Source organism: Gossypium hirsutum, chromosome D13 (assembly GCF_007990345.1).
Source record: "Gossypium hirsutum isolate 1008001.06 chromosome D13, Gossypium_hirsutum_v2.1, whole genome shotgun sequence".
Classification (NCBI taxonomy): domain Eukaryota; kingdom Viridiplantae; phylum Streptophyta; class Magnoliopsida; order Malvales; family Malvaceae; genus Gossypium; species Gossypium hirsutum.
The window spans coordinates 58,320,269-58,464,447 of NC_053449.1; the positions used below are offsets into that span (position 1 = coordinate 58,320,269).

A 144,179-nucleotide genomic window follows, 5' to 3' on the forward strand; every position below is an offset into this window, starting at 1 on the left:
AAGGGATAATGATCTCCGTTTGGGGATACTAGGACTCTCTGATTCTATTACCCGTATCGTTTGAAGCTCCGTCAAAATTTAATTTCCAATGATGTTCGTCTTAAACATTTTCTTCTATGGTTGCAACATATATCAGATTTTTATTCAGGAAATTAAAATTCAAAGCTCGTAATCTTCTCGAGCTCTACTAGCTAGGAAATATGCTATTACACTATCTTTTACTGCCTTTTGGTTCACATAGACTATATCAAATTCGGAAAGCAGAATTTACCATCAGGCCATTCTTTCATTCAGAGCAGTCGACTCCATCATGTACTTTAGGGGGTCCATTTTTTAGATTAGCCAAGTCGTATGGTACAACATGTATTGTCTCAGTCTCTGGGGTGTCTAGATTAAAGCGCAACACAACTTTTCAATCGGCGAGTATCTTGTCTCACATTCAGTGAACTTCTTACTAAGGTAGTATATCGCTTTTTCTTTCCTTCCTAACTCATCATGTTGACCCAGCACGCATCCCATAAAATTCCCAAATGCTGCCAAGTACAGTATCAGTTTCTTATCTAGACTAGGTGGCATTAGCATTGGGGAATTGGACAGGTACTATTTGACCTTATAGAAAGTTTTCTGGCATTCTTCATCCTATACACTTGGATTGTGTTTCTTAAGGAGACGGAATATGGGGTCACATTTCTCGGTTAGTTGTGAAATGAATCGGACTATGTAATTTAATCTTTCTAAGAAACCCCGGAGCTCCTTTTGAGTGCGTGGCGGAGGCAAATCCTGTATAGCCTTGACTTTATCCGAGTCAATCTCGATCCCCTTTTTACTAACTACAAAACCTAACAATTTTCCCGACCTATCCCCAAAGGTACATTTTGTTGAATTGAGCTTTAGTTGAAATTTTCTCAACTTTAATATCCTGTTCGGGATTTTACAATTATATCATCGACATAAACATCTATTTCTTTGTGCATCATATCATGAAACAAAGTTACCAAGGCTCTTTGATACATCGCTCTCGTATTTCTCAGTCCGAATGGCATCACTTTATAGCATGGTTACGAATGTGGTATTTTCCATCTCCTCAGGATGCATCTTTATTTGGTTGTATCCAAAGAAGCCATCCATGAAGGAGAATAGTGAATAATCTGCCGTGTTGTCTACTAAGGTGCCGATGTAGGGAAACGAAAAATTGTCCTTTAGGTTGGCTTTGTTTAAATTCCTGCAGTCTACACATATTTGTACCTTTCTATATTTCTTAGGGACGAGGACTATATTGGTTACCCATTCCGAGTATTTAACCACTTGTAGGAAACCAGCGACGAATTGCTTCTTAACCTCTTCTTTTATTTTTAATAGGACGTCGGGCCTTATCCTTCGGAGTTTTGTTGAACTGGCTTACATTCTTCCTTTATGTGGAGTCAATGTACCACGATATCAGTACTTAGAAGAGGCAAGTCTTGGTACGACCATGCAAAAACATCTTTGAATTCTTGGAGTAATTCAATGAGGTCTCGCTTTTTCTCTGCAGTGATGCAAGCCGCGATCTTCACCTCTTTCTTTTGTTGTTTGTCTCCTAAGCTCACAACTTCTACTGACTCTTTGTAAGGTAGGATTTGTTTCTCATCTTGTTCTACCATCCTTAACAAATCAGGAGATAGGTTACAATCTCGATCATCTTCAAAATCTTGAGGTTCCTCTCGCCACATATCTTGTCCAAAAGGAGATTCTGAGTTAGTAGCAGCGTTGCTCATATCATTGATATTTGGAGACCTGTTATAGGAACGAAGGAAGACCCAAAAAATAAATGAATCCAAGAATAATTATCTGTGTGGTATGAGTATGAATGAAATGGAAAAAATAAAAGAATATTTGCCCAAAATGAGACACAAAGATACATTTTATTGAAATAAAGATGTTGAACATATGCCTTTTTCACAAAAGGATTCTTATTGCTCCTAGGCTTAGAGCAATAAGTGTGTTTTAAACATTACTCTGAATTAGTTCTAAAAATTATAGGGATCTCTTCCGCAGTCCAATTGTTCAGAACACTTCTGGGGATATAACGACGAATGCTTGACAGGTTTTCCCCAATTCCTTCTTCGGATGTAGCATTCATGCTCAAGTTTTCCAACATTTCTTTTGCAATTTCTTTTCTTGACGTCTTTCGTTCAGGATAAATGATTTCCCCCGACATGAACGTTTTAGATATATAGGGAAAGGTCATCGGTTCCCATTTGACCTCTCCCCTACTCAATTGCGCTCTTCTTCTTTCTTATTTTTTCTCTAGCTCCCTCTTTTTTTGCCTCGCATCTGGCTTGTATCCTAAACCAAAACGGTCTCGTTTGTCCATCAGTATTGGTGTCTCGACTCTCTCTTAAAAGTATTTTCTGAGTCCTCTTCCAAGTAAGGCTCATTTTCCAACTGTCAACTGCAGACCCATCTTTGTGGTTTTGGATATTATTGGTTCTGGGATTTTGTTTCCTTCGACAATGAAAGTTGCATTAACAAATTCCAGTGACCGAAAGGAACATTTTATTGCCTTATCATCCGCTCTTATGTATGGTGCGTTACTAGTTATAGATGCAATGATATCCTCTTTATCGTTTATCATCACCAGTCGACCCTCCGTTACCAACTTTAATTTCTAGTATAATGATGATGGCATTGCCCCAGCTAAGTGAATCCAAGTCTACTCAACAAGTAGTTATAAGAGGGCTTGATATCCATCACCAAAAAGTCTACCTCATATGTGTTTGGGTCAATTAAGAGAGGTATTTCAATCCTTCCCATTACCCTTCTTTCCGTACCATCGAATGCTCTTACTATATTTTGGCACATCTTCATGTGAGAGCTATCCACTGGCAATCTATTCAATGTGGATAGAGGCAAGACGTTTAGTGCAGATCCATTGTCGATTAACACTCCTGACAACGTATATCATTTGCAGCGGATAGTGATGTATAGAACCTTCGTGGATCCCATGCCCCTGGCAGTATTTCATGGTCATTGAAAAAGATGAAATTATTGACACTCGGATTGTTAACAGACGGTCTAGCTTTTCACAGAGATATCATCAGTGACATAAGTTTCATTTAACACCTTCATCAATGCGCTACGATGCGTTTCTGATCTTAAGAGCAAGGCTAATATCGATATGCGAGCTGGTTGTTTGTGTAGCTATTCTACAACACTATACTCACTATGCTTCGAGAATTTTAGAAATTTCTTAGCCTCATTTGCAGTTATCGGCTCATTAACAGGTGATTCAAGTCTAGCCATCTTTTCTTTCTTGTGTTTAACCACCAAGGTTTTTCCTTTAATGGGCTCGATTATTGTATTTGTAAGGTCATATCGCCTCTCACTGCGTGTGTAGAAACCAACATCCTGGCCCTCTTCTGAAGTGCTAACCGCGTTATCCTCTCTTCGGATCATCACGTTGTAGTTATAATTTCACGAAACCTTTTTGCTATCCCTGTAGGGAAAGCCACAGGTTTCTAAATTATGACTTTTGGCATAGTTTATGTTCTCGCCTCATTACTTCTTGGTAGAGAAATAATCACCACCGAGTGGTTAACTTTTTAAACCTTCTCCATCGATCCTTCTTCTGAGGCACACACATCTCCTCCTTCTAAGCCTTTGACATCTTTATAAAATTTGATTTCTTTGTTATCCATCAGACTTTGCACTAGAGCGCTGAACTTAACACACTCTTAGATCTCATGACTCTCTTTAGCATGAAACTCACAGTAGCTCCTCACTCATTTGGGTCTCTCCTCTGAATCTTGCATAATTAATTATCTGTCTATTGTTTCTCGCCAGACCCATTTTAATTGGGATTTCACCTCCATAACATCGATTTTGGTCCTCTTTTCTCCACTCTCAATTATCACGTTTACCCCTTGATCTAAATGACTGGGTAACGAATTTCCTGCCACATTAGGTCCCGATGGATCATCGAACCTTACAATCCCTATCTTGATGAACCTTTCAATTAACTTTTTAAATGCAGTGCAATTTTCAATTGAATGTCCCATTATTCCTGCGTGGTACTCCATTGAGCGTTCACATCATACCATTTTAGGAACGGAGGTTGCATGAGTTTTAAGTAAAACGGGGATACCACATGCGCATCGAACAAATTCTGATATAATTCCCTATATGTCATCGGGATGGGTGTGAAGTGGATTTTTTTTGTGTTCGATCTTGAGTTAGATTCTTGCCTTAATGGGCCTTAATGGCTGGTTGTTGTGGTCCTTGGTTGGCCCACAGTGACCGGTTTTAAATAATTTTTGTTATACACACTCGCGGTGTTCACTTTATTTTCCTTCTTTCTTAGGGTTGATCTTTTAGTGTTTTCCCCCGCGTCTATTTTCTCACTCTTTACTGTATTTTTAATCATTTTTCTGAAGATTACTATATCTGAGAAGCTCTTGGTAGCACTTCCCAACATATGGTTAATGAACGGAGCTTTCAGAGTATTTATGAAAAGCATTGTTGTTTCCTTCTCTAGAAGAGGTGGTTGAACTTGTGTTGCCACCTCCCTCCATCTCTGAGCGTATTGTCTGAAGCTTTCACTTTGTTTCTTTTCCATGATTTGTAGCGTAATTCTATTGGGTGTCATGTCAGTCACATGGTTGTATTATTTCTTGAAAGCCTGTGCCAAGTCTTTCCATGAGTTAATTTTCGCACGGTTTAGCTGTTTGTACCATTTGGCAACTGACTCGATCAAACTATCCTGGAAACAATTGATTAATAATTGGCCGTTATTGACATATCCCATCATTCTTCGGTAAAACATTGTGATATAGGCTTTAGGACAACTAGTCCCAATATATTGGTGGAAGTACTAGATCTGGCACTAAACTCAGCCTTTAGCATCGACCCTACAAAGGTAATCAGTATTCTCTATAGCTCTGAATTTTTCCTCCAACCAGTTGCACCGATTTTCTAGTTGTTTCGGCAATTCTACTAGTGTTTTATCCATTTCTGCCATGTCGTCCAAATCGAAAACAACTGGGTTAGTCGGGTTATCCCTAAGATTGGAACCTGAACCTCTTTAGTAGTTCACTGGTGCTGAGGTGTCGGCTTGATATTGTTGAGGTCTTATGGTAATGGGTATCCTTTATGGATATGAATCTGGTTGGGCTTGGACATTTACCGAGGTAAAGCCCGGGGGGCATGTAGGGTCTTCATTATCATTCCCAGAGTTAACCACAGTACTTTTCTTTTTTTCAATCCTCCCGGTCAGCAATTGGGTCAACTGTCTTATCATGCTTCGTTGGGATTCTTGTATTTGGTCCCTCATGTATTGTTGTACTTTAGCTAATTGTTCCTACAGTTGTGCTTGCAACTGATCTTGCATATCCTTCTGAATTTGTTCTAATCTCTCTAATATTTGATCTATTGCTTTGGTTTTGCTGCGGGAACCATAACGATATTCAGTTGGTAGATTCTTATTGGTTTCCAGGGTAACTATCATGGTTTCGATTAATTAGGGTATTGATTCTGATTGAATTCTATTAGAACAACTTTACTAGAAAACAAATCTCTTTACATAGAACAAATATATTACATATACGGCATTGCCCTAATACTCAAAGCCTTGAATTTCCTAAGAAGCCAAGCTAATTCTAGACCCCGATCTGATTCTGACTTGTATCTCAAGCTTAGCATGTCAGCCTAAACTGTTAGGGTTTGTAAATGATCGGCTACTTCACGTACTTGAGTCACAGCTTCACCCATAATGTGATCTCTATCCCTAATTTGACCTTGAGAGCGTTGGAGTTGCTATTTCAATTGTTTATTGTTCGTTTCAAGAAGCTCAACTCGAAGTTCACAATTTTACAGTGCGGTCTTGAACTCTTCTATCTTTCCCTTCAACTCTTCAATATTATTTAGGCTATGACATTGATGCAGTAACCTTTCTAATTCTGCCACCCGGGCTCTCAACCCAACCTTTTCATTTTGGCTTTCTAACAAATCCCTTTCTAGAGCATTTTCTCGCATTCGAGCATCTTGGAATTTCTTTTCCCACTGATCAGCTCTAATATTTTCTTCTTTGATTTCTTGCCACCATTGTTCTGATGTCTTACCCAATTCGGCAGTCCTCATCGATAAACACAGTTTCTTATAATCTATTTTTCAGCTGTCCAAGTCTTCCTCAGCCATATTCTTTCCTTTTCTCATTTCCTTGGCTTCTAACTTTTGGACGTCGACGTCTAATCCTAGCCGTATCTTTTCCTCTTCCAACTATTTTATCTTTTTCCTCAGCTCCAAACTCCTCTTTTCAAAGTCTTACTTTCTGATTTCCAACTCAGACGGAATCACTTGTAAGTGCTCTTCTATCGACCGAGTGTTTTCTTGACTTGACATGAGGACATTGTCATTGACTCTTTTACCCCACCACCAATCATATTCAGGGGTCGTCATGGGATTTGTGAAAAAAAAATTCATTTTGTGAGTTTGGTTCCAAGCGTTTGATATTTCACGAGCCTTTTTTTTGTAATTATCACCCTTATACGCAAACTCACACTAAGTCAACCCTTGCATTGCCGGTATAAACTGCCTTAACCTTTATTGCCTCAATACAAGTAGAGGGGTATATCCAATAGCTCCCCATATCCCGAGTAGAAGGACCCATTTAAAGTCTCCACATCGGTACAAAATCTCATCAGAAATCATCCAAGGGGTCTTCATTCAATGTCTTCATCTTGGAGACCTTGGAGAATTGTCATCCACTTTTCTTCTGAAATGTTGTCTCGCCTTAGGGTAGCCACTAACTCTTTCAACAGGGAGTAGTTCTCGGAGAATAATCGATAAAAAACACTTTTTACTTTCAAAAAATGGCTATGGAACCATGCTAAAAAGAGTTACATACACCCGATAAACCTTCCTTCACCCGCTCTCCGGTATGCACTCAAAGATCTGAAGGTTTCAGCCAAAATTGCTGGGACGGGTATGACCTTTTTGTCAAGCCGGTCAAATAGATCTGAAACTGCCTCATCTATGTGCCCTAGTGCCTTGGAGAAGATGATCAACTCGTAAATACTCAGGGCGAAGATGTCGACTCTTTTTTTCGTATTTAGATGTGCCAAGATCAAATCCCGTAAACTTTTCCAAGGGATGCATTTACTATCTACCTTTTGTTTAATCCAGGCTGCGACCCATTGCTCATTCATCCCCATGATGCTCATTAGCCTCTTTAAAAAATTCAGGACGTTGACGACTCTAGAATAAGCTTTGTCGGCTTGGATTCTTAGGCAACGGAGTAGAGTTGAGTACTCTTTCGTAATGGGAACCAAATCTACCTTCTCGAAAGTAAAGCAGTTATAGGCGAGATTCCAATACTAGGCAAGAGCTCGGAATAAGTGTTTATCCACTTTGACATCAGTAAATAAGGTAAATCACCATAATCTCAGTAAAATAACTGCTCGATTTTGTCATCCCATTGGTCTCATACCTCTTTCAACTCTTGGAGATCATTCTGAGTCACACTGATGCGAGTTAAATCCCATAATTCTGGAATGTACCCCACCGTCAGGCTATCGCCCTTCTCTTGTTATATTCTCTTAGACTATATTCGTACGGCCGCATTGTCTTCCACTTTATCAAGAAATCCTTTTTCCATGATAAGCTCTCTATTTAGCAACTGAACGTGAATCAACACACTTTTCTATGATGAAAATGCAATGCAATCACAGCCAAAACAAAACGAAACAAGTCAGTATGTTTCATGCAAAGCTAGAATTCAAAGCAAGAAATAATAAATAGAACACCTATTCGAGTGACCATTAGAGGTTTAGTATGGTTCTATCTAGGTTAGATTCTTAGGGATCATTATATGCAGTTCGGTTCTAAAGTAAAGGTACCTGAACCAACAGATTCATCGATCCTCACCCATTATAAGCTTATACGGATCGAGTTTAGTTCAGGGGAATACATTTCCCTATGGCTATACGAAGATGAAGATCTTACGAAGAAATAGGCACGAATGTATCCCAAAAGCAATCCACTATCCTATACGGAGGTGGAGACCTCACGAAGGAATAGCTTCTTACTCTCACTTAAGAAGGGAAAAATCAAACGATTATGTAATGCAATATGCAAAAATATACCAAGAGTAACTCTCGAACAAAACATATCATTATGTAACAAAATGATGAAGACCACGAAAATGAAGGATGAAATGGAAGGGTGGGATCGTTAATTTAAGCCAAATCATCAATTTTCGACAGATAGACCCAAAAATAATCAACTTGCGGCTTAACTCTCTTATTGTTCCCCAGTGAAGTCGCCAAGCTATTGAAACCCTTTTTTGAAATTGACTTTTTATTTTAAAAAACAAAAATGGAGTTGCCACAAATCCTTTTTATTTAGGTATGATTGGATCATCTTAAAACTCATATTAGACTTATTAAAATGATATTTTTTTATCTACAAAACCCAAGAAATGGGTTCGGGAGTCGGTTACGTACGAGGAAGGATTAGCACCCTCATAACGCCCAAAATTGGTACCTAGTTGATTAATTGATGTCCTAGTGTCAAGAATTAAAAATTTGAGTAAAATTGAAAGCATGATCCCACTTTTAATTAGAATCACCTAAGCGAATCAAAACGCACATAATAGGGCTTCTTATCTCGAGGTAAATAAAAAGGTCACGTCTCGTAAGTCAGGACACGACGTCTCGAATTCTCAAAAATAAGCTTGCTCATTATTAATTAAATCTCATGTGTTTTAGTTTTAGAAGGAATGTTCGGTTATCTAGGTTCAAGAAGAAATTCAAACCCCTTAAGTTAGGGCATGACTTCTCGAATCTCTAAATAAGAACGTTGCATTGGTTTTGAAATTCTCTTTTTTTATGCATCGAGCAAAAAATTAATGTGACACTTAAAGTGATGTATATTTAGTTTATTTAGGTATAGTATGAAAACGGACAAATATGTTTAAACACAATACTTGGCACTAATATTAGCACAATAAAATAATATAGTAAAGAGTAAAAAAAGAACAGATGACATTAAAATGATAAGTAAGTAAATCAATCAATAAAATAGAAATGAAAATACTATGCTAATAAGTGATGATAATACAACTATAATGATAGTAAAATAACAATTTAATAATAATAGCAATAATTATACTAGTTACCATCATAATATTAACATGAATAATAATAATAATAATAATAATAATAATAATTAGGGAAAGAAAAAAGAAAATAAATGCATTATGAAAAGGAAATGTTAAAATATAATTTTTAAATACGTAAAAAAAGTAAAGAAATGATAAATGAATAAATAAATAAATACAAAGAAAACAGTTTATAAAAGGCTGAAAAATAAAAGACTAAATCATAATTAAAATGAAATTAAAAGGATAAATCAGGATAAAATAAAAAAATAAAAGACAAAATTATAACACGCAAAAAATAATAGAGGATAAATGGGAAATTATCCCAAACTTATTAAACGCGTTGTTTCCAGAAGTAATGAAATAACCAAAGGACTAAAATGAAATAAAATGATAAAATTAAGTGGATAAACTTTAAAAATGAAAAAGCTAGAAATAGGGCCAATTTGAACAGCATTTAAAAAAATAGAAGGACTAAAACTACAAATACCCCCTTAAAAACGCAGAAATCTTCGGGGCGGTTAGAATCTGGCAATTGTGTCAGCTGAAACGACACTATTTTAGGCATCCGTCTCTTAAAATGGTCCACAGAAAAAAATGAAAATAAAAGGAAATTAAATGGAAAAATAGAAAAAAATAAAAAAATGAAATAGGACTAAATTGAAAGAGACTACAAAAGTGGAAGGACTAAAGGCGCAAATAGACCATTTGAAAAAAATACTCAGATCCTAAGGTGAGTCGGGTCGGGTTAATTTTCGGGTCACGATTCAAAATGATGTCGTTTTGGCGTCTAAAGCTCAAGTCCAAAACGACGTCGTGCAAGGGACCTATAAATACAAAAAAAATTCAAAAAAAATCACTTGAGACCCATTTTTAAAAAAAATGAAAAACCCATCCCTTTTTTCTCTCAACAGCCCTCTCAGGCCGACCATCAAGTCCGACGAGCCCCCACGACAGCCACCAGTCGCCGGCGACGGGCTCCGTCGTTCTCGGTGGTCGAAAAATGCCAAACACCCCCTTTTTTTGGCCTTTCGGCTCTCAATGCCCGGATCCAAAGGCCAAAAGCCTTAAAATAAAAAAAAAAACAAAAACAAAAAGCCTCGATTTTTTCCTTTTTTTGTTTTCCCTTTTTGTATTCCCCTATATTAAAACCCGAAGCAGAACCCTAGTGGGTTTGACGACCTTCGAGATCGAAGGAGACGAGGCTTCTATCGGCGGTGCAAAACAGAACCAGGTGAAAGTTCATTTTTTTTCTTTTTTATATTATATTTATTTTTGCTTTTGAATCAAAAAAATAAATAATACAAAAAATAAATCACCTTTTTGCTTAGTGTTAATATCTGGTTTCTGTCTTTTTGATTGCTTTTTTGTTTTTTTCTCTGCGTAAAAAAAATATATGCTCAATACAATTTGTTCTCTGCCTTTTATAGCTATTATACATTGTTTCTTTTTACTATTTTTTTATTGTTTCTTTCGCGTGTTGTTGTTGTTGTTGTTGTTCCTTTTTTGCAAGTGTCCCAAGAGTCAATGATGGGACAAAGGCAGTTGACAGTGGCAGACCTCGGGCAACGAGACCGCTGGCGAAGTGGAGGTAGTGGCGCGAAGGCTAGGGATTAGGATTTCTATTTCTAAAAAGTTCTTTTAGGCGGCTGGTAATTTGGGCCTCGGGGTTATTGGGTTAGGGGTTGTATATTTGGGCCTTATAGACTGTTGTAATGAACTTTTGATTTTTTTTTAGTTTTATTTATTTTTTTTGATTTTTTTGGGCCCAGGATAAATTGGGCCTCTACACCTTTACTCCAACAACTTTAACTTAGAAAACAATTTAGTAGTTTAATCATCAATGCTCAGTTTGAAATTCACATTAAAAATAAAAAAAAACTATTATTATAGCTAAGTAAGTTTTGGACAAGACAAATATGAAACCAAGTAAAAAAAATACCTTCCATCCTATAACATTCGAGTTCAATATTACAATCATAAAAAAATATTCAAAAAATAAACAAAATAAAAGCGAAAGCAATATCAGCAGCATTGCCCCAAACTCTCCCCCCACCAGCCATCATTCATCATCTCCCTTTTTTTGATCAAAATATTGCCAAGCCACTCTTCATCAAAAAAGGTAAGCAGATCATTGCAAAGGGCTTTTTGTCTGTCATTGATCTTTTGAACAACCTTCATTTCTACTGGGAGTTAGGCAATAAGTCAATCATTAGCCTCTATGGATAAGATAAGCTCATCAATCATCCTTTTTATGATTCCAATAGGAATAGGCTTAGAGCCTTAGAAAGTGGGCACTTCTCGATCCTTAGGCACCTCATCTTAACCATCTTCTTTAGCACTTACTAGTTAATCCTCTAGTTCATTAACTGTGTATTTACTTTCCAATCACTTGTGTGAAAATTTGAGCTCAAGCATTAATTGTTCATGATGCTTAGTCGTGCCGAAAATGTGAGTATTTTGTTTGAAGAGGACTTGAAAGATCAAGGATGGGAATGGCATCAAATATCACTCGTGCACCTTTTCAATGTGTTTAATAATTTCATCATAGACCATCTGGCTAAGATCAAATTGCACCATTTCTACAATTTTTCTAAGAAAGAGTGCAACTTTCTTACTTACAGAATCACCCTAGTTGTTGGGAAGCCAAACTCTCGTAGTAATAGCATATAGAGCAACATAGATTGTAGAAAGTGAAAAGGCATGAATAATACCTTTTTTCTAGCCAAGTAAGATAGACGTTGTTGGTGATCGTAACTACAGTTTGGTTCATGGTCTCATCCAACTCAACCATGTTTTGACCGTAGCAATTTTGTACATTCTTAATCACTAGTAGGCTATAGTCATACCATTCACCTCTGACAAAAGCCTTATGATGAAGTTTTCTTTTGTCATCAGTTATGCTACGGAGGAGATCTGTAACGCCCCAAAGTTTGTATATTTGTTTACGTGTATTTATGATACAATTGTGTATCTGCTTCAGTGTTTAAGTGCTCTGGGTGTGTGTGAGAGGTCTTAAGTTCAAGTTTTGTCTTAGGAAAATTTTTGTATTTTTCTGAAGAAATCCCTATCACTATTCAGTAGGCTTATAATTAAATGTTGGTAAAATTTATCAAAATGGGCCTGCTAGTCTGGTGGTTAAGTGAAGAGCAAAAGAGCAGGAAGTTTGAAGTTCGAACCCCTGTTTGTTCAAATAGGATTTATTTTACTGCTTGTGCCGTATGGGTGTTTTAGTTTAGTCAAAATGCTGAAGTGTTTGAGTGGAATTTAAATTTGGTAGTTGAGAGGAAGTGGTGGACAGTTTTGGGAGGTGTTGGAGTGATTTGGGGAGAAAAATAAGGGATGGAGGAGTTTCAAATTATTCCAATTGCATAGTGGAAGTTTGATGGAAAAAATTTTAGAGTGAATAAAAGGATTTTAAGGTTATCGGGAATTTTATCAAATTATTTTGTTCATATTTTTTTCCTTTTTTCTTTTCCCCAAAAATAGAATTTTTGGTTTTCTCTTCTCCTCTTATTCCTTTTTGCTGCCGTTTTCTTTTTTCATTATTTCTTAATAATGTACAACGCGAAATGATAATTCGTAAACTAAAGCATACACTAATGAGTAACAAAGATTTAATATATACGAATAAACAATATCATATACATAAGAGCAATGGTTACATGTAAATACTAACATTTAAAAGCTAATGAATTAAAAATCAATAATTCACATATATTAATTTAAATAAGTAATACATATGGGATGAAAAACTTAATATAAATAATATATATATAAGAATTGAAATAAATTAAAGATGTTAAAATATTTGAAAGAAATAAAATATCTATATAATAATATGAAATTAACAATAGATTATATATATGTATGTATAATGAAAATAATTTAATATGGAATACGTATACCTATATAATATTATAATAGTATTACGTAAAAAAATATTTATACAAATCTAAAAATATGTAATGAGTGAATATAGATAAAACATATCGTAGAATAAAATGAATTCAAATAATATTAATAATAGTATATTATAAAAAGGTAAATATATATAAGATTTTAAAAGAAACCTAAAACAATAATATGTATAAAATAGAGTAATGTATATATAATGGGAAAATATATAAGCGAATAATATTATCAATAATAACAACAATAGTAATAATATTAATAATAATAAAAGTAGTAATATTAATAGTGATAATACCAACACAATGATCGTAATACTAATGAAAATATTAAACTAATTAAAAAAGAATAAAAAAGATAACACAAACAAAACAAACAAAAATTAGATTGCAACTAAAACGAAATTAATCGGGGAATAACGTAAATAAAACAAAATAAGGGCCAATGTGCATCGCGCGAACGACATGGATGGTTAACTTGGAAATATTCCCAGACCTCCAAAACCCTGTGTTGCCACATGGACGAAAATAAAACGAAAAACAAAGTAAAGGGCGAAATCAAAAAAAAAATGAAAAGGATCGAATTAAAACAATTGGAAAATGTGGGAGAACCGGGGTTGCAAAAAACCCATTTAACAGAAACGCGCGGATCCCCCACAGAACGGGTCGGGTCGCGCGCGGGTTACTAGATAGTAGCCAATACGGTGCCATTTTAAACCATTGAAACAAGGTCTAAACGAAACCGTTTCAATAATCAGTAAGATTAAAAAAAACAAACCCTAAACACCTTATCCCCCTTTTAGCAACCAAAAAAACTGAGGGTCGCCCCTAAGAGCGCCGTTCCGGAGTAAAACCCTCACCCTTCCTCTCCGATTCGAATAGAGGTGATGAAGGTTCGACGGTGCACCGATCCAGGTAAGGTTTCTGAACCCTTTTCTCTTTATTATTTTCGCATAAAACTAAACAAAGAAGGAAAATAAAAAAATTTGGAGAATCACCTTCAAAAACTCAGTCTTTTTGCTTTTTTTGTTTTGATATTGTGTCTGAAAAGAAATACAAAGGTTTTCTGTTCTTATAGCCTCCTTGGAAAAAGAACAGAATAATAGATAAAAATGAAAAAAAATAAAAATACACTTCGTTTATGTTCTCTGCTGTGTTTTGTTTGTGTTCGCAGGTACTGCATACGGAGGGAGGACGTGGCGTGTACGGAGGCCAGCTGGAGGTGCGTAGAGGCACTGCATGCGTGAGGAGTGGCTCGGCACGCGCGGAGGATGGCCTTGATGGCTACGGTGCTGGAAGTTCTTGCTGTCTAGGGTTTCTTTCTCAGCTTGGCTAAGTGTTGGGCCTCCGTAATTGGGCTAGGGTTTAGGTTAGTGGGTCTTAGTGGGTTTGGGTTTAGCTATTTGGGGCTGTAATATATTTTTTTACTTTGTCATATGGACTGTTATTATTGTTTTAGGTTTTAATTCTTATTTATAAGGGCCCAGGCCAAAATTGGGCCTTACACACTTATTTTAGATCATTATCAATAACAACAATAAGTCTTCCAAATAAATTTCTTATGTCACTTACCAAATCTTACCGAATCGAAGAACAACTTATGGATATGAGTACATCATATTCAGAAGCCCAAATGATGTACAAAAGCACATAAGTGCTAAACAGAAACCCATAAGGGTTGAATGGAAGCTCATAAGAGCTGAATGGAAACCCATAAGGGTTAAACTGAAGCTCAAAAGAGCTAAACGAAAACTCATTAAGGTTAAACAAAAACTCATATGAGTTAACAGAAGCTCGTGAGAGCTAAACGGAAAGTAAACACGAATGTTCGTAACAAATACTGAACCTCGATTTACTTGAGTAATTTGTCGTCAATTCATCCTCTTCATTTACCGTCAATTCATCATTTACCACAGAACGATTGTACTCAATCTCGCGTTCCGCTTGTTTTAGAACAATCAATTCAATTTCATAATTTAACAATAATTTTATTTTCAACAATAAATATGAACAAATACATAATACCATTCTTCAATTTAAGAAATAAATAAATATTAAATTTTAACCATACAAACTTACCTGGATTTAATTGTAAGATTTGTAGTAGTTTAAAGACTATTCTGCTAATTTCCCCTTTTCACGATTATCTACAGGCTTTTAATTTAAAATATAAAATTATTCATTCATTAGCATATATTTCAGTTTCAATTCACTTCACAATTAATACCCCTCAATTTTCAAAATTACACAATTACCCTAACTTTTACAATTTTTACAATTTAGTCCCTTACTAATTAGTCCCTCAAATGAACTAATTTTTTTCTCAATTGACAATTTATCTAAATTTTCTAAGCTATAATACAGCCCTTGATCAACATAATTTAATACCAAAAACTAATATTTTATATTTTCACAATTTGGTCCTAAAACCAATATCTATCAAAATCACTTGATAAAATCATCATACAAAAAAAATTAAAGCTCTAAGTCCATGTTAATTCATCATAAACATTTATTATTCCTCAATGATAACTTTCAAAATTACTAATAAAATCAAAAACTAATGAAATAAATAGTTGGACCTAATTGTAAAAGTCTCAAAAATATAAAAATTATAAGAAATAAGAAAGAATTGAACTCACTTGAATTCAAACTATGAAAAACCAGCTTTAGAAGCTCTCCTATGGCTGTTTTTGGCTAAAGATTGATGAAGAAATGTCTAGAAAATCTTTTATTTGTTGTTTTATTTGTTTAATTTCAACTAATTTACCATTTTGCCCTTAGTTCACACTATTTCATTTTTTATTTTCCACACTCAAGTCGTCCAACCTTCCCATTTTAGGCTTATTTACCCTTTAAGTCCTCCCTCATTTAGCATTTAATCCATTTAATCACTATTTCTTTAGTTAGCAAGTTTTACACCGTTTTCAATTTAGTTCTTTTTATTTAATTAACTATCAAAACGTTAAAATTTTCTAACGAAACTTTAATACTACCTTAATGACACTCCATAAATATTTATAAAAATATTTATAGCTCAGTTTATAGAATCAAGGTCTCGATATCTCGTTTTCGAAACCAATTAACCTAATAAATCCTTCTAAAACACAAATTACCAATTCAACAATCTTTCTAAAATCACATTTGACTTGTAAATACTAAATAATAAATTTTACGAGCTTACTTGTTGGATTTGGTGGTCTCGAACCACTGTTTCTGATGCCACTGAAAATCAGGCTCTTACAACTCTCCCCCTTTAGAAAATTTCGTCCTCAGAATTTGTTACCTAAGAATAGATTCAGATATTCTGATCTCATTGATTCTTCTGTTTCTCAAGTAGCCTCCTCCAAACCATGATGATGCCACAATACTTTAACTAACGGTACTCGTTTATTTTGCAATTCTTTAACTTCTCAAGCCAAAATCTTTACCGATTTTTTTGAGTACATCATATCCGATTGAAGCTCAATTTTACTATGATGAATTACATGTGAAGGATCAGATATGTATCGTCTCAGCATCGATACATGAAACACGTTATGAATTTTTTTAAGTTCCAGAGGCAAAGCTAACCGATGAGCCACAGGGTCGATTCTTTCAACAACTTCATACGGTGCAGTAAATCTTGGACTTAGTTTTTCTTTTCTACCAAATCGCAATACCTTCTTCCACGGTAAAACTTTTAGGAATACTTGATCACCCACAACGAATTCTATTTCTCTTCTTTTCAAGTCTGCATATGATTTCTGACAGTCAGAAATAGCTTTCAAACTGTCCCAGATGATTTAAACTTTACCTTCAATTTCTTGGATCAAGTCAACCCCCACTAGCTTGGATTCACTCAATTAAGACCAATACAATGGTGTCTTACATTTCCTCCCGTAAAGAGTTTCAAATGGTGCCATTTTTATACTAGATTGATAACTGTTGTTATATGCAAATTCAACCAACAGTAAATACTTTTCCCAGCTACCACCAAACTCGAGTATACAACATCTCAACATATCTTCCAAAATATAAATTATGTAACACCCCTAACCCCTATTCATTGCTGAACTAGGGTTACAGGGCATTACAGAATAAAGCGTGTTTTACCACAATCATTAACTCACCAAGGAATAACTATATTTTTAAATTCATTATCAGAGTTAAAATATTCATAAAACAATTAAAGGACTAGTCATAACTTACGAATCACTCTATTTAAAAAAATTTCGAACCCGAACTTACATATATAAACAATAGAACATGTTCATTGCTTAAAAGTCAATTCTACTAACATATACTAAACCATTCAAACAAATAATGTTACAAACTTACCACCATAAACGAACTCAAATAATCTAGGTATATTCAAATTTATATTTAATTCATGACAACCTACTTTTTTTTAATACTAAATTTGTAATAAAGCAACCATTTCACTTGAGCCAATTTAAAACACTTACTTTTCATAATAATAACCATATAGCTAACTTAAGCAAAATACATCATTGCATACAAATTATTTAATCCATAATATATTTATATAATATTATAACAGAATCTAATTTATATCAACTACCATACCCAAATATGAAATACTACTACTCCATATATGTCCCATCATTTAATACATCTTATATTCAAATATATTAGCACCTTATAACCAAATTTATAACTACACCCCAAACATATACCCACTATTACATTTTACTTATTAAACAACCAAACCATTTTAGTAATTACCTATCAATATAATATAAGTTTACAATTACATGTCATAGACATACAAAGCAAAACATTAAAATCGAACATTACCACACACTTATACATATAACATGTTATACTATAATCTTTAGTCACAATTACCGTTATATCAGTTGAGTCATAACCATATCATCAATATAATACAAGTGCTAATAGTGAATATTATAAGTAATTACAACTTCAAATCAAACATTATTTAAGACTCCAATGTCTAATATAAAGCATGACCTAATTTGATATTCATTGACAAAACATGTCCACCAAATCAAACATAAACTTAACAACTATATTTCATACATAATAAGCTAAGGTCAAATTATTAAAAACCAGTTTTTAATAGACATGTAATCAAGAGTTCATAACCTAGCCGAATATACATAGGTAACGGCATCTTTTCAAACCAATTACTCAAAAATATAAAGACCAAAATCAAGCTTTCAACTACAACCCATAATCGAAATCATATCCTATCGAAATCAAACAAATCATGCACACATATGGTATACTTACTAAAACCGATCAATACATACACTTTCAATTTAATATCGTCCAATACATGTACATTAGACATTTAGTTCAACTCATAACAATCCAAATCAAATGCATAAAAATTATATATATATACCTAGCATAAAAATTATACTATATCCGAATATAAGTAAACCATCATTTTGATCATCTTCTATATGTATAAATACCAAAATCAAACAAAAGGAAGTCATTTTCGCATGGCTTTTTCTTTATATACATAATCAAAATCAAACCCAAATATATATGTATATATATATACTAGCCTATACAAGCCATAAGTTCAAAATGATTTTTTTTTAAATACCGAAAGTAGTCGACAGTGTGATTGACTTCACTGATAATCCCAGAGCTTGTAACGACCTCCAAAATCTATAAAACATTGACAAATAAATATATACAAAGTAAGCTAACTTAGCTTAGTAAGCTTTAAGCAGAACATATAAAATATATATTTTCATAGGCAATTTATCAAAGCCGAATATACATATATAATAACATTACCATTACATTCATTTATCTCAAGTCATTTTAGCCATAGCAATTTGATATTACAAAAGCTTCCAAACATTTTATTATAATTGACATAATGCCGAATATACTTATTATATATACACATTTACTTATAATAGCTATATGTATCATTTTTTTTATATATAACCAACCAAATTATTTACTTAATTATCAAATAGGTAATAAAGCATCACATACCTAACTAATTTAATTCCTCAATCTCATTTGGTACCACATCAACTTAAAACTTACTAGGCACGAGTATTGGAATGATACACCGGCATGAAGCCTGCTAGGCCTAAAGCCTGATTTGGTACACCGGCATGAAGCCTGCTAGACATAAAGTCTGAAATAACTCACCGGCAATAAGCCTGCTAGGCACAAAGCCTGAATTAATTCACCGGCAATAAGCCTGCTAGGCACAAAGCCTGAATTAATTCACCGGCAATAAGCCTACTAGGCACAAGGCTTGAATTTCACTGATACAAATTTGGTCTTACACATTACTCTTATATAAGAAATTCTAAATATGCTTTAAGATTCATATAAGGCTTCTCAATCATCGTATCTCAACAAAAATCGAATTTATACTCAAATCTTACTAAAAAAAATACATTCCGCTAATGTATATAAAATCCATACAATTAAAATTCAGCTTATATAACTCATATATATATATTCTAATATAACAATGTTTAATTGCTAAAAGACTTACCTCGGACGATGAAAATCGAAACAGAGCGATTAATCGACGACTTTGGTTTTTCCTCGATCCAACTTTGATTTCTTTAGTTCTTGATCTAAATGTATTCAAAATAAACTAATTTAAATATAATTCCATTTAATTTAGTCCAAAAACACATAAATGGGCAAATTATCATTTTGCCTCTAACATTTTACATTTTTTGCAATTTAGTCCCTAGTGCATAAAACACAAAATACACAAAATTTTCACACACCATGCTAGGGCCGAATGTTCCTTGTCTTCATACAAGTCCTCACATTTCATTTATTTCACATTTTAGTCCCTCAAAATTTTATTTTTACAATTTAGCCCTCATTACTCAAATACACCAAAAATTCAAAGACAAAACATATTAATCTAACACATATTTCATATTTCACCTACTAACATCATAAAATTAATCTAACATTCATCAATGGCACATTTCAAAATCATCAACAATTCACAAAATTAAAACATGGGTTTTGAAGTATTCAAAGCAACGATCTCAAAAACGTAAAAATTATCAAAAACCGAACAAAGAACTAACCTTAATCAAGCTTTAAACATGGCTAAATATTGCTAGGCATCTTTTCTTTTTCTTTTTTTTTAAATTCGGCTAGGAGAAGATGATAATAATCTTATTTTTTTATGTTTTATTTAACATATATTAGTTATATTAATTAGTTTACCTATTTAACCTTAATAATAATAAACTAACATATATATAACAAGGTTATACTTGTCTTTTGCCACCCACTATCTTCTTTTTGGCCTAATTTCATCTTCAAACCTCCAATTTATAAAGACAAAAACAATTAGGTGCTTTTAGATTTAACCCCCTAAATTTTTATTTTACGCGATTAAGCCATTTTCTTTAATCGGTCACTCAAACGACAAAATTAAAACACAAAAATTTCACACAATCAAATTCACACATAATAAACACACAAAATAATATTAAAATATTTTTCCAACTCAGATTTGTGGTCCCAAAAATACTATGTCCGATTAGGGTCGAAATCGAGCTGTTACAAATTACTCGTTCTGATTTCCCGCCAGTCTGAAGATGAAACGCTGTACTGAAATTTAGCTTTGTACTCAAAGCCTCTTGCATTTTACTCCAAAATCTCGATATGAATCTCGAATCTCGAATAGAAATAATGGATATCGGAACCCCATATAACTTCACAATCTCTGCTATATACAATTTCGCTAACTTCTCAAATGAAAAGTCTGTTCTAACTGGTATAAAATACGCTGACTTAGTCAATCTGTCAAAAATCACCCAAATTGAATCTTTCTTTCTCAGAGTCACAGGTAAGCCGGATACAAAATCCATCGTGACATGCTCCCACTTCCACTCAGGAATCATGACAGGTTGTAACAAACTCGTTGGTACCTGATGTTCTGCTTTGATTTGCTGACAAATCAAACACTTAGCTACAAACTCACAAATTTCTCATTTCATACCCAGCCACCAATACATCCGTTTCAAATCACAATACATTTTTGTACTACCCAGATGAATGGAGTACATACTACTGTGAGCTTCAGAAAGAATATCATTTTTCAAATTTGAATTATTCGGAACACAAATTCTATTACGATAACGTAGCATACCACTATCATCAACGCTAAACTCTGAACTCAGATTGTCCTGAACCATCTGTTGTTTCAACACTAATATCGGATCCTCGTCTTGCAATTCCCAAATTTTTTGAAGAAGCAAAAGTTTCGTTTTCAGCTCTGCTAATATAGAACCATCTTCATTAAAAGTTAAATGAGTGTTCAATGCTTGGAGTGCAAAAAATGAAAATTTTTGACTAAGTGCATCCGCAACCACATTAGCCATTCTCGGGTGGTAGTCAATAACCAGATCATAATCTTTCAATAACTCTAGTCCCCGTCTCTGTCTCAAATTCAACTCTTTCTGAGTCATCAAATACTTCAAACTGTTATGATCCGTGAACACGTAACATTTCTCACCGTATAAATAATGTCTTCAAATCTTCATAGCGAATACGATTGCAGCCAACTCAAGATCATGTGTAGGATAATTCTTCTCATGCAGCTTTAACTGTTGAGAAGCATAGGCCACTATTTCTCCTGACTGCATTAGTATACAACCCAATCCATTTAGAGATGCATCACTATAAACAACATTCAGTACACCCGATTCTGGTTAAGTTAAGACCGGAGCTTCTGTTAACATTTTCTTCAACTGATCAAAGCTCTGCTGACACTCATCAGACCAAACAAATTCAACATTTTTCTGTAGTAATCGAGTCAACGGTGAGGTAGTCATCGAAAAATTCTTGACAAAACATCGATAATAACCTGCTAGTCCCAGAAAACTTCATAATTCTAAAACATTTTTCAGAATTTTCCAATTCATAATAGCAAAAACTTTACTTGGATCAACTCAAATTCCATCGGTTGATACAATATGACCCAGAAATCCGACCTTGTGAAGCCAGAATTCACATTTGCTAAAATTTGCATACAACTGATTTTCTCTCAAAGCCTGTAGCACAACTCTCAAATGTTGTGCATGCTCGGATTCTGTCTTGGAATAGATTAGTGTATCATCAATAAACACAACCAAAAATCTATCAAATAAGGTTGAAAAATCCTGTTCATTAAATCCATAAAAGCATCATGGGCATTAGTCAAGCCAAATAGCATTACCAAAAATTCATAATGGTCATATCGAGTTCTGAAAGTAGTCTTTGGCACATCACACTTTTTTACTTTCATTTGATAATAGCCGGATCTAGGGTCTATCTTCGAAAACACCGCAGCACCTTTCAAGTAGTCAAATAAGTCGTCGATACATGGCAAAGGGTATTTGTTTTTAATTGTAACCTTGTTCAATTGTCTGTAATCTATACACAGTCTCAACGAACCATCTTTCTTTTTCACAAATAATACAGGTGCACCCCAGGGAGACATGCTCGGTCTGATAAACCCTCAGTCTAATAACTCTTACAACTGTGCCTTTAATTCTTTTAGTTCAACTAGTGCCATACAGTATGGTGCTACTGATATTGGAGCAGTTCCAAGAATTACATCAATTACAACTTCAACTTCACGATCAGGTGGTAAACCCGGTAATTCCTCAGGAAATATATCAGTAAACTCACTAACAATCGGTAACTATTCTAGTTTAGATTCTGAACCTCGAGTATTAAGAATGTAGGCTAGAAATGCCTTATTACCTTTTCGCATCAATCTCTGAGCTGAAAAAGCTGAAATAATTCTAACAATATCTTTTGGATTTCAAACTCAATTGAAATTACTTCCCCTGTCTGACATTTCAGATCAATTCGTTTCTATCTGCAATTTACTACAACATCATGTTTCATTAACCAATCCATTCCCAAAATAATATCAAATTCTCGGAAGGGTAGCAACATCAAATCAGTAGGGAATTCACAGCCTTTTATTTTTAGTGGACAATCACAACACATTTAATTAACTATTGCACTTTAACCTACTGGATTGGTGACTTGAATATCATAATCGGTAGATTCAACAGACAATTTCTTTTCTGATACTAATGCAGTGCAAGCATAAGAATGCGTGGACCCAGGGTCGATCAATGTATATACAGTAACATCAAAAAGATAGAATGTACCAGCAATTATGTCTAGAGTCGTAGCTTATTCGCTCGCTCTTATGGCATAAGTACGTGCAGGTGCTTTAGCCTCTGACCGAGTAGCAGAATCCTTCATACATGCATGAGTAGTTCCAGTAGCACTGTTTTGGCCTGAATGTCTACTTTTCTGATAAGTGGCTAATTGTTTTTCTTTTTTCTCTTCCTCCTCTTTTTGTAATTGAGGATAGTTTCGGATGAAATGATCAATTGCTCCGCATTTGTAACAAGCCCCCACTTTACTTCTACATTCACCGGGGTGGTATTTCCCACAATACTAGCATTTAGGCTTGGGAGCATTTTACACACTACCTACACTTGCAGCGGGTCTAATAGATACCCCGTAATCAAGTTGAGTCACCTTATTTTTATTTAATCTTTTAGACATTGAGGTGGCTCAACTGAAATCATCTCTAAACTTTTTAGCCAGCAATGCTGAAAATGATTTAGAGGAACTTTTTTTGTAAGATTCTTTATTCCGTTTCTAGCTGTAATTTTCTATTGTACACCTCTTCCATCTTTTGAGCACGATTTAATAGAACGATAAATTCTCGTATTTTAGTGCCCCCGATCATCATTCAACCCTTCTTCAAATCGGATACACATTTTTTTCGGTTGGTACAATTTCCCGGGCCTATTTGCTGAGGTATACAAATTCTCTTTTGTACTCAGCTACCGATTTGTTTCTTTGGCGCAGGTCAAGAAATTCCCTCTTCTTTTTGTCTAAATACCTTTTGCCGATGTATTTCTTTTTAAATTCATTCTGAAAAAAGTTCCCAAGTGATTTTCTCTTTCGTCACTACAACCACTATAGTCGACCACCAATTATATGCTTCCTCTTTCAGTAAGGAAACAGCACATCTCAAATAACTATCGGGAAAATAGGATATTTCTTCAAAAACTCTTATTGTATTCTAAAGCCAACACTCAGCTTTCACTAAATCGTCATCTGACCTACACCGAAATTTTTCGGCCCCACATTTTCTGAGTTTTTCTATCGAAGTACGTTTACTGGATTCAGCCACTAGAGGAGGTGGAGGTGCAACCGACAACTCTACAGGTGGTACAGTAGAGGGAGGAGGCTGTTGAGCCATATTTCTCTCTTGCATAAATTCACTAAACCATTGGTTCATAAGCCCAATGAAAATATTTTTAAGTTCTTGTTCTTGAGCCAAAGGAATTAGGATGTTACTACTTGTCCCATGTTTAGATGTCTGTACCCTACTATTGGCCTCATCATGATCAGCTTCAGATCTATTTGGCATCTTTACAATCTATAAGAAAAACAAGAGTTAGATCGGATCATACAAATCACACTATCACAGAATTATATGGCATGTATTTCTAATCATTTTACACACTATGTTTATTTTGAGAATCAGCTAAATCGAAGCTCTGATATCACTAAAATATAACACCCCTAACCCTTATCCATCGCCGAAATAAGGTTAAGACGCATTACCAGACTTTACGGATTAAATACAAACATTTCATAACATTTAATATACATATCAGGAACCATTCACAAAACACTCATATTGTCCCTTGTATGAGCCCTCGAGACCTAAAATACGAGTTAGAAATAAGTCAGCACTAAACTGAAAACTCAGAGAATTTTTCGTAAAATTTCAAAAATTTCCTTAAAAGCAGAGGACACACACCCGTGTGGCCAGGCCGTGTAGCTCACACGGCCAAGAGACACGCCCATATCTTAGGTCGTGTAGGCATTCCATATGAGGTACACGGTCATGTCCCAGCCCGTGTAACTCTTTGACTTGGATCACACGGCCAAGCCACACGCCCGTGTGCTAGGCCGTGTGTAAGGTGCAGTGGCTACACGGCCAAGCCACACACCCGTGTGCTAGGCCGTGTGCAAAAACCTGAGCATTCTGTTTCTAAATTTTAAGATGCAGGGGACACATGTCCAGATCACACGCCGATGTGCTAGGCCATGTGTCACACACGGCTGAGACACATGCCCGTATCTCTACCCATGTGGACGAAAATAGGTCATTTCAAGGCCACTTTTCTCACCCATTCTTGATTTCAACCTAAACATCTCAAATTTCATACATATAGGCCATAATAATGTCCCCAAAACAACCAATTCCTAGCTCTAATATTGTCATATTATCACATATATTCTAACATTCTAATTCACTACATTAGTCAATTCACCTATATACTTATAAATCATCCATCATCTAACTACTCCAAACACATATATCAAACATGATTAGACCATACATATATAAGTTGGTTGGGATTATAACAAAATGTAATTCTTAACATTTACACACTACACCAAAACAGGCTTTTAGCGGCGTTTTTAGCGGCATTTTCAGGAAAGCGCCGCAAAAAACCGAAGCTCAACGACATCGTTTTCTTAGTTTTCGGGGATTTAGCGACATTTTTTAGAAAGCGCCGCTAATTCTCAGGTCTTTAGCGGCGTTTCTAGAAAAGCACCGCAAAAAAAACTAAGCACAACGGCGTCGTTTTCTTAGCTTTCGGGGATTTAGCAGCATTTTTAGGAAAGCGTCGCTAATGCTCAGGGCTTTAGCGGTGTTTTTGGGAAAGCGCCGCAAAAAAAACTAAGCCCAACGGTGCCGTTTTTTGAGTTTTCGGGGATTTAGTGGCGTTTTTTAGAAAGCGCCGCAAAAAAAATAAACCCAAACGGCGCTGTTTTTTGAGTTTTCGGGGATTTAGCGGCGTTTTTAAGAAAGCGCCGCTAATGCTCAGGGATTTAAAATAATTTAAAATATTTGTTAAAAATGGAAAAATTAAAGTGCTATTATTTAAAATAGTTTTAAAGTTTTTTGGGTACATTACTGATTTTTTTAGCTTATATATTAAATAATTTCTTATATAATCGTAAAAGAGATAGTATTAATTTTAAAATATTGAATTAATTATCACTATAGTATATGGTTTAGAGTTTAAGGAGTAGGCTGGGGTATGGATTTAGGGTTTGTGATTTAAGGTTTACGGGTTAAGTGTTATGCTTTAGGGGTTAGGGGAATTTATGGGTTAGAGGATTTAGGGGTTAGGGGTTAGGGATTTAGGGTTTAGGGTTTCAACAGTTAGGTTAGAGTTTAATTTTGGGAGGATTAGAGGCGGGATCTGTGAAATCAATTGAAACGGTGCGTGGTGAAATAAATGGAAACGAAACGGTGAGTTTTGAAGTAATAATTCATGAACAGTTTATGTTTTTTAGCTTGGAAAACTTTAAAAGGCCATAACTTTTCACTCGGTTGTCCGATTGAGACGAATTTTTTTTTATTTCGAATAACTTTTTGAGACGGCGGTTTGCCGAAGTTTTCGTCGAAAAAGATCCTTTTTTGCCCCTCAATTTTGATTTTTTCGGTTTAAAATTGAATTTTAAAATATTCAAATCATTATTTTCCTCATTTATTTGAAGTAAACACCGGATCTTTTTTTACAGAATTGTTGTATTATTTTTTCTGATTTGACACGTGTATGGAATAGGTCCGATAAATCATTAGAACGTAAGTAATATAATTAAGATAATAATAGTATTTCTATAATATGTCAATTAATTAGTTTAGTTTAGTTGGTTAAGATGCTTGCTCTTTTCCCTTAGTACCTTGGTTTAAATCTTGTTGTTAACAATTTTAAATCTTTTTTGTACTTGCTGCATTTATTTATTTTTTTAATCAATTAACTCTTCAATATTATATTAATATATATTATTAGTACAATAGTATAGACGGATTGACAATTTGAGCTACAATATTATGAATATTAACTACAATGCATAATTTGAGCTATATATTACAGTAATACATTAATATGTATTATTAGGGGTAAAATACCAAAAAATCCCTATTTATACATGTATAAAATACTTTTAAATATTACTTAAAATTTTAATAATTATTTACGTAAAATTTAAATAAAAGATACAAAAAATAAATAAATAAAATATATGAGATTTAGCGGCGTTTTTAACAAAGAACGCTGTTACTATATATTCAAATTTCCTAAAACGACACCGTTTGGATAGAGATTTATTAGTGGCGTTTTTATAAAAAACGCCGTAAAAGGTAAGCAATAGCGGCATTTTAAAAAATGCCGCAAAAAATAAATCAATTTATAAAAAATAAATTAAAAAATTTTGTACAAATTAAATAATTTTTTCTAGCGTTTTTATGATAAACGCTTATCCCAAAATTCCCCCGAAACCGCTAAATTTTCCCCCCTAAAATTGGCTTCTGTTTAAGTTCAGACGTTCACTTTTTTTCAGCCCTCACTTTCTCTCAGTTTTTCAGCTCTCACTTTTTTTCTCTCGACGGTTCTCTCAACATCCCTAATCTTCAAAGCCTATCATATCCCTAATTCATTGCGTAACCCCATCATCCGACTGACGCCCAATCGTGGAATCAGTTTTAGTCCAATTCGTTGCGCCACACCCGACGCCGATGCCGACAGAAAAGTCTCTGCTCGTCTCTCGCAAATGCAGCAGCTCATTCAGGAAGCGGAAGAGCGAGCCAGCTCCGCCAGGAATGAGCCCACTCCTCAAATCACTTTGGGTAACTAATGATATTCGATATGCTTTACTGTTATAGGGTTTATTTCTGTCAGAGGAGAAGTCGGGATTTTTTTTTTGGATGGCCGAAATTAAATTAAAAATTTGTATGGACCTGAAGTTTATTTATTTTTGTTGTAAGCTTTAAACTTTATAATCTTTAGAAAGGCTAAAATCACAATTTTATCATTTTAGGAGCTAGAGGTTGAACTGCAATTTTGTCATGTATGAATTCATAACTTTTTAGATTTTAGAGGGGCTAAAACTTCAATTTTTCATTTTAGGGCAGTTACAAAGAGCCAATAAACATTTATGGTGCTGAATTCTTGTATACAGATCATGTTACGGTGAGTTTTGCAAGGAGTGGTAGCCCTGGTGGTCAAAATGTAAACAAGGGTATATTGTATATATCTTCTTCATGTTTGAGAATCTATGTCATCTCTTGTTGCTAAGATTTATAGTGGATTTACTTTTGTTGCTACATGTGCAGTTAACACCAAGGTGGACAAGCGGTTCAATGTAAAACAGGCTTATTGGCTTAGTGACTGGATTAGAGAGAGGATTATGCAAATGGTTTGTCACTGCCATCTATTATCTTTTAAAGAATTTATGATATTGCTAATCGTTTGCCTTCGAGATAAGAACTGAAATGAAGCTGATTTGTACTTGTGCATTGATTTTACTTTTACAACCCTGTGATTTTATACTTGATTCTCACATAATCGAGAAAAGCTCCAAAGAATCGTGCCATGGCTGTAAATGAGAAGGCTTTAAGCAATGTTTTGCCAAGACTAGCAGAAGCAATCAACTATTACTTCTTCTTTTTCTTCCTCTTCTATTTATAGCTTGTCCCGTTCGTGGAGTTATGGTATTATCATCAAGCAGTGTAGCTTTTATACAGTAGTAATTTAGAACTGTTTGCTGAGATCATAGCTAAACCAACATAATAGTAGTTATGTGAAGTCCGTGGCTAGATCAGGATTTGTTTAAAGTGGTAGCATTTTAGGTAATAGTTGTTGAATGAGTGTTTAAATTAAACCATTTGAGTAAAAGGGCAAAATGTAATCCAACTTTTAGTATAGGGACTTCCATGATACTTTTACCATAATTTTTATATAATTAAATATATGTTTTTTTTATCTCAATACAGATTGCAAGCACACGCACACTCACAAGCATATATATATATACACACACACACATACACAAAATACATGTGGGGTGTCGATTTCTAGAGGGATGATTCTTTTTTTTTTTTTTTGCTGTAACTATCATATTCTATTAATGTATGAAAAAGAGAATATAGTTTAAGTGAAAGTAAAATAGTAAATTAATCACCTACTTTTTCTTCTTTTCTGACTTGTATATATATACATATATATATGTTATATGGCAGGTGAGGAAAGAAAAATTAGGAGACAGAATTACAGCACTTCACCAGCTTGTTTCACCATTTGGGAAGGTATAAAAAACTTTAGATATTTGCAAGAAAAGAAAAAAAAAATCATGTTTTAACTCAGTTAATTGCAATCATTTTGATGAATAGTTTAATTTCGGTTGATCACTGGATTTTTTATAAACATATAACAATCACAGTCCTGCTGGACTTTTAGCAAAATCCAAAAATCTCTCTTCCTCCATGGAAGCTGCTTCGAGGAATTTATTGAGCTTCATTTCCATGCTACCGACATGTTTCATACTCGTAAGCACTCTGATATCTCTCCTTTCTCGATTTATTTTTTAAAAAATCTGCTTAAATTAGCTTCTTGGAAATATTGTTGTATATTGCTTTGAGTTTTTCAAAAATCGAAGAGAAATGTCTTTGAAAAACGGGAATACAGGTTTTGTTTAACTGTCTGAATTGCTTCTCGACAAAACCCAGTTTACAACATTTCTGACGTTATAAAATCTTGATTCCTTAACGATTCTGCTGAATTTGTGTTTATGATTGTCGATATATGCTGTTTGTTGCTGTATATTGCTTTTGAGTTTTACAAAAGTCGAAGAGAAACATTTTTAAGAATGGGAATTCAGGTGTTGTTTAACTGTCCGAATTTCTTCTCAACAAAACCCCATTTTATGACATATCCGAAGCTATGAAATCTTGATTCCTTAATGTTTCTGCTGGATTTGTGTTTATGATTGTTGATATATGCTGTTTGTTGCTATATATTGCTTTTGAGTTTTTCAAGAGTCGAAGAAAAACGACTTTTAAGAACAGGAATCTGTTTGTCGTTTAACCATCCGAATTGCTGCTCTGGTTGTATGATCGATGTTGGGAATATCTTTTTCTGGTCGTTTAACATTATTGTCCTATTGGATTAATTCCATGTACATATAAATTATATATATACCCAGGTTATTAATTTCATGTTTTTATGGTACATATTGACTGAGAATGGCAGCATCTAAAGGCTGAATCAGCAAACATGTTGAAGACTATAGAGGATCTTGAAGTTTCAAGAAAGTATTGATCTTTTTATAAGATTCAACCCCCCACCAAAATATATATTGGGGTTAAAATATAAGGCAAGTCCATGTACTCTTAAAAATTTTGATCCATCTTTGTCTCTCACTGTGATGGACATTAAAGGCTTTCTGCTATGCAGCAATAAGCTCCAGTTGCAGGCTTTTTGGCATATGTAGAATTATCTCGGCACTCACAAATGCTTTTGCTTGCCAAGGATGTTTCTGGTCTACTTAGATGAACAATGCTTATTTGTTTTTTTTGTTTTCTTTTAACTATAAATGATAAGAATGGAGTCTTAATGACAATTATTATCAATGCTCTTTTACTCAGTTTCTAGCGCTGCAAGTGTGAGCTAAGAAGAAAAGCGATTTTTTTCTTGTTTGTAAAATTGCTAAAACGTGTGTGCTTATGATAGAAACGTGTGTGTTAAAATTGACTACTGCAAATATGACAACCAGCTCCTCACACTTTTTAAGTCTTCACTCTACTTCACAGGCCTTGTTTCTACATTTGGAGCCTCCTATGTTACTAGAAACAAAGGACGTCGAGCCAGCATCCTTGTTGGTGCAGTCAGCTTCTTCCTAGGAGGAGCTAGCAATGCAGTTGCGGTGAATATCACAATGTTGATCATAGGACGCATTCTTCTTGGTGCAGGCATCTAAATGTGTTTGGTATTTTAGGTATCCAACAGTTATTGATGCACTTAGAGATTTGGATGATCCTCTTACAAATGGTGCAACCTGTTTGCAATGTTAACTTTGAATATTTGAATCTTTGGATTTAGGATTTGTTTGAATTATCCTTCTAATTAGTTACTTTTCTCATTTCCTACTGGATAGAAATGTGTTTTGACTCTGGATATTTTCATCATTTCAGGCAAGAATGATTGATTTTTATTACAGTCTGATTATGGTTTTAGTCCCTTTGTTATTATTTGATTTTAATTTAGTATAATTTGGTTTCTTTAATTTTATAATATTGACGTGAATTTAAAAAAAATATGGTAGATATGTGAATTTATTATTTGTTAGGATTGATTGGAATTTTAGGTGCTCATTTATTTAAACATAATATTTTAATTCTAAATTTAAATTTATTAATTTTTATATTTAGCTTTAAAGTTAAAATTTTAATAGAAATTTTAATTTAATTAATATTTTTTATCCTTAAAAGTATATAGTTTAAAGTTTAAATTTCAAAAACATAATATAATATTTATTATAGAAATAAATATTATTTAATTAAAATATTTTTAAAAAAAGTAATATTTTTAGCGGCGTTTGTCAAAAAGCGCCGCTAAAAGTCCTATTCATAGTGGCGTTTGTGGTAGCAGTGCTGCTAAAAGTCATGATTTTTAGTGGCGTTTGTGTTAGAAGCGCTGCTAAAGGTCTTGTTCTTTAGCGGTGTTTATTTTTAAAAACGCCGCAAACATTAGTGGCGTTGTCAACAGCGGCATTTTTTGCGGCGCTTCTAAAAGTGTCACAAATACTTTTAGCGGCGTTAAAAAGTGCCGCTAAAGGCCTAAAAAACGCCGCTAAAAATCTATTTTGGTGTAGTGACACAAACTAATCTAACCCTACACATGCCATATAAACCAAAGTATACGTTACAAAAGCTACTGGATTAAATTGGATAGTGTGGCTTGATGTGTTGATCTGATCTCCCGACCTCACGTTAATCTACAACGACATTAAACAAAACAAGTAAGCTTAATGAAGCTTAGTAAGTTCGATGGCTTAAAACATAAACCTAACAGAACCTAACACGACACATCAAATTAAATAAATTCATTCAAAGTAATTTCCCTATCAATCACAATTTTAATCGATGAATACACTTATTTTAGATCAATATAAATAACAACAATAAGTTTTCCAAATCAATTTCTTATGTCACTTACCAAATCTTACCGAATCGAAAAATGATTTACGGATATGAGTACATCGTATTCAGAAGCCCAAAGGCTATACAAAAGCACATAAGTGTCAAACAGAAACTGTAACACCCCTAACCCACATCCGTCGTCGAAATAGGGTTACGAAGTATTATTGATCAAACAGACATAATTTCAAGCATTTCATATCATATAATATTAAAGACAAAACTAATCAAACTCATACATATTGTCTCATATTCGTGCCATCGAGGCCCAAATTACGTATTAAAAACAAGTCGGGACTAATTCGGAAACTCATATATTCCATGTATTCACAGCATATTTCATAATCTATTTTCAATTCACTATTTCACTTCCATTTATCATAACATTCCATTTCAATATCAATTATAAAACTTTATTATTCATTTACCCCTATTAACACGACTCAGACTCGGACAGATACACGGATCCAACCAAAACACATCAGTTTGGCACCCAGTGCCTCAACGAAAAATTCAAAGTAATAAGTTGACACCTAGTGTCTCATCGGCTAAACCGAAGTAAATTGGCACCCAATGCCTCATCGACTTGAAGTCGAAGTAACCCCTGAGCTCTTCTAATCCTATGGCATGCCATCTATATCCGACTCAGCCCGATACAGTTAATAGGGTTTAATTTCGCATTTCAAATATAATCAATATCCAATACTGATTTTTCATATAATCACATAATTACACATATAATCATTTCAATATATATATCTACTAATTCAATTCATTCAATCAATTATCAAAATATCAATTACTTACCTCAACACTTACCATATACATTAAATAAAAATTACAACAATTAATAACTAGTTTCGGATTATAGAAATACAAACCAGAAAGTCCGAGCTATTCCTTGTCGACTTTATCTTTCCCCTTTCTAGTCGAGGGTTCCGGTACTACGTTAGCTACGGAATTAAAACAATTAAAATTCATCAATACAACACAATTCAATATCATATTTACAATTTCAATTTTTACTCAATATTTTCTTAAACTTCAATTTAGTCCCTAAATCGAGACTAATTTTATTTCTTCATAATCAATCTTATATTTTCATACAAATTCCACTTTAGACTAGATTTAACTCCCTAATTTCACTTAAATCCCTAAATTTTGAATTTTTCACAGTTTAATCCCTATTACTCAAAATTTACAATTTATTTTATAATTCAATCCTTTTTTAGTTCTAACTTAAAAATCTATCAGTTTAATCCCTAATACTAAAATTATTCAACATAGACAACACTTAAAAACTCAATAATTTCTAAAATTTTGACATGGGTCGGGTAGTATTTAATACCGGGTTTCCAAAAACATAAAAATTACAAGAAAATGGACTAAATTGACTAACCAATTGAGCTTGGAACTTTGAAACCCTAATTTTTCCTTCCTTCTTTCTTTTCTTTCTTTTTCTCCCTATTTCATTTGGCTTTCTCTGTTTCTTTCTTTCTTTTTCTATTTCCTTTTTCTTTTTATATATTTGTTTTATTATAATAATATAATATATTTACTTAACATTTAAGGTTTATTTTTTTAATATATACAAAATAAAATTTTCACATGTTTTAAATCTTATGCCACCTCATTTAATGTCAATGACATAATTGCTTATTTAGTCCCTTAAATTTTTCTTTAATCTATAATTCAACTTTTACCCTTTATTCAATTTAGTCCTTTTACCTAATTACTCTTAATTTAAGCATATTCACCTAACCAAAACCTAATTAACTACACAACTAGCTTCGTAAATATTTTTAATAAATATTTACGAGTCCGATTTAAGGTAACGGAGTCTCAAAAATGAACTTTCTGACACCCATGACTATCGGGTCGTTGCAGAAACCCATAGGGGTTGAACAGAAGCTCATAGGAGCTGAACGGAAATCCATAAGGGTTAAACGGAAACCCATTAAGGTTAAACAGAAACTCATATGAGTTAACAGAAGTTCGTGAGAGCTAAATGGAAAGTAAACACGAATGGTCGTAACAAATGCTGAACCTCGGTTTATTTGGGTAATTTGCCGTCAATTCATCCTTTGCCACAGAACGGTTGTACTCAATCCCGCTTTCCGCTCATTTTGAACAATCAATTCAATTTCATAATTTAATAATAATTTTATTTTCAATAATAAATATGAACAAATACATAATACCATTCATCAATTTAATAAATAAATATTAAAGTTTAACCATACAAACTTACATGGATTTAATTGTAAGATTTGTAGTAGTTCAGAGACTATTCTGCTAATTTTTCCTTTTCACGATTATCTACGGGATTTTGATCTAAAATATAAAATTATTCATTCGTTAGCACATATTTCAGTTTCAATTCAATTCACAATTAATACCTCTCAATTTTTAAAATTACACAATTACCCCAACTTTTACAGTTTTTGCAATTTAGTCCCTTACTAATTAGTCCGTCAAATGAACTAATTTTTTCTCATTTGACAATTTATCTAAATGTTCTAAGCTATAATATAGCCCTTGATCAATAGAATTTAATACCAAACCCTAATATTTAATCTTTTCACTGTTTGGTCCTAAAATCAATATCTATCAAAATCACTTGATAAAATCATCATACAAAAAAAAATCTCTAAATCCATGTTAATTCATCATAAACATTCAGTATTAATCAATGATAACTTTCAAAATTACTAATAAAATCAAAAACTAATGAAATAAATAGTTGGACCTAATTGTAAAAGTCTCAAAAACATAAAAAAATTATAAGAAATAAGCATGAATTGAATTCACTTGAAGTAAAAATATGAAAAACCATCTTTAGGAGCTCTCCTATGGCTGTTTTTGGCTGAAGATTGATGAAGGAATGTCTAGAAAATATTTTAATTGTTGTTTTATTTGTTTAATTTCAACTAATTTACCATTTTACCCTTAGTTCACAGTATTTCATTATTTATTTTCCACACTCATGCCATCCAGCCTTCTCGTTTTAGGTTTATTTGCTCTTCAAGTCCTCCCTCATTTAGCATTTAATCCATTTAATCATTATTTCTTTAGTTAGCAAGTTTTACACCTTTTTCAATTTAGTTCTTTTTATTTAATTAACTATCAAAACGTTAAAATTTTCTAACGAAACTTTAATACTACCTTAATGACACTCCATAAATATTTATAAAAATATTTATGGGTTGGTTTATAGAATCAAGGTCTCGATATCTCGTTTTCGAAACCAATTAACCTAATAAATCCTTCTAAAACAGAATTACCAATTCAAAAATCTTTCTAAGATCACATTTGACTCATAAATACTAAATAATAGATTTTACGAGCTTACTCGTCGGATTTGGTGCTCTCGAACTACTGTTTCCGACGCCACTGAAAATCGGGTTGTTACATATAAAGTAGTTAATTAAGTTGATATCACGAGTCAACTCGATACCAACTCAACTATAGAATTACTAAAATGCCCTTACTTTGAAAAGGTAATAATATTATTACAATGGTATTTTCATCTTTTTATATTTTTATATAATTTTTTAATAAAACAACTAAAAAAAATTATTTAAGAATCTAACACGGTACCCACAAATTCATATAAACACCCTTGCCACTCAACTTATAATCATTTATTACTATAAAACATTTTGAATTCACCCACATAATTTGACTAATGATACAATCAATGAGTATGTAAAAATAATAATATGGCATTATCAAAATAGACATCCATATCAAGTAGTAATGTTTGAATCTGAATAAATTATTATAATAATATAGAATGGAGGATTGACACCCTAAACCCCATTTGTTTCACCTAACCTTTTTTTAATCTTCTGTTACAACATATATATATATATATTTAATTCTGAAACCCATGTTAGGGGGCAACCCTACAAAGTTAATCAAACCTTGTTTGTCTTTTCTAATCTTTCCCTTCATTTATTTTTCCACATATAATTGATATAAATAAATACGTAAATTAATAAATTTTAACAGAAATTACAAACAACTTTAATAATTAAATTAAGATTTCTTTTAATATGAGAATTAAATTGGATAAGTTAGAATCAATTTTTTGGTCAATCAAAGATATTTATTTGATATATAAAGATATTAATTTAATTTAATTTTACTTAAAATAAATATAATAATATATAAACATGCATACAGGAAAATGTAAGTTTTGAATGTAGTGCAGAGGATGAGGTTGACAGTATGATAGAAGAAAAAAAATGAAGGATTGACTTACGAGATTGAAATGGGTGTCTCACACAAGGAGGCAACCTTACTGGCTCATCAGATTCTCTTTAGATTTTTCTACATTACAATTTGCTAATATACAATTAATCTTTCTCTCGTTAAGCTTTCCATGTCCACAAATTATTGGAACTACTACTTATGACCTAATGCATGTGATGTGATATCTCAATTTCTTGCAATTTATAACCATTCATGTATTTATATAATATGGGTTTATTCTACCAAATGGGTCTCTTCAAATTTTATACCAATTAGGTCATTTCATTAGTTCGGATTTAATGTAAAAAATATTAAAAACGCGTGGATTGAATTTTAAATGTTTTTGTACTTATCGTATGGACAATTTAAATTTAATTTTAATAATTAAAAAATAGCCCTCTTAATTATTAATGAGACTGCCTACTTTTCTTTAACGTGTCAGCTTCAAACTTACCATGCAATAGATATACCAAAAATTAAACTATGATTCACGTGTTTTAAATGTGCTCCAACACCCAAATTAATATTATAATTCCAAAACTTTAAAGACTCAATTAAAATATGTCAAAGTTTAAGGGGTAATTTAAAATTTAGATCATAGTTTAAGATATCTAATGTAATTAACCCTATACATATTTGAAACCTATAGCTCAAAATTAGAAGAAAATTGGTAAACATAATATTATCTGGATTCCTTGATTTGTCGGTAGTGACAAAAAAGAAAAGAAGAAAGCAATGTATCAATAATTAAAAATAAGAAAGAAAAGGGAAAACACAAGAAATTGCATTATTTAGTGCATAGCAAGTGAGGAAGGAGAAAGGTGGGTTGGGAAAATATTCCAGAAATTAAAAATCGATTTGAATAATAGTGTCTCGCTTTGAATATGGAGCCACTTTAAAACTACTCCTTAATAAGATTACTTATTGAAGATATCTTGAAAAATTAAAAAAATATAATTATTGAAATAAATTGAATTGAATTTTTATTTATTTATTTTGTAATTAATTTAATTTTTATAATGTGAAAATAAATATTTTATATTTAAAATAAAAATAAAAATTCAAAAATACTAGAGTTATTGATTATTTAAATAAAAAAAAACTTCACCAAATAATGTTTAAAAGTTATAAAACGAAATATTTTGTCAAAATAAAAATACAAAATACAAAATCATAATTAATAGTAAAAAAATCAATGGAATTATGATAAATACCTCAACCTAATAAAATAATGTATGTGGATCAAACCTGTCCACAACTCAGAAGAGAAGGTGTGCTAAAATGGCCAAAACAAATAAGAGGACATAAAGAAAGTGCCATGAATGCAACCACATGAAGCCTTCTTTTGTGTCTAATCCTTTGTTTTCCTATTTGTGCAACCCTCATTCATCATTGCTAACAATGAAAACAATTTCCATTACCCATTGAGTGCGTATTTTCTTTTGTCATCCAATCATATTTTCCCACATAATCATAATTTAACATTGCAATAAACAAAATCTACCCTAAACATAATTATTATCTCTAAAGCAATGCTTTCCTCTCAAAACCCCATTCCATAAACAATAAATATATATTTTTCATTTTAATTTTCTATAACCCATTTCCTTATGCTTAAATTCACAAGTTTCTTGTAATAAAAAAAATTCAACAATGAAATAATATATATAATTCAATTCTTACCCTTCAAAAAATGGTGAAATGTTAGTTTAGTTTCTTCATAAATTATAAAATGTTAAAATATAGTGTCTACGAATTTGAAATTTTGTTCATATAATTTTTAAGAATTTAGTCATTCAATTTTTTTCATTTCAAATTTCATTACAATATCTTTTTTTTTAATTACATAGATACAAAGTGAGAATTTTTTTTATTTTAAAATATTACATCAACAAATTTAACAAAAAAAAATGAACTGTATTAACCATTGGATCTCACTACAACAAATTGACATATACTGACGAGCATAATTCGATGCTATAAGTATAGAAATCCATCGATATAAAGCCTATACTTACATCCACGGTTAAATGGGTTACCCAACAAAATGTGAGCTGTTGCTATAGGGGTATGTCGGTATAAGCCTCTTAATATATAGCGATGATTAGTCTGTCAGTGAAGACGACTTTGAACGGTCACTATCCCACCATGCCTTAATGGACGGTTTATTCCGTCGGTTAAAAACATTTTGAGTTTTTTTTTTTTTTTTTGTAATGTAAAGTCCAATTTTGTAATTTCTGTTCATTTCTATTGCCTTATACTGAATAGAAAAATACGGTAAATAGTATTTAATTAATTTTAAAACATTCTAGATAATTAAATTAAATTTTTGTATAGAATATTAAATGTAAGATACAATCTAATGATAAAAATATAAAATACAAATCACAAATATAACCAACTTGATGACATCTCTTTTCTTCGTACCTCCTGCTCCACAAAATATATATACGTACATGAGTAGAGGGCTCAATTCTCGAAAATGAAAATATATGAAATAATTTTTAAATTTATAAAGAATATAAGGATTTATAATATAAATTGTAAGTTTATAAATTATATTTTAACCCTTTTCAAAAATTTATAAATTAACTAAGTTTCTGCCTTTTCTTGCTTAAATGATTAATTATTTATTAGCTTGCAAGTATATTAAATCATAATTATTGAAATTAGGAGATCGATTTAATGATGATCCCATATGTCAAGATTTTGTTTCAATTAAATATCTATTTATTTGTTATTAAAGTAATAATGGTTCAATTAAAAATTTAAGTCCATTTATTAGGCTCGATTCGGCCTATTCGTATTAATTTTTTATATTATTTTTATATAATTTTTAAATATATATAATACATCAAAAATACTAAAAACATCAAAATAAATATTTCCCAACAAATTGAAAATAAATTTTAAAAAATACGTAGACTTCACACTAAGATAAATGCAACTTAACAAGCAAATGCCTCTAAAATAATAACAAAATTAACAAATACTTTTAAAATAATAACAAAATTAACAATAAAATAAATTTTATACAATATCTAAACAATTAGAACATAATAGTAAAATAGTAACAAAATAGGAGATTAAGAAAATAACATTACTATATATATATAATGCAATATCCTTCAAAAAGTTGCAATAAATTGAATCCCCTACTCTCATTGCTCCCCACTTTTGATGGCTTCTTTCTTACCAGACCTCGAACCAGGCCCTGAGATGTCACCGGAGTTTGAACGGAAGAAACGGAGGAAAACCGAAGGAAACCCATCTTCTTTTCATCCTACGCAAGGCAACCGTAGAATCAAGCAATGGCGAACCCAACGAGAACAACGGATCTACTCCTCCAACCTCATCGAATCTCTTCGTCGTTCTCCAACGGCTACCGGAAACTATGCCCGTGACATGGCGTACAGACTTCTCGCTGTCTCGGCCAAGGGTAGAACGCGGTGGAGCAGAGCCATTCTCCTGGGCCGACTCGCTGCTGGTGCCAAGATGAGGAAACATAAGAGAGCCAAGGTTGGCGCCAATAGGAAGTTGAGGAAGCCGGTGAGTAACAGACAGAAGAGAAAAATGCCGGCCGTTGAGAGGAAGTTGATGGCTTTGGGACGTCTTGTCCCCGGTTGCCGGAAACTACCGTTGGCGAACCTTCTAGAAGAGACTAGCGATTACATAGCAGCTTTGGAGATGCAAGTTCGAGCCATGACAGCTATCAGCGAGTTTCTCGCCAGCGGGGGTGCACAGCCGCCGGCTGGTCGGCTTGTGAACTCGTAAAAAATGGGGAAAAAGGTGTTCATTATTATATTATATAATATTTTTTGGAAACTTTGGTTTTTACATTTTAGTTAAATTCGTGTATTTTATTGAATATTGACTTTTCTTTTCTTTTTTTAAAGCTCCATTTGCCCTCTCCGTCTCTGTGTTCATTGTTGTGTTTTTCTTTTCGATTATAAATTTTAACCATAGAGTTGTCACCAATGGTTAAAGTGCATTTAATTATAAATAAAAATATGAGAAAAATAAGGTGTATGTATTAAAAGAGACTAATTTAAGAAATTATAAGCGTAAGTCAATAAAATCTATGTGAAATAAATAGAATTTCAATTTACTTCGGTAATAAATGAAAATGGTGTCGACAAAAGGGTAAGGGCAGGGAGGAGTCCCCAACCAAGATTGAGATTTGAGACATCTGAGTTTAACTGTGACAGATTTTTGTAAGATATAAAAACTCAAAACACGTCTTGTGTGTAGCACCAACAAGCTGCTCCATATGTGACAAGACATGCTCGAATTGAATATCACTTGAAAATATCCTAAATTTACATTAAATAAAAATAGGGCATAGGCAGAATGAGGGGACTATTATGAGCTAAAAGGAGCCTCGCACCACCATGTGACTACGTGGCCCTACATTTTCAAGTGGCTTGCATGTGCCCATGAACCAAATGAATTCACAGATAGGGTTTTCCATATTGTATTACCCAATACCAAGATTAAAAAGAATTTTTAAAATATTTATATAAAAAATAAAGTCAAATTTTAGTACTTCTTTAGATAATTTTTTTTTGCAGTGAGTAATATAAAAAAAGTTAATTTGATGTCAAATTTCAAATAAAAATTTTAAAGTAAAATACATAAGTATCTTTAAATGTATAAAATATTATATATTAAAGGAGTTGTCCTGTGTATTTTTTTTATCAGCAAGAAAACTAAAATTTTCATATTTATTTAATTAAATTGATATTCACTTAATTTGTGTCATTTTAATTTAATCAGTATTTTAATAATAAAATATATCTAAGATTGATATAGTTGACAAAGGTTCAGCCCCAACCAGACCTTGAAGGCTTGGATTTGTTAGAATTAAGTGACTCGAATCCTTATTTAAATCAAATGCAGTGGTAAAATAAAATAAAAGTAAAATCCTTATAGAATTATAGTTCTTTTATTTTATTTTAGAATAAGGTTTTTTTTTAAACCTTATTAAACTCCATCTATTTGATATTGATTAGAATAAGGAGTTTCACTCCTATTAGAATAAAGTTTTACAAGCCTATAAATTGACAGTCTATTTCTCTTGTAAATGATTCGAATTTGACATAGTGAATTTTCTTCTTTTCTGCCCGTGGTTTTTTCCCGAAAGGGTTTCCACGTAAAATCTGTGTGTTCTTTATTTTTATTTTTATTTTCTTTGTGATATATTGTCATTACCAAAGTTATATTTTAACAAATTGGTATCAGAGCTTCCGAGTTGTTCATCTCAATCACGGTAATAACGTCTTTAAAGTATGAAATTTCGCTGTTGGATCGCAACACCAGATTCGCGTTGTGGCAGATAAAGATGCAAGCAGTTCTTACACAGATGGACTTAGAGGAAGCCCTACTAGGGGTAGATAAGATGTCTTTAACATTGACGGAGGAAGAGAAGAAGCGCAAGGATCGAAAGGCATTAACACAGTTACATCTGCATTTGTCTAACAAAATTTTGCAGGATGTGATGAAGGAAAAGACCACCACTGAATTATGGAAGAGGTTGGAACAGATATGTATGTCGAAAACTCTAACTAGCAAGCTACATATGAAGCAGCGTCTTTATGCTCATCGTTTGGAGGAAGGTGCAACTGTGCACGAACACTTAACAGTGTTCAAAGAAATTCTCTCAAACTTGGAGGCCATGGAGGTTCTGTACGATAAGGAAGATCTAGGGTTGATTCTACTTTGTTTGTTGCCCCCGTCTTATTCAAACTTTAGAGATACGATTTTATATAGCCACAAGTCTCTCACAGTTGATGAGGTTTATGATTCTTTAACCTCGTATGATAAGATGAAGCATCTTGTGGTTAAAATTAACTCTCAGGGAGAGGGTCTTATTGTTCGTGAGAGAAAAGATCAGAATACTAATGATGATCGTGGAAGGATACAAGAATGGAATCCTCACAGTAAATCTAAGGGTAGATCAAAGTCTTCAAATAGAAGTAAAACTTGTAACTTTTGCAAGAAGAAATGGCACATTTCTGAGTGCTATAAACTACAGAACAAGATCAAAAGGGAGGCTGCGAATTAAAATGGAAAACAACTAGAAAATTCTGGTAAAGCTGATGTTGTAGAAGACTACAGCGATGGTGAACTTCTAGTCACTTCTGTCAATAATTCTAAAGCGAGCGAGGAGTGGATCCTTGATTCGGGTTACACTTTCCACATGAGTCCCAATCGGGATTGGTTTACAACTTACGAAACATTGTCTGAAGGTATTGTGTTGATGGGAAATAATGCTTCATGTAGAATTGCAGGTGTTGGAACAATTAGAGTTAAGATGTTTGATGGAGTTGTGAGAACACTTAGTGACGTACGACATGTTCCAAAATTAAAGAAAAATTTAATTTCGTTGAGTACTCTTGATTCAAAAGGGTACAAATACACAGCTGAAAGTGGGGTTTTAAAGATTTCTAAAGGTTTCCTCATTGTGATGAAAGGGCAGAGAAAGACTACCAAGTTATATGTTTTGCAGGGTTCTACTGTTACTGGTGATGTAACTGTCTCATCCTCTTCCTTGTTAGATGATGATATTACTAAACTTTGGCATATGCGCCTAGGGCATATGAGTGAGAATGGCATGGCAGAATTAAGCAAATGAGGACTTCTTGATGGGCAAGGAATTTGCAAACTAAAGTTCTGTGAGCACTATATTTTTGGGAAGCAAAAGAGAGTTCAATTCACCAGAGGAATCCATAACACGAAGGGAATGTTGGAGTATATTCATTCTGATCTGTGGGGGCCATCTAGAGTGCCTTCAAGAGGTGGAGCTAATTATATACTAACTTTTATTGATGATTTTTCTAGAAAAGTGTGGGCGTTCTTCCTGAAGCAGAAAAGCAATGTGTTTTCCGTATTTAAGTCTTAGAAAACCATGATTGAAATCAGACGGGAAAGCAAATAAAATACCTCCGCACAGACAATGGCTTAGGGTTCTGTTCTAATGAGTTTAATAAACTGTGCAAGTCAGAAGGGATCGTGAGACACTTGACAGTTCGTCATACTCCACAGCAAAACAGCGTTGCAGAACGAATGAACAAAACGATCATGGAGAAAGTTCGATGTATGTTGTCAAATGCCAACTTATCAAAGTCATTTTGGGCAGAAGCAGCCTCTACTACATGTTTTTTGATCAACCGATCTCCATCCGTTGCCATTGAGAAAAAGACTCCACAAGAGGTATGGTCTGGTAATCCTGCTGACTATTTTGATTTAAAGATCTTTGGTTGTCCTACGTATGCTCATGTTGATAATGGAAAATTGGAACCGATATCTATTAAATGTGTTTTTATTAGTTATAAAGCTGGTGTAAAAGGGTATAAGTTATGGTGTCCTTAAAATAGAAAAGTTGTGATTAGCAGAGATGTTTTTGATGAAACTGCTATGCTACCTAACTTATCTCTTAAAGACTCTTCCAATAAAGAAAATCAAAAGCAAGTGAAGCATTAGATTAATCCAGAATCTACAACAGAGTCGACTACTAAAGCCAGTACAAAAATTCAAAATAGAGTTGCTTCTTCACCACAATACTCTATCGCCAAAAATAGAACTAAAAGAGAAATTAAACCTCCAAAGAAGTATGCCGAGGTTGATCTAGTTGCTTATGCTTTAAGTGTGGCTGAAGATATAGATGCAAACCAAGAGCCATCTAATTATTCTGAGGCGGTTAGTTGTGAAGACTCAAAAAAGTGGATGTTTGCTATGCAAGAGGAGATGGAATCACTACACAAAAATCAAACATGGGATCTTGTGAAACTTCCTAAAGGTAAAAAGGTTGTTCGTTGTAAATAGGTGTTTAAGAAGAAAGAGGGGACTCCAAGAGTTGAAGAACCCAGATATAAAGTAAGGCTTGTTGCAAAGGGTTACAATTAAATTCCAAGAGTGGACTTCACATATGTGTTCTCTCCAGTTGTGAAGCATAGTTCGATTCGAGCTTTGCTTGGTATTATGGCCATGCATGATTTAGAGCTTGAGCAGTTAGATGTAAAAACTACATTTTTGCATGAAGAACTTGAGGAGGATATTTACATGCAACAACCAGAGGGTTTTACAGTCTCAGAAAAAGAGGACTATGTTTGCTTGCTGAAAAAGTCCATTTACGGTTTGAAACAGTCACCAAGACAGTGGTATAAGAGGTTTGATTCATTTATGACTTCTCATGATTTTAAAAGAAGTAGCTTTGACAGTTGTGTTTACTTTAAGAAAAATAGTGATGGTTCTTTTGTGTATATACTCCTTTATGTTTTGATAGCAGCAAAAGATAAAGGAGAGATAAGAAAGGTCAAAACCCAACTAAGTGAAGAATTCGAGATGAAAGACTTGGGACCAGCAAAGAAGATACTTGGTATGGAGATTCTCAGAGATAGAAAAGCAAGTAAATTGTACCTAAGTCAGAAGGGGTACATTGAGAAAGTTCTTTGTAGATTCAATATGCAGAATGCTAAGCCTGTTAGTACTTCTTTAGCAGCCCATTTCAGACTTTCATCGACTTTGTCTCCACAATCAGATGATGAAATTGAGTACATGTCACATGTTCCATACTCTAGTGCAGTAGGATCTCTCATATATTCCATGGTTTGTTCACGTCCAGATTTATCATATGCAGTTAGTGCAGTTAGCAGATACATGGCGAATCCCGGTAAAGAACATTGGAAAGCAGTTAAGTGGGTTTTAAGATACTTACGAGGTACTACCGATGTTTGCTTACAGTTTGGAAGAACTAGAGATGGAGTCATTGGGTATGTTGATGCTGATTTTGCTGGAGACCTCGATAGAAGAAGATCTCTCACAGGTTATGTCTTTACAATCGGAGGTTGTGCAATCAGTTGGAAAGCCACTTTGCAAACTACAATCGCTTTGTCTACCACTGAAGCTGAGTACATGGCGATTACTGAGGCTTGTAAAGAAGCTATTTGGTTGAAGGGACTCTTTAGTGAACTCAATGAAGACCTTCAAATCAATACAGTATTTTGTGACTGTCAGAGTGCTATTTTCCTTACAAAAGATCAAATGTTTCATGAGAGAACAAAACACATTGATGTGCTGTATCATTTTGTTCGTGGTGTTATTGCTTGTGGTGATATTGTTGTGCGCAAAATTAGTACTCATGAAAATCCTGCAGATATGATGACTAAGTCACTTTCTATAACCAAGTTTGAGCATTGCTTAGACTTGGTTGGTGTTTATTGTTGAAGTTAAACCCTTAAGGGGTTTTATGGAAGAGGTGGAGAACTTATTCGTTGAGAGTTCGAGATGAAGAATTTGTTCATTAAGAATTCGTGTCAAGGTGGAGATTGTTAGAATTAAGTGACCCGAATCCTTATTTAAATCAAATACAGTGGTAAAATAAAATAAAAGTAAAATCGCTATAGAATTATAGTTCTTTTATTTTATTTTAAAATAAGTTTTTTTAAACCTTATTAAACTCCATCTATTTGATATTGATTAGAATACGGAGTTTCACTCCTATTAGAATAAGGTTTTACAAGCCTATAAATAGACATAGTCTATTTCTCTTGTAAATGATTCGAATTTGACATAGTGAATTTTCTTCTCCTCTGCCCGTGGTTTTTTCTCGAAAGGGTTTCCACGTAAAATCTGTGTGTTATTTATTTTTATTTTATTTTCTTTGCGATATATTGTCATTACCAAAGTTATATTTCAACAGGATTCAAGTCTCATCATTTGCAATTGTAATGTGAGGTTTCCTCCCCACCATATTTGTATATTTTGTGTGTGTTTTGTCCATTTCTTTTTGAATTAGTCCAAGTATTGTTAGGTTTTTTTTTGTTTATTATACATTATATTGATTGAATTTTACATTGTAATCAATTAATTAAACATATATTTGTATTTGTCTAATATATTTATAATTCTCTTTGTACTATTGGAAAGAAAAAACTAATGAATAATGTGAAAGAAGTCCAAAGTTTAGGGGAGCTCCAAGTCTTTCTACTTTGGATTTTTTAATTTTTTAATTATATGATCTAAAATGATATTTGGTAATAGATTTTGGTTAAATAATATTCAAAATAAGGTAATGTTTGGATGAGTGTAATTGAAATGTAGGAAGGTATTCCTTTCAAATGACCTTTTTAAGAAGTCCTAATATTCCCCTATATCAAATGTGAAGAGAAAAGAAAAGCTACAAAAAGTAGCATTCTTTCCTAACATGTTCAAGGTTATAAACATTACATCTATTTATATTTATATTTATATTTATATAAAATATTTTATTGGATTGATATCACAATTCACATAATGAATGTTAAGGGTAAAGCTAAAATTTTCTGTTGAAAGAGTCAAATAAAATAAAATATTTTTTGGAGATTAAAAACTTTTAAATTGAACTATAAAATATTAAAAGGACTAATAGATAAATTAATTCATTTGAGCTGGAGGGTCGAGGCTGGTGCTTTCCCTTTCGATTCACCTCTAGTGGGTGTGATTAAATCTAACATTCATAGATTAAATTAATGAATGTGACAGTTTGGCCGAGTGGTCTAAGGCGCCAGATTTAGGCTCTGGTCCGAAAGGGCGTGGGTTCAAATCCCACAGCTGTCATTTTTCAAATTATTTTGTTCCAAATGTCTGTAGTAAGTCATCGTTTGGGGTTTCTTCCTTTTATGCTTTTATATCAAGACCAATGTGATTAAAATAGGAACAAAAAACAAAGCACTATAGATTGCTTTGATTAAAGCATGTTACAACTCCATAAACAACTCTGTTTTGTTTTGTGCATCTGTGGCCTTCATAGATAGTCTAGAGAGCTTGGGCCATGGTTGAGATTTTGCATGGCCTACCTTTTGTATTTTCTTCACTGTTGTTTGAATCATATTGGACCAATTAGACTGGAAATTAATCAGGATATCGATATGGAGAGCGAAAAAAATCAATTGATTTGAGAATCAGTACAAACTAACTGAACTGGACTGAAAAATTGAGTTTATCGAATTTTATTGTTTTTAATATTTTTTATTCTTTTAAACACTTTATTAAATTATTTGCTTTGAACCAGATGGATTGATTGAACCGAAAATCAGTGGTGTGATCAATTTGACCTCTGATCCCATTCCAACAATTATTTCTTCTAAAATCTAAGCTAAAAGAAAAAAAAAATTCTCCTCAATAAATTTATGTCTTGAATTTTAAATTACCAAAAAAATCTTATTCATGGACATGGAATGATTTGGGCTTATTTTAATTATCTTTATTTATGGGATAAAATTGAAATTTTGAGATACGGGAGGGATTGTGTTTTAAATGAGAATAATTTAGCAAGTAGATTGACAAGAAATAAAATAAATTTGGTAAATATAAAGATGATATGAGATAATCATATTTGAATTTTTATATTTATAAAAATTTCCCCTGTTTTTTTTATAATTAGAGTAGTAGATTTTAAATTCATCTTTTAAACTTTAAAATATTTTAATTATATTCTCAAACCACCGATTTTATATCAATAAGGTCCTTCTGTCATTAAAACCATTAATTTAAATGTTAAATGAGATATCAAATTTTACATGACATAATTTGAAATAAAAAAAAATTTAAAAAAAATTATTTCACATAAGATTCAAAATCATGTCACATAAAATCTAACATCTCATTTAATAGATAAATTAATGTTTTTAGTAATAAAATGACCTATGATATAACATAGATAGTTTGAGAATATAATTAAAACGTTTTAAAGTTTAAGGACTAATTTAAAATGAGGGATATAGTTTAGGGATGTATAGTACAATTAACTCATTAGAGTGAGAGATAAGGTTGCTTAGAATCAAACCCAAAATACTCACACTTTCTTATTTGCATGACTCTTAATTTAGAAAATTCTAAAAATTAAAATTAAAATAAAAGTAAATAATTGTTTTAAAAATAGATAAAGTGCGAGAAAATAAGGGAAATTTATTTTTAAACTCTTCAAATTTTCTCTCTACATTATCTATATAGAAAATCCAATACCAGTTCTTTAAAAAAATAGAAAAAATAAAACATTAAGCAAAAGTATTACTTCTCTGTTTTTTTTTTTTTTATCTTTTATGTTTCTTGACATTGGTTTTTCGTAATAAGGAAAGAAAATTTCAAAACATAATTTATTCTTGCAGTTTGGATTTTTTTTTAAAAAAAATAATTTAAATGAATTAAAAATTTAAATCGAGTCCGAAAAATAAAATTTTGTGGTATATTTTATATTATTTTCTAAGAAATGGTATCAATGTCAATTTCGCAAGCCTCCATAATATCAAATCTGGATGTTCTTCAAGGGCATGAAACTTGACTTGAATATATTACTAATTTGATTTGGGGAAACATAGCGGAAACATTTAATGATCTAATATATATTTTTTTGTTTTGTTATGTCTGTAATTTGTTATATGATTCTATTGAATAATAATTTTCTATATTTTCCATACGTATTAGTTCTTCAAAACAACATTTTTGAGATTTTATTTTCTAGAATTTTTTATATTGATTTTTTATTTTTAAATAATTTTGAGTTTTTTTTATAATTTTATATAGAATTAGAGTCAAATTGACAAATAATATAAAAATTGTTATTTCACCAACTAAAAATTGCCACTTAATAGCGGAGTGACCAAGAAAAACAATTTCAAAAAGTTTACTAACTAAATTGTAACATATTTTAGTTAAATAATCAAAACGAAAATTTACTCATAATTCGGTGACTAATTGTATAGTATACCTAAATAAAATTAGTGGCATGGATTTCAGGGTAAGTCCCATTGGAACTTATTACCCTTGCATTAATTACATTTATAATTTACTTTCATATATGATTGCTTTTCGTATTGAATCCATCCCATTGAAATCTCACAAATTTTGGATTTCTTTTCTCATTGTTATTTGCTTGCAAAATAGTATATTACCATTGTAAAAAAAAATTGCCCATTTGCGTAACTTCTTCCCTCCTTTTGACTTCAAAACCATTTTTGTGAAATAATACTAAATTTACCCTAAGTCACTCAAACCAGTTGAAACTAAAAATTCATTTTCCACTTCGCACTCTCTCCCTCCTCTCTACCTCAGTACTTGAGGTAATGGTCAGACCCGGCCTTAGGGGTATTTTGGGGGTGCAGCCGCCCAGGGCCCAGGGTTGGAAGGGGCTCAAAAATAAATTTTCTAGCTTTTTATTTTATTACTAGTATATGCTTCTATTTTATTATATTACATTTTATATTTTTTTTTAAAATGAATCCGATTTATTATTTCATCTACGGCCCTAAAAATGTCAAAAATAGGCCTCTTAAACCATTGTTAGCTCAGTTGAGTAATTAATGAACCCTCCAAATTATCCATGCTACATGGAAGTTACCTAATTTTTGCCCTCACAAGCCACCGGCCGCACCATTTCAGCATGCAGAGATCGTGGGTTTCTTATTGGACTCCACGTAGTGCAATATTTATAGATGGTATGCTCCCAGCCATAACATGCTGTCAATTTTAGTTCATAGCAACTGAAGCATTGCTTATAAATGTGACCTTTTAGATTAAGCATTCGCGCATGTTTATAAAGGAATATATGAAAGCAATATTCCTGCTGAGTTTTCTTCTATCAAGTACTGAATCATTCGGATAAATTTCATGCTTAAACTGACTATTTGGTGCTGATAATAATCACTCAAAGATGGTTGTATTTGACCTATTATTCAGTAAAGCATTATAAATACATGGGCTAAAGTAGTTGGAATAAAAAGAGCAGAAACATAGCTTGCATGAATCTTGGTGGGAGCAATTTATGCCAGATTTTATATAAATAATTATTTATTAATTAGTACCTATATTTATGATAGTTAGGCCGTGTGAACTAAAACTTCTTACTGGTTCAATGCTAATGCCATACAATCTGGTGATGGGAGGGCCACTCCAACAAGTTGATGGTTCCTCTTAATTTTCTCACACCTTCGTACACAGGCATGGCGACTTCCCATCTATAACTTAACCTTCACCCTTCACAACTGCCAGACAAAGTTATTAATGGCTGCCCCTTCCTCCTGTTGATATATTATTTACTCTCCTCCATTTTTTTTTCTTTTACATGGATAATTTCGTTTGGAGTTTTTTTTAATGAAGCTCTTAACAAAAACTATTTGTCATGTTAATTGGTTTTCAGAGTTTATCCCTTGGCTGAAATCGGTTTAGGGTTTCTAATTTTCTTTTAAAATGTAATGTATCTCACGTAACACTTATTCGTGATACATGCTGAAAGTGGCAAAGTTTTGTCCTAATCTTATGCAATCCAGCAAATAAAGCCTCAACATGTATGAATGTTCAAGTTTCATCAAGCACCCATAATAGATTAGTAGTTAATTTTATAAGCAGGCTTCAACCACTACCACATTTCCATTATTTATATTTTGATTTTGATTTCTAAGAAACATAGATTTCACCTTTTGTATACAACCTTTTAAAAATGGGTTAAGCAACCTAATCATATACAGCTTGATATGGTACTCTAATAAATGAATTCCCACCTACCTCAAACACTTGGCACATTCCTATTGGAAATTAACCCCTTCCAAACACCCGACTCTTTATCTCTTTTTTTTTCTCCTCCCATAAATTTATGCAATAAATCTCCCAACTGTATCATAAATACATACAGATGGTAGCTAGGCAGAATCTTAGCCCCTTTTACCTCTCTCACCTGTTAGTTCACCTAAAGGTGATGGCTAAACCCAATCCAGCCTCGACCCACCAAACCACTGTGTCCAGACACCACGCACAGCCTATAAAGCTTTGCCACAATGGCATTATGGAAATATTTTTGTACTCACAAGGGTGAATAAATAGCTTAACAACTATATCAAGACCCCATTTGTCTTGAACAAATCCATCTTTCTCGAACGACAAAGGTTAAAGAAAGAAAGAAAACATGTCTCTTGTGACAGAAGAGATAAAAGCGAGTGCATCAGAGATTTACCATGGAGATGAGATATGCCAAGAGAAATCCAAGTTTTTGTTGGAGGAAGTAGGCATGCCAAGGGGGCTTTTGCCACTTAGAGACATCGAAGAATGTGGGTACGTGAAGGACACAGGTTTCGTGTGGCTCAAACAAAAGAAGAGCATCACCCACAAGTTCGAAAAGATAGGGAAGCTGGTTTCCTATGCAACTGAAGTCACGGCTGTCGTTGAGAAAGGCAAGATCAAGAAGCTGACTGGGGTGAAGACCAAAGAGCTTTTGGTTTGGATCACACTGAGTGATATCCAAGTGGATGATCCTCCCACTGGGAAGATCACTTTCAAGACCCCTTCAGGGCTGTTTAGGACTTTCCCTGTATCAGCTTTTGAGATTGAAGGTGAACAAGTTAAGGGTTCTAAGGGTAAGGATGAAGAGAAACAAGTGAATGGAGCTGTGGAAGTGAAGGAAGTCTAGAGTCCTTTTTCAATTCCCAACAGAAGAAAGCCTTAATGTACTAAATATCATTATTAGCAATCAATAAAAAAAATGATTTTATTTTATGGTACTGCATAGTTTCAGAAAATGTGTTGTGTTGTTGCTTCAATCAGCTGGAATGGTAGTGTAACCAAATGCCTTTGTAAGTGAAAAAAAATGCTCCGTTTCCCATGACATGCCTCTATGTTTCAGTTTCTTCTTTGTATACTGTTAAGTTAGTCATATGTGAGGCAAAGAGAACGCATAATTTGACTACTAATACTTGGTTAGTTCTTGAATCTTTTAGATTCTTGGTTTGGATTTTCAAAGTATGATTTTAACAGCAAAATTCAAAAAAAAATCCATTTAATATTTAATATTAGGGTAAATTATAACTATTATTAAATTTACGTTTTGATCACTCAATTTTAAAAAATTACACGATGGTCATTAAACTATTTAAAAATTTTTATTTAAATCACTGAATTATTTGAAAATTTTTAGCTAAGTCACTAAGATGTTAAATTTTATTTTTTTAAAGTCTAATTTGACGATTGATACGATTGATCAATACTCATTGACGACTAGAAAATATCTTAGATCTAAGTCAATTTGATAATCAATGTCAAAGATCAGAAAAGAAAATGTTGGATTTTGATTTGCAAATTTATGACGTTCTAAGATGTTACATGAAAAAAATAAATTGTGAAAGAAAACAAAAAAAAAAGCTTTTGATCGGTATAGACCGTGCCAATAAAAAACCATATGATAATAATTTTAACAACTTAATAATTTAAATAAAAACTTTCGAACAATTTAATAACCCTTTTGTAACTTTTAGTAATCAAAACATAAACTTACTAATAATTTAACTTACTAATAATTTAATAAACTCACGTGAAGCTCACCCATAATAATATTGTTGAATAAAATACAGCTTTTAAACGTAATGCCACCTTTAAATTGAGATAGACAAGTCTTATTTTAATGCTTGAACGACCTCCATGATTTGATTTGAGTTTCACTACCATCATAGATGTCATGAAGCAAGCCACACACACAATGTGGGATAAAAGTAATGCATCATTATTAATCCTTCATAGAAAAGACTAGGCATGTGGTATGCCATTCATACAAATTGACGTTTAAGTAAGCTCTACTAAGTTCAACTTTGCTTGTTAAGGTAACTTTAAGTCTCTAAAGAATGCCTAAAACTGGTTACAGAAGCATTCACCAGCACCAAATGCAATAGCTGGAAACCAGAAAAGATTTGGCTTTACTTTGGTTCTGACCAAAAGGCCCCAAGCATGAGTATTGTTGACACCTCTCCCTTCTGCAGTACTTATGACTTCAATGCCTGAGTAGAAACAAATCACAATCAATTAAAAATCAGTACAAGCTTGTGCTTCCATAATTGGTGCAATCCATTTACTGTTTAAGAGTCAAATTAAAACTTGGAAGAAAGAAATGAGTGTTGCATAAGACACAGTATGAGAGCTACATTCCAACTGCTAACCATGTACAAAAGATGAAACAAATGTTAAGGATGCATTTGTTGATCAAGTCTTCAATAGAAAATAAACAGCATAAAATCTGCCAAAACAAATGGCATAATTGGCAGAGCAAGAATCAAAGCAAATCTGATACTATTCTGCTAGCAATTTATCTCTTATAATTCTGCAATTTTATTAGTGTTTTTTTTAAACGATGTATCGCATACTACATAAAGGCCATCAAGACAGGGAAATGGAGAAAGTATGTCAATTATTCTTTTGAGGTCAAACAGTTCCCTCTAAAGAGCCTTCATTAGCTCTTATGTCAATTATTCTTTTGAGGTCAAACAGTTCCCTCTAAAGAGCCTTCATTAGCTCTTTCCTCCATAGGTTCCTCCAAGAAGGAAGGCAACACCAACGAGAGTACATTCACCCTCTTAGAGAAAGATTTTCCTGTTCACCATCCTGTGACTCAATTCTGTTCTGAGCATAGAACAAACTGCTCTCAGTGCTACCAGTTGTCATGGGAGATCCCAAATGGAAGACAACAATGGACACACACATACAGAAAACAAAAGGACGTCTAGAAGAGTTGTCCAATCAAATATAAGCAATAACTAGCCAAGATTTAGATATCATCAAAGGCTTCCTTCACACTATTGCTTCCTGCAATGCAAATGGCAAGTCCAGCGGGAGCAAAATCAATCTCAATCTCAAGCAAGAGTAGCAACAAGCGCTTGACATGCGCTAAAAAGGCAGAACGCAAGGCCAAAGGATTGCGTTTCGATCATGATGAATCCTACACCTTTGGGCATCAGTGCAAAAGACTTTATAAGCTGGAAATAAAAGATTGGGACCTAGATAAACATAATCCAAACTCTAATGAGAGAATCTCCCTTCATGCAATCACTAGAGTTCGACATTCAAAAACAATGAAATTGTCAGCAAAGTGAAAATGCAACCAAGATATTGGGACTTCCAATCAACAGAAGTGTAGGTATGAAAGTGGCAAATGGTGCAAAAATAACTAGCTTGGGGGTTTGTAAGTTGATAAACTTCAAACTAGCCCAACATTCTCACTGCTGATCTATTTTTTCATTTCACTAGATTGGTTTGATGTTGTTTGGGGGGCAAAATGGTTGGAGATATTAGGTTCAATATTATGGGATTTTTCTTCTCTAACCATGGAACTTGAGTTAAATGAAGAATGTGATTTTCCATGGCTTGCCATAAAAAATCCATCTTGGGATTCATAAACTAAGAGACACAAATACAATTTACGAATTTGAAGACTTGTTAGTAGAATTTTCAGATTTATTCCAAGAGCCTATTGGAGCTCCTCCAATTTGAGCATGTGACCACAAGATATGCATGCTTCTAGGAGCAGGCCCTGTGGAGCTTGCTCTTATCACTAACCACATCTCTAGAAGGGTGAAATTGAAAAGCAATACATTGAAATGTTGAGCCAAGGAATTATCCAGCCCTGTAAATCTCCATTCTCTTCATCAATCCTCTCTTTCAAAATCAAGATGGTGTGAGGAAATTTTGCATAAAGAGAATCAAATACCCAAAGTGTCAAAGATAAATTTCTAATTTCAGGTGTCAAAGTTAAATTTCTAATTCGGTAGTAGAATAGCTACTAGATGCACCACATAAGATTGACTCTTCACCAACTTGACCTCAAATCAAGTTATCATCGAATTAGAGTGAACCAAAAGACTGTCTTTTACACCCACCATGATCAGTTCGAATTCTCAATCATGCCACTGGGATTGACAAATGTCCCTTCAACCTACAAAGCATTGATGAATGAGGTATTTCAACTCTATCTACAAAAAATTGTACTCGTTTTCTTTGGCAGCATTTTAGCATACAAGTTTTGGGAGGAACACCTCCAGCACATTAAGAAAGCCTTGGAACTCTTACGTGCTCATCACTCACATTTGGAGCTAAACAGGTGGCATACTTGGGGCATATTGTTTCAGCTAGTGGAGTTTCAACAACTCCTAGCAAAATCAAGGCAGTAACAAACTGGCTACGCCACATTCCACCAAAGCTCTCACCAAATTCTATGTAAAGCCAAATCCTACAACAAGATGACCCTATGGCCAATCAGTTGGTCCTTCCGCCTACCAGCAAGAAACATAATCTATTTCATGTCTCTCTCCTCAGTTTTTAAAAGAGACTAAAAGTCTGCAATTTTATAAGTGAAACTAAAAGCCATACTCAAGTGATCAATAGGATAGAATTTGACCAAGCCTAATCTATGCAAATTTGAAACTATTCTTGCTAACAGTTTAGCTCCTATAAGTCTGCAATTTTATTAAATTTTCCTTTTTAAACAACGTAATGCTTACTATATAAAAGCCATTGAGAAAGAGAAATGGAGCAAGTAGAAAAGCTTGTCTACTATTCTTTTGAGGTATGAAGTCTCCTAAAAAACCTTCATTAGCTTTTTCCACCATAGATTCCTCCAAGGAGGAGTTTTTTATTCACCACCCTTAGCCTTGGCCCTATTCTAGTGCACACAACAAACAAGTTTCCATCATTTGATTAGCAAGCATGTACTTGTTAATTGACAACTTGTGTTTAATCACACATCTTTCATTTTTTCCCCTTGTGATAATGTAATCATGCATATCGCTCTTAGCCTCTCATGCATTCATTCAAGAATTTCTAAAATACAGATGTTTAGAAAATAAAGGAATGTGATTTTAACAAATCAAAGTTTTAAGCAGTTGATAAAGATTCAGGAACTAAAGGCCTGAATCCATGCTTGCACAACAAATGCATACAGTACTTAGCAAGTCAAGAAAAAGATGGATTGTGTTTTTGATTTCTCCAGCAAACGTCATGCAAACACCATTCAAGAACACATATCTAAAATGATATTGAAAAGGGATAGTGTCATACCTGGAAAGCTGCAACCCATTTCCCATTAATCCAGTCCTGATGTAGCCTTAACTCAGAGTGCTCAAACTTCATTTCCTCCTTGGTAGCCTTAAAATAGACTTCATACTTTGAATCCGAAAGAACCTTAGAAATCACACCCACCCACCAGCCATCATTGTAGAAAGCGTCAACTTCATCAAGCTTTTGGAACCGATCAGCCATAACAATTTCTGGTGGACAAGGTCTAATGTGCAGGTCATCAAACTCCTCCTTTAAGAAATCAGTGTCATCGTCAGTTCTCAAGCTCTCATACTGAACTAGGTACCTGCCTTTCCCCACTACTTTAACAATAGTTCCGGCGAACCAAGCACCTTCAAAACCATCTTCATCACTGGTTACCTCAACAGGTGCTCCCTTACAAAAAATTTTATCCATTGTTATTTTGCCAGACCCCAATTTCTCTCCGCTCCCAGCTAAAACAGACTTTGACTTTTTTTTGCTTGCTGCATTATCACGCTTCAACTTCTCTTGGGTGACAACTTTGTTAAATTTCATCTTTGCTTCGGTCACTGCTCTGTCAGACTTGATTTTTTTCCATTTATTTTATTGTTAATTAGGAATCCATCAATTGTTACTCAAAAAGTACAAACAATCTAGAACACCTAAGGTAACATATATTACAAACAATTTTGAGAAACAAATTCATATAATGACTTCCAAGTTTAGACATTCAATCAGTAAAATAAGTCATCATCAAGAATATTGAATAGCAGTACCAGTTTTCTGAAACCAGGATATCTATCTAATTCAAAGAGCATATTTATTAAAGTTTATCTTCAGCACGTGATATACTTAGATCCTCAAACAGACAACCTATTACTTTAATACTCCTAATAACCTACAACAAATGGAGCATTTGAACAATATAAGACTTAAAATATATGCAGAACTCGCAAAATAACATATATCAGTTTACAAACATTCTGAACTACTTTACATTCAAATAAATAAATCATAAATCCCAATTTCTAGCAATTTTTTTATCTGAAGAAACCTAAAGGAATAAGAATTACTACAAAAAAACTCAATTACGAAAGAATAGTGAAATAGTAAGAAACAAGAAATACCCAAAAGAATTTTACCTCCTTAACTTGCTCATCTCCAGCCAATGGTGGCGTCCAAGACCCATTAATCCACTCTCTATGAAGCCTCAACTGCTCCTCTCCAAACTCCAACTGCTCTTTGGACCTCTTGAAGTAAACATGAAAATTACCATTCTCCAACTCCTTAGTAATCACCCCTTCCCACCATCCGTCATTGTAATAAGCATCCACCTCTTCACTGAACTTGAACTTTCTGGTCGACTCTCGAGGGGCCAGAGGGCGTATATCCACAGCGTCGATGGTTTCCTTCAAGGGTGTAGTACCAGCCTCGTCCTCGAAGAGGTGGGTGTATTGGACTAGGAATTTGTTGGGCTTTTTAGAAGAAGGGCGCTTGATGATGACGCCGGTGTACCATGAACCACGGAACCCAGGGTCGTTGGAACTGATCTCCACTTGGGAACCAGGTTGCAGGTGAGGAGGGTCGTTGGTGGCGGGGGCAGTGGTGGGCTTACGTTTTGTCATTTCCCTGTACTGGGGGGAGGTGGGGGTGGAGTGATGGATCTTTTGGCGGGGAAAATCTATGGGAATCTTCTGATCTGTGTAAAATGATCTCAACACCCAGTCGATATTTATAGTACTTACGTTTCTTAGGGTGTTAATAGTACACAACCAAACACAAACACAAACCAAACCCAACCCAACCCAACCCAACCCAACCCAACCCAACCCAACCCAGTGACGGGTCTTTGTGTCGGAGTAATACAAATTACAAAGTCACGTTTTTTCTTCTTTTTACTTTAGGGCAGCTTCCTCCACTGGCTGCCTTGCGCAAGCGCAACTTCTTTTAATTCCTCAAAACCCCCTCTAATTTTTTAAATTTAAAATTTAACCTCTACATTTTAATTTTGAGATTTTATTATTTAAAAGTCTTCAGACTCCATCCAATTTTACTATTGAAATTGTTGATGTAGCAATTATAAAAGACTAAAATAACTCTCTTTTAGCTCTTAATGTTTATCTTTCTCATTTCAATCCTTACACTTTCAAACTACAAAAAAAATTATAAAATAAAATAAAATTTGATTTTACTTCCCATTTTTAATATAAATTCATAAATGTTTAAAAAAGTTATTGTTTAAATTCCTTTCCAAAAATTAAAAAAATAAAACTAATTAAAAATTCATTTAATTTTTTTAAAATTTATGAAAAATATAAAAATTCAAAAAAAGAAAGTGTCAATTATGATACAAACTCTAATAGGATTAAAATATTTTTAAATTATGTTAATATGATATTTTATATAATTTATAATTAATTTCATAATTTATCCAAATTAAATTTAAAAAATTTGCTTAAATTCAATTCAATATGCACTTAACGGATAGCTTTAACTTTGGAGAGATTTTATAACTTTGGGGAGATTTTATTACCATAAAATGTGTTCATACCTAAATTGGACTAAGTCGAGCTAAAGCCTGATTAAAAAAAAAAAGTTCAGGCTCAACCCTCCCATATCACCTTTTCATTGTTTAAAAATAATAATAATTTTTTTTTGAATTTAAGTATGAAAATGTATGATTAAATGTTCAAATTAGGGCTTAACATTTTAGGGGTAGCTTAGATAAGGATCAAAATATTTCAAAATAGTCATATGAGGACTTAACCATTACAAAAGTGCTTAAATAAAGACTTTTCATGCACTTCAACTTAGTTTGTAATAAAAATTAGATGAATGTTAGCGTGCTTAGAAAAAACACATGATAGTTGAATCAAATATTGCTTGAAAATAAAATAAAATAATAAAAACATGTAGCATGATATATGATTTTTAAGAAGCCCTTATATGAGAACTTTGGAAAAGGTTTAACCTTTATTTATGCACTTTTCGAAAATATTTGGCCCTTTTCTAATCATTTTTGAAAGGTTTAGCATCCATTTGAGCATTTTTGTAAATGTTAGACCTTTATATAACGATTTTGAAATATTTAGTCCTTACGCGAGCAATAACTAGATTGACTTTTTTTTAATATTGTATATATTTATGTCGTTTGATAATAATAAATTTTAATTTTTAAAATTATTTATTTCATAATTTTAGACTTATTAAAATGATATTGTATAATTTTGAATACAAATTAAATATTTTATTTTGAATATAATATTTTAAAAAAATCAATTTGATTTTTCATCATTAAGCAATACATACTTATTCTATTCAACATTTTTTGTTATCGTAGATATTTTGGTAACTCATAGATAACTCTTCTTCACCATTAAATTGGAGAAAAATGCGTGTTTAAGCGCGCTTAATTGTTGAAATAGTAACAATACCAATCACTGGTTTAAGAATAAAATAGACACATACTTTTCTTCTTTCTTGCCGGTCATTTTGATTAAAAAGTTCTCTGATTACAGTTTATTAATTTACTAAATAAAGGTATAAAATAAAATATTATAAGCTTCAGCCTTTGTGTAGTAAATTCTATCGAGATAATTTAATAGATGTGCTTTTAGGTCCTTATGCATTTCGCCAACCAAATACCATATTCACTAATATGCTGAAGTAATATTATATTCCAATAATCTTATTTTTCTACCATAACCAATTATGAGAACATAGCTCTGGGAATTTATTGATGGAGTGGGACGACCCTTTGCCTATTGAATTCTTTCAATTAGAAAGCACAAGAAAAATCAATGGCCAGTAAGAAACATGCAATAAATTGGTCATCCAAGGGCCCAATATATGGGAGAAAATTTTATACTTTCAGTGCCAATCAACTTATTGATCGGAAAAAATAACATATGCTAAACTAGTTTGTAATACAAACCTGTATGTTGATAAGTATTGAAAATTGCTTATCAGACACAAAATCTTACTCTACCCTAAACTTGTAGCTGTACAGTAACAAGACTCTCCACCTTCCATATAATGGTGTTCAATTACACGAGTATCTGAGATTTAGCAGCACCACGAGAACATTTTACCCGGCCGCTTTTGCTAAGTGCACAAACGCAGATCTCAAGAAGCTCGTAGTCCTCCCCCCAGAATAACAAGGAAGACATCTCTGGGTTCTCCACCATCATTTTAGAGGTCAGGAAACCAGCAATGGTCCATGTCTGGTAAAGTCGAGATTGCTTTCCGATAAACTTCCCACTTCGGGTGTCATAATATTCAGGCCAATGGTCTCTTGAAAGCCTCTTCTCTGCCAAAGCTATGGCCTTTTGGGCTAGTTCTAATCTGCCCATCTTGACACATGCCAAAGTAAACTGAAAGAGTAATTTAAGATTTAGAGCGAGCGTATAACCACATTAACTAATTCAAGGTATTCAAACAAGCATCATAGAACAAAGTTGGATATTTGAAACAGAAAAGAGGCCATTCTTGACAAAGGGTATTCCAAACTCCAAGAAAAATCAAGCTTACCTGCCAGAGAAGTGTTGGCCAAGATCCACCATTATGATATGACCAAGGGCTGCATAAGTTCATCAAGCACACCAGCGTCAATAGATAATATGTAGGATGATACACACACACACACACACACACATATATAGAGAGAGAGAGAGAGGAAAGTCTTCATGATAAAGAGAGAGGCCCTCACGTATTCTTTGGGTCACTGCCCGTAATTATGCGCCACTCTTCATTCTCTACTGCAGGATAGCATATCTTGAGAGGCATATGCCCCACAATGTCATCCCATTTGCTTTCAATTAAGTTGAGAATACCTTCATTCTGTTTTGGAGTGCCCAGTGATGAAACAATGGACCAGAGGTTCCCAAGTGTGAAGAACCTAAAATCCATGTGAGCTGGCTGTAAATTGCCAATTAGATATCCACCTTCTTCAGGTACCCAATCCATAAGCCAGGAAGGAATTTGCTCTGGATAAATATTGAATTTGTTGGTAGCATCCATGGAGTACTCTTCTGTCTTATAACGGTATATCTCATTGATCTTTTTCATGTCAACCCAATAGTATTCTCTGATGTGGAATGATAGTGCATTCAGTCTATTGTTTATAGTCCTCACCAAATTCTTGGAACCCTCATTTACTGAGAGAATCTCACGAGAAGAACGTAGAGCAGCATAAAACAAAGCCTGTGGACCAAGCATGTGACAATTAGGACAACAATTTCAACATAGAAAGGGCAAACGAAAGCCTCTGTTAAAAATGAGGCAGGATGAGAAACCATGTGCAAATTAAGATAATGAGTAAAGAAAACAGAAAGCAATTATGGTCTAAAAAAGTTAATATAGCATCCTTTTTAGAGGTTACAGATAAAACAGCAACCTAACTTTTTGAGATCAGGTTAAATCCGATATGATTAACAAGAGCAACATAAAGCAACCTTTTTGGCTGTTTTTTGTTCGGAAACTTTAAAACTTCTAGCAATGAACTCACTTGGATCTCAAGGGGATGACCATGAATACCCATCCTTCTATCTATCATGCAGGATCCATCAGTGACTAACAGAGAAGGAAACATATCAAATCCATCAGCTAAACACAAGTTGAGGATCAGCTTCATTCCCGTTTGAACATCCACTCTCTCTTGCAATGAATAATCACCAGTGATTTTCCCATATGCCCTCAACAATATAATCCACCATAATCCTATCAAAGAAGTCAATTCAATAAACTCACTTTATCAATTTTCCCTCTTGAGTGTCAATTCAATGAACTAAGTCAATCAGTTTTCTTTGAGCAATAACTTCGAAAAGGAAAAAAAAAAAGAATCACATGTGAACTTCAAGGTACAAAAGCATCATGAATGCTAAAGCTGAATGATTCAACATCCTCGTATTAACTAGCAAGTTGTTATAGTAAATGGTCTACAAAGTTGTAATAAACTAACCGGAGTCCACTGGTGCAACACGACCAATAGCTGATTCTCCAAAATCTGGATCTAGAACTTCCTCAAACTTATTGTCATCAATTGGTACAGTTCTAACCTTAAAACTGGCTGGCATCAAACCCTGTCCAGGACTATAGCAGTCCACAGTTTTCTCCCAACTCTAGATCAAAGACAACAAAATAGTTGGTTAAGTTTTAAAGGTTTAATTTTGCAAACTGACAAGGAAATGTTCAACCTACATAGTACATAGCAAACCCATATCCACCTCTGGATTGAAATTCGATGTGTCTGAAACTACCAGCACGGAGAAAAGAGGCATGAAATTGATTACATTAAGCAATAAATGCCCAAAGTCCTACAATGATTGAAAGGAACCTAAAAGCCCAATTCGCCAACTTTATGGTGAATATGTGCATTGGATTTGTTTGTACACAATGTTGGGAAAGGACCAAGCCACCAAACCATAAAGATAATCAATGACAAATGATGATACATCAACAAAACAAGTACTTAGGCTATCTGAATGATAAATAATACACAAATAAACAAATGGATATCAAACAATCAATGACTAGTCACACCAAAAAAGGAAATGCACTACTAATGCTGCTACAAAGTTATACAATATACCTTAAGCGAGTATGTATACCTGCAACTGCAAAGTATGGAGGAGAAAATTCTTGACAATCTCTCCTTCACCTTTAAGCAAAAAAGCCAAAGCTGAAGGCACAAAATCACGAATGAAGACCTGGTCGTAATTCAAAGGCTGCTTATCACCTGGATCATTTGCAGCCACTGTACCAACAGGGAACCCACAATACGACACAACTGAATCTCTCAATAAATCCCATGCCTCCTTTTCAATGGCACTATCAATTGAAACTCCATTTTTTCCATTTCCCAAACCCTCCCCAATGTTCTTCACGTTGTTTCCATCTTCAGTTAGAGGATTTTCTCCTCCTACAAGGTTCTTATCAGTGTCAATTCTTTCAACAAGCGTCTTCACATTAATTCCGTTTTGCACGTGAATTCTTTCGAAATTCTTGTCGTTTATACCTGTTTCCACAGATGTTGAGAGGTCTCTTACCTTTGATGCTACCACGGCTTGAACAGAGAAACCGTTAGGCATCGGAACCGCCCTAGGTCGGGCAAAAACGGAACTTGGTAAACAATTAAACTTCTGGGCATTGTTGATAACACGTTGAAATCCTACGAATCGAGAAGGGTAGGCGTGGAATTGAGAGTTTTTACTGAAATTCAATAGAGAAGCTTTGCTCTTGTAGAAAAGCTTATCTTCACAACAAGGGAGATTAAACCGATGTCGGGACCCCAAAAACAAAGCGTTTCTGAGGTTTAGGAGTGTTGAAGGAAGCTTCATGGTGGAATTGATGATGAAATTCATAGCGTTCATAATCAACAAAAGAAACTGCAGCGATTAATCAGTAAAATTCGCTATATTTTTGTTTGGGATTTAATTATACCCGAAATGAAATTGAACAGATTGAATTGGAAAGATAAAAAAGAGTTACCCAGAAATTGATAGAAGAAATATGGAATGCAACATGTCTGATTTCTCCACGTGTTTCCAACAATTCAGCATTTGCAAAATCTATATTCCTTCTTTATTATATTATTGCTATTGTTTTTTACTCATTCTTCTTTCCTTGCCAAGAAGAGCAAGCAAGCTTTTAATGGCTTTAATTTAGTCCTTAATATTTGCATTTTTTTTTTGGGTTTTGGTATATCAACTTGATAATTAAGTTTATATAATCTTGAAATTGGATAATATAAAAGTTTTATAAGGTTTGTTAATGGAAATTAAGTTAACTAAATTTAGTTGTCAAATTTATATATTAAAATGGATTTAATTGTCAAGTTTGAGAACTAAGAATTGTATTTACTCCGATTTCTTTATAAACATTAAAACCGAAATTACAAGTTGAGGCTAAATTCTTGAATAAATCGTGTAGGGGTAGAATGGTAGTAAATTTAATTCTTGAATAAATAATATAGTTTTTTCTATTTCCTTTAATATGAGTGTAGTATTACGATTCTTAATTATTATTTTTTGGTTACAATACTTAAAACTATCCATAACCCATCTAATTAGTAAAAGTAAATTAAATTAAAATTTGTATAATATAAATTTTCATATAAAGCAATCAATGTAAATGAAAATAAAAATCGTAGTTTTTTTTAATGAAATTATTTTTTTAATATTATTGAAAAGTCTTTTAATAATAAAGGTAAATTATTAAAATAGTCATTTTTGTTTATCGCATGTTACATTTTAGTCACTTATGTTTGAAATGTTACATTTTAGTCACTAAGTCATTAATTGTCATTAACGGTAAGCTGATGTGGTACATTAAATTATCATCTCAAACAAAATTTTTAGGTTAAATTATATAATTGGTCCCAATATTTTTTCATTTTGTGCATTTTAATTTTTTCTTTTATATTCTTTTAACTTTCTTTTTTATTTATTTATTTCCCATTCTCTTTTGCTTCTTCCTTTTGTTTTCCTCCTTTCTCCATCTCTATTTTCCACATAATTAATTCAAAGAAATGAGATTTCAAATATGAAGCATATGCAAAGTTGTTTCGCTTGAATGATCTAATAATTAATTCAAAGAATTGGGATTTCAAACATGAGGAATATGCAAACTATGTCAAACAATCAACTAAAGATTACTTGTTAATGTGTAGCATTTAACCATATGATGGATTTAAGGGTCTGGTTGCACAAAAATCATTTGAGGTAACTCTTGAAAGCACTATTAAAATATGGAGAAAGGAGAAGGGAACATAAAAGAATATAAAAGATATGGAGAAGGGGGGAAACAGAGGGAGAAACGGAAGAGAATGGAAAAACAAAAGAGTTAAAAGAACATAAAAGAAAAAAATTAAATTGTTCAAAATAAAAAAAATATATAGGGACCAATTATATAATTTAACCTTTTTGTTTAAAATGATGATTTAACGTGCCACATTAGTTTACCGTTACACCGTTAACGACAATTAACGGCTTAGTGACTAAAATGTTACAACACAACAACATAAGTGACTAAAAAGTAACCTGAGACAAACAAAATTGACTATTTTGATAGTTTACCCTAATCATAACATGTTCTAGGGTAATTTAATTAAGTTGAATTAACTATTTTGTATTTGATAATTGTGTTTAAAAATATAATACATGATGGGCGTTAAAACCACCAAATAAAAATAATCCCCACAATAAAATAACTCTAAACAGTAGAAAAGAGTAATAAGGTCGATTCTAAAGGGATTGGTGATTATGATCAACTTTCGTGTTTTTCTCGTGAGCAAATTTTTTTTCGTGCCGATAATCGTGGCATTAAACATGCCCACAACTCCAAATGACCTGTTGAAAAATAAATAAATTAGGGGAGTTTCAAAATGACTAGAAATTAAATAAATGAAATAGCATAAATGAAAAATTAAATAAAATGAAAGTAAAATTAAATTAGGAAATAAATTCATATGTTGTAAACAGAGCTATAAAGTCTTAGCCCTAGACTCGGTGGATTCTGGTTTTTAAATCGATCCTCGAAAATTAATTTTCTCCTCCAAACAATAAGTTGGTTATAGCGGCTAAGAACGTCCTAACCGTCAATTCATCTTCTCGTAGTTGATCCTGATACGCCCTGCAAACCAACCCTTACCAATTGTCTAACCGCGATACACGCATTCGCAATTTAAGACCCCGGAAGCCTTGCGTTCTGAAGAACCCAATTCGGATTAACGATCTCAACCACGCGGAACGTTTAAATCCGATCATAATCTCCCTTAACTTGTTTGCAGAAATCCGAATGTAGCACGACCGACTCGTCTTCCCAACTGTACGCCAAAACAACTCCAACCCAAAGCACTTTTTGAATTGAAATCGAGTTAAATTTAAGCGATGAATTTGTCAATCCCGATATTTCGAAGAGATGGTGAATACCGATTTGAATGATTTTTAATGCAGATACAATTTCTCGCTATTCTTGACCGAAAAGAATATCAGCCTAAAATTAATTTGAACTTAGTGAAGCATGAAATTTATCGTACTTTGTTGGTTATGGAAGTGGATTTAATGGTTATGGAGAAAGATGGAAAGGGGAAGGGATTTGGAAATAATTAAACAAAATTGCTAAGAAAAAGAAAATGAAATGAAAGTGGCAGTATGCCTACTGACGCAGTAAAAAACAATTTCTATTCAATTCCAACTGTGTTTTTTCAAGTGTACCATACCACCTATTTATACATAAATAAATATTAAAATTAGGCTTGTTTCACCTACCCACTAATTACATGAAATAATATCATATTTTATTTTCTAAATTTGGCTTTTATAATGTCAATAATCTGGCCAACCTCTTAAATGTTTCAAATTTACGATTCAGCCTCTCTTCTATTTCACATGCTTCAATTTAATCCCCTTTTTGCTTTTTTTTTTATTTACATCCGAATTTTGTTATTGACAATATTTAAACATAAAATTCATCAGTGAGCAAGAATTAATTCAAGAATAAGTCGAGTTGAGCACATAAAATATGCAAAATAAATAAGCTATCAATACATATTTCATAATTGTTAGATGAGTATATAGTAGTAGCAGGAAATGCAAACCTGTAACACAATGTGGTAATTGTTCCAATCTTATCAAGATAGTGCTGAGGGCACAAAATATAGAAATAAAAATAAAAATGCTTAATATAACATTTGATACTTGAACTTGACAGTTTTTTTTAATTTGGTACCTAAACTTTTTTTGAGCCCAATTTGGTACCTGAATTTGACATTTTTTTCCTAATTTGGCACCTAAATTTATTAAATGTTCTACAAATTATGCAAAATACTAACGATGTTTTTTTTGTTGTGCTACAAAAATATTGTCAGTATTAGAGGAAATTCATGTTAAAAAAAGGTATGCTTAACTAATTAATATTAAATAAGAAAAAAAATTATTTTTTAAAATCCCAAATTAAAATAAATTAATTATTTTTAATTAATAAAATAATTAAATAAATAAAAATAAAAGTAATTGAACATATAAAATACAAAAAAATATTATATCATCTGTCACATGTCGATCATACATTGATTATTTTTGCTACTTCATAAAAAATAACATTGTTAGTATATTGGAGTAATTTGTAAAACATTTGACAAGTACCAAATCGAACAAAAAAAAGATTAGATACCTAATTAGAAAAACGAGTCAAGTTCAGGTACCAAATTAGACCCAAAAAGTTTAAGTACCAACTTAAGAAAAAGTGTCAAATTTAAGTATTAAATTAGAAAAAAAAATGTCAAATCCAGACAATAACCTTTAGAAAAGAAGGTTCTTAAGGATCAAGTCAATCTCATAAAAAGAGAGAGAAAAGCTAAATGTTGCAATCAAGACCCTTTGCAAGCGAGGGCAACAGCGTCGGCATCGTCCCAATCATAGCTTGGCATCATCGACAACTACCAAAACCACAACAAGAGGCCTTATTATTTTGAGAGAGCTTAGGTGAATGCAGGAATGAGGAAGGAAGGGGAAGAAAGATGGAAAGAAAAAAAAAGGAGGTTACCAGTTACTTTTTAGTAACCAAGCAATCGACCATAAAGCAAACTCTTAGTCCATTGTATATTGTTGTTATCGATTGAATTTTAGTTTGATTAGCATCGATATTATTATTAGTGTAGTACAGGAGAATGTGGGTTCAGGTGCGCTGTTTAAAAAATAAAAAAAAAACATGTTTTGCACTAGCAAGTAAAGAAAATTTTGGAACCAAAAAACCCTCACATTTCTCGACATGTTTAACTTGCTACCATTTCTTTGTGCCACCTCTGTTTAAGAAGGGTGTTCATTGACTTCTCTTCTTCCTCTTTTCTCCTTTATCAGTTTGTATTTTCTTAAATTTGTCTTCTTCCATTTAAATTGGGTCTTAAAAGGCTATAAATGAATAGTTTGATTTATGTTCGTTTGTCAAACTAAATAAACAAACATGAATAAGATTTTAAGGCTCATTTATTAAACGAACTTTATATGAACAAAACTTATTCAATTTATTTATGTTCATTTAAAGCTCATTTAATAAATCATTTAAAGTTTATTATTGGATTATTATATATTAACAAAATTATTATTGTTTGTGTGCTTATTTTATTTACAATATAATTTTTTAATACTTGTATTTGATTATTTTATATCTAAAAATAATATATATGTTTGTTTATTTATTTATTGTTAATTATCCATGAACATTATTTGTGAATATATTCAATTATGTGTTTATGAATATGTTCATTCAACTTAAACGAATGAACATGATATATATATCTATATATAATTTTAAATAAACGAACATAAACAGAAATTTGAAATCCTTAACAAGTATGAATCAAATATGAATATATTTTAAAAAATAAACAAATGAATATAAATAGAAGTTCATTCATTTAAACTTAATTCATTTATAAGCATAAAGGAGTTATACGTTTTTGCCAATTAATTTTCAATTTTCAATTTTCGACTCAATTAATTGTAATTTTTAATTATTTTACAAAAGGTTCTTTTTATCATTTAAGCTTTCCTTTTAGGTTTAATATATAATTTGACATTCTTTTTCTAATGTGATACTTGTATTTTTCTTTGTCTAATATGGTACCTATATTTTACAAAAGTTATACATTTTGGTACATGAAGATAACAATGTTAATTTTTGTAGCGTTTAATTCGTATTTTAGAATTAAGTTGATGGAAATTATTAACTAGTAATATTATAAATTAACTTTCATCGAATCAATCTTAAAACCCAAAATAAATCATATTTATAAGATTTTGTTTGATAAATTAAATGCAAAACTAAATAAATTCACAATCAAAACTAAATTTATTTTATTAACAAAATCATAAAAAAGTCAAATTTAATAGAATTAGCAATTAACTTTTGTCAAATCAATACTAAAATTCGAATTAAACATTAAAAATTTAACACCATTACCATTAAATATCAAAATATATCTTTTATCAAATACATACATCAAATTAGATACAAAAGAAAAAAGAAAAACTCAAATTCTACATTAAAAAAAATAAAAAATGATATATTAAGCGTCATTTTACTACGCATTATTTCTCCGGCAAATCAACAATATGTTAACATAGCTGAAAATCAAGATAAATTGAGCTGTTTTCGACCGTTGGATCAGCCACACACAATTAAGATAACCAATCAGAAACTGCCACGCATGCATCGCATCACACAATTTGATCCAACCCAAAACTCTATCCTTTTGCTGCTGCCCTCTCTTGTCCTCGCCTGCTGCCACTGCCACTCATGCGAGCTATCGGAAAATGGCTATCATACTTGACTCGCTCCTGCCCCTGAGTCGACCCACCCTTCCAGCTCGCCTTTCCACGCCATTCCCTCCTCCTTCTTCTCGTCTTTGCACTCGCAGAAACCAATCGGTAAACCATTTTCACACTCCTTACTTCCCCACCATTGCCATTTATGTTTCTTTCATTTCGTAGCGGTAATTATCATTCCATGCATTCCTTTATGAGAACTTTGCATTTCTAGTTAGCGATTTCATGTTGAAAATAAATGAAAAAGAGTGAAAAGAAAGCATCTTTGAGCTGTTTCTGTAAGTGGGTCAGTCATTGTAGAAAAACAGGCTCTCAGTCCCAGATAATTCAATGAAAAGAACTTCCAGTAGTCATATGATAGCAGATTTGTTTAATTGAATTGTTTTTTGCAAGTTGGTTTACATGACATATGTTTGCTTCCCTATTATATAATCAGTTTCAAGCTTTTTCAATCCCAAGGAGGAATGCAATGGCCTTGATCTTATCAACATACATCTTCTCAGAAGTTGGATTACATGATAATATTGCATTTGCTGAACCATCTGTTGGGTTCAGAGAGTACATAGATACATTTGATGGGTATTCATTGAAGTACCCTCAGAACTGGATTCAAGTTCGAGGTGCTGGAGCTGATATATTCTTCAGGGACCCTTATGTTCTTGATGAAATCTCTCAGTGGAGTTATCCTCTCCATCATCTTCCAGGTATAAGACTGTTGAAGATTTAGGTCCTCCAGAAGAAGCTGGGAAGAAAGTACTTAAGCAGTACCTGACAGAGTTCATGTCGACAAGGCTTGGTGTGAGACGTGAATCAAATATACTTTCAACATCCTCAAGAGTTGCAGATGATGGGAAGCTATATTATCAAGTTGAGGTGAGTCAGATTTTGTGTTATTACCATCTTTTATAACACATAGTTGATGTTTGATTATGTATGTGATGATTGTGTTGTTTTGCTTTAGGTGAATATAAAATCATATGCAAACACCAATGAACTTGCTGTGATGCCACAAGACAGAGTACCTAGATTGGAATGGAACCGGCGGTACCTTTCTGTTCTTGGTGTTGAAAACAACCGGTTATATGAGCTGAGATTACAAACACCCGAAAGTGTATTTGTAGAAGAAGAAAATGATCTGAGGCAAGTCATGGATTCTTTTAGAGTGAACAAGGTGGCTGGCTGATCAGTTTTTATCTTGAGACCTTTTTTCCATTGGATGAGATTTTTATTCTTTTATTGTAAGTCCTTTTAGTTGCAAAGAAGCGATACTTATTCTCAACTTTTGGTTATCATGCAAGACTACCCATATTGAATATTATGAATATGACATTCAAAAGATCCTCCAAATACATGGAAATATAACAAAATTAAATAAGCTTGTCTTAAATACAAGGGATGAAGTAGTCCAGCTAAAGATGGTAACAAGAAAGTTGGTGAATGGCATTGATTTAATCTTGTATGATTCAAGAAATATAGTTTTTGTCAAAAGGTACTCAAATTCCAGAAGTACCAAATACATCAGTTTCTGAATCAGCAAAGCAATGTAAGTAAAGTAACTCAAAAAATGGAGCAGCATCAAAATACTGATAAGCATGTCCCTCACCAACTCAACTTGATGCAAACATTCAAATTATGACCTCACTTCAAATTCCCCTGCTCGTGTCAGAGCTCGAAAACCTTTGTACAGACGACTCGGTGCAGTCTTTAGATCGAGTTTATCTATTTGCAAGCCGGAGAGTGCAACACCCATAATCCTAAAACCCACTCGAAACGTGGGAAAAACATGAAGACGCTCTAGCTCTGTCTCAAGCAACAATGTGCCAGACAACGATGGGGTTTTATCCTTAGGAATCCGACCAATTGTCCAAGAGCATATCTGCAAAGGCATGTCATAAACATGTAATAATCAGATACAGCAGTAGATTATATACTATTAGCATCTACCAACTATACTGATCACTATCATACTCTAAATCAAGGTATAAGTTCTGTATCAAGTTCAGAAAGCAGTAAATACCTTGTTGCCGAGGATGTTTACAGTTCCATGATTTGAATTCAAATCAGCTGATAAAATACAAGGAGGTAGTTGAAACTCCAAAGTTATTGAGTCAATTGTTTTTCCAGGATCATTTCTTATACCAACCAACACATTAACACGGCATTTCCCAGCATCTGAAGTTAGCTGTGGCTTCACATATAAGGGAGTACTCTTCAACTTTTTAATTCTGCATGGAAATCAAGACACTTCAAATATAATATATACAGCGGCATCAGCTTAAACTTAGCAGAGGGTAAAATGTATGAGAGAACCTGTAACTCATAAGCTTAAACTCTCCATCAGGAGGTACAAATGACAAAACTTGATGGGATTCCCAGGGACGAAAGCGAACGCAGGGATGGAATCTGACATCATCTAGAATTGATGGGTTCGCAAAAGAAAGTGTCAAATCTGGAAGACCTGAAAGATGGGAATTTACTTGAACTTCACCATAAACTTCACATTTGACCAACGCCCCATCCCTAAACAGCACATACAAAAGAAAGAGGATCAGGACTTTGAATGTAAAACAATGCATACAAACAAGTTAGACATTCCACTATTGCACATTAAATTTTAACCTAAATCCAAAAGACCAATGTTAATAAGAAGGAAACCTCTAGCCAGATCAGAGAATTCACCTGTTTATAACTGCATCCATTTCTTCAACAAGATCAACATAAACTTCATTGTTTGCATATTTTGGTTCTGCTGCTCTCCATGGTATGCAAGACCCTGTAGCACCAGGAAGGGTATCACTTACATTGGAACTATTACCAGTCACCACACTCAGAACTTTGCTGACAATATTTGGTGGAGCAATCATCTCTCTTAGAATGTTTGCTTCTGTTGTGAGAGGGAAACCATTGTCTATCATTTCATCCAGAAGCTGCAACAAACCGAATTTAGATAAATATAAAATATATTAATATTATACTTTAATTAAGAAAACCGGCCAAATCGAACTGACATTGATTAAGTCGATTTGATTGGTTTTTTCGATTAATTGATCCAAAATTTTTGGGTTGAGTTTAAGGTTATTGATGCGGGTTTATATGTTAATATATTTATTATATATCATAATAAATAAATAAATTTTAAATAATTAAAAGATAATATAAAATAAATCAGTTTTCCTGCCAATTAGATTCTAAATTTTAAAACATAAGAATTGGTCGAGAAAATCAATTAAAACGAGATCAAAATCAACCAACCTATTTCACCTGATTAAACTAAAATTGAAATAACTAATTATGTGGATGTTATTAAGTTAAAACTGAGCATTACTGTCTCCTGAGTAGGAAGTGGTTTTTGTCATCTTTGGCTAGGTTCTCTGTTTTCAAATTTTTGACTTACATTCCCTTGAAGACAACGCTCGTTTTGAGTAGTTAAATTGAGACAGAATTTAAGTGTGGGTTTGGATGAATGGTGCGTTTAGCTGCGATTAGTATAAAAATAATAGTGACGGTAAGATTAAATACTATAACGTGAAATAAGAAATAAGCTAAAAGCATCCAAATTCATCCTAAATCTAAATATGAATTTATGAATATTTAATCTGTTTATTATCTTCTTAATAAATGAATATTATAAGTCATTAGATTTAGAGAATGCATAGAAAACCTTGGAGTCGTAACTAACCTAGTTCATAAAAATCAGCAATTTTAGTTTGTAAAATTTTATATTCATTTTATGGTTTATAATCAAAATTCATAATTATTCCTTCCGATAAGATTATTTTCAAAATTTGAATCCACATCTCTCATTAAAAATATAATATATTTTCCCTTTATACTCAACTACATTTAATATTTAATTATCACAAAATTTTTCATAAATTTGACTATATGTATGATTTGAATGAAAATAGAGTATATTGATATGACATGTGATGCTTGAGTGAAAGTCGACTATAATTTCTTCAACCTTAAAACGCTAAAGCTGTTGCTGAGTTTGAGGCAGTTTGGAACGGTATGGGCCTAAGGGGCTAAATCCAGTTACGAAAATACCTAAAAATTAATAGAGCCAATAAGCAACAGCAGTCGACCTGACACAGTGACATCCCCACACCAGCAAGCAAACTAGGAACCCAGCCAACCAACATTTAGCCCACCCAATAGAGCAACCATTAACCCACTCTATAATCAATGCAAGCAAAATCAACCCCCAACCTTCTATGGGCTAATTTGATTTTTTAGAGAAAAGTTGACCGTGAAAAATGCCATTATGCCTTATTAAAAGAATCATACAGTATATTCCCAACTGTTGAAAACTCAAAATTTGGACGTAAAACAAAGGGGTGGGAGTTAAGTGTAAAGTGAAAAAGATTTCTCTTAAAATTAAGGGCTAATTTGATTATTTAGAGAAAGATTGAGGATGAAAAATGTCATTATGCCTTATTAAAAGATTCTTGTAGTACATTCCCATTCCCATTCCAACTGTTGAAAACTCAAAAGTTGGACGTAGAACAAAGGGATGGGAGTTAAGGGTAAAGTGAAAAAGATTTTTCTTAAAACATTATCCGAAAAATCTGGTCGGTTAGTCCCCAACATCATTTTCATTATCTTGATGCAATGGTTGGTTTAATTGTGCTTCAGTCCTTATACTCTTTGAAATTTAGTTTCTCTACATGTTTGATTTAAAAATTAAAATTCAATTAATAAAACTATTAATTAACTTATTTTAAATATGAATATGTGGTTATCATTTGAAGTTTAATTTTTAAATTAGGTCTTTGGATACTGAAATGTCACATATTCAAATTCAACCAAAAAAATTTCACTTAGATTTTATTTTTTAAATTAGAAAAGCATATAGACTAAATTCTTGGAAATACAAGCAGTGGGACTAAATTTTAAGATTTTAAAGAATGCAAGGACTGGGGGAAGAATTAAACCTGCAATTGTATGTTTTGGGTTAGGGTTAACTAACTTAACTAGAAACAAATATTGCAAAATTTAACGAAAGGCAAGGCAACGGCTGTGAATGGACCGTTTGATTCAAACAGGCACACGCATTTTACCACGTGGCAACTCGCCGACCTTTCAATTTCATGCCGGCACGTGGCATCCGATTAATACCCCTCCCCCAGCACCATCGACACGAAAACGGGTGTAGCGAACCCTACGTCACCTTCTTGCCGCTTGCCACTAGAGTTACAAAATATACATACAACATATAAATGACCTACCCCTATGAGGATGCCACCTTGATTCGGGTTGATTACGTGGTGATATACAATGGACCCCATGCTACGTGGTCCACCAGAAATTTCCCACTTTTGAACTGTGCGACACGTGTGTTTGGGAAATCCACGTGTGCTATTTGTATGGGGCTTTTAATTTCTTGTAGGGCTGTGGTCGGTGGATCTCTCCCCTATTTCTCGGCGATGTTGCCTGCTGGTGTGGGGTTTGGGTTGGGTTAGGGTAGTTAATCGCACTTTAGTATAAAATCTTAATGAGTTTAATTCTGATTTTAGTCCCTCTATTATGTTGAAATTTGAGAAAATTTTATTTTAATTTAATATAAATTGGTTTTTTTCTGTAATATTATTAATAGATTCAGATTGATGATACTATTAATTATTCTGAGAGATGTCTGTGTACCAAATCAAACCATGACCTAATTTAAAAAAAAAATTCAAGTTTAAGCTTGAGCTTAACCATGCTAGACCTACTCAAATAAATTGTTTTACTATTTAAAAATGAAAAATGTATTTTTATATTAATATTGATATATTTTTACTTAAATTTTAATATTTTAACAAATTATTTAATATGAATTCAAGTAGAGAGCTGCTATTAATGTGATTGAGTTAAGAATGATGCCTTAATTGTATGATTGAATAACAACAAAAGAATAGTCAAAACAAAATAGAGGACTAAATCCTGAGTTTCAACACAATAGAGGGACTAAAATCAGAATTATATAGAATTTAATGCAACCTTGGATTGGATTCTTTAATTATTTTGTAAATCTCAGTATTAAAAAAGAAAAAGAAAAAGGATCAATCCAATTCCTATATAAACGTCCACTTGCTCCCCCCAAGAACCTCACTCAAGGCAATCAAAGTTTCTCTTGCAATATACATACAAACACTTTTCTCTCAAAGTTTACAAGACAGTCATCATTTTCCTTCCAACCAAACACTCTTCAACACCTTAAACATTGTCATACCCCATTTGATCCTATCAAAACATAACATCTTTTTCTCTCACCTTTGTTCCAAATTTCAAACATGGCACCTAATATTACCAGCAACAGAGCTGCCACTGTCACCTCCAGGGTCCGGGCTCTGACCAAGGCTCCCACCCCTCCCGAAAGGGCTTACGTTACGTTCTTGGCAGGTAACGGTGACTACGTCAAGGGTGTAGTGGGGCTAGCCAAGGGTCTAAGGAAAGTCAAGAGCAAGTACCCACTCGTGGTGGCGGTCTTGCTGGACGTGCCAGAGGATCACAGAAAGATTCTGGTGGCTCAAGGGTGCATAGTCAAGGAGATCGAACCCGTCCTCCCACCTGAGAACCAGACCCAGTTTGCCATGGCCTACTACGTCATCAACTATTCCAAGCTACGTATATGGAAGGTATGTTGTTCTTCTTTCTTTTTCTTTTTTTTTTGCGTGTGGCTAAAAGCGTAACGTAACCTTACACATAATGCTTTAAAATTTGCAGTTTGTGGAGTATTCCAAGATGATATACTTGGATGGAGACATTCAAGTGTTTGACAACATAGATCACTTGTTTGACATGGAAGATGGTTACTTTTATGCTGTGATGGATTGTTTCTGTGAGAAAACATGGAGCCACACCCTACAGTACAAGATAGGTTACTGTCAGCAGTGTCGTAACAAGGTGGAGTGGCCTGCTCACTTGGGTCCTAAACCCCCTCTTTACTTCAACGCTGGAATGTTTGTATATGAACCCAACCTTTCTACTTATTATCAACTCTTGGCCACTCTCAAAGTTACCCCTCCTACACCTTTTGCTGAACAGGTAACAATTATATTCGACCTTTCTTTTTTTATTTAACTTCCTATATCAAGAGTCCTGAATTTTAATGTGCTTTTGTTATGTTTGATGCAGGATTATCTGAACAAGTTCTTTAGGGACATATACAGGCCCATCCCACCAATTTACAACCTGGTGATGGCCATGCTATGGCGTCACCCGGAAAACGTTGATGCAGAAAAAGCCAAGGTGGTTCACTACTGTGCAGCTGGGTCCAAGCCATGGAGATTTACTGGGAAAGAAGAGAACATGGATAGGGAAGATATTAAGAAGCTGGTGACCAAATGGTGGGACATTTACAATGATGCGTCGCTCGACTACAATCTAGGTGAAGCAGAAGAAGCAGAGGAGGATGAACAAAGAGGGATTGAACAATTTTTGGCAGCACTGTCGGAAGCTGGCGTTGTTCACTATATCAGCGCCCCATCCGCTGCATGAAGTTTGTGGCCAACGGTGGCGATATATATGATCATGTATAAATATATCTTAAAGTTTAAAACAAGAGCCTAGCATTGTAAATGTGTTTTATGTAAGGGTTTTTTTTTTTTCGGCTTACTAGTTGCTTTCTTCTGTCCTCGGGGAGTTTTAAATATTTTAAAATTTTAACCTGGTAACTCTTAAAATTATAAAATTTAATTTAATATTTTAAAATTATAAAAATATAAATTATTAAAATAATAAAATTACATTTTGAGAAAATTATATTTTGACAATATTTTAGTTTCGTCCCTGTCTGTCCTTCCTTTTTTGTGATGTTCAGATAACTTATACTACCAAAAAGTGAGTTAACAACGAGAAGCTCCCACCAAGTAATAAAATTGTGGGAATTGAATCTTAACAGTGATTGCTTGGGTTAAGGTTTGAAAAATTGTTTTAGACTTAGATTAATTAATAAAGAGAATGGATACAGGTGTTGGGGAAGATAAGTGATTCAACCAGGGTAGTAAATAATTTGCATTACATTGCTTTTGATATGGGTCTGGATTTCCGTCAACATTTTTCATCTCTGATAATATCAAAATTGTACAGTATACGTTAGTGTGCTTTCTGGAATTAGAGTTCAGGTGATCATATAGAAAAAAATTATTTGAGAAATCAATCTACAAAGCAGGCAAATGCCTAATTTCAGTAGTACGGTGAATATATATTAATTATATAACACAATCTGATACATTTCCTGTAAAACTTAAAAAAGGACCCAGAAAATAATAGGATAGCTGCCTGAAGATATGACTGGAATTCAACCAACCCTCAACCCTATGGAAACAAAACAAGCAACGCAATAAGTTACAACTGAACAATATCCACAAAAAGGATGCACGTGAGTTGTGAGCCTCATCCTACCTTGTTAGCAATGTTGTTGGAAAGCCAGTCCAGTCCCTCATACAGCCCTTCGCCAGAGGTGGCACAAGTACTCTGGATATACCTGTGAGAGACGCACAAGAATATGAATACAAGCGATTACATTTTGCAAATGCAAACAAACAAATACCCTAATAAGTAGTAAGCAAACAGGGAAACAGTTAATAACATAATACCAGTGGCGCTGACGAAGGGAGTGAAGGCCAAGCTTATCAGTAATCTCAGCAGCATTCATAGCATTCGGCAGATCTTGCTTGTTTGCAAACACAAGAAGCACAGCATCCCTCAGCTCGTCCTACACATATCACAAGTAACATAATGATTGGAAAAGGTTATTACATGTGTATGATAATAATCAACTAATTTACACCACAGCCTCGTAATTTCTACACATATGACAGGTATATCACAGTTTCAAACAATGTACTTCCAAGTCCCAAAGACCACACAGCAACATGCCTAGAGCAAATTAGTACCTCATTTAGCATACGATGAAGCTCATCCCTGGCCTCAACCACACGGTCACGGTCATTGCTATCAACAACAAAGATTAGCCCCTGAGTGTTTTGGAAATAGTGCCTCCACAAAGGTCGAATCTGAAAGTGTCCATAAAAGCTTTCAGAACATTACATGCTACCAAACTCATGTTTTAACTCTTATTCAAATAAATAGGAAAATAAAACCAAAAATATCAACCAACAAAAAAAATTTACTAAAACTGTTGCAAGTTCTTACAAGTTAAGAATGACGAGCAACAATTATCATGCATGCAGACACAAACAAAAATGTATGCATGCCACAATGCTGATAGCATTCCTCCAACATAGCTGAAGGAAGCATTTGAAAGACAAGGCAGCATTATTAAATATAGCTTATGATTATGTTATGTGCTAAACGGGAACATCTAATTAGCACAAGACCGTCAATAAGCACTCAAACTTATGAATTGCAACTATAATGAATTTAAACCTAAAACCATTAATATTTATTAACAGGATAATCTTCAGCTAAAAGTTGTTCTATGACATTGATTTGAAGGGGGAAACCCTAAGAGGTCACTTACTTATAAATATGAGGGGGAAAAAAGAACCCAAAGCATTACTCTGTATGCTTAACAAATCAGGATATAATAAGGGTCAGTTATGAGATGATATAGTAATATTCACTCAGAAAGGGCATTAGTAAAAGCTGAAAATGGCCACTAAATAGAAGTGCTATGAATATATAGAAATACATGAATAAATAGTTATGTGATGTTTGCCACAGAATGAATAGCATTCCTCATTAAGAGGAAAACAAAAAAAATAAGGTGGCAGTACATGTAGCTTATGAATATGTTATGTGCTGACGGATAATAATCTAATCAGCACAGGACCGTCCATAAGCACAATTAATACCAAGAAAACTACAAGAAAGAAGAAGATAGTTTTTATGTTTTCAGCCACAGCACGGATAACCTTTCCTTGTATAATTCAAAGGAAAAACTTGAAAGACAAGGTGGCATAAGTAGATGTAGCTTATGGTTATAGTTAAATGCTGATGATTAAGACCGTCAAGAAGCACATCCAACAGTTTCAACATAAGCTTCTATTGCACAATAAAATAACACAGCACAGCAAATTATAGAAACAGCTTATGAACATGTTATGAGCTAATGGAAAACAATCTAATCAGCAGCAAAGGACCATCCACAAGCACAATTAATAACAAGAAAACTGCCAAGACAGAAGAACATAGTTTTTAAAGGCAGCCACAGTACAGATAGTTTTTCCCAGTATAATTCAAAGGAAACATTTGAAAGATAAGGTGGCATAAGTAGATGTAACTTATGATTATGGTTGTATGTTTCTTATGGAATAAAAATCAGCGTAAGACAGTCCATAAACACATCCAACAGTTTTAATATCAACTTCAATTGAACAATGAAATAACATAGCAAATTATAATGTTTCAGCAGCGACTATAATGTAATTCGTAAACATAAAACCATTAATATTTATAAAAGGTAAAGACTTCAGCTAACAGCTGCTCTACACTATTGATTAAAAGGAAAAAACCAGAGAAACATTGCCCTACACACCCAATAAATCAAAATAAATTATGGTTCAATTACATATTGATACAAGAAAATCCAATCAGAGAAAGAGCATTAGTAAGCATAACAATGACCGGTAAAAAAACTACTATGAAAGAAAACAAATATAAAGATAAATAGGCAAGTGATGTTTGCCACAAAATGAATAGTCTTCCTCATTCAGTGAAGAGGACAACAGAAAACATAAGGTGGCCGTACATGTAGCTTATGATTATGTTGTGTGCTGATGGAGAACAATCTAATCAGCACAGGACCGTCCATAAGCACATTAATAGCAAGGAAAATACAAGGTGAAGAGGGCAGTTTTTATGCAACAACCACAAAGCCGATAGCCTTCCCTCATACAATCAAAGGAAAACCTCAAAAGACAAGGTGGCATTAGGAAATGTAACTTATGAGTAGTCTATGCTAATGATGAAATGGAATCAGCATAAGATAGTCCATAAGCACATCCAAGTGGCATTAGTAGATGTGACTTATGATTATGTCCTATGTTGACAATGAAATTGAACTGGCGTAAGATAGTCCATAAACCCATCCAACAGTTCCAATAGCAAGGAATATGCAAGATGAAGAGGACAGTTTTTATGTGTCAGCCACAGCAAGGATAGCCTTTCCTCATACAATCAAAGGAAAACCTCGAAAGACAAAGTGGCATTAGTAGATGTAGCTTATGATTACATCCTATGCTGACGATGAAATTGAATCAGCATAAGATAGTCCATAAGCACATCTATCAGTTCTACAGTAACTTCAATTGCAGAGGAAAATAATATGGCAAAAGATGACGTTAACATGAAACAGTAGGCCCAGAAAAACAGTATAACGCTAAAAGTCTGAATACTTAAGGTTTTGTTCCACAAATCTTAAAGTAAATGTTGTATTACCTTGTCCTGACCACCAACATCCCAAACAGTGAAGCTAATGTTCTTATATTCTACGGTCTCCACATTAAAGCCTGCATTAGGTTGTCATAAGCATCACTATTAAGGATCAAATCATTAAGATGTATAAAAAAAAGGAAAAATCTAATAAAGAATGGGGCATACCAATGGTGGGAATGGTAGTGACAATCTCACCGAGCTTGAGCTTGTACAAAATGGTAGTCTTACCAGCAGCATCAAGACCCACCATAAGAATTCGCATCTCTTTCTTGGCAAACAGTCGACTAAACAGCTTAGCAAAAGACAGCCCCATCCTTTTTTATCTTCGCTGACACCAGAAATACAAGATATGGTCAATCCTAACTTATTCATCCAATTGATACCATATAAAAAAGGAACAAAAACCATAGGACCCTATTATATACACATAATAAATACAGTAAAGCCCCCATTTTTCATTTTAAAAACGCATGACATTGCCAAAATAAAGAGTTGAACAACATTAAAAACAATTTCATTTGAGAAAATCTTGCAAAGCAATACAAATCTAAACAAACAGATCTACATCAGCAACAATATCATATCATATAGAATGAAATGAGCAGATCAAAGCAGAACAAAGAAAACCAAGATCCAGATCTAGATCTGGAATCAATTAGAGAAAGGCCCATACACAAATCAAAGCAAGGAAGGACTTCTATTTAGACAGAGAAATCTAAACAAATGCAAACATGCAGAAGCAACACAGAGATAAGATTAATACATTACTCAGAAACCGAGAGGCTGCCGAGGAAGCAACAAGGAATAGAGAAAGAAATGAAAGGCAAACAATGTTTAACACTCACAAAATATCAAATTCAATGGGGGAAGGGGTTGGGCTTCGGGGCTATTTATTACGCAATTGGAGGAGCTGGAGGCGGGGGTGAGTGATTTCAGATTAGGTTTTCTTAAAACGTTGCGATGCCCTTTGATTAGATCCAAACGCTGCCGTTTTGGAAATCCCAATCACCTTCGTCTTTTTCACAGATTTTTTTATTCTTTAAATTAATCAATTATGGTCAAAGTAAGTACGGATGCTAATATTTTTTTAACATATGTTGGGGCAAACACTTTGGGTATTTATATAAGTTATTTTAAGATGGTTTAATATATAATCACATTGGATATGACCAAATTGAAAGTACAATCATTTAAAATATGGTTTAAGGAACATCAAATTTGGAGGTAGCTTTGCCTTGTTTTGTAATGAGGAAAGAAAGATTATTATTAATAATAGCTAAACATACTAAAAACTCTTTAACAGCTGGATCCAAGAACAAAATAAAACCCACTAAAACACTCTGCTGGGGTGTCACAGCAGCGTTCTACATTCATACATATATGTTAACATTCCTTTTTTTGGATTCCGTACGCCCTAGTTAACCACGGGCGCCGCCGCCTTGCTGCGACTGCATCTCCAAGTCATGATCTCTGTCACCAGCTTTAGTGACTTCCACTGCCCCTTCTTCTACTACTACTTGCTCTCCTCCTCCTCCTCCTTTTTCATTGCCTTTCATCTGTTTCATCTCTTTATCTTTTCCCCACAGGACAGCATACAGTCCACCAACTATCAGCAGTGACCCTACAACACTGTCCCATCATTGCAATTTAATCAATACCCAATAAATAATTAATTAATAATAAGGAGTTTTAACTTTTGGTGATAGGGGTTAGCATAATGTGTGTACGAACGTACGTTCCCACATATAGTTTCTCACGAAGCAGGGCCCAACTTAGAATAGCCACAATGACAAGCAGCAAAGGGCTGAACACTGAGACATAGAGAGGACCTCTTTTCTGGATGCACCATGACATTACGCAGAATGCTACTGCATTACATATAATTCCCTGAAAGATACATCATACATAAACCATTACGAAACTGATAATATAATATATATAGATATCGATATCGATATCGATATCGATATCGATATCGATATAGATATATGTTATGCTTACCGCATAAAGAGCTGCAATAAGCCTCATGCTGGAGCTCAATGACCAAGCAGATGGCTTGGGGTCTGAAAATATGCCGATTATTGTACACTCAATGCTCGCCATGAAGCACATTAGAGTAGTGCTTGTGTAAGGAGCTGGGAAGCTCTTGCTTGTTTGTCCCTGGATTATGAACCATAGTGCCCAAGCAACAGCACTGGCCATTACAAGGAAAGGACCCAGGAAGAAGTTTGAACCACTAGGGCTGGGACTTGAATTTGCCATTTTATTGGCATAGTTCCAGTGAATGCTGGATTCACCTATGCCGATGATGTGTCCATGGTAAAATGACAGCAACATAGCTCCACCAACACATACCAAAGTACCTATTACCTTAGCCTGCCCTGATGCTTTCTTTATCCCCACAGCTTCTTGTCTATATATTGAACATCAAATTCGACAATTTATCAGATGAAACCCAAATTTTTTTTTGTAGAATTTAAGTACCAAAATATGACATTGGGACCTGCAAATGGCTGCGAGGAGAAATGTGGCTGCTGGCAGTACATTGTTCAATGCACATGCAATCGTTGCAGTAGTATTTTGCAGCCCTACAAAATAAAAAACCTGGTTTGCTGTTGCCCTGCATTCATCAATGGTCATTTTGATGTTAGCCATAGGCTTTTGCTGAGAAGGAAGAAAAGGAACCGTGATCAAATTGAACATGCAAAAGGCCACCTAGGTAGCTTGGATGATGAGGATCAATTCAACACTAACAGTAGGCTTACCCTGTCAGTGAACATAAGAAAATCTGGAAAAGAATTGGCATGGTGAGCTTAGGCCTTGTTTTCCTGCATAAAAAAAGAGTGAAAATTTAAGGTTTTCACAACAAACACACATACACACAAAAACTAAAACTGCAAATCAACATGCATGGTTGTTGCTGCCAGTACGTTACATTAAAGAAAAAGGCAATAGACAAAATGACTTGGCAGCCATGCATGAAGTTAAATCTACTTTTTTTAAGCAGTTGAAAAATCAAATAATCTAACTCCTTTTAAGCTATCGATTAACAGAGCTCTCTGTCTTACTTAGGCAACACGGCTTCATACGTAGAGCCTTTTTGTTTTTTTTTTCTTTTTTACCCAGAACAGATACTTTATTATATTGTATATATGTTGTTCCCTTTGATACTAACATAATCCTTTAATTTATTCTTTTTTTTTTCCTGTTGTTTCTTAGAAACCAACCAAACGAACAATACTACTGTCCTTCTTGATGTTCCAAGAAAGCTATTAACACAGAAAATTGAAATCGAACCCTTCTTCATCCATTGATAAAAAAATCCGTATGAAAAAAGAAGGAAAAAAGATGGACCCCTAGCATGCAATATGCAATGTGCAAGAAAGAACAGATTAAGTCAGAATTGAGAAACAAAGGGATGGAAATGGCTCCAAAAGGAAAAAAGAAAAAAGGGTTCTTGATGAATAAATCAGAAAGCATTACCGCTCTAAGAAAAAGGCAAAAGGAGCAATGGCGAGGGTGGCAAAGATTTGACGGTAAGCAACAAGAATAAGAGGTTTCATTCCAGATTCCAGGGCCAGCTTTGATGTAATGTTCATGCCTGCATAGCCTACTTGCAGCAGAACATTGGCCAAGAATGGCATGAAATCAGCCAACATTGTTTCTTTAATTCTTTAGAGCCGATATTACCACCACTACGTATATAGTCAGGCCCCTTAAAGAAACAAAGCTAGCCTTGGAAAAGAAAGCAAAGCAAAGGAAAAGAAAAGACACTTATGAAATGAAGCAATGGTGAACCCCTGTATATATAAGGGGGAAAGAGTTAGAAGAAAGATCCATCTCCCCTTTGCATGAAAGAGGGTGAAATCGTTGAGGATTTCTTGCAACACCTGGTCTCTGCATGGGACAAATGCTTGTCAGTGTCACCACTTGAAAAAAGAGAGAAAAAAAAAAGAAAAAATAAATAAAGTTGCTTTCAGTTTTGTAATTTTGTCTTGGGCTTGGCAAAATACGTTTTGAAAACAAAACTTGAAGCAACGAAATTTGCCTAAAGCCCCATCAGCAAACAACCCACAGCTAGGGGACCCTACTATCCCCTTTACTAGGGGTCCCTACACCTGTTGTTTGTTACAACTCATCAATCTGCATGGCTTCCATTCAAGCACACCCACACCCCCTTTCAAAAGTCAATTCCTTGAACAAGGATCTGTCTGCAGTAATGCTCCATTAAATTCTCAAACAGGTTGAAGTAGGTAAACCAGTGGCCATTCATTAATTCAAAGATAATAATATCTAATACCCCAAATGTATAATTTAGAAAAAAAGGGGTTGGTTTAAGTTAGGGATATCCATCCATAATGCAATAATCTCCCTAAATTAATGTTATCAGATCTTTAGCTCAAAGTTCAGACTCCTTCCCCATACAAAGCCAATAAAAATTTATTGTGTCTCTCCTTTTCATGGATCATATGAGCTGATTCCTCTGGATTCTTTTCACTTTTTCCATGCTTGTAAATAAATAATAAAATAAAGATGGGATAATCATGCTTTTTTCCATATTTTTTAACAAGTTGGTGTTATATCATGGGAATTTACATCAGCATGTATCAGTATATCACTATATAATATTTATATTCATAATCTGTATATATAAATGGAAAAAGGGTTGATTATGGGATCCTTGTCTGAAACCACTATGATCTTAGTTGTCAACTTTTTGTCCATGTTTCTCAGCTCAATCTTTGCCACGTTAATGTACTTTACGTATATGTGCATAACATTTCTATGGTTAGGGATTGGAGATGTTAATATTTGTTTATTCATATGGATCAACTTGATATTTTCATATTTCTACATATATATGGTAAGCTTAAAAAGAAAGCCTTACATAACAAAATCCCAAAAGATTTAACTTAAGATAATGTAGGTTAATTATATTTATTAAATGTTTGAATAAAGTGTTTTAAACTTATAATTAACATTAATTAATGAAAATGATGGAACATATGAAGAATGAATGTCAGCATTAATTATGGAAATGCAATGATTAATTCGTCTCTTATGAGATTGCAATAAAGCTTAGCTATGGGAGGATTCTGTTTTGGGCAAACATTTCAGAGTATCCCAAGCATGAAGAAATGTACGACACGAAATATGGTGGTTATATAAGTTCATTAATATTTACAAGAAAAAGATACGTGCAAAAGATCATATATGTGTCACATGATGCATGTATGTATATGTTGCATAATAAATGAATAATCATCATGTATTGGGATGAAATCCAATCATTGTTGATTAAAATATTTCAATAATTGAATCATGGTTGAGTCCTAAAAGTTAGCTTAACTCATCACTACAACAAGTTTGCAGCATTTAAAATAATATCACTCAAATTTGATGTTTGCGCCACTATTTGTTTTTAGTAACGGAACACCACATCTATCACTTTAGCTCTATAGTTAATGGTACATTTTACTAACTATTAGGTTATGTTCATCCTTAATTAGTTTTTAGTGACAACTACTTTTTTTATCACCAAGTTATGTACAAGTTCATTGCTGATTATTGGTTAAATCGTTATCTATAATGAAATAACATTCAACATACAGATGACGAAAGAAACACAGTCACATTTTTAATAACATAATATATCATCACATTTATGAACTACAAATGAAAAAGTGACAGCATGGATAACGTCACCATATAATTGTAATTATGGCATAGCTAATGATGTCAAAATTGAATCGAATCAACTGGTTGAATAAAAAATTAATGGTCTAATCAATTGAATTGATGATATATAATCGAATAAAAATTAAACTATTGTGAACCGATAAAAAAAGAAACCGAGACAAAAAAGCTAATAGTTCAATTGATTGATTTGATTTAGTAGTTTTTTTTTATATTTTAAATTATTGTTGAACCAATGATTCAATTGGTTAAAGTTAGAATCGACGGCTTGGGCGATTTTATCAATGGCCTGGTTTTTACAACATTGTCCATAACTTATCTTTATTACCTAATTACAAATAATTCTATCATTGGTTTTCCAAATTGTCACTAATAATAAAATTCAAGATACTAGTGACGGAAGTGTAATTTTCGACACCTAATATGGTAGACACTACCCGGAAAAAATAGCTTTTTCTTTATAGTATAGAATTTTTTTATTTAGTGACATTACCACTTGTGTTTTATATTTGTCTAAACATAGATTGTTCATGAATTATAGGTAAATTTAATGGTATTTTTCAACAATAAATAACATTTTATAGTTATAAAAAAAAGATTATGATGCCATTTATAACGTCGCATCAAATCATACATTTTGGCAACAATGTTTTATTGTTTAAAAAACTTTTAGGGACATATGTGTATGTCATTGATTTGCTTTATAAAATATATTTACAATATATGACGAGTGATAAAAAAAAATCTTTCATAAAACAAAACATTTGAAAGTTTGTTCTAATAAATTTTTTAATTAACGACAAAAACAAAATTTCACATAAAAATTAGAACGTCACAAAAAATCCAACAATTTTAATCTCAACACCGAACATTTAGTGACAAAATTTTATGTCATTTCTTGAAATGTCACAGAAAATATAGCTATAATAACAAAGAGTGACGAGTCATTAAACTTGTCATTAATAATAAATTCAAAATATTACTTCCGACAGTGGCATTACCATATCGTGAATGATATCATTCAACACCTAATATAATGCACTAATGTTAGATAATCATTTCTATATTGATTATGACATGTAATCTTTCTTAAATTCTTTTCAAAATATTATAAAACCTTGCAAAAATAGTTAAATTCAATCCAAAATGTTGTCTTAAAATTTTTTGATAATATATATACAGTGTACAATAATAAATTAAGTTTTAAATATAAAAAAATGGTTTGTATATAGTTAGTACAATAGCTTGTTTGAAGCTCTTAAACCAAATATTGTGTCGATGGTGAGTTTATAGCACCAATCGAAGTTGCAATAAATAATAAAAAAATAATCGTTGATGCATCTCTCGTGAGATGACAAAAATGATATAAATTAGACAAGTAGATAATCGTTGCAATATTCATTAAACTATAAATTAAATTATAATCTATTATGTAATATAGATAAAAGAAAACCAAAAATTACTCTTGTCCCTACCATCTAAATTTTTTTGTTTAAATAAAAAAGAGTAAATGTTTTCTCTATGGTACACAATTTTTAGTTACGTTACTTACTCACACCAATTTTGTATTATATTCGTCACAAATAAACATGCATTGTTCATGGAGTTCATACAATTTTTTTCTGGTATAACCACATATGTCCTCATTTATTTTATGGAATGAGCCTAGTCTTGTTCAGGCTGGGGGTGATATTCAAGTAAAGCTTTCCCAACAATGTTGACTGCAATATGTCCAAATATTGAGGGAAGAAGTTAACTTTCGCTACTTCCATCCACTTCTTAGTTTCGTACAAATTAGATAGACAATTGATGAATAAACAATGTTGCACATTGATATAAAAAGATTATAATGTTACTAATAATGTCAAATAAAATCAAACATTTAGGTGACAAAATTTTGTTGTCACTAGTAATAAACTTTCAGTGACATAGGTTCATGCCACTAATTTCTTTATAGAAATGACAAACCAAATGTGTTACTTAAAAATATATATTTATGGTAATGACTTGAGATATACAAATTTATTCATAAAACAAAATATTTCAAAAACTTTAAATAGTAAGTTTTTTAATTAAAACAAAATATCACATAAAAATTAGAACATTGTACAAAAATTCACACCATTTTTTCAATGGAAAATCTTGGCACCAAACATTCAGTGACATAATTCTATGTTGTTTCTTAAAACTGTCACGTAAAATATAACTATAATAACAAAAGGTGACGAATATTATATCTAACACATTAAATTATATTTTTTGTGACAGAAGTTAATATGTCACTTAAAAGTTTCTTAACTAATTGAGACACTACTTGTAATGCATGAGTCATAAATCCAAATAATGAATAATCCTTCAAAAGTCAAGAGATAAGACAATGGAATTATAGTGAAGTAGGCCTTCGATTAGTTAAATAATAGGATTTAATTAAATTTTAGTTCGCTGTTTATGTTAACCTTATTTGAGTGCAAATTGAATTAGATCTGAATAAAATTTTTATCAAATTAACTCAATTCAATTTAAATTATTGTTCATTTAATAAAAAATTGTATTTAATTATAAATATAATTAATAATATAAATAAAATATTTAATATCGGAAACAGATTTAAGAGTTAACTTGAGTCGAGTTTAGAAAGAAAAAAAGAAGAAGCTTCTTATTGGTACTCAAGGACAAATTTAGTTGTGTGTAGAGCCTACAATGGAGATGATTAAGGAATGAAAATGCAAATGCAAATGCTTTCTAATGTGGAAATTAGTTGGCATCCCATTGAAAAGAAATTATTACACCACAATTCTAAGATTAGAACACCACCTCATTTTGAAGTCGTCAATCAACAAAAACTTATGCTCATTTATTAAAAAAGTCCTTGGATGGGGGAATATTCTAAACTAGATATTGCATAATTGGACAATAAAAACAAAAGCATCATTGTTGACAAATTAAGAAATGTGTTGAACAATTGAATCCAAGATGAAGATAATGATAAAGCAAAGCCACCCTTATATCCAAGTCTAAGTTTGCAAGCTAATTAGATGAATAGTACACAATACTAGGGTGAGTAATTGGTAAAGTTAGCGGGTTTAATGTTAATGAAATTTGGTTTGTTGGCTGGATGGATTGTTATAAATAATCGATTTAACCGATCAATTTCTAATTATAATCAAATCTATCGATTAACATCGGTTAAGTCAATTAATCAACTTCTTTTCTTATAATATTTTTGGTTAAAATATATTATAAGTCCTTGTATTGTTTATAAATTTGGAATTTAGTTGTTTTTCTTTTATTTCAAGGAATTTAGTTATTCTACTTCTTGAATTTAAAAATGCAAGCTCAAATTGTTAATATTTTTGAAATTCATTTGTTAAATTAAGGTTCGTTATAACATTATTATTTTTTGTTACATGACAATCTAGAGAATTTTTTTTTAAATTTCAAAATGTCATACCAGTGAATTTAATAGTACAAGCATTTTGACAGCATTAATAATTGGATCTGAATTTTAAAAATTTAAAACTAGAGAGATTAAAACAACTTGAAAAATATTTTAACTTTTTTGGGGTTTAGTATAAAATTTGGATTAGGTTGGCTTGTTGGAGTGGGTTTAATTTAAAATGTAAATTACAAAATCAAATGCATCAATTACATTGATTAATGTAATTTTAACCGACTTTACATAAAACTAACAAATTAACGCATGTTAAATCAATTTCGCGTAGGGGTGTTAAAACTTTGTTTAAAATTGAATTAATCGGTTGAATTGATCTAATTCGATTAATCGGTTGATTAATCGATCTAGTTCGGTTAGAAGTCAGTTAAAGATTTTTTGGAATTTCAGTTAACAGGTAATTAGGTTCAAAATTGGGTAATTAACCGAATTAATCAAACTTAATAAATAATATTATATATTATATGTATTAGGCTATTATTAGTTCGGTTAATTCGGTCAAATGAACATTATAAATTTATTTATTTTATATGTTTTATACTTGTTTAGCAAAAATTATATATAAATTTCAATTAATTCGGTTAACCGACCAAATTAACCGAAATATTTCGATTTGATTAATTTTTTTTTAAAATTCTGCGATTAATACTAGTTTAACTTGGTTAACCGTTGTGTATGTATTGAGGTTCAAGTAATATGCTAGCCAGTAAAAAGGTACTTTTGCAAATTGACATTGTGCTACCATGTGATTCATTGTTTAAAACACAAATACCACTGTTTGCCTAAAGTGGGTATCGTTTCAATCACAAACTCATTCTGAAAAACCTAGTCTATGTTACATAGCATACCTAAGCTAGTCATTGATTTAATTTATTTTCCTTTTAATTTTATGATATCTGTTATACATAATCACTTCATTTAGGTACTTAGTTAAGCCAACACTTTGATGTAAGAGGGACTCCTCCAAGTAAAGGCTCCTGCATGCTAATTAACCACATGGATCGCCACATTTTATCACATTTTGCAATAAAGTCTTCCTTAATTCTATTATCAACTCTCCAAGGTACGATCAAGTAACATCTTGGTAGAATATTTTATGACCTTACAATTAACTCTACATGGTGAAACACCTTTTTAGAGGGACTTGCAGTAAGCTCATCTTCTATATAAACTCTTTTCAGCACTAAGAAGATTCCAGGATATTATCCCATTACCTATACCTTGCCAAAATCAAATCCCAACTCTTCAAATGCTCCTAAAAAACCACGAGTAGCTCTTGGTACACCATGTGAACTGCCTTAACCTTTAACACCACATTTGGTATCAATAATTAGCACCTTTTGTGAGAACTAGACTAAAAAAATATCATGTCTCACCTAATAATTACAACCCTAACATGCAAAACCAAGACCTTTCAACTGATTCCTACTATCACTACAACCTAGCTATTTCTTTTTTCTCCTTCAACACCAATAACCAACAAAAACAAATAGGAAAAGGGTTACAACAACATTTATTATTTTAGTCACTACCAGTATATTGAAAAAATTAGACAGTTATTTTAATTATAGAGAAAGTTTAAAAATTTTCTTTGAAATTGAGTTGTGTTATTTATAGCAATAAATTTAACCGAAAAATATATATATATATATATATATTAGCAACCATCTTTGACTTTTTCAAAGATATGGATGGTGTCAGAAATTTGGCACTGAAAATCTAAGCATTTAAGGCATAGATTTTTGAGTTGAAATTTGGCTTGGGATAATTGCAATTTTGGTCCCTAATTGTATAGGGACTTTGCAAGTTGATCCTTGAGATTCAACTATAAATAGGCCTAGCTATTTCTCATTTTCTCCATTCCACATTTGTCATTCTCTACTTAAGGCAATTGTTCTCTATCCTTATTTGTAAATTTTCACTTGTATTTTGGAGTGAAATATATTTGGTAGTGCCCGAGAACGTAGGCAAAATTTGTTGAACCTCGTTAAAATTCTAGTGTTCTTTATTGTTTATTTTGCATATTTTGCGAGTGTGATTGTAGTGATTTATTGTACTATTAAATTACGATAGAGGGATATTATGACTAGGAAAGACCTGATACTTAAGCGATCCTCGTGATCCACCTCTCTTTCCAGGGAATTGAACTTAGTGTGATTTTTTAGTAAGATAATTTTACTCTTTTACAAGCTTCCGCGAAACAATATGCTTTGTACAAAACAGTCTAAAGTCGATCTCGACTTTCTATCAAGCGACCTTCTCCTCTATTCTTAAACCACAAATTACCTCGAGTATGGGTTTGAATAACAGAAACCAAATCACAGAATGAAATCTTTAATCTAACTTTTAGTAGGAAAGATAATTCTCTTTATAACTTGAATTATGTGTTTTTTTCCAGAAAATAAAATTTATTCTGTAAAATAAATGTCCACTATTTTCTGACAGAATAACGACATATGAGAAGTGTTGTAATAATTTCTATTTATAGAGAATCAATACAAGATTTTTATTCGAATAAGACTTAATTAAATAATAATATTTAATAGAAAATACAATTTTTACTCCAATTAGGAGCATAGGGTACAACGACATGCCCTAATAAATACTAAGGTTTGCCACCCCTTATACTAGTCGAGACTATTTTGGGCCTCTCATGTATTGGGTCAATTATATGTGTTATCTGGATTTTTATTCGACATTTATAATTTATTCAACCCAATATTTATTTTCCATTTTCCAAAATATTATTTAAATTCATTTCTCAATTAAATTATTTTCTCAACCCAATTCTAATTCTATTAAAGTTATAACAACTTTATCGTACTAGAATCTATAAGGAAATATATTTAATTTCCTTATTCAAAAAATCTATAATGACGAATTAATTTTTTTCTTCAAATTTCAATTATTTAATTACAATAAATTAGAAAATAATTCAAATAACTTAAACTAATTTTCAAGTCATCTTTTATACTTAGCGAGAAAACGTATTCACTGCGGATGGTGATACATACAATTTATTTATCTTACTTCATCGTTTTCATTCATTTTATATTATTGCTTCTACATACAATTTGTTTTTGGTTATCTCAAGCTAGCGGAGGGACCGATTGGACATATATAATTAGGGCTCAAATAATTTGTAATTGAGTTTCGACTTTACGTTTATTAATTACAACATTATTTAGTCACGAAGTCATTCCACTAAAGTATCGTAACTAAGCTCTCCCTTATTATATACCATTATGAAAGTTATTCAATAAGTGCTTGTCCAATGACCTTTTCATAAGTGTGCTACCCTCATAGGAAATCTTTAATCTCTTTGGGATAAATCTATTCTCCTAATATGATCCTATTTCATCTCATGATAACCATTACATCTTCTTTCATGAATAGTTAATTCCTTTCGAATAGTAATTAAATCATTTATCACAAAGACAAATGACTTATGATCATGTTTACTTTTCATCTAAAATGTAATGTCAATGAGAGGATATCATTTACCCTTTATTGGGCTATGAATTCCACTATTGTGGGATGATGCTACATACTGCAGAAGTTGTATACCCAATGTACCAGCTTTCAGTTCTTGATCTATCTGAACTCAAACTTTTATTTACATCAAAATATATGAGTGAATAAATCCACTTTGGGTTAAGGTATGACACACTATGAACGTTACAAGTGAATAAATCCATAAACGAATTTAAGATCTATTCTACTTGGGTCTTATCCGATTTACTGCTAGTCCAGCCAGTAATATTTATATTTCTATATTCTATGAGCCAATATTTGCTTTCATTTTGCTTTGCGTGTAAAAATCGTTGAGGACAATATACGCAGATAGTAACAAAACTAATGAATATTTTATTAAACTAATTTGTTTGAAAAACACAAGTACATAAATACAAAATTACCACACTAAAAGCACTAGACCTCAACACAATATCCTTAACAAAACCACATTTACCCCTGAAACTGATGAACGACTATGGAATTCTTTTATTTTTTTGATAAAGATGAGAATCACTTTTTCATAGGCCGTTTACTAGTGTCACGAGCTTCAAAATCTACCTTTCTTTTCACTTTACTAAGTTCCTCGAATTTATGTGCTCCATCAACCAAAACCATGAATTCTTTCAACTCAAGAATTCCAACTAACAACTTAATATCTTTATTTAGACTGTCCTCAAATCGGGTACACATAACATCCTCTGATGGTATACACTCCCGAACATATTTTCTGAGTCGCACAAATTCTCTCTCGTACTCGGCTACAGTCATACGACCCTATTTCAATTCTAGAAACTCTTTGTGTTTCTTATCGAGAAATCGCTAGCTAACATATTTCTTTCTAAACTCTTGTCTAAAAGAATTCCCAATTCACCTAGTCTTTAGGTACTACTGCAATCAATGTGTTCCACCACTAATCCGCTGAGTCTTTCAACAGAGAAACAACACATTTTAAGCATTCAACTAGTGTACAAGATAATTTATCAAAAACTATCACTTTGTTTTCCAACCAGAACTTGGCTCTTTTTGAATCGTCTTTGGCTGTACCACAGAACTTTTCAGCCCCATATTTTCGAATTTTATCAACTGGAGACTTGCTTGCTCGAACTTCTTCCAAACCTTGAGGAATAATAGGGACAGGTTGGGGTACGAGAGGGGGTGAAGGTTGTTGAGCCATTGGGTTCGTTCTCATAAACTCTATAAACCATTCAGACATCATTTGAAAGACGGCTTATTTAACATCACCTTCTCAGCCCTCAACAACGGACCCACTACCACCACTAGTTGCTCCGTATACGGAGCCTTGCGCGTTACTTTTTACTTCATTAGAATCGGCTCGGTTAGATGACATCTTATCTATATGAAAACATAGTTCAATTTGAGTCAAGAGTTATCACACTATCACAGTTTATATAATGACATATATTTCTAGACTCCATACATGCTACGTTTCATTTGAGAATCAACTAAATTGTAGCTCTGATACCACTAAATGTAACACCTCTAACCCGTTTATATCACTGAATTAGGGTTACAGAGCATTATCGTACAATCAAAAATATTTAAACACCATAACATTCAATAATTTAAATATATCATAAACCATTCAACCACATACATTTTGTCCCTAAATCGAGCCCCCGAAGCCTTAAAAATAGCTTTAAAATAGTTCGAGACTAAATTGAAGCAAAACAAAAAGTTTAAGAGAAAGTAGTAAAACTTAGAAACAGGGGTCACACGACTGTATGGCCAGGCCGTGTGACATAACCCCAAGCCGTGTAACTTTCGAACAAGAGACAAATGGCCATGTCGCAACCCGTGTCCTCACCCGTGTAACTCTCTGAGTTGTCCCATACGCTCACGTGTCAAGCCGTGTGCTAGGCTATGTAACTCACTAACTTGAACCCTAAGAAATTCTCAGATGACATACGGTCGTGTTGCCAGGCCGTGTGTCTCACACGGCCATGTGACAACCCATGTCTTAGGCCGTATAAACCCAAATTTTACCTACAATCAAGCATTTTCAAAACCATTTCACGCATAACTATTTAAACCATTTGTGCACACATTCAAAGGGTTAAAACACCATTCAAACTTGCAATAAACATACCATTTCAAGCATCCTAAATTACCTAACTAATATGCTATTCAAATGCACTACAAATATACCAAAACATAACATGCTAACATAAGTCAACATTACCTTATTTCAAGCATTATAACTTAGCTCAATTACTTACATACCACAAATTTCCCATTATCAAACCATTTTAAACATACCATAAAGAGCCTTATAAACATGCATAATAATGTAACCAAAATGACATAATTTGATAAGGCATCAAATTGTACCAAACCAACATAAGTTTCAAAACTTATACATGCCAAAACATCATTAACACATTCACCAAAATACTATTACAAAACACCCTATACATGTCATTATAAACCTTGGCCAAAATATTCAAAAACTACCAAATCGATTGCTGGATAGTGTGATAGGTCTCCGATGAGCTTCCAACCAAATCGAGCTTCCGACGATCTATAAAACAAAGGAAAATAATTACGTAAGCAACGAGTGCTTAGTAAGCTCGTATAAACCTTAAACATAACTTATCATTTCTATAATAAAATTCCTAGAATAAGTATAAACCAAAACCAATGCCATAGCTTAGTATAAGCCTATACAACATCATCAAACTCACATGTTAGTATACTTGTTCATGATATATATGGAATCAACCATAAGATATGTGGTTTACCATGTATGACATAACATTTTACACCATCAATGTTACCATGATTCATTGCATTTGCATACTTACCATTTCCATTTCCTTTTCCTTTTCTTACCCATTAAACCATCTAGAATTACATCAGATACTCGGGAAAGCTCACATGAAGTGTGCCTTTACATATAACTGTAACATTTTCTTTACATCAATGCTTACATGAGCTGTGGAGAATCCGCAACAAATGCAGGACCTCAGCCATCGGTAGAAAATTCAAGACTAGTACTCAAAACATGAAATCCCTAATGACATGTCAATTGTATCCTAAGAATTCCTAAAGTTCATCCGGGACTCGATATCCATCAATTCACAATAGCATTAATACATTGGTATATATATTCATTAATAATAAAAACTAGTAAACATTCAATTTAAATATCTTTAAAACGATGACAGTTCATACGAACTTACCTCGATAATTAGGGGCATAGAAGTAAGATTGTACTAATCTGAAATTTTAGCTTTACCTCGATCTAAGTCCGAACGTGATTTATCTTGATCTAAATAGATAATTTCAATAATTAAATACTTCTAGTTTTCAATTTAATCCATATTTCATATTTATGCAAAATTATCAATTTGCCTCTAATATTTTAACTTTTCACAATTTAGTCCTTAAGCTCATAACTTAAAATCTAACCATTTTAACCTAAATCCATGTTAACCATAGATATAAGGGACTATGAAACAACCCATATATACCATCATTTCACAATAAAACTCTAAAATTTATACCTTTAACAAATTAATCCCCATTTCCAAAATTCATCAAAATCACTTAACAAAACTTGTTCCATTTTCAACAAGGATTCATAATCTATCAAATAAAATCAAAACTCATTCAAAAAAATTCATGTTAAGTCCTTAACCTTTAACAATTTTACAAATTAACCCCTGAGCTAGCTAAATTAAGTTAAAACAAACTCAAAAACATAAAAATCATTAAAAATAGGGCTCAAAATCATACCATGCAAGGAATAACTCAAAACTAAGCTCTCTTCCCCCTTCAATGGTGTAATTGGGCAAGCAAGAAGAAGAATGGAAAGCTGATATCCTTTTTCTTTGTTTATTTTAGTTTTATTTACTATTTTACCCTTAATAATAATCAAAATTTTCAATAAATCCTATCCATATTTATCCACTAACACTTAAATTGGTATATTTACCATCTTAATCCATTTAATTTAAAATTTCATAGCCATTTGACCCTTTTAACTAATAGAACTCAACTTTTTTCACCTTTTATGATTTAGTACTTTTCACTTAATTAACTATGCGAACATCAAAATTTCTTAATGAAATTTTAATATGACTTTAATATAATCCCATAAACATTAAAATAATAAAAAATAATAATAATGATCTCAAGTCTAAGGATTATACATACAATTATCACTATGAGAAATGTTGTGACTATTACATAATAATCCTAGAAAGATTCACATGGCAAGTTAGTCCAATACATTGTTCTCTAACATGTACTTGTGCATTGAACTTTGACATCCATATGTCAATGACAGCACATTGTCATCAATCTATTACATAGTAACTAGAGGTGCTCATGGGCCGGGCCGGGCCGAGCCCAAAAAAAAATTCTGCCCGGGTCCTAGGCCCGGGCCCGGCTTGGCCCAAAATATGGGCCTAGAATTTTGCCCAGGCCCGGCCCGGGAAAAAATTCATAAGCCCGGGCCTGGCCCGGCCCGGCCCGTTTTTTAAATAAATACCAAAAATTTATTTTAAAAATTAAAACAAAAATTTAAAAAAGTATTTTAAAATTAAAAAAATTTAAAAAGTATTTTAAAAATTTTAAAAATTTAAAAAATTTAAAAAAAGTATTTTAAAAGTATTTTAAAATTAAAAAAATAAAAAATAATAAAAAATTTATTATATTCAGGCCGGGCCGGACCGGGCCCGGGCAAAAAAAGTGGTGCCCGAGGCCCGGCCCGTTTTTTAATCGGGCCTCGTTTTTTGCCCAAGCCCATATTTCGGGCCTATATTTTTACCCAAACCCTCCTATATTTCGGGCGGGTCGTCGGGCCGGGCCGGGCCGCCCGGCCCATGAGCACCTCTAATAGTAACCTTAATGAATTATTGTTGTCCAAACTCACAATAATACTTGACTAAGGACATTTAAGAATAATCATATTATTCTTAGGATTTTATCATTAAACAATTTATTTAATACACGAAATAGAAACTTAAATAATAATGACAATGCCTTTTATTAATAAAATAGGTGAACAAGTATAGGATTAAAATCATCTTATAATTGGTATTTGGACATACTCCAACAGTCGGGTCATAATTAAGGTTCATTATAACGCCATTTTCTTTGTTACATGATAATTCAATGAGTATTTTTTAATTTCAAAATGTCATACCAAAGAATTTAGTAGAAGCATTGTAATGATATCAACAATAAGATTTGAATTTTGGAATCTAAAAAGTAGAGTGACTAAATTCTTAAAGATAAAATTAAATGAACTAAATTTTAAATGTACAAATAATATAAGGACTTAGAGTATATTTAACTTTTATTTTTGGATTTAATATAAAAATTGGATTAGATTAGCTAGTTGAAGTAGGTTTAATTTAAATTATAAATTATAAATTTAAAACAAACAAATAATATATATTAAATCTTTTAAATTGATGAATTTGATTGTGAAACCTAATAATTTATATTCAATTAATTTAATTATTTTAATCAAAACGTAAATATAATTAACAAAATAATCCACTTAATCGAAACTAACAAAATCGAATGTCTCATTTAAATCGATTAATTTAATTTTCACCCGTACATAAAACAAACAATTTAATGCATGCTAAAATCAATTTCCTACATGTGTTATTACATCTATCGAGGTCCAAGTAGTGTGTTAGCCAGTAAAAAAGTACTTTGCAAATTGACATTGTGCTACTATGTGATTCATTGTTTACAACACAAATACAACTGTTTGCCTAAAGTAGGCATCAATTCAATCACAAACTCTTAACTGAGACCTTTATTATTTATGTCTCATTAAGTCTACGTTACATAGCATACCTAAGCTAGTCATTGATTTAACTTTTTTCCATTTTAGTTTTATGATATTTGTTATACATAATAACTCTTTTTAACCTAAGCTACTCATTGATTTAACTTTTTTTTCCATTTTAGTTTTATGATATTTGTTAGGCATAATAACTCTTTTTAAATATTTAATAAATTGAACTTTAGTTTAGTTGGTATCGACATTATTGCCAGTGCAAAAGGACTTGGGTTCCAGTGTGATGAAATGCATTATTCTCTTATTTAAGAGTTGCAAAGGGGGCATGAGTAGTTATAGGCATTGTATCGAAAAACAAATACTAAGAATTGTGATGCTACACTCATATAAAAAGATTTTTTTTTAAATGTATTTAGCTAAGTCAATCACTTTAATCAAAAACATATTTATTCAAGTAAATGTTCATGTATGCTTACCACGTGAACCACTGCAGATCATACTAAAATCTATTTGAAGATTTCTTTTACCACATTCAAATCCACTTGCAATAAAGTCCCCCTTAATTCTGTTATCAACTCTCAAAAAATGATCAAGTCACATCCTATTATATCTTAGTGGAGCTCTCTATTGACCCTACAACCAACTTCACATGGTGGAACAACATTTTAGAGGGACTTGCAGTAAGCTCATCTTCTATATAAACTCCCTCTTTTACTAAGAAGAATCTAAGATATTATTGTTAGGATCTATTGCCTTAAGTGTAGTATATTTATCATTTTATACTTGTAATTTTTCAAACAAATTGGTTTAAATAAAACTCCATTATGCAAAGTAAAATGTAAGCAAATATTAGTTCATTGATTATCTAATATTTAACTAATATTAAGTTGCATTACTTGGTTGGATCATTATGCAATGAGTTAACTTATATTAGTAGATAGTCTATGTAACGCCCCAAAAATTTGAATATTTAAGTGTTGGATTTTTTCATAATTAAATCTTTGTACTTGTGGTTCTATGCTCTGCTTATGTGATCGAGGTCAGGAGTTCGAGTCGTATCTTTAGAATTTTGCTATTTTATTCTCAGCAACCACAATCTTGAAATTGCATAATTAAGTTTAATTTAATGTAAACATATGTCGAGAATGAGTTTGCTGGTTCACTAGTTAAGTTTCTGTATTCTGTTTGGTCCTGTGTTTGAATCCCAGGGTATACGATAGGGAACATTTTTGCTAAGTTCTAGACATCTGATTGGAAGTTATTAGGATTTAAAATTAGTCATCTTCGCCTATTTCATTTCTTTATTTTTATCGTTCTTCTTCTTTCCTTTTCTTTTCTCTTTTTCGATTCTTTTATTTTTCTTCATTTTGATTGCTATCGTAAGTAAACACGGGACTAGTCAAAGTTATACGCTCTTAATTGCATCGATCGAAATGTTACTAAGTAAGTTTCACTATCAATTCATTAAATTCTACGGTTTCCTTTTTGTTTTTCGTAGAATGTTATGAATTGGGCATTTCGAGCGTATAGTGTAATTTTTGATAATTAGTCATTTGGTTTCCTCTTAGGCGGGGATATCAAGGGCAGCGAATCTCAACTCGAGAATTCAAGTAATCATTTTTAACCTTCTGGTAAGTTTGATTTTGTTGAATGTTTCGTTTCAAAACTTTCGGCATAAAGTATTCTGCGAATAAATGTGCATTATTGTCGATAAGTTGGTTGATTAAGTTATTGGATGGTCATTTTAGGCTTCGGAGATCCTCTACGTTGTTGCTGCTTTGAAATCTTTTTAGGTGCATACCAAAAACTCGGGTTTTTATGAATTTTAGATGCCAAAAAACATGACTATCGATGCCACACGACCGTGTGCCAGGCCGTGTGGTTGGTCGTGTAACTCACTGTCTTCTAAAAACGAACCACACAGACAAGGGACACTAGCGTGTGTCCAGGCCGTGTGAGGTCAGGTTAGTGCAGGGTTCACATAGGTTAAGAACACAGTCGTATGTCTAAGTCGTATAACTCACTAAGTACAAGATAGGGATCACACGAGTTAGGGACATGGGAGTATGTCCAGGTCTCGTGACGCACTGTTACTTTTGGAGTCCACACGGGCCAGAGACATGGGCGTATGTCCAGGCCGTGTGACTCACTATTTGTAATTTAGGGTCACACGAACTGATGGCACAGGCGTGCGTCAGGCCGTGTGGGGCTATTCGAGTATATGGGTTAGATCTAGAATTTATTTCTAAGGCCGTAAGTGTTGCGTAGTGCGAACGTCGATTTTCGTAGTGCATTGATAACTTGTATTAGATTGAATATGTTGCTATCTGATAAATCTGAAACTGAACTGTAAGCATGTAAATGGATACTGAATATTATGACTGTTGATGACATTAACCTGTACCATCTGAATATGAATTGAATCTGAATAACTGTGTGTACATTTTGATAACTGTGATTACATTTGTATTGGGCGGGAAATGTGAAAAGTAAGAAGTGGTCTATTCTAATTCAGTGGCTAAAGCCACGATTATATGTGAATTTGGCATTTTATTGCATTTCGATCTGGCAGCTAGTCTGCACCTCATTGAACGTGTTAGATTGACACCTCTGGTGTGTAGGGTTGAATGAGTATTAAATGCCTTTAATGGTGTGTTTGGATGATCGGAGATGGTGTGTAGCGGTGGGGGTAGGAATAACTGCATCTGTTTTTGATCTGTACTATATATAAACTGGAATCGTTCTGAAACATAACTGATACATTAAATCTGCACTAGTTATTCTCTGATTCTGATTGACATATGAGATTCAATAGTTTACTATTGCAGTTGTGTTTTTAGTTGAACCTATTACGATTATATGCTGAGTTTTTAAATTATTTTTTTCTGACTGAATTTCAGGTAACCCACAGTTTTGATCGGGTCGGTGTGGCAGAAGCTCGACCAACTCATTTTTGCCCTTTATTATTATTAGTAATTTCATCATACTCTAGTTATATGACCTTAAGGTTGTTGGATTATTAGCTGACCCTTATAACTGTTAGAAATTGTCGAACGATTTCCTTTATTTGTGTTTATAAAATGAGTTTCTCCAGTAATGTCAATGTAACTCCTTGGATTTGGTCTGGATGCCCAGGCCGGGTTTGGAGTGTTACAATCTAAACAAGTCATAATCTAAGCGAATGAGCAAATCGATTGAGAAACTATTATGTTGTCTATCAAAACCAATTAAGGAGATTTTTTGTCTTAGGCATCAGAGTGGATGATTTCAAGAAGATAGAGAAATAAAAGTCATTGTCTAGATTGACAATACATCGAACAGGACGCAAGTGGATGAGTCACATGAGGATGATCGAGCGACAGTGTGGAGTAGGTCCACGTTGATACATATTATTTCATTCCGACCCTCAAGATGAGCATGAAGAGTTTCCCGACGATAATTCTCCTCACCATGCAGACCTACCTCGTTCTCCGCCTCTGAGTCACCCTACTGCTGCTCGAACTGTTACACTTAAGGATCTCTCCGAGCAATTTGACCGATTTGAGTAGCGATACTTTGAGCGGTTCAATAACGTCGACGCAAATTTGCATTAGATTCGTTAACACCTCCATATCTCTCCACCCGATTATGCATCTCACGATCTCGACCCCTCTCATGACGACGATCACTAATTTATTTAATTTTATTTGCTTTATTTATATCATATGTGCTTGTACTTTTTTTTTGGTTTTAGTTGTTGTTTTTTTATTTTAGTTGTAAGACTTCTTTATTTTATTTTGAACTATACTATTGTTTTTATTATTTTGATGGTTGTTATTACTCGAGTTTGTAATCTCTTTCTCTTCTTATTTATTTGTGTTTCTCTTATTAGTTCCTCAAAAACATACACTACATTTAGACTTGCCCACATTTTCAATTTCTCTATTTTGGCATTTCATCCAAATTCTGGGCGATTTTAGTTTTCTCCCTCTCTTTTGATATTGTGTTTATTCTATGCCTATATATGTTTGTATATTGAGGACAATGTACATCTTAACTGTGCGGAGGTTTTTTGTATATTTGTGATAAAATCCCTGTACTATTTGTTGTGTTTAAGTAATTTTCTCATGCTCTCCATTAGAGTGAATTTTTTTATTTGGAATTTTTATTGATGTTGTTTTGGATCATTTTTGGATATTTATGTATTGATTGATTTATAATTTAAGACACGAGAGAGTCAAGCATTATAATTTCTTTTATTTTCAGAAATAAATATTTTAGGTTGTCTCCCTGAACTGAATTATTATCTTGAAAATTTGAAATTGCAAGTTTAACATCAAAATCATTACTTTTTTTGTGCTTTTGAGCCTATAGAATATATATTATATTTCGTGCTCATTTTATTTTTAGTTATATTGATTTATTATTCTAGAACTTACTTCGATTATACATGTCAAGACCACATTATTGATTTGATATACTGAGATGATAGAGGCATTTAGGATTTAACCCCATTTAACCTGTAAAAAGCTTACCTCTTGAATGAACCCCTAGTAAACCCCTTTGATCCAAACACATTTTGGTTAACTAACCCGTTGTTAATCCGTAACCATATGTTTGTTGTAAAATTATCCTTGTTATTGACTCCTTTTTTGTCGAGATTTGATTTGGTTAGTTGCCTAACTATGTTTCAATTTTTTAAAAATTGCTGAAGTTTATTTTTGTTCTAAAAAAATGAAAAAAAAACCAAAATTTTTTATTGAGCTTGAATAGTAAGTTTCATTTTGTGTTGAAAAGCTCATCTTTATTATTTATTTCTTGATGATGTTTATTATTTTAATTCAGCATTTTATTTTTTTCTAGTTTGACAATATATCAACTCAATTCTCGATTGTAACCAACTTTTCTAGCCTTTTCCATACCCTTAATCTAAGCCCCATTACAACCTTTCAAAGACCTCTTGATTGATGTGTCTTTTCATTTTATAGTGGTGGAGATTTGATTTTCAAGCAAGCATATGGTAATGACATTTCTCGTTTGACTATTGAGTGCATTTTTCATGAACCGTAAACACTTTCAGTGCTTGAGTGATTCCTAGTGAGGATGTCAATTCTTGTTGATTTTGAACTTAAGGCAATTATTTAGATAAGGGGAGACACCTACGTTTTTGGTGCTTTAAAAATTCGGCTTGGACTGCTTGAATTTTTAGTGTCTTTTTGGTTGAATTTTCGATGCATGATTGTTTGCGAATTATCTTGAAACATTATTGATGAAAATGACAAATTGAGAAAGTTAACTTGATGTGGGTTTAGGATTTTGCTTGTGGACAAGCAAACGCTTAAGTGTGGGGATATTTGATAAATGCTAAAAGTAACATGTTTTACTCTCATTCTTATTGCATTTTTGGGTGATTATTTGATTTAAAATGGTGAATTTTATGCTCCTAATCCTTTAAATTCATGTTTCTATGCTTAGGAGAGCATTTGGGAGCAAAAGGAGCGAAAAACGAGCATAAATCGAAAAATCAGAGCAAGTTTCATGAGCTACACAGGCTGCCACATAATCATGTGTCAGACTGTGTAGATTTCATGAATCGTATTCCAAACACGTGGAAAAATATAATTTTTAAGTTTTTCGGCCATTCTAAAACCTATGTATACCAAATACAAGAATAGTAGAGTAAACAGTCATAGAATACTCACGAAAACAACTCAAGAAACACCATTGAAGCCAATTCTGAAGTAGATTTCCATCAAGATTGAATATCTCATTTTTATTTCTTTAAAGTTTATTATGAGTTTTTTTTATTTCTTGTGGTTATACTATCTTTGAGATGTTTTTATTTGCGATTATGAACTAATTTTCTAAATACCTAAGGGAGATGAACCCTATGATGAATTCTGTCTTTTGATTTCTATTTTATGCAATAAATACTTGGATCTTGTTCTCAATTTTGTATGCTTAGTTCTTGGTTTAATATTTCTGGACTATTGATCCATATTTGATGTGCTTGAATAGAGGAGGAAAAGTCCCTATTTAAGAGTTGATCTACCATAATTGAGTGGAGTTGCATGCAATCCTAGAAATAGAACAACATAAATCTATCGGATTAGAGTCAAATCTAATAAGGGGATCCATAGATTGAGTTAATGCAACAATATGGGTTTTAATTGGAAAGAAATTTCAATTAATCAACCTAGAGTCAATTGCTCTTAGTCTTGAAAGAGGGTTAATTTACATAAATAATATAAAATAATAATTTCTGAAATGGGTTGTCAGTGAGATTGATTACGAAAATGACATGTTTTTTGGGTGGAGCCTTTCTCATAGGCGTCACCACCTTTATAATAATTTTTTTTTTGTTTTTATAAAAAAATAATTTTTTTAAAAAAATATATATTTATACGAGTCAAAATACGGGTTAAAATTATCCGTGACATGTGGCGCCACCTGGACTGGCGGCACCAGTCGCGCCTATTAGATAGGCGGCACTGGTGCTGACCAGTCCCATCCGCCCCTACACTGTTGTTGAACTGAACGACAGCCTTCTCTCTGCTTGCTGTGCACACTGCTAAGTAGTGTTATGTCCCTTCAAATGGGAATTTTTTTTTGAATGGGGGACCTTATAAGCAGCATGGTCCCCCATAATATGAATGCACCGGGGAAGAAAAAAGGGAAAGAAAGGAGAAGAATAAGAAGAATAAGAAGAAAGAGAAAAAAAAAGGTAAGTATTAGTTTAGTAAATAATTTGTTTTTTAATTTAAAGAGTTTGATTAATATGTTGTAAAAAAATTTTGTTATTAATTATTATGTATAAATTGTTTATGTTTAGTATTTATGGTTTTGGTTTAATAATTTTTATGAATGTAATTTTTTTGGTTTTTCTTATAATTGTTTTAAAATTGTTTTGTTAGTAATTTAGGATTATGTTATAAATTGTTGTGTTTAGTTTAATATTTTGTGATTTTTTATTAATGTAAAATTATTTTGTTAATTATTTTGTTAGTATTTTGTGTTTTGTGATTTTTTAGTAATGTAAAATTAAAATATATATATTTTTATAGTTATTTTTTAGTAATTTATGATTAGTTTATAAATTGTTAGTGTTTAGTTTAGGGTTTTGTGATTTTTTAGTAATGTAATTTTTTCAAAAAATTTATAGTTATTTTGTTAGTAATTTATGATTAGGTTATACAAATTGTTAGTGTTTAGTTTAGTGTTTTGTGATTTTTTATTAATTTAATTTTTATTTATTTTACAATTTTATTGATTTATTGAAGTGTTGATCAAATTTGTTGTTATATAATTTTATAGGTTGTTTGAAAGAAACTAAACAGGTATGTTTCTATTTTTATTTTATTTGATTCGTATGTTTTTTATGTTTAGATAGTATATATTTATTTTATTTATATTATTATTTTAAACTAACATAATTTTTTTATTGTAGGTAAATTATGAGAAATTATGAGATATTTACTGTGTCTTTTTGTTTCTAAAATTTCAAATTATTTACTGTATTTTTTGCAATAAATTAAATGAATTCATTTTTTTAATTGTAGATTTGCAACAAATAAGTTCTTTGATTAAGAATGATAATAACATATCAAGTAATATTAATGAGATAGTAATGAAATTGTTATTTGATACTCACGTATTTACGGAATTAAATTAGATTGTATTAACTATTTTGCTAATTTAATAATGCCAGGGCCTGTACCGCACATTGAGGGGACGTGTTAATAGTGTAGGGTTTCTGTCAGATGAACGCCTAATGCCATACTTAGAGTTAGCCAGATTAGGATCAGCGGTATTGATCCGAACTTTTGATCTCCGATACGACTTGATTTTCGCTTTAGTCGAGCGATGGCGTCCGGAGACCCACATATTTCATTTGTCGTGCGGGGAGTGCACCATCACTCAACTAGATGTTGCACTGCAACTTAGGCTCCCCATCAACGGGAATACGGTCATGGGCATAAGTTCGATCTCTAGGTCGACTGCCCTTTGCTATGACTTACTTGGACGCTCGCCTAGTGAGGGAAAATTTACGGGTTTGAAGTTTTCATGGCTAAAGGCCAATTTTGAGCATTTACCGAGTACTGCCAGTGAATGGGAGGTGATGTAGGTCGTTTGAGCTTACATTATGTACATTATAAGGGGTGTACTCATGACGGATGCAAACGGCAACAGGGTCCACTTGATGTACTTACCCCTATTATCCCATTTGCATAACACCAGTTCGTACAGTTGGTGGTTTGCAATGTTAGCCATGTTGTATCGCGAACTTTATCGGAGGACAAATCTTTCTGCGATGGACATAGGCGGATGCCTCATATTGCTGCAGTCGTGAGCGCTTTACCGAATGCCATTATTGGCATCCATTAGTCACCAATCATATGTATTTCCACTCGTTAATACGTGATAATTTTTACTCGTTATAACAATTAGTTGACTTTTTTTTCGGATTATATTATTCTAACAATTTATTTTTGTAGATAGAGCACTAATCTGCGTATCGAGAGGTCATACACGGTTCTGATATACCGTCTGATGATCGAGAATCATGCTGGAGAGGGGGTAAGTTTTTTCAATATCAACTTAATTTTATTATTTTATCTCACTCGACCTGCGTTAATATAACCATGTTAATAACTGTGCATTTTATTTGGATGTCGTATTCTATTCTAGAAATTATGACAATTATTCCCTCATCTGCCCCCGTCCACTTAAACCTATGGTGCATTAGCACACCCGTTATCAATTTTCAGACAGTGGAGTGGTATCATGATGATCGAGTACTCCGACAGTTCGGTTGCATATAGTATATCCCGACATTGCCAGTATGATTGAGGGAGATCCATGGGATTAACAAGAGGGGGAAACATGGAAATGATTGGGCAGAAGTGCATGAAGAATATATTACAATATGGAACAACTGGTTTGGGAGGGTACCTCAGATGCATCGTGCTATGGATCTACAGCCCTCGTTAGAGTACATTTAAGATAGGGAAACCATTTTTGTTTGGAAGGCGGTCGATGGTAGTCCCCCCGCATATGACACGACTTGGGCAACCCCTTCCAGATCCGCATCGTACACCAGAGCCAGAGCTACACTCTGGGGATAATTCTTATCATCCAAATTTGGGGGCGATGACTATTTCCTGGGCTCATCAGGCCACAAATATCATTTAGAGTTTGATATCTTTAGTGCACTACCACCTTAATACTTTAATCATCTTGGCTCATATCCACCTCAGTACTCCACTTCACTAGGCCCGTATCCACCGCCGCACTCCACTCATCCCGGGTCGTATCCACCACCGTAGTCCACTACTTACGGCTCAAGTTTATCGATGGCGTTTGAGACATATAATTTTTCATCTATGTTTCGTACACCCCACGTGCGGGTGAAGAGAATGCTATTCGCCGCAATCACCCACAACGTGAACATCGAGCTCTACAAAAATATACCCCTAGAACCACACCATTAAACCATCAATTTTAGGGGGTTTTGTAATTTAAATAACTTTATATTTAAAAAATAACTTTTTTGCCATTTTAGTTTTTAATTTTAGGGGTTTTTTTGCAATTTAAATAGTCAATCTTGTATTTATGTAATGATTTTTCACTAATTCAGTAATTAATTTTAGGGTTTTTTTTTGCAATTTAAATAGTCAACTTTGTATTTAGGTAATGACTTTTTCAGCATTTCAGTTATTAATTTTAGGGTTTTTTTGCAATTTAAATAGTCAACTTTGTATTTATGTAATGACTTTTTCGTCATTTCAGTTATTAATTTTTGGGGTTTTTTGTAATTTAAATAATAAACTTTGTATTATTTACGTAAAAACGTTATTTAATTCAACAAAAATACAAAAGCAACAAGCTTTAGACTAATTTCATAATTCAAATTAGATTAATTGTAACAAATTTTAAACAAATTTTAGATTCAATCCTCTCTACATGCAGTGAATGTAATTAATAGGGCTTGAACAATATCTCAATTTCTACTCGGTCGCGACGATTGTCCAATATGGTAGTTTCGGAGCGGGCATTTACTTCGATTATAACTGGCTAATCTGTATATGCCATACAACTTCCCGTCAGATTTCTCCCTAATGTCCATTTCGTTATTGATTATGGATGATTGCGAACGACCTTTCGGATTCCTACGCAACCTTTTGTCTAGGACAAGCTCGAAAGTCGTCGGAGGCACATCCTATGTAAATAAGTCAAGAAGCACGGGGAACTCGTTCTCCCATACATGCAACGTGCGCTTGAGGGTGTACACTTCATCGATAAATTGTTCAACATTGAGTGAGGCTTTAGCACAAGCTGCCATGACATGTGCACAGGGATAATGAAGTGTCTGGAACCACCCGCAATTATATTGTCTGTTTCAGAGATCAACTCCGTATGACCTAGGTGGTATACCGGGTCGATGATCGATGGTCTTTGTAACTCAAAATATTTCATTACATCATGAATATACTTCTACATTCATCGACCTCGCCATCCGTCAATTTGCAACCATTGCATTCCTGAGATATTCGACAGACACGTGTCCCGCTTCCACCTAGTTGACTTGGTGCTACCTCATTCTTGGCATCAAGGTAACCAACCTGTAGAATGTAGCTGAGAAGACAGATGAAATTGAAAGAGGTCGTGTTTTCAACAACACAAAGTTAACCCCTTCGCCAAATTAGTGGTCATACGACCATAGCAAAAGCCCCTGTCGAAACTTTGAGCCCATTGTCATGGCTCCATGGTACCCAACCATTGTCGAAAAGATGTGTTCGTGTGACCCTCTATGTCACTCTCAAGTCGAGTCATCCTTTACCAAAAAATGTGTGGCTCTAGCTCGTGCGTTATATATGTATTAAGAAAATATAAGTTACAGTCTCGCCCTAAAACATTAGGCTATATATTGAAAGGATAAAGTTATTCTTTACCCATTCTCACAACTTGTCTCCACCAGTCTGCATTCTTATAATCTTGTTGGAAGTTAGCAGCGATGTGCCGAATGCAATAAACGGATCTCCATGGCACACTGAAACTCCTAATGGTGATAATTAATCCTTTGGTACACCGAAACGCCTAATGGCGGCAATTAATCATTTCCCTCTATCAGAAATGATGCAAATATTATCGTTACTAATAATATACTTCCGTAGGTTCATAAGAAAGAACTCTCACGACTCCATGTTCTCCTTATCTATGATGGCAAACGCTATTCGGAGCACGTTCTTGTTCTTGTCTTCAGCAACTGCAAAAAGTAGGACCTGTGTATATTTATCATATAGCCATGTCCCATCTACTTGCACAAATGACTTGCAGTAGGGAAATACACGCACGCATAGATCAAACGTCCAGAACATCTGTTGCAAAATTCTTTTTCGCGATTGTAGTTGGTCATCCGGGCCGTAATAAGGTCATGTCTGTAACTCAATAACAGTTCCTGGCACATACTCCCACGTAGCAGCTATCCATCTCTGTAACTCATTGTACGACGCATCAAAATCTTCGTATAATTACTCCATTACTATCTGTTTAGCTATCAATACCTTCCGGTATGATACTCGATACTGGAATTGTGTCTGTATTTTGGCAATCAGTACAGAAACTTTAATGGTTGGTATGTCTTTCACTATTGGCATGATGCACGTACAGATAGTTTTGAAATTAAGTTTTTGATGATCTTCTGTCATACGTGTTGAAGTACATGTGTGGGGCCCAACAAATTTTCGTATCTCTTACATCTGTGACTTCTAGATAAATGTAGCTCGTACATGTCAATTGAAGCCTTCCGCTGACCTCTAACACTCCCTAATATATAATTGTCGGTTTAGACATAGCGATTTTGTAGTCCACTGATATATTCATGCTATACCGCTTAATGGCAAATACACACTCTTCCTTACTTTCAAATCTCTAGCCCACGAACAACTCCTTAGGATCGGAATCCACAACCAACCGGTGAGCAAGTAGTATTTCAGGGTACTCTGGGAACTCGGCCGCGTGCGTCGCATCGGAGTCTATCCGTGACATGTGTGCCGCAGGATTATTGTGTATCACAATACGACAAATCTGGTTCCCAACTAAATACGCATTAACGTTTCTATCATCATTCACGCCTTTGTCGTCAATATCATTCGGGATTTCGTCCACGTCAGGATCACTATCACTGTCAAACTCGTGATCAAAAGGATCACTATTATGGTATACATCTTCACCAATCACATCAGTCTCAGGTGCAGCGTTAAGATCGATGTCAATCCCGCGTATAGTCGATTGACTATCAACGTATGATATCGGAATCACCATACACGGTTCTTGAGCTCCATGTTCTTCACCTAATAAAGTGGGATCTTCAATTGGCTCCACACCAGCTAACTCAGCAAATAACTAAATTGGTGCATTTTGGTTGTTTCGAGTCCCACAATAAATAGCGACCATTGTCTCCACGTCTTCATCGTCTACAAGTTCCATTTCGGTGAATTTTATGGGATCCGTCGAAACTGGAAACTTGTAAAAAAGTTTTAAGATCCTTCTCCCACAATGTCTATCAATTTTTACACTAATCATTTCCTTCATATCATCAAACGAGATGTTTCTATTAAATCTCATTGCTATTTGTTGGCAACATTCAAATATACATCCCGCAGTTGTCAAAATTTCTCCATCGAAATAAACACATACGAAAAATTGATTCTCCATCTTCAATACTAGATCTGTTAAAAAAATTCAAAATTCTCAAAACAATTTCGAATAGCAAAAAAGTTACTTGCATAAAAATTTTAATGAATAAAAAGAGACCAAAATTATAACAATATGCAAAATTTTTAATTCAGAAGCCAACAAAATTAATAACCTAACAAAATAACTTTCAAATAACAAAATTACTAACAAAACTCTCCATTCTATTTAAAAAGAAATAAACTAAAATACCTTATCTTTTTTTTTTCCTTTTTTTCTTTCTTCTCCTTATCTTCTTACTTCTGTTCTGCTAATTTTTTTGGAATTCTCCTACTCATTTCATATTCAGGTGAGTTTAAATAGGCAAAGATTTAGGGTTTAGGGACCAGTGGCGCCCACTAGATAGGAGTCATTAATGGCGCCTATCAGATAGGCACCACCTATCCCGTACCACCACCGTACAAATACATAGGTCATGTACTATACCGAGAAAAAAATACAAGTGGTGCCGCCTATAAGAAAGGCACCACCAATAAAATAATATTTTTATATAAAAACAAAAAAAATATTATAAAAAATGGTGGCGCCTATGAGAAAGGCTCCACCCAAAAAACATACTATTTTCGTAATTAATCCCACTAACAACCCATTTCAAAAATTAATTTTTTTATATTATTTATGTAAATTAACCTTTGAAAGAGATATTAGCATAATTTAGAGATTTCTATGGATCAATATACTAAGTGAAGAAATTGTTTAATTCAGATTGATAATGACAGATGAAATCTAGTGGATTCTCTCCTGGGTATCGCTTTGCTTCTTGGTTGTTAATCGTTTGTTTTCCTGAATAGTTATTTGTCGTGTTCTTTAGTTAATTAATTTAGTTAATTTTAGTCTTAATCAATCTCTCTAATTTGTCGGTTAAATAATAGAAAGACAATAGTTACTAGTACTTTTAGTCTTCGTGGGAACAATATCTTTACTCACTGTAATTATACTATTAATTGATAGGTGCACTTATCTTTGTCGAATTTTTAGTGTGGTTTCATAGACATTAGAAAGCCATGTAATATATATATCTCAATTTTCACATTACTTTCCTAAAAGATTATTGAAGAAACTTATATTCCAAAATTAGAATCCAACTGCATTCTCATATTCAATATTTTTATTTGTTTACTTGACTTTTCACGCTTGCAATATTAGTCATGCGAGCTAAGTTTTTATTTTAAAAGATGGGAATTAATTAGATTATAATCATCCTAAAAAAGCATAGTTTTTAGGCACTAATAAAATAGTGTCATATCATTAAATTTGAAAGATAATAAGTTATTATTATACACTCATATATATCTAATATCTTCTCCAACTTAATTTAATTTAATTAAAATACTTAAATTAACTAATTTTTTAAATTATAAACAAATATTTTTTTCTTTTACAAATTTTAATCATTTTGTTCAACCAATTTTTTTAAAAAATAGTAATTTTTGTGCATTTTTTCAATGTCATTGACACGTAATTTTAGTAATTTTTTTACCTGAACCTCGAACCTTGAACTTTAAACCTTGAACCCCGATGTTCAAGGTTTGGATTTGAGATTTAAGGTTCAAGGTTCAAGGATTCGAGGTTACAGGTTACGAGTTTGGAGTTCCAGGTTTGGGTTTAGAGTTCAAGGGTTCGAGGTTTGAGTTTAGGGTTTGGGGCACGGGCGAAACTAGGGGGTGTCAGGGGTTTCGCCCCCTAACATGGAAAATTTTTTATTTAGGTCCTTTAAAATTTTTAAAATTTTAAATTAGTAAAGGTAAAATTGCACTTTGGCCCCCTAAAATGATAAAAATTTGATTTAATCCTTTAAAAATTATAAAAGATATAGGCTATTAAAATGATAAAATTGAATTTTTAACATCGTAAAAATTAGGCCCCCCTAAAAAAAATTTCTGGTTTCGCCCCTAGTTTGGGGTTCTATGTTTTGGGTTCATGATTCCATATTTAAGGTTCAGGGTTTTGGGTTTGGAATTCAAGGTAAAAAATTTAACAAAATTATGTGTCAATAACATAGAAAAAATTGTTGAAATGTAATTAAATAATTGAGAAGGGACAATGAATAATGTGGTGGGAAGGGTCCATAAAATAATTTCTCTGTGGATAAGTGTATAATAATAATTTCATGTCTTTAAACAAAATTTTATTAGTGTCTAAAAACCTTAATTTTTAAGATTATCCTAATATAAGTTATTCACTTAAAAGAAATCATATCGAACTTCAACAATTAAATTAAAAGAGTAAAATAATAAATTTATTGAGATTTAAAGCAGAATTTTAAATGTTAAAGAAGAATGATGAGGGAGAAGAGTAACAAATGAGAAAAGGAAATTGTGACACCACAGTCATTCTCAAACTCAAAGACGTGAATCAACAAAATTTTGTGCCCATATTATTAAGTAGTCCTCGATTGGGAATATTTAAGGCCGGATTTTGTATCATTCTTGTCAAATTAAGGTATGTAGTGATGATGATAATCAAGCAAACCCAAATTTAAGTTTGCAAGCTAATTAGATAACCATTTCATCAACTGGGGACAAAACTAACGATTTCATCAATTTCCTATATCCGATATGATTGCATTATAAAAACAATAAATATATATAAAATAAGCACTCGAACAAAAATAAACAAAAAAACAAATTTTAAAATGAATTAAATAAAACCTGTTCGTGTTGGGTTTATTAACTTCAAGCCCATACCCATTATTAACTTATTGATGCCGGATTTGGAAAATTGAAGCGTATGTTAGATAGCATAATCCTAAGCAAGTCATTGTTTTTATATCCCATTATCATCACTGAAAGGGGCTATTTTGTTCATTCCAAGTACCATGGCTCATCTACTACGATCTCTATTCGGATTCTATCCCCTCAATCTGAATGAAAAACTTTCTTTTCTTCTTTCAAACTTTCAGAACCATTTTCATGTCAACCTTCATCAAACTCTATCACTAACTCTTGTATCAACCAATTTAATTTTATGGTTCCTTTTCCAATTTTTTATATGCAAAATAAAAGATTTAATGCACACTTTAGCTCTCATTTTAGTCTTTCAAGTTTTTTTTAGTTCACTTCAATCTCTAATGTTATCAGATGTTCCCGGTTCAGTCCTTTGGACATTAAAAAATACATATTGAGATATCCAACCAATCATATGCCGCCACGTGTCGTATGATAACAACATCATCCAAACAAAACCTTCAAATCTTTAAAAATGACAAATTATTTAGAAATTACAAAATCTAAAACTCTTAAAAAATAGAAAAAGCATAAAATTATATATATAACATAAAAAAATTACTATTTTTTAATATTTTAAAAATTTTAAAACACATTTGTATAGCTTGAACATGAGCTCATTGTCTATTGGAAGGATATCACCTATGCTAATTATTTACATAATAAAAAATCATGTTATTTATTGCTTAATTGAAATAATTTGAAAAGAAAATTATCCAAATTTGTAAACTAAAAAGATCTACCAATTATAAAGTCTGATTGATTGAATTATAAAACAAAATTTGTAAGTAGTATCCTTCCAAGAGACAACAACCTCATGTTCAAACTCTAGCAAATGTGAACATATTAAAATTTCTATTTTTTTAAAATAGTAAATTTGTTTATATTTTTCTTTTTAAATAAATTTATGAATTATTGAAAATTTTAAATATATTTTTTTTCATTTTAAAAGTTGGTTAGATGATGGCAATAGCGTATGTTTAGCTGAATATCCAAAGAGCTAAATAACGTTAAAGATTGAAGTGGGTAAAAAAAATTTTGAAGGACGAAAGTAGAAAAAGTAGTATACTTCAAGGACTGATAGTAATAGTTTTCTCGGTCGTACTGTCAAAAATTTGAATTTAAAAATAAGTACGTTAATAAAAAAAAAGTGAGCATAATTATAAAAGAAGTAAGTAATGTGGTTTTAATTAATAATGGTGTAAGGGATTGAATTGATTTAAACTAAAAAATACATTGAATTAATTCATATTTACACGTAACATGTAAATAAATTGTTCCATTCAACGTCTTTTAAAAAGGTCAGTCAAGTTCTAATAGTTTTCCTAAAAGCTTATTATTTTTGTCTTTCATATAATATATTATTATATACAAATAATTTTAAATTGTAAGTCATTTCTTATTAATTTTTTTAAGTAAATCAACACTTATTTATAGCATAAGTGTCATTTCATAAAAGTTCTAAACTTTTGATGGCTAAATGCAGTGTTTTGGAATCATCAACATTCATTCGCAAAATCTTACTTTGCATTCATTTATAAAATCTTAGTAATTGCATTACAACCTCCATTCATTTGCATTTGCAAAATCACCATGATAACTATATTGGAATCACCGTTCAAACTAACTGTATTGGAATTTGCAAAATTTACAATCTTAGGGTTTCTTTGATTGCCAGTAAAATATTTTCCATAAAATGATTTCTAGAAAATGTTTTCCTTTTCTGTAAAATGATTTACTGAAAAATATTTTCTTGTGTTTGATTGAATCTGTATAAAATATTTTCTGCTATTTGGCAGATTTCCTGAAAATATTTTCGAGAAAAGTTGTTTTTACATATATTAATATATATTAATAAATTTTTATATTTTAAATTATTTTTACATATATTGCACTGATTTATTCATAATAATACTCAATTATTAAGCTACAATATTAATCGTTATAAATTGAAAAAAACTAATATCAAATAAATTATTTGTAATTGTGTTAAAAAAATAAGTATTGAATAATTAAAAAAACAAGTTACTGGAAAATCGATAAACAGAAGCAGTTTTCTATCGGAAATGAAGGAAGGAATGAAGGAGGCGATAGAGAGGAGAGCACGGAAAATGTCTTACAGAAATTGAAAGGGTAAGACATTTTCCCTAAAATGTAACCCATTTTCCCTTGTTTTGGAGTTCATTTTCCAAATGGAAAATGTTGGAAATGATTTTCCAGAAAATCAATTCCGTCAATCAAACAGACCCTTAGTATTTTATTGAATCACTTATTTCCAGCTCTACCAGAAAATGTTGGCCCAAGTGTCTTTCAGAAAAATCTCATCTTCAATCTGGTGGATCCATCGAGCAACGGTCCGCTTCCAACGCCACCACCGCAGCTACCGGGACCTCCTCCACCCAGAAGGTACTATTCCCCATTGTAGCGACGTAAAAATTTTGGTTTCGGTCGCTAATTGTGGCGATCTAGTGAAAAAGTTTGGAAACTGAAGTTCGATTTTAAAATAAAGAGGGAGTCGCCACCGATCCTTTTTCCTAGGTGTGATCGGACACCTACTAGATTCATTTTTTTTAAAACAAAAGGAAGGCTGAATTTAGGTCTACGTTAAAAGCCAGAGAAAAATTAGGGTTCGGGAGTCGGTTACGCGCGAGGAAGGTATTAGCACCCTCGCGACGCCCAAAATTGGTATCTCATAAACACGCGTTGTCTTAATTTTCAAAAATAAGAGTTCAATGTAAAATTTAGTCATAATCCGATTAAAAGAACGAGAAATTTTGGTTTATTTCGTTTTTTTTAGAAGGGTATATCGCTTTAACATGAGTCAATTGACGTTCACCCAACATAGCGACGAACTCGATAACTTAATGTTAAATCGGTATATTGCCTTGATTATTGAAATTAATTAGAAAACCGGAACGTAATTTTCAGGAGAATGCATGACATAATTGATACGAAATGAAAATAAGTAAATGAAATGGCTTGATACATTTGAAACAAATAACAAACATGACAATAATATTAGAAAATAATAACTGCGCATGCAAGATCAAATGCAATGTTAGCATTGAATACGAGAACGTAAAGAGAATACGATGAATATACACATGAAAATAATTAAGAGTATATATGTAAAATACGTATATATAAATATTAATGGTATTAGAAAGATATATAAGATAATAAAAAATATATAGCTAGTAATGTTAAATATATATTCATAATATTTACATATGTACATAAAATAAATATTGAGGAACACATGCACCTAAAGAACATATATATACCAATATATATAATAATATTATGAAGGGGAACGAAACAAATAATGCATAGGATTAAAACGAAGTTTTGAAAAATTATTACCTATATACATATATAATAATAAAAATGGATACATGAAATGACATGAGAAATATACGTATGAACTTAGTATACAAAACTAACAATTAAGTAGAATCATATACATGCACGGTATTAAAATGTATATACATACATAATAATAATGTGGGGACGCCTATTAATAATATTACATAAATATATACATATATGTATAATAATGATGAAAATAATAATAATAATAATGAAAATAAATAATATAATAATAAATATAATAGTAAAAAAAGATAATACTATATGAAATGTGTATATCTATAATAACATAAATATGCTAATATGAATAATGATAATAATACTAATAATAATAAAATACGAAGAAGTATATATAATATAATAATATTAAAATACAATAATTAAAAGTAATATTATATATAAATATATACAATATTCACATGTAAAAGAAAAATGTATACTAATATATAGTAATAATAATAATATAATATTGGAAATAACAATAATCATATTAAATAAGGAAACAAAAAAAAGGACCAAAAATGAACTAAAAACAAAGCTTTGGGGCGAATTTAAAAAAAAATTAAAGGGGAAAGGACCTATTTGAATGCGGGTAAAACCATGGGGCATTAAAAGTGCAAAATTTCAAACTTTCCAAAACGCTGCGCATATACGGGGGTTAAATTAAAAACTGAGCAAAATTCTGGGGTCAATTCAGAAACAAACATAAACCTAATTTAAAACACCAAAAATGCGGAAGGGCCGATTGCGCAAATAGCCCTTCCGCTCTTAAAAGCACGCGAATCCTTGCTGGGGCGGGTCGAGTCGACCCGACCCACCCTTGAAACGGCGTCGTTTTATTGGTTAAAGGGAGGAAATTGGGGCGCAAATTGAAGGTTGTGCGCAAGGGAAGGATTCAGCGCGCAATTTCCCCATTCACACAACATGGCGCAGACCCATTTTTCTATTTGGGCCCACGCGCGGACCCTTATGGTCATGGGCAGCACTGTTTTGTATTTCAGACCATTTTAAACCATTTTTCCCTTCCTTTCCTTTCAAATACCCATCCATTTTAACAAAAACCAGCAGCCTTGAAAATAAATTTGCTAGGGTTCCTTTTACAAGCAGCTGAATCTCCATCGGATTTGGTGTCTAGCGGCGCGCAAAACAATTCCTGGTTCTGTTGCCGTAAGTATTCGACCATGCCTTGAGGAAATTAGTAGGTATTTTCTTTTTTACTTGAGAAAAAATAAAACTTCAAATCTCATACATTTTTAAAAAACGAAGAAAGTTCATAAAATAGAGATTCAACACCACTTGACCCCTCTCCCCTACTTTTGTATCTTAAAGTATTCGGGATCTCATTAGAGTCGATTTACCTACTAAAAGACGATCTAAACCAAACAAAAAAAAGAAAGAACGAAAGAAAACTTGAGATTACCCTTGCAAATTCTTAATTTTTTTTTTATATTTCTGTGCGTGTATATTCTGTGTGCGTCTGTGTTCGTGTTCCCCTTTTCTTTTATTTACTCTCGAAATAAAAAAAGAAAATAATCACAAAGAGAAAGCCCAGAGATTTCGATCGGAGAAATCACCTTCCAATATTGCTTTTTTGTATTGCCTATTGTGTATTCGTTCGTAAAAATATGCCCCCCCTTTACATTGATTCTCTTTCGGCTTTTATAGCCGATTACATGTGATTTTCACTACTCTCTGCTTGTTTTGCTTTTGCTTTACATGTTTCTCCATTCCTTTCCTGTCTTCTTTTGTTTATTCTTTCCCCCATCCCTCGCATGCTGTTGTTTTTGTCTTTTTCGTTTGTCTGTTACTTTTGTTGTCTTCTTGCTTACGTGTTGCAGGTGGTGTCAGAGGGCGTCAGACGCATGGGTGGCCGGTGATAGGCTGGAGGCGTGGCAGATAAGAAGGCCACGTGAGGCATGCGACGGCCAGCTAGGGTTTGCTGCTGAAATTTTGCTGAAAAATGTTTTAGATTTTGGGCCATTTGGGCTTTAGGGTTTTGATTTGTTTGGGTTTAAATTTTGGGTCAGATTTTGGGTTTGTAAATGGGCTGTTACTTTTGGGTTTATTATTTGAGTTATTTTATTGGTATGGGCCCGGGCAAAATGGGCTCGTACAGTTGCCCCTCTTTGCTCGTTGTCGTGTAACGAGAACAGAGCAAAGACTAAGAAGGCCAATTTTGCCCGGTCTCACCGAGTCTTGACTTTATGGTGCTTATCTTCTTCAAGAACCTCATTTCAGTCCACTGCGTCTTCTTGCTTTGATCCACTTCACGGCAACTTCAAAAAGAGATATGCTTGTGGCTTTAATCCACTCTGCTACAACTCCATGGGGATGAGATTGGTTTTTTTCGTCTGCTCCACTGATGCTTAGGGAGATAAGACTGGATGTGATCTGCTCCACTACTGCTTAGGGAGATAAGATCTGTGGTTTTGTCCGCTCCGCTACTACTTAGGGAGATAAGACTTGATGCGATCTGCTCCACTACTGCTTAGGGAGATAAGATCTGTGGTTTTGTCCACTCCGCTACTGCTTAGGGAGATAAGACTTGATGCGATCTACTCCATTATTGCTTAGGGAGATAAGATCTGTGGTTCTGTCTGCTCCACTATTGCTTAGGGAGATAAGACTTGCAACTTTTGACCAGTTCCACTATAGCTTCAGGGAGACCAAGTCTGGTGTCTTTCATCAACTTCAATCTTTATTCTTACTCGGTATGTGATCTTGAGCCCAACTCATTTCTCGCAATATGAATTGGCTCTTTAAAAACAGACATTAAAAGCAAAAGCTAAAGATATCTCAACATGTGAACTGAGGCTCAACTCACTTTTCGCAATATGAGTTGATTTTTTTGACAACAGAAATTGAAATTACCTCAGCGTGTCCTGAGGCTCAACTCATTTCTCGCAATATGAGTTGAATTTTGAAAAGCAGAAATTGAAAATACCTCAACGTGTCTTGAGGCTCAACTCATTTCTCGCAATATAAGTTGAATTTTGAAAACAGAAATTGAAATTACCTCAGCGTGTCCTGAGGCTCAACTCATTTCTCGCAATATGAGTTGATTTTTTTTTTAACAACAGAAATTGAAATTACCTCAGCGTGTCCTGACGCTCAACTCACCTCTAGCAATATGAGTTGATTTTGAAAAAGTAGAAATTAAAAGGTTCAACCCACCTCTCGCAATATGAGTTGATTCTTGACAAACAGAAATTGAAATTACCTCATCGTGTCCTGAGGCTCAACTCACCTCTCGCAATATGAGTCAATTTAAAACATAAACTAAAAATACCTCGGCGTGCCCCGAGGCTCAACTCACTTCTCGCAATATGAGTTGATTTTGAAAAACAGAAATTAAAAGGTTCAACTCACTTCTCGCAATATGAGTTGATTTTTGAAAACCAGAAATTAAAAGGTTCAACTCACCTCTCGCAATATGAGTCAATTTAAAACATAAACTAAAAATACCTCGGTGTGCCCCGAGGCTCAACTCACTTCTCGCATTATGAGTTGATTTTGAAAAACAGAAATTAAAAGGTTCAACCCACCTCTCGCAATATGAGTTGATTTTTGAAAACCAGAAATTAAAAGGTTCAACTCACCTCTCGCAATATGAGTTGATTTTTTGAAAAACAGGAATTAAAAGGCTCAACTCACCTCTCGTAATATGAGTTGATTTTTGAAACTTAATTTGAAAAGCAGATTTTGAAAATACCTCAATGTGTCTTGAGGCTCAACTCATTTCTCGCAAAATGAGTTGAATTTTGAAAACAGAAATTGAAATTACCTCAACGTGTCTTAAGGCTCAACTCATTTCTCGCAATATGAGTTGAATTTTGAAAAGTAAAAATTGAAAATACCTCAATGTGTCTTGAGGCTCAACTCATTTCTCGCAATATGAGTTGAATTTTGAAAAGCAAAGATTGAAATTACCTCAACGTGTCTTGAGGCTCAACTCATTTCTCGCAATATGAGTTGAATTTTTGAAACAGAAATAAAAGCATCAGAATACCAAAACATGTTATCTGGTGGAACTCAGGTGTCTTTTCCTTTAATTCAATACAACTATCATCACATCTTCTTATTCTACTGGAGTACCTGTATATGTCATGCATGATGTTATCATGATATGCACATGTTTGTCTTAAATGCCTTTATGCCTACATGATTATGCTATGCGCCTTAGGCATGTTTGTCGTATGTCCCTTTCCGTCATGATTTTTGATGATCTGTGTTCATTGCTTTGACTCTTGACTTTCTCTTCAGGCCCTGTACCCGTCCTCTGGCTTCACGAGTAATCTGCGTTTCTCAGTTATCGCTCTCTTGCCCCTGGTTGAACTTTGTCCTTGCGTTGAGGCTCTTGTACTTATCAAATTCTCATCCGGGTAATGCTCAACATTTCTTTTGTTTGGAGCATGTCATTTCAAAATACTCTAGATCTTCAACGCATGAACTCTTCCACATTTCTTAATCAAGAATCTTTTTGAGTATGTCTTCTTGCGTATAAATTTTCGAGCTGCTAAAAATCCTTCAAATACTGTAGTCTTGCTGCTTGACTCACTTCTTGAATCTTTTTACTCATTGGGCCCAAACCTGCTTCATTAGGACGCCCTTTCGAGTTTTCATCCTAATTTTTGTTTATCAAGACACCCTTTTCAGGTTTTCATCTCGATCTTCTTCTTTTTTTTAAGGCGTCATCACTCATTGCCCATCAGGGCTCTATTACGGACGTAGTACGCTGCCCTAATGCTCGGTTGGTATTTTGACCCAAAATTCGAAGAAATAATCGCGTTTTGCTCAGCCCCACCGTAATTTTAGGGTCCATTCCACTGTAATTTTGGGATACAAGGTTGGCACTATCCTTAAACCATTCCACTGCAATTCATGGCTATAGGATCTGTATCCTACTGTAACTCAAGGGTGTATGATCTGTAATTTGTTCCATCGACTGATATTTTTTACAGAAAATCTGAGGAGATAAACTCAATTTGAACTCAAATATTTCCAACCCTTACCCTTGGTAAGCTCTTGAACAACCGACTGGTTTCAGGTTCCTGTACTATTTAGAAGCTTTCAGAGTAATATGCAAAATTCCTTTTATAAAAGTATGATTAGTCCATTAATCATTATTTCAATGCGAAATGCTTGAAAAGGATCGAACTGATGGACAAGAAGAGAATCGGTTAAGAGCATAGCTCGAAACAAATAAGTTGAACAATGAGAGTAAATGCAAGTTTATTGGAAGCTTATTTTGAAAAGAATAAGATAATCAAAGATAAATTCAGAAATGGGTAAAATGGAAAGCTAAGTGCCCCAAATATCGCCGCCTGAGCTTCTCTGTACAAACTCCTTTTGAGACAATTTCGAGTTCAACATGTGTTTAGGGATTCAGAGTACTTTGTCAATGCTCCAAGACGTAGCATACTTCTTCACTGTCAATTTAAGTATAGCAAGACTACCATATGCCCCACCTTTGAACAAGATTTGAGCTGCCTTTTCCAGGTTTTCAACTCAAAACCCCTTTGGTCTCAAGGTGCCCTTTGCGGGTTTTCACCTTGACCTCTCCATTTTCTTTTCTTTTTTTTTTTGAATGAATGAAGGTCACAAGGCGCCCTTTGCGGGTTTTCACCTTGGCCACTCCTTTTCAAGTATTTCTGGACTAAATCCGAATTTAGGATTGGATTAGTGTTCTTTCGGGGAAAGCCTCCATTACCGCATAAAGTTCTTAAGCATCCATTTCCCTTTGGAATCCTTTTGTATAGCAAGGATCTTCTGCAATACCAAGTTCCTACTATGAAATTCCTTTGGGTGAACCATTTCCGCCATAACTCAGCATCATAGGCGTTTGACCTTCAAACCCTTTTCTGCAGTCAAGTTTAATGAAGACATTTTACTTCATCCAATCCTTGATTCAATCAAAGCTTGGAGAAAAAGAATCTTAATTTCCATGGACAGAACCACCTCTAATGCCCCAGTGAAGGTCCTGGTCAACTTTAATAAGCACAAAGAGTAAAAGGTAGCTTCTTATGTCAATATTTACAAGTCTCGGTCACCTTCTATAACTTTTCTTGATTTTATATCTTTCTTTTGGCAGCCTTTGTTGTATTGTGATATGACATTGTACAGTTACGCATTAAAACATGATTCTTTCTGGCATTTGATTTTTTTTTGTTTTTTTCTTGTCTTTTTTTCTTTTTCTTTTTTTTTTGTTTTGTTTTCTTTTTCTTTTCATGACTGTCGACCTTATAACATTGGCATATAAAGCTACATTCATCTTCTTAGTGAAGCAATTGACGGCCACGACGATGATGTCGACTGGAAACTTTTGACGAGATCATCCCCAGAACATCTATGCCCCACGTATTGAAAAGTTTGTGAAGAGATGAAAGAAGCACGTGAGTCTTGACGTCATAACTGATGCTATTCCCTTCCCATGGTGGACCAACAACATCCGATCCTCATTGATTAGCTTGGCTATTGCAGAACCATTGTCATGTGTTCTCTAGACACCCTTATGGACCTCTTTCCAGATGTTCCTGAGTGCGCCTTAATATGATCGTGCAAAAACATCCTTAAATTCTTAGAAATAACTCAATAGTCTTGCCTTATTTTTGCGGTGAGCTAGGTTTCGATCTTCATCATTTTCCCAAGCTCACAATGTCAGCTGACCCTTTGTAAGTTAGGGTCTGTTTTTCATCTCATTCTGTTATCCTTTACGAATCAGAAGATGGACACAGTCTCTGTCATCTTCCAAGTCCTGAGATTCCTCTAGACACACATCTTGCTCCAAAGGGAGTTAGTAACAGTGTCGCTCGTGACATTGATATCTGGGGACCCACTGTAGGTATGAAGGAAAATTCTAGAGAATAAATGATTCTAAGGATGATTATTTGTATAGGATGATCATGAATGTAAAATAAAAGAATGAAAGTCCAAATAATAAAAGAATCTATAAATAGAAGAAAATTTACTCAAAAAGATGCATTTCATTGAAATAAAAATCTTGGACCGAAACCTATTTTTCAAAAGAAATCTTATCACCTCTAGGTCTTAAGGCAATAAGTATGTTTTGAATATTACTCTAGATTAGCTTTAAAAGTACACGGATCTCTTCCACTGTCCCATTGTTCAAGACACTCGGAGGTGGGTGATATCGAGGTCATGGTTGAGTTGGGTACGAATTAGAAGCATAGTGGCTTCCTATTCCCACCACATGGGTTTCTGGCTCTTTTTTCTTCATGGGTGCTGCCCTTTTGAGCTCTCAGGGCATTCCATCCTTCCATTTTTGATGGCATTCTCTATAAGTTCCCCGGATATCACAATGTTCGCAAAGTCTTTCGTAGCACTTCCTACCAACTTGTCATAGAATGGTGCTCTCAGAGTATTGATGAAAAGGACTGTTATCTCAGTCTTAGTCAATGGTGGTTCCATTTGAGCCGAGATATCTCTCCACCTTTGAGCATATTGCCTAAAGGTTTCTGTTGGTTTCTTTTCCATCCTTTGTAGAGTTATTCGATCAGGCACCATGTCAGACACATGCTTGTACTGTTCACAAAATGCTGATGCTAAGTCTTTCCATGATCGGATCCTTTCTTTACTAAGTTGATTATACCATCGAAGAGCCGATCCGACTAAGCTGTCTTGGAAACAGTGTATTAGCAACTTATCTTTATTCATGTGACTCGTCATTTTTCGACAAAACATGACAAGATGCGTTCTTGGACATCTCGTTCCGTCGTATTTTTTAAAATCTGGTGCTTTAAACTTCGGAGGTAGAACCAGATCAGGCACCAGACTGAGCTCCTTGGCACTTAATGCAGAGAAGACTTCAGCGCCTTCGATTGCCTTGAGCCTTTCTTCAAAACTCCTATACTTGCCCCAAACATCATGATCGTCTAATTTCAACATGGCTATCTCTACTGGGTCATCCCGATCTGGAATATTGAGATCAACGGGATTACCTCCGGGGTTTGATACAGATATACCTTGCCCTAAATGAGTAGGTGGTACAGGTCGTTGCTCCAAGCCTACAGGCTCCTTTTGAGGACATCCTCTTTGCGTTACATGAACGTGAGGCGGGGTGAATCTTGGGGGATAAAACGGATCCTGATCATGATTAACTCTTGACTGAGGTTCTATAACGTCAGGACTCTGCATAAGTCCATTCCCTTTAACAAAAGTTGACATCATCTCCATCATTTTGGCCATTTGATCCCTTTGCTTGAGTGATTCCTCTCGAGACCTTACCTTCAGATCTCTCGTTTCCTGCTGTGATTTAGCCAACTGTTCTTGCAATTCTCTTTGGGCCTTTTCCATTCTTTCAATTCTCTCATTGAATTCGGCCTCCATAGTTCTAGCTCTTAGTCGCGTCTTATACGAATGGCGTGATTCCAGACTCGTAGCGTTACAACTGTAGATCATACGGTTTCAGCCTCAATGAATGATTAAGGGACATGTACATGCAATGAATGGATGAACGAATAAATGGCAGATGAATGTCAGTCATGAATATGCAAAAATTTGGTGTTAATTTCAAGATAGCCCCTATTTAGGAATTTCCTTAATTAAAAGAGTCTATTACACAACATTTCGGCCATTCGTATAATTGACTCCTCCATCAGAAACCCATTTTTGGCAACCAATCTCTAATCAACACCTTCCTAATATGATGCCTATGATGCATGATGAAAAATAGAAATACAGACAAACAACTTTGGTTAGCATAACGCATATGAACAGAGAAAAACTGTGGAAAATCTAACAAATTAAGCTACTTGGTCTAGTGGACTCGATTCCCTTGTTTAGAAAGCACAAATGTAAAAGAAATAGAAGGTAAGATGTGCTTTTCCCGTGTACTTATTTTGGTGACTACTAAACGAGCAGAGGTTCGGCATGGCTCTAGTTGGATTGCTCGTATGGTTCACTATATGCGGTTTTGGTTCTAGATGGGTACTCGAATCGTCTGCACTGCCATCTACTAAGATTAGTACAGAGCCTCGGTCATGGCCCATCATAGGCTTACGAGATCAATTCGAGGGATTACATTTACTTATGCCTATGCGGAGGGACAAGTTAACTCACGAAAGCATAAGTCATATGTAACCCGAAAGTATTCACTAGCCTGTGCGGAGGAACGAGTTAACTCACGAAGGCGTAGCGTTTACGTTCTCTTAACAGGGACGGAGCCCGGGTATAGAGCTCATGTTATGCAACAAAAATGCACGTGCACGGTGTGTGGGGAGAAACTTGTAAACTTTTACGTTTTATTTAGAAAAACTAAACCAAAACTAAAATCGCAAAAATTTAAAGCTGAAAAACAACCTGATGAAACAAGTTAGAATATATACAACACGATGCAAATGCATGATTTTTTTGAAAACAAAAAATTTAAGGATCACGAATAAATGTTAATTTGAACAAGAAACTTTGAAAATTTTGACAACGCGAGTTTAATTCGACTCGACTCTCAAAAAGGGTCCCCAGTGGAGTCGTCAGCTGTAGCGACGTAAAAATTTTGGTTTCGGTCGCTAATTGTGGCGATCTAGTGAAAAAGTTTGGAAACTGAAGTTCGATTTTAAAATAAAGAGGGAGTCGCCACCGATCCTTTTTCCTAGGTGTGATCGGACACCTACTAGATTCATTTTTTAAAAACAAAAGGAAGGCTGAATTTAGGTCTACGTTAAAAGCCAGAGAAAAATTAGGGTTCGGGAGTCGGTTACGCGCGAGGAAGGTATTAGCACCCTCACGACGCCCAAAATTGATATCTCATAAACACGCGTTGTCTTAATTTTCAAAATAAGAGTTCAATGTAAAATTTAGTCATAATCCGATTAAAAGAACGAGAAATTTTGGTTTATTTCGTTTTTTTTAGAAGGGTATATCGCTTTAACATGAGTCAATTGACGTTCACCCAACATAGCGACGAACTCGATAACTTAATGTTAAATCGGTATATTGCCTTGATTATTGAAATTAATTAGAAAACCGGAACGTAATTTTCAGGAGAATGCAAGACATAATTGATACGAAATGAAAATAAGTAAATGAAATGGCTTGATACATTTGAAACAAATAACAAACATGACAATAATATTAGAAAATAATAACTGCGCATGCAAGATCAAATGCAATGTTAGCATTGAATACGAGAACGTAAAGAGAATACGATGAATATACACATGAAAATAATTAAGAGTATATATGTAAAATACGTATATATAAATATTAATGGTATTAGAAAGATATATAAGATAATAAAAAATATATAGCTAGTAATGTTAAATATATATTCATAATATTTACATATGTACATAAAATAAATATTGAGGAACACATGCACCTAAAGAACATATATATACCAATATATATAATAATATTATGAAGGGGAACGAAACAAATAATGCATAGGATTAAAACGAAGTTTTAAAAAATTATTACCTATATACATATATAATAATAAAAATGGATACATGAAATGACATGAGAAATATACGTATGAACTTAGTATACAAAACTAACAATTAAGTAGAATCATATACATGCACGGTATTAAAATGTATATACATACATAATAATAATGTGGGGACGCCTATTAATAATATTACATAAATATATACATATATGTATAATAATGATGAAAATAATAATAATAATAATGAAAATAAATAATATAATAATAAAATAATAGTAAAAAAAAGATAATACTATATGAAATGTGTATATCTATAATAACATAAATATGCTAATATGAATAATGATAATAATACTAATAATAATAAAATACGAAGAAGTATATATAATATAATAATAATATTAAAATACAATAATTAAAAGTAATATTATATATAAATATATACAATATTCACATGTAAAAGAAAAATGTATACTAATATATAGTAATAATAATAATAATATAATGTTGGAAATAACAATAATCATATTAAATAAGGAAACAAAAAAAAGGACCAAAAATGAACTAAAAACAAAGCTTTTGGGCGAATTTAAAAAAAAAAATTAAAGGGGAAAGGACCTATTTGAATGCGGGTAAAACCATGGGGCATTAAAAGTGCAAAATTTCAAACTTTCCAAAACGCTGCGCATATACGGGGGTTAAATTAAAAACTGAGCAAAATTCTGGGGTCAATTCAGAAACAAACATAAACCTAATTTAAAACACCAAAAATGCGGAAGGGCCGATTGCGCAAATAGCCCTTCCGCTCTTAAAAGCACGCGGATCCTTGCTGGGGCGGGTCGAGTCGACCCGACCCACCCTTGAAACGGCGTCGTTTTATTGGTTAAAGGGGGGAAATTGGGGCGCAAATTGAAGGTTGTGCGCAAGGGAAGGATTCAGCGCGCAATTTCCCCATTGACACAACATGGCGCAGACCCATTTTTCTATTCGGGCCCACGCGCGGACCCTTATGGTCATGGGCAGCACTGTTTTGTATTTCAGACCATTTTAAACCATTTTTCCCTTCCTTTCCTTTCAAATACCCATCCATTTTAACAAAAACCAGCAGCCTTGAAAATAAATTTGCTAGGGTTCCTTTTACAAGCAGCTGAATCTCCATCGGATTTGGTGTCCAGCGGCGCGCAAAACAATTCCTGGTTCTGTTGCCCTAAGTATTCGACCATGCCTTGAGGAAATTAGTAGGTATTTTCTTTTTTACTTGAGAAAAAATAAAACTTCAAATCTCATACATTTTTAAAAAACGAAGAAAGTTCATAAAATAGAGATTCAACATCACTTGACCCCTCTCCCCTACTTTTGTATCTTAAAGTATTCGGGATCTCATTGGAGTCGATTTACCTACTAAAAGACGATCTAAACCAAACAAAAAAAAGAAAGAACGAAAGAAAACTTGAGATTACCCTTGCAAATTCTTAATTGTTTTTTTTATATTTCTGTGCGTGTATATTCTGTGTGCGTCTGTGTTCGTGTTCCCCTTTTCTTTTATTTACTCTCGAAATAAAAAAAGAAAATAATCACAAAGAGAAAGCCCAGAGATTTCGATCAGAGAAATCACCTTCCAATATTGCTTTTTTTGTATTGCCTATTGTGTATTCGTTCGTAAAAATATGCCCCCCCTTTACATTGATTCTCTTTCGGCTTTTATAGCCGATTACATGTGATTTTCACTGCTCTCTGCTTGTTTTGCTTTTGCTTTGCATGTTTCTCCATTCCTTTCCTGTCTTCTTTTGTTTATTCTTTCCCCCATCCCTCGCATGCTGTTGTTTTTGTCTTTTTCGTTTGTCTGTTACTTTTGTTGTCTTCTTGCTTGCGTGTTGCAGGTGGTGTCAGAGGGCGTCAGACGCATGGGTGGCCGGTGATAGGCTGGAGGCGTGGCAGATGAGGAGGCTACGTGAGGCATGTGACGGCCAGCTAGGGTTTGCTGCTGAAATTTTGTTGAAAAATGTTTTAGATTTTGGGCCATTTGGGCTTTAGGGTTTTGATTTGTTTGGGTTTAAATTTTGGGTCAGATTTTGGGTTTGTAAATGGGCTGTTACTTTTGGGTTTATTATTTGAGTTATTTTGTTGGTATGGGCCCGGGCAAAATGGGCTCGTACACCCATCTTGAATCCTTCTTTGGCTATTTAATGGGCCACTTTGTTACATTCCCTATTTGCATGCAAGAATTTGATCTCTATAAAAGAACTGGCAAGAGATTGAATGTCATTTATAAAGGCGCTGATTCTTGATTTGTTTCGTGTTTCTGTCATGACTTTTGAAATCACCGTGCGTGCATCACCCTCCACCCTGAGAAACCCCACGGTTTATATATATACGTGATATTAAAATTCAGGATTTTTTACACAAATAACATAAAAAAACAAAGAATTACCAAAATAGGATAGTTAAAAAACTAATTAGGAAAATAAGTAAACCGAACAACACAGAAGGCATCACCCTACTTTTTTCCTCTAATCATGCAGTCATCATTAGTTTAATAAAAAAAATTTAGTACTGTCATTGTGTTAGATGTTAGGCGGCATTGTTATGTAATTTATGGAAAAGATTTGTATTTCTTTAGGTATATCGCAGTAAAAAATATTTTTTAATGGTGTCATCATTGTGCTTAATGGCACCAATCAATTTTTTTAATATTTTATTTTACTTTGAAAAAAATTAAAAAAAACTAATTTTTTTAAAAAAAATAGTGACATTTGATTTTTTGATCATGCAACCAACTGACATCGATTTGCCAGCCTACCACGAACATGATCGAACAATCACAGGTCTTTGTTTTTTTTTGTTTTCCAACTTTTTTTTTAATTTTCAAGACTCTTTTTTTTAGTTTAAAAAATAATAATATTTTTTAATCGATGTTGTCGTCGTGCGTTATATATAACCCAAACCTTGCCAAAAACCTGTTATTTGTATATTTTATTTTGTTAAAGTTTTTTTTAACAGTTTCAAAGAAAAAAATGACATGTTACGTGACCGGACAATCACGGGTTTGAAACGGTGTTGTTTTAGCTCGTATCTTGCGTATGTATTTCGTTAAAACATGTTACATTTCATTATATAGTTTGTAAATATATTCAAAGAAATGAAACTGTGAATTATTCATGTTCATGACTTGTTTGAATTAATCCGCATTCTTGAAAACCTTTTTGAAGTTTATCGCAATGTGGCGGATGCAATAGATGGATCTTCATGGAACACTGGAACGACTAATCGCAACAACTTTTTCCTTTTATCTATAAAAAATGATGAAAATGTTGTATTGTCTAACAACATACCTCCATAAGTTCATTAGGAAAAATTATCATGTTTCTGTTTGTTGACACCATTTTTGTTGAAAACGGGGTCGACTTGGATTTGAAAATGAAACGAAAAAAAACGGGAGTCGCCACCAATCCTTTTTTATGAGGTGTGATTGGGTCACATTGAAAAATGGTTGTGTTTAATAAATGATTTTATTTTATTAAAACAACGGTTTTGGTCCACGAAATTTAGAAAACAGGTTCGGGAGTCGGTTACGTACGATGAAGGATTAGCACCCTCGTTACGCCCAAAAATTGGTACCTAGTTGATTAACTAATGTCTTGATGTCGAAAATTGAAAACTCGGAAAAATTAAAAATACGATCCTTGTGTTAAAAATTTTGGAAAAGAAGCATATTTCACGTTATTCGAGAAAGAGAATCATATCCAGTGAGTTAGGACACAATGTCTCAAATTCTCGATACGCGAATGAAAAATGCTTATTAAAAAATATTTTAGTCATCTCGGATTTGAAAACGAGATCACAACTAGTAACTTAGGACGCAATTTTTTAATCCCGAGATCATTTAAAATTTGAGTTTAAAAAGATTCGTGCATTTAGATTTATCGTGAAAATCGAAACCCAGTAAGTTAGGGTACGATCCTTTCGAATCTAAACACGAAATATTTCTTATTCAAAACAAATTTTGTTAAATCGAGTATAATAAAAGACGAAAATCGTAACAAAAAATGCGAAAACAAATTACATTGTTGTTATGCACGGTAAAATCATAATGCACGCAAAAGTATAATAGCAAAAATAAAATCGAACCTACAACATCCAAACAAGTAAAATATAAAAACGAATAAAATTAAAACATCCATTCAAAATAATAATAAGAGTGTAAATGAATAAATAAATAAAGAAAATGAATAGAATTATGAAAATGTAAAAAAGATATATGTATGTACATATATAAAAATATGTAAGTATGTGTATATATATTTATAAAAACTAAAAAATATGTACGTATAAATATATTATGTAAATGCGTTCACGTGAATATATATATACATTGAAATTATAAAATAAAACATATGTACTTGTTTTAAAAATATTATATAAAAAATATATATATGGAAGTAAGTATATACATATTCGTGAGAAAAAAATATAAATATACATATATATATAAATATATATATATAAAATGAGTATTTATGTATGTATATATAAAAAATATATAAGTATATATGTACATGTGTAAGCGATTATATGAAAATAATATGTCACATATATCTAAGATTTATAAAAATAATTATAAGTGTAAATATAATGATAGTCATAATAGTATTAATAATAATACTAAGGATAATAATAATAATAATAATAATAATAATAATAATTGATTAAACAATAAAATTGCTAGAAAAAGGGATTAAATCGAAATAAAAACATAAATGCTGGGCGAAATCGAAATAAAAAAAAACAAAAAAGGACTAAATCGTGATACACGCCGAAAGAGGGGGGACCCAAATCTGCAAATAAACCGAAGCCCTCAAAACGCAGCGTAGTAGTAGACTAAATTGAGAGAAAGATAAAAATTTGTGGCCAAATTAAAAATAAAAAGGAAATAGCGAAATAGGACCAAATTGAAACACGCCACAAAAAGGAGGGACTACTCGCACAAATAGCCCAAAAATTAAAAACACGCGGATCCTCCTGGTCAGGTCGGGTCGACGCGCAGATCCCCTTACCCAAAACGGCGCCGTTTTAAAATTAATATAAATACTATGAAAATACTAGAAAAACAGTTTCATCTTCATTTTCAACAAAAACAGAGAGAGAGTCAGAACTCTCTCAATACCGACCAAAGGCTCCGGCGCACCTCTGCCGTAGCTCCGCCGTAGACGGCGGCCGAAGGTGCTAAACAGAACCTTTCCTAGCCCTGCTTGAAGCCCCCCTTTAGAACTCGGATTCAAGGCCGAATCTTTAAAAAACGAGTCAAAATCGAAAAGAAGAGAAGGAATCCGCTCACCTTTCCTCCTTTCCGGCGCGGCGCAGGTAAGGCTTCTTTTTGGTTTTCTTTTCTTTTTAGTATGAACAATAAAGAAGAACAAAAAATAAAAAAAATGAGCAAAATGTAAGAAATACGAAGAGAAAAAAACCTTTTTAAGAAATCTTTTTCTTTTATTTCTCTTTAATGTTCGTGAATAGATCCCCCCTTTTACATTTGGTTGCTGGCTTATATAGCCAAATGTTTTACATTTTTCGTTTTTCTCTTTTCTTTCTGCCTTGCTGTTATTTCTTCTTTTGCAGGTATTCCTTTCGGCTTTCCTTTGCAGATGTTACGGTCAACGGAGGCAAAGATTTGCCGTTTTGGTGCAAGGGTGGCTGGCGGTGGCAGACCTCAGGCGATGAGTGCACTGGAGGCACATGGGTAGCAAGATGCGGCGCACTAGGGTTTCTAGGTTTCTGATTTTTGCTGAAACTAGTTAAGGTTTTGGGCTTATTGGGCCCTGGGTCATGGGTTTGTATTTTGGGTTGTAATTTTGGGCCCGGGCATAAATTGGGTCTTACAGCTGCCCCTCTTTGCTCATTGTCGTGTAATGAGAGTAGAGCAAAGACTAAGAAAGACCAGTTTTGCCCGATCTCACCGAGTATTGACTTCTTGGTGCTTCTCTTCTTCAAATAACTTCGTTCTAGTCCACTGTGTCTTGTTGCTTCGATCCACTCCACTGTGCTTCAGAGAGATCTAACGTGTAGCTTCAATCTTCTTTGCAGCAACTTCGGGGGGCGAGATTCATGGTTTTAGTCTATTCCACTGCAACCTCAGGGAGATAAGACTTGTCATGGTAAATTTAATCCGACCCTTTGCCACTTCAGAGGTATAGGCTTTGGCGCTTCGGCCCACTCCGCCACGTCGGGGAGATAAAATCACTGGCTTCAATGTATTCCACTGTAACCACAGGGAGGTAAAATCCGCCATCTTCGATCTGCTCCACTACTGCTTAGGGAGAGAATATCTGACACGATCTACTCTACTGTAACTTCAGAGAGATAAGATCCTTTATTTTAATCCACTCCACTGAAATCTCAGGGGGATAGGATAGTGTCTTCAATCTGCTCCGTCGTAATCTCAGGGAGATAAGATCCTAAATTTTAATCCGCTCCACCGTAACTTCAGGGAGATAGGATTATCGGCTTCAATCTGATGTGATCTACTCTACTGTAACTTTAGAGAGATAAGATCCTTTATTTTAATCCGCTCCACTGTAATTTCAGGGAGATAGGATTACTATCTTCAATCTGCTCCGCTGTAATCTCAGGGAGATAAGATCTGAAATTCTTCGGTCTACTCCACTGTAACCTCAGGGAGATAAGACCTGATGCGATCTACTCTACTGTAACCTCAGAGAGATAAGATCCTAAATTTTAATCCGCTCCACTGTAACTTCAGAGAGATAGGATTACTAGCTTCAATCTGCTCTGCTGTAATCTCAGGGAGATAAGATCTGAAATTCTTTGATCTGCTTCGCTGTTGATGTAGTAAGACAAGATCTATCATATTCACTGATTTGCTCTCTGGGGAACATGTCCTTTATAATAAACCCAATTATGCCTAATGATTAGGATGACATGACCAAAATGAATCAAATGCTCTTAACTAAACATGCGTGAATGGGGTTAGCATGAATACAAAATTTTTTATTTCTTCGAGAATGATCATGTTTAGGTTATCATTATTCAGAGTTTATTAAGGCTTTGTCATCGAAGTGCTATAACACATTCCTTCTCGGCTGGCATTTTCTGAAGAAACGTCTAGCCAGGTTGCCCCACAGCAAACCTCAAAGTTCGATCCCTTGAGGTGCGAAATTGGTACCATCATTCTCCCGCTGTAGTCTAAGGGTAGAAATATATGGCTTTTCTTCGATCCTCTCTTATCACAATTCAGGATCTGAATCGTTCGGGTTTCTTATACCATTCTCAGAGTGTCGTACCAAGAACTCATGCGCTAATGAAGGCTCTCTTCCCCGAGGTAACCTCTTCCTATTACCTGATGATCATTGCTTACTGATTTATTTAAGCTTTGTCGTTAACGTTACATCTTGTCATTTTGTTCAATCAATGCACTTGACAACATAATCCAAGGAGAAAGTCTAAATTTAGACTCTTCCTTCTCAAATTTTCAACTCTTAAATTTGGTGTTCTAAACAATTGTCCTGTTTCGGGTTCCTATATTATTTAGAAACTTTTCAGAGTAATATGCAAAACTTCTTTCGTGAAAGTTTTATTAGTCCATTAATCAGTATTCCAATGCAACATGTTTGCAAAAAGATCATAACAATGGACCAGAATAAAGCTGGTTCTGATCATAACTCAAAAGAAATAAAACATCGAAGATAGCGAAAGAAGGATAACAAAGAAGTGGATCGAGAATGTGTATCTTAGCGAAAAGAAGAAAAAAAATGTATTTTCAAGAATACACATATAAATAGAATAAGAACTAGGTGCCCCAGTTATCGCAGCTTGAATTTCTCTGTACAAACTTTCTGAAGACCATTCTGAGTTTGACATGTGTTTAGGAGATCTGCAATACTCTGTCAATGCTCCAAGACGCCGCATATCTTTTCTTGTTGGTTCAGGTAAAGCAAAATCATCATATGCCCCTGGTCAAAATTTGATCCGCTCAAATCACCTCATGCCCCAATCCGATCAATACTTGAGCCGCCCTTTCCAGGTTTTCGACTCAAACCCTCTTTGGTCTCAATGTGCCCTTTGCGGGTTTTCACCCTGGCCTCTCCAATTTTTTTTAGGAAGCAAAGCGCCCTTTGCGGGTTTTCACTTTGGTTCTCTTTTCTTTCAAGCGAAGTATTTCTTGACGGAGTCTGCGTTTACAGGGTTTGGCAAACTTTTGCCATCCATCTCACATAGGATCAAAACCCCACCGGAAAAGGCCTTCTTTACAACATAGGGACCTTCCCAATTTGGCATCCATTTTCCTCTCGAATCTTTTTGCATGGGGAGAATCTTTTTTAGCACCAAGTCTCCTTCACGAAACTCTCTGGGGCGGACATTTTTTTTATAGGCTCGCATCATTCGTTTCTGGTACATTTGCCCATGACGAATAGCTCTTAGCCTCTTTTCTTCTATTAGGTTCAACTGATCGTACCAAGATTGGACCCAATCGGCTTCATCCAACTGTAGTTCAGATAGCACCCGTAGAGAATGGTGTACAAACCCAATAATGCCCGGGCCCAACTAAACCTAGAATGGCCCAACACTTGACCCAAACTAAACCTAACCCAAAAAACAAAAAAAGAAACCCTAGCAGCCTCCCCTCTCCAGCCGCCGCAGCTCATCCACTCCACACAAATCGCACCTCCACGATCTTCGTACCTGCGAGAAAAGCGGATCCAACACCAGTATTCATCGCAACAATAACGAGAAAATAAGGATTCTTTTGATTTTTTTTGATATTTTGATGTTTTATTTTGGTTATATAAACCGATTGTAAAAAAGATATAAGGGGGAGAAAAAACACAATTTTTTTTAATGTAAAGGTGATCTTTTACTTTTTTTTGCTTTTGTTTTATTTTCTTTTTATTTTTTTATTTTGCTTAAAATAATAAAAGGGGAAGAACAGGAGACTCACCTTTTGTTTCTGCCAAAACCACCCAGTTGTTGCCGGCTTCGTCGTGATCGGGGCTCTGGCATAGGGCCGAACGGCGGCAATTGGGGGTTGAAGAAACCCTAAGGAAACTGTTTCCTTTGCTGAAGGGGGAAACAAAGTTAACTTCTGACTTTTTTGTTAAAACCTAAAGAAGAAACAAGAAACGACGCCGTTTAGCTTTGGGGGGTCTGCGTGTCTCCACATAAATGGGGAAATTGCGCAGTTAGCCCTTCCCCTTTTGTGACGTGTTTTAATCAAGTTCTTTTTCCTCTTTAAAATTTGGCTCAAATATTTTACTCGCGTGACGATTTAATCCAGTGCTGCGCAGCATATAGGAGGGAGGGATTAATTCCCTTTTTGGTCCTCCATTGTTTCCTGAGCATTCGATTTGGTCCTTTTATTTATTTCTAATTTGCCCCCGTTTTTCGTCTTTTTTTTCAATTTAATCCACTTTTTCTTTTTGAACTATTTTTTTATTTAATTATTTAAAAAAAACATTATTATTATATTATATATTATCATTATTACTATCATTATCTCTATGTTCATTCACATGCATTTTTCTTATATAATATATATGCATTTTTCTTATATAGTATTCACATATTGTTTTTTATAATATATATATGCATGTTTTACATTACACGTCTACCTATATATTTTATACATGTGATTATATATATTTTTTCAACTTCTATATATATATACTTTTATATTTTAGTTTCAAATATTTTTTACTTTTGTAAATATGTATATACGTATTTTTTATATATTATTCTTCATAAATTCTTTTTTACAAACATATATATATATGTATACATATACATTTTAGAATACTTACATGTTTCCCATATTTTACAATTTAAAATGCACATACATTTTCCATGATATATTTATGTATACATTTTCATATTTTTAAATCATTATAAATATTTTTATTATTTTATATATTGTACATATATGTAAATATTTGGATATATACATAAGCATATTTTCATGACTTATGTATACATATATGTTTGTTTTTTTTATTTTGTAAATATATACACATATACATATTTTTGTATTTTATCATTTTTCACGATTTTCAAATACATATACATGCATTTTTTTAGTTTTTTTGATTGATATATTTCATTCTATCTTTTTATGTGTATCCTTGTACATGTGTGTCAAATATATGCATGCATGTATTTGTGAATTTACTTGTATATTGTACTTGTATATATATTTTGTAAATACGTATTCATATACGTTCTAAATTAAAGTATTTGTATCATATTGTACATTAACTTTAAATACACCCTGATGCGGAATCCCGGATCTAGACACAAGAGGAAACAAATTAGAAATAAAACGAGAATAAATAAAATTAGTTAAATAATAAATAAATAAATAAATAAAAAGGATAGATTTGCCCTATGGAACCCTTGGTTAACTTGTAACCAAAAACGCCAATGATTGAGCGGCTCCCTACGAAACCCCTAGAAGAAGAACCTCTAGAAACACCGATGAACGGGAAAGAAATTTGAATATTTGCAACTCTGAAATACCCTCGAAAAGTAACAAACTCCAAACTAAATAACAAGAGAAGAATCACTCTACTCTAAAAAAATTTGCCTCACACAAATTTGAAAGAAAACAAATACTCTTCTTTTTTATTCCTCCCCCAATGTGTAGAAAACAAGCCTATTTATAGGAAAATTACAAGACTAATTGAATCCTAATAAAACTCTTTCAAGAGTAATTGAATCCTAATAAAAACTCTTTAAAGAGTAATAGAATCCTAATAAAACTCTTTAAAATTATCTAAGAAAATAAATAAATAATAACCTAACCAATAAAATTACTTAACTCATAAATGATGTGTCCCAACCAATGAGAATTAAGTAAATAATAATAATAATAAGATACATAAAAAATTAATCCACCAATTTATGGGCTTTTACTATTCCAAGATTGGTCCAGTGAATTGCATTCCCGTATTTGTCAATGTCACGAACATGATGAATTAAATTTGTCGCAACAAAGTCTTGGACAAAAGCATTCATCTTTGATTTTAATTGTTGTGCCTTGCTTCGAGTGATTGGACCACTAGGAAAGACAACCCTTTGAGTGTCACCTCCTTGGCTCGTATCACACCCTTTGGGAAATATATTTTGGTTTTGTCAATATATCAAAATCATTTTCTCTTAATTCAAGGTTTATTTTGAATAAAGGTAATATTCGAAGTTTGGGATTTTCGATAAAATTGAGCCCTAACGTATTGGGTTCTGATTTTCTTTGTTAATCTTAAATAATCGAGGATATTCTTTATTCAAAATGCATGAGTATAAAAATCATTTTTGGGAACTTAACTTGTTGTGTCCTAACGTATTGGGTGTGGCATGTTACTTTCTCAAAATGAAGATTTTCGTATAAAATAAAAGTGATATTCAAAGTTCGGGAATTATAAGAAATTGTACCCTAACGTATTGGGACTCGATTTCTTCACATGACTTGAACAATTGATTATCCTTTTGCAAATTTCATCATTTGAGCTGATTTTAAAATCTTTTTAACTTTCGACACTAAGACATTAAATGATCAATTTGGTACCGATTTTGGGCGTTACGAGGGTGTTAACCCTTCCTCGTGCGTAACCGACTCCTGAACTCATTTTCTCAAAATTTGTAGACCAAAATAATTTTTAAGGTGAGCTGATCACACCCTAATAAAGGATCAGTGGCGACTCCATTTTGTTTTTTTAAAGTCGACAACCAAATTTTTGTTTTCAAGAAAACGGTTTCGACAAAGGGATTTCAACTTCAATGGGTAATACCGCCTCCATTCCATATACCAGAGAAAAAGGTGTTGCTCCGGTAGAAGTTCTAACAGATGTTCGATAGGCAATGAGAGCAAATGATAACTTCTCATGCCAATCCTTGTAAGTTTCAGTCACTTTCCCCACGATCCTTTTGATGTTCTTATTGGCCGCCTCCACTGCACCATTCCTTTTTGGACGATACGGCGATGAGTTATGATGTTTGATTTTAAATTGGCTGCAAACCTCAGCTATTGTGCTATTATTCAAATTTAACACATTTTCGGATATGATTTTCTCAGGCATTCCATATCGACAAATAATCTCCTTCTTCAAGAATTTGCCGACTGCTAACTTCGTGACATTTGCGTATGAAGCAGCCTCTACCCACTTGGTAAAGTAATTAATGACCATGAAGATGAAGCGATGCCCATTAGAAGCCTTGGGTGATATCGGCCCAATAACATCCATACCCCACAAGGAAAACGGCCAAGGAGAGATCATGACGTGAAGAGGTGAAGGAGGCGCATGTATTTTGTCTCCATAAATTTGGCATTTGTGGCACTTCTTGGCATAATTAATGCAATCTCCTTCCATGGTGGGCCAATAGTACCCAAATCTCATGATCTGTCTAGCCATCGTAAAACCATTGGCGTGCGTCCCACAAATACCCTCATGTACTTCTCCCAAGATTTTCCTGGCTTCCACGGCATCCACACATCTTAACAGTACTTGATCCTTCATTCTTTTGTATAACACTTCCCCATCTAAGACATATTCGATGGCTAATCTTCTCAGAGTTCTTTTGTCATTCTCTGTTGCTTGATTAGTGTACTCTCGATTCTTCACATACTGTAGGATATTCTGATACCAAGGACTAGGGGTGAGCAAAATTCGATTCGATTCGAAAAAATCGAAAAAAATTTCAAATTTCGAATTATTCGAATTGAGTTAATCGAGTTAATCGAATCAATTCAATTTTTTTTTCGAATTTCGAGTTCGAATCGAGTTGAATTTTCGAATTCGAATAATTCGAATAAAAACTATATTTTTTATTTTTAAAATACACCACATATTTTTTTATTTTTAAAAAACACTAATTTAAAAATTAAAAGTTAAAAGTTAAAACAAAATCCCTAACTAAGCCCGTGCCCTCCCCTCCCTCAGTCCCTCCTCCCTTTTTTCCCCAATTCGAAAATCTTCACCATCACCTCCGGTCGACCCCCCTCCACCGATCCACCTCCTGACCTCCGGTCCTCCACAGCTGACGGCTCCACCTAATTCCAAAATCAGAGGTATGTTAACTTTTATTTTTCTCTTATTCTCTGCGAATTTTAAAAGAAAAGAATTCCTGCTCAACTGCTCTTTTTCAGTGAAGAAGATAATGCAGTGCAGTCTTTTTGACTAATATTTCTTTTCAAATTCTCTTCTCTACTTCTTTTTTTCCCTAATTGAAGATAATCTAATATTGATTTGTAATTGTATTATTGTTTTCCAGCCAAGAGAAGGAAGAATCTCGGGTTTCAGATTTTAAGGTATGTTGAAATTAGAGTTACATGTTAAATTTTCTATTTTCTTATTATTATTTGCTTAGTTTAGTTGATTACTACGTGAAGGTTTTGTTTGGTTCAACTGTTGAACGTGCTGGAGTGGACAGTATTTTCATGTATATTTTTTACCTTTAATTTAGTTTTGTTTGCTTAGTTTAGTTAAGGCTCTTGTGAGTTGTGACTCCAAGAACAAGTAGTTGCAATAAAGGTGCAGGCAGGCAGGCAACCCCTTCAGTGGTCCTTGCTTGAGCCGCAACCTATACTGGACTAGTAGTTTTTTTGGGGTATATGATTTTGAGCCATGGAGAAACCATTCTATCTATGTAGCTAAATAAAAAAAAGGATGATTGCTCTTTGGTAAGTTATGACTGTGAATATAGCAATGGAAACAACAGTGCCCCAACCAAACTTATCAACCTCAATTTCATCCGAATGACGAATCACAACCTTCATTTAACAGAAAACTCACTAAATATATGATAGGAACTTGAGCTGGTAAAATAACTCAAAGAAGCACAATTTGGCAAAATAAAAACATTTGTGCAGGATGCGTTATAAACAAGCTGACAAAGCAAAAATCAAATCTTTCAGAAATTATATTTTATAGTAATTAGTAATAGACAGTGGAGAAAATGAAATGGAGAGATTGGATGGTAAGTGGTAACCATTCTTTGTGCTACAAAACAGAAAAGTAAAAAAAAAAAGTAAAAAAAGGATGATTTTGCATACAGCTTTTGCTTCTCATTTATATGTAGTCATATGCACTAATTATCTGTCTCAATCACCATAGATGGTCCACTTATAGGTTTCATGTCCTCTGCTTCAAGTTGTCACTCAGGTTTAATCCCAACAAAGGAACAACTTGTGCCAGTGGATTCAACCTATGCATTCCCTTCAGAACATTACAATATTTGTAATGTAACTTTCTTGAATTAAAGCATGTAATGGGACACTGTTCTTCCTCAGCAGTCATTAAAAAAACTGTGGGGTTCTCTTATGTCTCTATCAGCATTAGTTAAAACCCATTTTTCTGCCTTGGAAAAATGATCAAAAAGCAAGAAACAAGCTGGAATATTTTATGTTTATCTCCCCTGGTTGAGATGGAAAGGGTGGTGTTGATCTCCCCTGGTCAAATGCCACATTGTAAAGGTTTTGCTTTATGTTTAACTGTTGAAACTAGAAACAAGCTGGAATATTTTATGTTTATGTATTTTTTTTAGGGAATAGATCTTTACAATTTTATTTAGGGATTTGGTATGATGCAACTTCAAACAATGGAAGATGGTAATATATAAATTTTAATTTATAAAATAAGCTTTTGTATTCTTTATATTAGTAATAGTAAGCATTCCCATAATTTAACTAACACTTTTGTTTTTAAATTTGCTAGACTTATAATACCCGAAGATCAAGAAGGTAACATACATACTTAGCGTTAGTTTATAAAGTTAAATGTTTATTTAATTTATTTTTGCAAAAAAAAATTATTATTTAACTAACTCATTCAATACTTTTACTAGATGTTTCAAGATTATCAACGGTGTTCGAAGCACAAGAAAAAACTTAAACGTTTCTATAATGGTTTTTGAACTGATGTGTTATTGTTATTAGTTTGGTTTGGTTTGTTATTGTTGTTGGTTAATTGGACTTTTGTTATGTTATTTTGGTGTAGGTTTCTATTGTATTTTGGACTTTTGTTGCTTATGTTTTATTTTTTTATTATAATGTTGTTTATTTCGACTCATGCTATTTACTTGGACTTTTACTTATGTTTTTTATTATAATCTTTTTGTATTAATTTTGTTGTTTATTTGGAATCATGTTGTTTATTTGGGTTGATGTTGTGTTACTTTTATTTATTCACTTATTTACTTCAATTTTTTGTTGTATGATTATGTTTAAAAACTTTAAAGAAAATTATTTTTTGAAAAATTACATAAAAATAAACAACAATAATTTTATTTTATTTTTAAACTTAACTCGAACAAATAATTCGATTCGATTCGATTCGATTTCTATCTCACTCGATTCGATTCGATAAAACTTCAAATAAAGTTAGGATGATAAAATGAGATTCGAAAACTCGATTAACTCGAAAATTTTTGATTCGATCGAATGCTCACCCCTACCAAGGACAATCATCTTTTCCCTCCTCCTCAATATTACAGTAATGAGCTAGGGTCTCATAGATACTCATCTGAATAGGCCTCATTGCCTCAAGTTTATTCACCTGAATCATCGAAACTAGAGTAGCTAATGCGTCAACCATC

General features: G+C 33.3%; 11 protein-coding genes, 1 long non-coding RNA gene and 1 other non-coding gene across 31 annotated transcripts in view; 7 read left to right on the forward strand and 6 right to left on the reverse strand.

Moving 5' to 3' along the window:
* Positions 1 to 3,435, reverse strand: part of LOC107889807 (probable pectinesterase 29) — an 11,385-nt gene extending 7,950 nt beyond the window's left edge. Inside the window, exons 1-2 of the mRNA XM_016814368.2 lie at positions 3,204 to 3,435; positions 2,797 to 2,927 (exon numbers count right to left, since the gene is read on the reverse strand). Coding sequence (XP_016669857.2) covers positions 2,797 to 2,927; positions 3,204 to 3,435 — 363 coding nt within the window. The remainder of the gene's footprint in view (positions 1 to 2,796; positions 2,928 to 3,203) is intronic.
* A 23,972-nt stretch (positions 3,436 to 27,407) lies between these two features.
* Positions 27,408 to 31,150, forward strand: LOC107888340 (peptidyl-tRNA hydrolase ICT1, mitochondrial). Of its 11 annotated transcripts, none has more exons than XR_001681347.2 (7): positions 27,408 to 27,766; positions 28,047 to 28,158; positions 28,253 to 28,335; positions 29,159 to 29,224; positions 29,359 to 29,464; positions 30,168 to 30,291; positions 30,728 to 31,150. XR_001681347.2 is itself a non-coding variant. In XM_016812414.2 (6 exons), exons 1-6 carry the CDS (start codon positions 27,656 to 27,658, stop codon positions 30,179 to 30,181), a joined length of 492 nt encoding a protein of 163 aa, XP_016667903.2. In that variant the 5' UTR covers positions 27,408 to 27,655; the 3' UTR covers positions 30,182 to 31,150. The 11 variants fall into 11 exon arrangements, 8 of the variants coding, with proteins under 8 accessions (XP_016667903.2, XP_016667907.2, XP_040965220.1 ...); XR_005923090.1 differs by having other exon boundaries at positions 28,099 to 28,158; XM_016812414.2 differs by having other exon boundaries at positions 30,168 to 31,150.
* An 8,270-nt stretch (positions 31,151 to 39,420) lies between these two features.
* LOC107888341 (transcription factor bHLH149) lies at positions 39,421 to 40,271 on the forward strand. The gene has a single exon (XM_016812419.2). The coding sequence runs from the start codon at positions 39,551 to 39,553 to the stop codon at positions 40,142 to 40,144; it is 594 nt and encodes a 197-aa protein (XP_016667908.1). The 5' UTR covers positions 39,421 to 39,550; the 3' UTR covers positions 40,145 to 40,271.
* Positions 40,272 to 46,886: 6,615 nt separating this feature from the next.
* TRNAL-UAG (transfer RNA leucine (anticodon UAG)) lies at positions 46,887 to 46,966 on the forward strand. The gene has a single exon. It is a non-coding gene; the product is annotated as a tRNA-Leu (tRNA).
* A 4,057-nt stretch (positions 46,967 to 51,023) lies between these two features.
* On the forward strand, positions 51,024 to 51,897 carry LOC107888342 (uncharacterized). Its single transcript, XM_016812420.2, has one exon. The coding sequence runs from the start codon at positions 51,306 to 51,308 to the stop codon at positions 51,804 to 51,806; it is 501 nt and encodes a 166-aa protein (XP_016667909.1). The 5' UTR covers positions 51,024 to 51,305; the 3' UTR covers positions 51,807 to 51,897.
* A 974-nt stretch (positions 51,898 to 52,871) lies between these two features.
* LOC107888343 (protein AGENET DOMAIN (AGD)-CONTAINING P1) lies at positions 52,872 to 57,920 on the reverse strand. Its single transcript, XM_016812421.2, has 3 exons — positions 57,334 to 57,920; positions 56,213 to 56,773; positions 52,872 to 53,163 (listed from the first exon to the last, which is right to left on the reverse strand). The coding sequence occupies exons 1-3, from the start codon at positions 57,814 to 57,816 to the stop codon at positions 53,149 to 53,151; spliced, it is 1,059 nt and encodes a 352-aa protein (XP_016667910.1). The 5' UTR covers positions 57,817 to 57,920; the 3' UTR covers positions 52,872 to 53,148.
* A 2,101-nt stretch (positions 57,921 to 60,021) lies between these two features.
* Positions 60,022 to 63,815, reverse strand: LOC107888345 (alkaline/neutral invertase A, mitochondrial). 2 transcript variants are annotated; one of them, XM_016812422.2, is made up of 7 exons: positions 63,680 to 63,815; positions 62,800 to 63,576; positions 62,151 to 62,310; positions 61,698 to 61,909; positions 60,900 to 61,393; positions 60,722 to 60,770; positions 60,022 to 60,564 (listed from the first exon to the last, which is right to left on the reverse strand). In XM_016812422.2, the coding sequence occupies exons 2-7, from the start codon at positions 63,559 to 63,561 to the stop codon at positions 60,238 to 60,240; spliced, it is 2,004 nt and encodes a 667-aa protein (XP_016667911.2). In that variant the 5' UTR covers positions 63,562 to 63,576; positions 63,680 to 63,815; the 3' UTR covers positions 60,022 to 60,237. The 2 variants fall into 2 exon arrangements, with proteins under 2 accessions (XP_016667911.2, XP_040965223.1); XM_041109289.1 differs by lacking the exons at positions 62,800 to 63,576; positions 63,680 to 63,815 and adding an exon at positions 62,390 to 62,760.
* A 5,592-nt stretch (positions 63,816 to 69,407) lies between these two features.
* Positions 69,408 to 70,854, forward strand: LOC107888349 (psbP domain-containing protein 1, chloroplastic). Its single transcript, XM_016812427.2, is given in 4 exon segments — positions 69,408 to 69,618; positions 69,953 to 70,178; positions 70,181 to 70,389; positions 70,478 to 70,854. Coding segments are annotated over 4 exon segments (771 nt in total). The 5' UTR covers positions 69,408 to 69,504; the 3' UTR covers positions 70,700 to 70,854.
* An 81-nt stretch (positions 70,855 to 70,935) lies between these two features.
* On the reverse strand, positions 70,936 to 72,445 carry LOC107888348 (AP-3 complex subunit mu). Its single transcript, XM_016812426.2, has 4 exons — positions 72,196 to 72,445; positions 71,827 to 72,036; positions 71,534 to 71,741; positions 70,936 to 71,392 (listed from the first exon to the last, which is right to left on the reverse strand). Exons 1-4 carry the CDS (start codon positions 72,429 to 72,431, stop codon positions 71,147 to 71,149), a joined length of 900 nt encoding a protein of 299 aa, XP_016667915.2. The 5' UTR covers positions 72,432 to 72,445; the 3' UTR covers positions 70,936 to 71,146.
* Positions 72,446 to 75,597: 3,152 nt separating this feature from the next.
* Positions 75,598 to 77,115, forward strand: LOC107888347 (galactinol synthase 2). The gene is made up of 3 exons (XM_016812424.2): positions 75,598 to 76,136; positions 76,225 to 76,545; positions 76,636 to 77,115. The coding sequence occupies exons 1-3, from the start codon at positions 75,792 to 75,794 to the stop codon at positions 76,996 to 76,998; spliced, it is 1,029 nt and encodes a 342-aa protein (XP_016667913.1). The 5' UTR covers positions 75,598 to 75,791; the 3' UTR covers positions 76,999 to 77,115.
* Positions 77,116 to 77,683: 568 nt separating this feature from the next.
* On the reverse strand, positions 77,684 to 81,982 carry LOC107888350 (ADP-ribosylation factor 2-B). 8 transcript variants are annotated; one of them, XM_016812430.2, is made up of 7 exons: positions 81,747 to 81,982; positions 81,067 to 81,229; positions 80,905 to 80,975; positions 78,399 to 78,518; positions 78,099 to 78,217; positions 77,905 to 77,986; positions 77,684 to 77,817 (listed from the first exon to the last, which is right to left on the reverse strand). In XM_016812430.2, the coding sequence occupies exons 2-7, from the start codon at positions 81,212 to 81,214 to the stop codon at positions 77,812 to 77,814; spliced, it is 546 nt and encodes a 181-aa protein (XP_016667919.1). In that variant the 5' UTR covers positions 81,215 to 81,229; positions 81,747 to 81,982; the 3' UTR covers positions 77,684 to 77,811. The 8 variants fall into 8 exon arrangements, with proteins under 8 accessions (XP_016667919.1, XP_016667920.1, XP_040965227.1 ...); XM_016812431.2 differs by having other exon boundaries at positions 81,067 to 81,224; positions 81,665 to 81,972; XM_041109293.1 differs by having other exon boundaries at positions 81,067 to 81,224; positions 81,747 to 81,909.
* Positions 81,983 to 82,136: 154 nt separating this feature from the next.
* Positions 82,137 to 84,681, reverse strand: LOC107888346 (WAT1-related protein At1g09380). The gene is made up of 6 exons (XM_016812423.2): positions 84,385 to 84,681; positions 83,667 to 83,729; positions 83,405 to 83,521; positions 82,903 to 83,314; positions 82,637 to 82,788; positions 82,137 to 82,530 (listed from the first exon to the last, which is right to left on the reverse strand). The coding sequence occupies exons 1-6, from the start codon at positions 84,558 to 84,560 to the stop codon at positions 82,320 to 82,322; spliced, it is 1,131 nt and encodes a 376-aa protein (XP_016667912.1). The 5' UTR covers positions 84,561 to 84,681; the 3' UTR covers positions 82,137 to 82,319.
* A 56,788-nt stretch (positions 84,682 to 141,469) lies between these two features.
* LOC107888351 (uncharacterized) lies at positions 141,470 to 143,717 on the forward strand. Its single transcript, XR_001681353.2, has 4 exons — positions 141,470 to 141,654; positions 141,858 to 141,894; positions 143,300 to 143,325; positions 143,430 to 143,717. It is a non-coding gene; the product is annotated as an uncharacterized lncRNA (long non-coding RNA).
* The last annotated feature ends 462 nt before the right edge of the window (positions 143,718 to 144,179 follow it).

Bases quoted from the DNA above. Each gene is read 5' to 3' on its own strand.
- LOC107888340 (XM_016812412.2), top strand. From the start codon at position 27,656: ATGCCGACAGAAAAGTCTCTGCTCGTCTCTCGCAAATGCAGCAGCTCA. The intron at 27,767-28,046 runs GTAACTAATGAT...TTTTCATTTTAG, and splicing joins CACTCCTCAAATCACTTTGG to GGCAGTTACAAAGAGCCAAT. The intron at 28,336-29,158 runs GTTTGTCACTGC...GTTATATGGCAG, and splicing joins GAGAGAGGATTATGCAAATG to GTGAGGAAAGAAAAATTAGG.
- LOC107888343 (XM_016812421.2), bottom strand. From the start codon at position 57,816: ATGACAAAACGTAAGCCCACCACTGCCCCCGCCACCAACGACCCTCCT. The intron at 56,774-57,333 runs GTAAAATTCTTT...AAAAAAATCAAG, and splicing joins GAGATGAGCAAGTTAAGGAG to TCTGACAGAGCAGTGACCGA.
- LOC107888342 (XM_016812420.2), top strand. From the start codon at position 51,306: ATGTCTCTTGTGACAGAAGAGATAAAAGCGAGTGCATCAGAGATTTAC.
- LOC107888347 (XM_016812424.2), top strand. From the start codon at position 75,792: ATGGCACCTAATATTACCAGCAACAGAGCTGCCACTGTCACCTCCAGG. The intron at 76,137-76,224 runs GTATGTTGTTCT...TAAAATTTGCAG, and splicing joins CCAAGCTACGTATATGGAAG to TTTGTGGAGTATTCCAAGAT. The intron at 76,546-76,635 runs GTAACAATTATA...TGTTTGATGCAG, and splicing joins CTACACCTTTTGCTGAACAG to GATTATCTGAACAAGTTCTT.
- LOC107888345 (XM_016812422.2), bottom strand. From the start codon at position 63,561: ATGAACGCTATGAATTTCATCATCAATTCCACCATGAAGCTTCCTTCA. The intron at 61,910-62,150 runs GTTAGTTTATTA...CTTCTTTGATAG, and splicing joins TGTTGCACCAGTGGACTCCG to GATTATGGTGGATTATATTG. The intron at 60,565-60,721 runs GTAAGCTTGATT...TTACTCTTTCAG, and splicing joins GGCCAACACTTCTCTGGCAG to TTTACTTTGGCATGTGTCAA.
- LOC107888341 (XM_016812419.2), top strand. From the start codon at position 39,551: ATGGCTTCTTTCTTACCAGACCTCGAACCAGGCCCTGAGATGTCACCG.
- LOC107888350 (XM_041109291.1), bottom strand. From the start codon at position 81,214: ATGGGGCTGTCTTTTGCTAAGCTGTTTAGTCGACTGTTTGCCAAGAAA. The intron at 80,976-81,066 runs GTATGCCCCATT...AACCTAATGCAG, and splicing joins CACTACCATTCCCACCATTG to GCTTTAATGTGGAGACCGTA. The intron at 78,218-78,398 runs GTACTAATTTGC...TGATATGTGTAG, and splicing joins TTCATCGTATGCTAAATGAG to GACGAGCTGAGGGATGCTGT.
- LOC107888348 (XM_016812426.2), bottom strand. From the start codon at position 72,431: ATGATAGACAATGGTTTCCCTCTCACAACAGAAGCAAACATTCTAAGA. The intron at 72,037-72,195 runs GTGAATTCTCTG...TGTGCTGTTTAG, and splicing joins ATGGATGCAGTTATAAACAG to GGATGGGGCGTTGGTCAAAT. The intron at 71,393-71,533 runs GTATTTACTGCT...ATGCCTTTGCAG, and splicing joins TAAACATCCTCGGCAACAAG to ATATGCTCTTGGACAATTGG.
- LOC107888346 (XM_016812423.2), bottom strand. From the start codon at position 84,560: ATGTTGGCTGATTTCATGCCATTCTTGGCCAATGTTCTGCTGCAAGTA. The intron at 83,730-84,384 runs GTAATGCTTTCT...TTTTTTATGCAG, and splicing joins TTTGCCTTTTTCTTAGAGCG to GAAAACAAGGCCTAAGCTCA. The intron at 83,315-83,404 runs GTCCCAATGTCA...TTCAATATATAG, and splicing joins CTCCTCGCAGCCATTTGCAG to ACAAGAAGCTGTGGGGATAA.